At 59.1% G+C, this 139,231-nt stretch overlaps 1 protein-coding gene across 2 annotated transcripts; it reads left to right on the top strand.

Moving 5' to 3' along the window:
- The first annotated feature begins 34,197 nt into the window (after nucleotides 1–34,197).
- On the top strand, nucleotides 34,198–135,628 carry CLMN (calmin). Of its 2 annotated transcripts, none has more exons than XM_062181097.1 (13): nucleotides 34,198–34,338; nucleotides 95,144–95,205; nucleotides 99,445–99,540; nucleotides 101,632–101,715; nucleotides 106,241–106,333; nucleotides 108,272–108,462; nucleotides 109,841–110,034; nucleotides 110,801–110,883; nucleotides 115,199–116,800; nucleotides 120,051–120,247; nucleotides 124,303–124,363; nucleotides 125,008–125,078; nucleotides 127,353–135,628. In XM_062181097.1, exons 1-13 carry the CDS (start codon nucleotides 34,257–34,259, stop codon nucleotides 127,519–127,521), a joined length of 2,985 nt encoding a protein of 994 aa, XP_062037081.1. In that variant the 5' UTR covers nucleotides 34,198–34,256; the 3' UTR covers nucleotides 127,522–135,628. The 2 variants fall into 2 exon arrangements, with proteins under 2 accessions (XP_062037081.1, XP_062037082.1); XM_062181098.1 differs by having other exon boundaries at nucleotides 124,303–124,371; nucleotides 127,353–127,440.
- Nucleotides 135,629–139,231: the final 3,603 nt, after the last annotated feature.

Below are 139,231 nucleotides of genomic sequence, written 5' to 3'. Positions count from 1 at the left end.
TCGTGTGAGACTTACTTAGGTTCAAAAAGTAATCATTTGCTTACCCGAATTCAAATGAAATTCAAATGTGAGTGACCTGTATTTTGCCTGACAACCCTACATGGGCATTAGTGTCTGTGTTGAGTAGCACACAACATTTAAAATCCAGAGGGAGTCTGAAAAGGAGCCAAAGAACCCACCCCACCTCTCTCTCTCTCCCTCTCTCTCTCTCTCTCTCTCACACACACACACACACACAATGCTGCATGACAGTTTTCACTCCTAACAGGTGACCCGTCACTCTCACATGGGTGCAGGGGCCCAGGCCCTTGGGTCATCCTCTGCTGCTTTCCCAGGTGCATTAGCAGGGAGCTGGATGGGACACAGAGCAGCCGGGACTCGAACTGGTGCCCATATGGGATGACGGTGTCACTGGCCTTTACCCACTATGCCACAGTGCAAGCCCTGGCTCTTTTTTTCAATATAGTGATGTCATGAGAGCTCACTGTTAAATTTTCAGGATTTTGAGATTGTTAAACACAATAAATATTGAAGTGATGGGCTTCTAAGTACATAAACTATATCAAGAATGTGGTGACAATCACAACTCATGACTTCCTAGTTATTTCACTACATTTTACTGTTATCCGTGCTGTCGAGGTCACGTGTGTGTGTTGCATCTGTGTGGTGGGGCTGCATCCACGGGTGTGCTACTGTACCTCCCCTGCCAATGCCACACTCAGTGACGTCCCCCACCCGTATGGTGAAAGGGAAGGATTAACACTGCAGGAACTGGCAGGTGCTACCCGGGAGAGCTCGACTTCTCACTCTGCTAATTGTCTCGCCTTCAGAAAGGGGCTGAGAAAACAGCAATCATGCAGATTGTTCAAGGGGACAAAACCACGATTCCTACGCAGACAGAAAGCGAATACAGGCGAATGTTTTCCCTAACCCATCAATTAATGAGGCGCCAGGAAGAAGTCACCAGTGGGTGGAATGAAGCCTTGCCCAGAGCGCCCTCCATCTTCTCCCTGACACAGCTCATTTGCACGGCCATGGACATGAAGGGTTTTCTGTAAGGTCCGGTCTCTGCAGAGCAGGAAAATACAAAGACAAGCCAGGGTACACGCTTACGGGGTAGACCCTGGGGAGCCAGAATTCTATGAAAAGAATACCCAAGGATCTTGTCCATTTCAAAGTTTTCTACTGTTTTTCCTAAAAGGATCAAATTTTAAGATGTGCTCCATCCATAGCCACTGTGAATAGCACAAACTGAGAGAACTTTTTCCTAGAATTTAAAAACTATTTTTTCTACTCCTGGCCTCACTGGTGAGCGGGTAAATGCTCACTCATCACACATCTTCCTTGATGTACTTTGCCTTCCTCGTTAAGGTAATGGACAAATCAGCTGGGCCTGTGCTGTGGCACAGTGTGGTAAGCTGCAGCCTGTAGCACCAGCATCCCACACGGGCGCCACTTACAGTCCCGGCTGCTCCACTTCCAATCCAGCTTCCTGCTGATGCACCTGGGAAAGCAGCAGAGGACGGCCATGTCCTTGGGTCCCTGCACCCACATGGGAGACCCAGAAAAAGCTCCTGGCTCCTGGCTTCAGCCTGGTCCAGCCCCAGCCATTGCAGCTATTTAGGGAGTGAACCAGAAGATGGAAAATCTCTCTCTCTCTCTCTCTCTCTCTCTCTCTCTGTAACTCTGCATTTCAAATAAAATAAATAAATCTCAAAAGGAAATACCAACAGACAAACCTGTTGGAGCTCACTCATCAACAGCAGTAGCCACCTGTGTGCTGCACCGGATGGCCACCATTTCTTTGTCATCTGATTTTGCCAAGCTGCAGCTGAAATGTGACCAGAGAGTAGCTGGAGCTACAAGAAGGCAGCAAAGAAATCAACAACGGCTTCCTAGGAGAATCAGTTGACCATGTGGAATCTGTACTAAGGAATACTGTAAGTTTTCTTATTTGTTTCTAAAGATTGATTTATTTATTTGAAAGACAGAGTTACAGAGAGACGGAGAGAGAGAGAGAGAGAGACAGACAGACAGACAGAGAGAGGTCTTCCACCCACTGGTTCACTCCCCAGATGGCTGAAATGGCTGGAGCTGCGCCAACCAAAGCCAGGAGCCAGGAGCTTCCTCTGGGCATCCCACACTGGTGCAGGGGCCCAAGGACTTAGGCTGTCCTCCACTGCTTTCCTAGCCAATAGCAAAGAGCTGAATTGGAAATGGAGCAGCCAGGTCTCGAACTGGTGCCCATATGGGATGCCAGCACTGCAGTTGGCAGCCTTACCCACTATGCCACAGTGCTGGCCCCTGTTTTCTTATTTTTAAATCGTGTGCTACACATCCCCCCAGCAGTAAAATGTATACTCAGCTGGGTACAAGGAGCGTGCAAGCATTTGTTTCCTAGACAGCCAACTGTTAACCATTCACCAGCACAGCACGGAGGGACGTGCTCCAGACTCATTGGACTGCGAGGTTTCCTTTTTAAAAAGGCACTTTGTATCCACCTGCTGTCTGGGGGCCTAGCAGCCACCGCCCGCTTTGCTGCAGACAGGCGGATGTCTCGAGGGTCAGCCCCTGGCATGAGCAGATCATAGATTGCGTGCAGGTCACCCCTCGGGTCAGAGACGCCCCTCCACGCACCGTCAGCCACACTTGCGTGACCACGTGCTGCTCCCAGAGCAAGGCCACAGCTGCTTGCTTCGGGAAACCGTGCAGGAAGATCCAGCCGGTTAGGTGCACGGGACAGCAGGTGGACCAGGAGAGCCTGGGCCGCCCTCGCCTGCTGAAGCGAGGGGGCTGGCAGGGTCCTTCCGTCCCCATGGAGTGTTACCTGAGTGACTCCACCGCCTCCCCCTGGTGCCTCAGTATGCCAAGTGCCAGGCTCATGCCAGCTCCACGGCAAACCCGTGAAATCCTGCCCGAAAGGAAGGTGCTGGCGACTTAGAGCAAGATGACCCCCACTTCCGGGGATGGAAGGACCTCTCAGCTGAGACCCACAGTCCCCTCCCCAGGTACTCCAGCAACCCAGGAGTGCAGGCTACAGTCAAGGCCAAGGCTCTGCCTCCACAAAGAGCCACCTTCCTCTCTCCCAGAAAGTCTGAAAGCAGGTGTCAGCTCCCCTGTGTGCAGGTCACCTATGCTGAGGTCACCTGTGCTGAGGTCACCTGTGAGGAGCTCACCTGTGTGCAGGTCACCTGTGTGGCGCTCACCTGTGCGCAGTCACCTGTGTGCAGATCACCTGTGTGGCGCTCACCTGTGCTGAGCTCACCTGTGTGGAGCTCACCCTCCATCAGTCACCAGAGGAGAGATGCTCAACTTGGAGACACTGAGTGACGGCAGTTCTTGGCAGGATGTGGGCAGGAGGGTGGCTCCCGCAGCCGACACAAAACGGTCCCCTCTGCACAGGGCCAGCGGCTCGGGGACCAGAAGCATCTGTCAAAGCAGCAGGCCCAGGCAGCTCGGGTGCTGCAGGCTTCCAGTAGGGGGCACTGTCGCCCTCCCAGGCTGGCTCCACCTAACACCTGCTACTCTTGGAGGAGGCCGACCTGAAGCCCTGCGGCAGGCTCAGGGCGCACAGGGGCAGAGCCTGAAGTCAGCATTACAGCCGCTCCTGACTGGGCACTACTCTGTGCCAGGTGCTTTAAACTGTGTGCCCTCCCCCGATTGCCCAGGAACCTCTGAGTGAGGCATGATTATCCTCTGAGTGAGGCATGATTATCCTCTGAGTGAGGTCTAATTACCCCCACTCCACAGATAGGAAAGACAAGGCTCACAGATGATAAGAATCAGAGTCGGGGTTCTGTATCTCCCACATCCTTCCCGTTCTGGAGTGCGGGCGCCATGCGTGATGCACACGGCCTCAGATCCTGGGATCCAGCCCCCTGGGCTCCCTCGTGCCACTAACACCCAGGAGTGGCACCCCGCGGTGGCCCAGGTTGGAAGCGCTCTGGTACTGGGTTGCTAAGTCATTCACCAGCTCGCCTCTGGCTGAGCCTCAGCATCCTCAAGTGTCAGTCATCTCCAAGGGCACCGGGAGGCCAGGCCCAGAGGACGGCCCTGGTCCCAGCCTGGGGCAGCCTGGAGGGCTTCCTGGAGGGGCTCACGCTCAGACCCACTGAGGTCTGGCCTGGGAAAGGTGCCTGGTGAACACATGCAGAACTGGATGGGTTCTGGGCGGATGCCCCCAGGACGTTTCCAGTGTGAAGACAACCTGCTGATGGGCAGGGACCTGCTGCCCCCCGTCACAGGGCAGACCACAGATGCTGCTTCCTCTTCACGGTCTCCGGACACAAGCTCAAGGGCACCTGCTGCTGGCATCTAGGGGCAGAGGCCAGGGAGGCATCGCAACAGCCTCCAGCCTCCAGGATGAAGGATTCCCTGGCCCCAGTGTCCCCGATGCCAGAGGGAGCAGCCCAGCCCTGGCTCTGTCCAAGCCCACAGCCCCCCAGGCTCCTACTCCAGTCCCCACGTGACCTGGGCCACAGCAACTACAAAACCGGAGCTGTGCCTGCCCGTGGGCCTGGCTCCAGCCTTCTGGGCTCTGGTGTGACGCTACGTGTCCACAAGTTAGGAACCACGGCACAGAGTGGGCCATCAGCCCATCCAAGGTCACCCCACCATAGCAGCCATGGCTGCAGGCCCAGCTCCTGGAGTGGAGGGAGACCCCACAGGGGCTCACACATGCGTGCGCAAACGCAGCCCCTGGCCTGGCAGGGTCGGGGCCAGTGCAGGTCCTTGGGCTCTCTCCGCCCCTCTGAGCCTTGCAGCCACTGACTGTCTCTGGTTGGGGGTGGTCGGGCAGGTTTTTTTATTTTTTCCAAGGCCAGGGTCAGGGCTTGCGTACTTGTGTGGGAGGCTAAGCGACTGCCCCACGTGAGCCGCCGGAACAAAGGGACATCAGAGCGCCTCCGCTCGCGGACCCGCCCCCGGCGCCTTCGCTGCGGGCTCAAAGGAGCAGTTGTGGCCGCGCGAGCTGCCGTGGCCGCGGGCTCCGTGCATTGTGCATTGTCCGGGGCCGGCGCCATGCCGCCGAGGGTCCTGCGGTCAAGGCCGCTCCTGGGGCTCCGGGTGCGCGCAGGCCAGGCGGCGGGCTGCCCCGGCCGCAGCCCCGGCGACACCAGGCGCTTGTCCCAGTGCCTACGGAGACTGGAGGTTGGTGGGAGGGGGGCTCCTGGCGCCCGTCTGGCCCTGGTGAAGGCACGGAGTCTGCTCTGGGACCTCTGAGGGTGCCGCAGCCTGGCTCAGGCAAACCCACATTCCTCAAAGAACCTTGGACCGAAATGACCTGGGAGCCTGGCCGAATGCCCCCACCCCACCCGGCTGCAACCAAACGCTGGCCTGGAGCCACAGCGCGGCCTCCTGTGTGTGTTTTTCACCTCCTGAGCCTTGCTGGCTGCTGCCCCAAGGCCAGGCCCCTTTAAGGCACTGGGCACACTGGGAAGTAAGACCCCAGCTCTAGACAGGCAAAACCACGTGTACCATGTACGAGATGGCCGCGTGCCAGCGCCTGGCCGTGGAGAGGAGGAAATCTCCTAGAAGGCAGGAGGTGCCTTGTGATGCCCGTTCCAGTCCTGGCTGCTCCGCTTCCCATCCAGCTGCATGCTGGTGTGTCTGGGAGAGCAGCGGAGGATGGTCCAAGTGCCTGGGCCCCTGCCAGCCACGTGGGAGACCTGGATGGAGATCCTGGCTCCTGGCTTTGACCTTGCCCAACCCTGGCTGTTGCAGCCATTTGGGGAGTGAGCCAGCACATGAAAGACTTTCTGCAAAGAGGAGGCAGGAAGGTGGAGGGAGGCAGACGGCGAGGCTGCAAGGAGGTGCCCTTACAGAAGTGGGGACAGGCCCTGTAGGAGCAGAGGGGACGAGGCCTCTCCTGGCAATCCGAATCTGAACTAAACCCAAACCCCACCTCCCTGAACGGCCGTTAATTAATACAAGGCTAATGAGAAGCCAGCTGAGTTTTCCAAAGCCGGGCTGGCAGGTGTGCTCAGTAGAGCCCCGGGTTGTTCATTAACTCGCCATCCACCCACTCGGCATTCCTTCATGTCATTCAGCCCACGGTGATGGAGCCAGGATCGGTCCAGCCTGACTCACCCTCCCGCCCTTCCGGTTTCCATAGCAACCAGAAGCCCAGGCAGGCTCTGGGGCCCCTGGACCTGGGTTCAGATCTTACGCAAGCGGCTTGAGTATGCAATGTGATTTATTTGCGCCTTCCTTCCTTGCGATCCTGTTGCAGCGGCCGCGCTGGGAGCGTAGTGCGGGGGGCGGTGGGGGGCGCACCTGGCATGTTGGGCCTTCGCACAGGGGGCTGCTGTTGCCAGGATCTGCTCCAGGTGCCCGGGGCTTTGCAGTCGACAGAGCTCCTTCACTTGCGGTGATTCACTTGATTTTCACAAGAACCCCCGGAGCTCCGCAAGGCAGGTGTATCCAGCGGTCACTTCACACGCAAGGAAACCGGGGCTCAGAGGGCTCACGGAGCAGACCAGGGCCAGACTGCAGCTCGGGCTTAGCACGGAGACGCGGAGTCAGAGCTGAGAAGGAGAGCATTGTGTCTGGAGCCGACCCGGCGGAGAGAGCTGCGTGCTGGAGACTCGAGCACTGGCGTTTTCTGAACACTCAGCCTGACACCTGGGGAAGCCGCAGATCAACCGCCAAGCTTCCGCCCCTGTTCGGAGCATGCTAGTGGCCCGAGGAATGCCTGCTGAGAAAGATGGCATTTTTTCCAGGGCTGGCATGGCAGCGCCTCCGGGCACACAGGCTGTCTGGGGCGTGACTGTCCTGGGATTCGGTGTCTGATTCCCCGGAAGCCGGGCTGCCCTCAGACTTGCCCAAGCAGCAGGATGCGGCACTATGGATGTCCTGGGGCCTCCGGAGTGAGGTCCAAGGAGGCCTTGCAGGGTCCATGAGGGTCTCTTGGGTTGAGCTTGGAGCTCTCCGTCTTGGAGCCCAGCCAAATCACAGAACCATATAGAACCTAGTGCACTGTGTTTTAAACCACAAAGCCAGGAGGCAGCACGCACCTGGGCAGCTTCCAGGGATCTTGGATTCGAGAAAACTGAAGGGGGGGCGGGGTGCTGTGATACTGTAGGTTAATCCTCTGCCTGCAGCGCCGGCATCCCATATGGGCACCAGTTCTAGTCCCAGCTGCACCTCTTCCAATCCAGCTCTCTGCTTATGGCCTGGCTCCTGGCTTCCGATCGGCGCGGCTCTGGCTGTGACGGCCATTTGGGGAGTGAACCAACGGATGGAAGACCTTTCTCTGCCTCTCCCTCTCACTGTCTGTAGCTCTGCCTCTCAAATAAATAAATAAAATCTTGAGAGAGAGAGAGAGAGAGAACGGGAAGGAAGCATTTGGTGCCGTGGTTAAGGTGCTGCTTGGGGGGGGGGGTCCGCATCCATTTCAGAGGGCTTGGGTCTCGTCTCAGCTGCTCCGCTCTGGTTCCAGCTTCCTGCTAGTGTGCACCCCGGGAAGCAGCGCATGGCTCAAGCACTTGGGTCCCTACCACGTATGTGGCACAGTAGGAGTGAATTCCAGGCTGCTGACATTGGCCTGGCCCAGCCTCGGCTGTTGCAGGCATTTAGAGAGCGAACCAACAGATGGAAGAGCTCTCTCTCTCTCCCTCATCTCTCTCTCTCTCTCCTCTCTCTCTCGATGCGTTCCTTGTGGGGGGAGCTGTCACATCAGTAAAATCAGGGTACCGAGGCCAGGGGAATGGGGAGTGGCATTGCAGGGGCAAAGCTGGCCCACCTCGTTGCCTTAGCAACCCAGTTCCTGGTGCCACATCGGGCACACAGTAGGCGCTCCAGAAAGAGTCATTTGAGAAATGAGGACGCAGTGAGTAAATGCGCGTGGCCGAATGGATGAACACAGACCCAGCGTGGGCGGAGGTCCAGCCCGTGTAGACACCTGCCTGCCCTCTGGGTCTCAACTCCCCTCCACGCAGCCAGGCAGTTTTCTTCGCCAGAGGGAAACCTGGATTCTAGAATGCCTAGAATCTTAATCCCTTAATCCTGTGAGTTTCAGGACATTTCCCCCTTTGAACAGCGTCTGTGATAATTCCTGAAAACACCCAGGAGCAGATCCTGGCCCTGCTTGGTTTTCAGTGTCCAGGGAGGGGCCAAGAAGGAGACAGATGTGAGGAAGGGTCTCGGGGGCCAGCGCGGGGGCTGCTGCTCCCTCTGCCGGGCTCGCCAGCTGTTCCGCAGAAGGCGGCTGGACGGGGTTGCGGCGGTGAGTCGCCCACAAAAGGCTCCAAGGCTGCACAGACGGCAGACCCCGTGGTCTCACCCCTCACGCGGTCTTGCTCAGAGCAATGGTGGGGCCTCACTGGCCCCTCACCAGAGAGCCCACCGCTTCTGGCTTTGGTGCCCTCTTCTCGACCGGGGTGGGAGGTGCAATACAAGGAACTGGATTCGTATTCGCGAGATGAATGGAATCCTTGCTGCTTTCCGGTTTGTTAGCAAACACCAATGAAGGAGCACTTGGAAGGCAAACGGGCTCCTGTGTGTGGTCATACCTCGGGACAGCCCAGTTATCGGGAGGTAGCTTATCCGTCGACAGCTGCTGTCTGGAACGGGAGGGGAGAGTGAGGGCGGGCGGGCGTGTGGGCGGAGCTCCTCTGTGTGCCCAGGGCTGGGCTGGGCAGGGCACTTCAGTGTATCAGGTCCTTGGTGCCTGTGGCAGTCTGGAGATTCAGACCAGCGCCACTTCACAGGTGGCGTGCACGGACCAAGGTCACGACACGCCAACATGGAAGAGCCAGGATTTGAGCCTTTGCTTACATCACAATGCCTCCCCTCCATCCCATCCCCTCCCAAGGAGTGAACGAAGCAGGGTTTGTGTGGAAACTCCCAAGCCTTGTTCACTGCAGCTGCCGGACGTGGTTCTTGCTGGTGTGGTCACCTGATGTCCTGGTTCACAGACGGGCGGCAGAGAGCACGCAGTAGGAAGTGCAGATAGCTAGAGAGGACCGGCAGGGTCCCAGTGCCGGGCAGTGCTGGGAAGCCTGAATGAGACCGGCCCTCTGAATTATAGTAACTACAAACTCTGGACAGCGTGGTTTTAAAGATTTATTTATTTAAAAGTCAGAGACAGAGAGATATTCCACCCACCGGTTCACTCCTCAGAGGACTGCAACAGCCAGGGCTGATCCAAAGTCAGGAGCCAGGAGCTTCTTCCAGGTCTCCCACGTGGGTGCAGGGGCCCCAGCACTCGGACCATCTTCTGTTGCCTTCCCAGGCCATTAAAAGGGAGCTGGAGTATAAGTGGAGCAGCCGGGACTCACACTGGAGCCCGTATGGGATGCCGGGGTCAGGGGTGGCAGCTTAACCTGCTACGCCCAGCGCCAGCCCCTGGACAGGGTATTTTTCAAAAACTTGTTAAAGGCCCAGAAAAACAACTTGAAGTTGGTGGGGACACCAGACTTGAAAAGAGGAAAAAAAAAAAACCAACATTTCATTGATCTTTTCAAATAAACTTTGATCTCTCTCCTCTCTCTTTCCCTCCCTATGTTTGCTCTTCGATTGTTTTTCATTTGGGGCTTAAGTTGCTTTCCCCTTTTGGTCTCTTAAGGTGACAGCCTGGGTCATTGCTTCGACATCTTACCTCTATTTTTAATGGCAGTTGGTGCTACCAATGTTCCTCTGAGTACTGCTTTAGCTGCATCTTAGAAATGTTTAAAGGCCATATTTTTACATTTTCATTCATTTCAGATTTGTTTTGCTTTCTCCTCCAGCCCATGGCTTACTTAGGAGTGTGTTATTTTGTTCCAAGTTGTATTAGTCAGCTCTTTGTTACATTAACTAAGATACCTGTGAGAGCAGCATGTTGGGAAGTGGAAGGCTAATTCTGGCCCCCAGTTTGCAGGTTCACAGCTCTGTGGGTGGGAGCCCCATTAGTCTGGCATCTGACACAGACCGGCCAGGGCAGAGTGGGTGGGAGGGATGATCACAGGGTGAGACAGGAAGTAGGGACGCGAGGCCACAGGTCACATAAATAGCCACCCTTCTCATGAGAACTACCTTCTGGGGCTAGTCCCCCAACGACCTCAAAGTTTCCCAGCAGGCCTGCCTCTCAGAGCCCACAATTAGGTCGACTCCCCACCCTCAACCCATCAGCTGTTAACAGGCTTCCGAGCTTAAACTTGAGTCTGGGGAGCCAAGTCCATGACACTAACAGTGTTGGGTTTTACAGATATCTCCTGAGTATTGATTGCTGATTGAATGCCATTGTGAGCGCACCACAGACCTTGCGTAACTGGAATCCTTTTACACGTGGTCTATCCTGGAACGTGTTGCACGTGCATTGGTGAGGGGCATGAATTTTGCCGTCTGCGGGTGGAGGGTTCTACCTTTGTCAACCAAGTCAGTCATTCTGGTCACTTCCATTTGTTCCCCTTTCTTTTATTTCCTTTCTTTTTTAAAATGTTTATTTATTTGAGAGGCAGAGTTACAGAGAGGCAATGGCGGGGAGGGGTGGGCAGAGGGAGAAGGAGAGGGAGAGAGAGAGGCAGAGAGAGAGAGAGAGGTCTTCCATCCGCTGGTTCACTCCCCAGATGGCCGCAACGGCCAGAGCTGCACTGATCTGAAGCCAGGAGGAAGGAGCCAGACCTCCAGGTCTCCCATGTGGGTGCAGGGGTCCAAGGACTTGGGTCAGTTTCTACTGCCCTCCCAGGCCATAGCAGAGAGCTGGATCAGAAGTGGAACAGCCAGGACTCGAACTGGCGCCCAGATGGGATGCCGGCGCTTCAGGCCAGGACGTTAGCCCACTGCGCCACAGAGCCAGCCCCATCCCCTCCCTTCTTTTCATGAAGTGCTGTCCTCTAGACTATCCCCCACTCAGGCTTACACTGACCCCGGGGGTCAAGCAGCTGCCTCCACAGGACCCCTGGCCCCGAGGGACCCCAAAATACCGCCTTGCACAACTTTGGTTCTACAGGAACCCATAGCACACACTGCACTCCCATTGGCCCGGAAGCACCACACACTCTGAGGAGCTCCCTGGAGGCTGCAGGGGTGCGGAGTGTCCTGCCTGCTGGCTGTACCAGGCCCTCGGTGTATATCGGACCCGGCCGTACCAGGCCCTCGGTCTGTATCAGACCCGGCCGTACCAGGCCCTCAGTCTGTATCGGACCCGCTGTACCAGGCCCTCGGTCTGTATCAGACCCGGTTGTACCAGGCCCTCGGTCTGGCCCTGCCAAGGCGACTGCAGGCAGAACCGGAAGCTCAGTCTAGAGCAGGCTACTGTTTAACTTGGTGATCCTGTCTGGCCTGCGAATGAAGTTTCGGTACCCAAATGGCCCCTGGCAGGAAACGCTTCCCCACCCCCGATGCCCACCCTTTCTCCTGCCCACCCTAAATGCCAGGACAGCTCCAGCTCTTGTCTTCCTTGGTGCGCACCTTCTGAGAGCCCGGGGTGAGGTCCACGCTCCCATTTCACAGAAGGGAAAACTGTCCATCAGAGGGAAGCGGTGAGTTGCCCAGGGCCCGCAGTAATGGACGCAGCCAGGACTCCAATCCCGCCCAGATCTTTGTCCTGAGCTCTGCTGGGCGGCACAGGATGGGCTGTGCCCCCTCGAGCCTGGGAGACTGATGTGCCAATTTGTTGTAGATGCTGAAGGCTCTTCTGGGAGTTTGTAACCATAGGATGGACAACTAGAAATACTCGTATTCCTGGAGCTGGCAGAGGCCAGTAAAATGTTGGACAGATGCCCACGAGAGAGATCTCTTAGAATTTGTAGGTCATTTCCTGGAGTGGAGGCCAAGTGGGTATGGAGATGTGGGGGAGGGGCCCTTTCTGCCGCAGAGAGGCCCGAAGCAGCCCTCAGGTGGTGACCTTTCTGGGACGGGCCTTTGGTTTCCTTTGCAAACCTGTGTGCCCACACCTAAGGATGGCCTAAGGCCAGCTGATGTCACTGGGCAAAGGAGCTGGAAGGCAACTTGTACGGTGATGGCCCAGCCCCCAGCTGCAGTGCCAGGGAGCTGTTCACGGCCACAGTTTTCCCGCAGCTGTGCTGTCTGTCTTAGCACCTGCCTCCTGCCTCCCCCCTCCCCCTTCCCTGGACTGTGCACCTGACAAGGTACTGGTCTCAGCTGCCCAGGGCCGCTGTGTCTGGAGGCTACCCGGTCTGTGGCTATTTGGCAGTTTGTCCACACCTGCCTGAAGCCTGCCTTTCGGAAGCAGAAGTGTGGGTGTCTCCCCATGAGCTCGCTTCCCCTGCACCCCACCCAGGGAGCGTTTCTGGCCTTTTCCATCTGCTGAATCCCCCTGAGCAGCCCCGATGTCCCCTGATGTCCCGGGACCACCCTCGCCGGCTGCAGTCACTTCTTCAGGGGTCCCTCTGCCTTCGGTCGCACCTAGCAGGACCCCCAAAAGCAGCTTAGGAGGGCTTCCCCATCCCCCCGGCCTCCTCCCTCCCAAGCCATTCCTCACGACAGCCAGGTTGTTCCGGGCACAGCCACAGTAGAAGTCTCTCTGCCACTTGCAGGGGAGCCATCGCCCTGTGCGGTGTGGAAATTCTGGGAGCTCCACAGGACCTCTTAATGCCTTGTGCCTCAGTTTCCCCACCTGTAACAGCAGGGCTCGTGAGGTGCAACCACCAAACACTCCCTTCCCCGACACACGCACATCTTCACTGCTGTTTGCTCAAACCCGCTCCAGGCGATGGCTCCTGCCCTGGAGGGAGGCTTGGCCATGGCCCTGGCTCACTGCTCCCTCTTACACAGCACTGCTACCGTAATGACCTCGGGGCCACAGTGGTCTCCGTATCACGTTTTAGTAACCATACGCTCACCTGACGAAATAGTCAAAACTTCATTCAGAGGGGCCGGCGCTGTGGCGTAGCAGATAAAGCCTCCGCCTGTAGCACAGGCATCCCATATAGGCACTGGTTCAAGACCCGGCTGCTCCATTTCTGCTCCAGCTCTCTGCTATGGCCTGGGAAAGCAGTGGAAGACGGCCCAAGTTCTTGGGCCCCTGTACCCATGTTGGAGACCCAGAAGAAGCTCCTGGCTCCTGGCTTCAGATCAGCGCAGTTCAGCTGTTGTGTCCATTTGGGGAATGAACCATCGGATGGAAGATCTCTCTCTCTATCTCTCTCTCTCTCTCTCTCTGCCTCTCTGTAACTTTGCCTTTCAAATAAATAAGACAAATCCTTAAAAATAAATAAATAACGCTTCATTCAGAGCTAAGGTTTCTTCCCTCCGTTGGCTGGGGCCTGACACAGGGAGCCAACCAGGCAGCTCCCGGTCCCCAGTCTGCCTGCTGTCAACAGGAGACGGTACTGCCCCCTTCCCTGGAGCCAGAGCCACCCCAGGCAGTGTCTCAGAGCCCTGAGACTTCCGAAGGGTGAGTCCAGCCAGCCACTGCATCCCACAGAGAAAACACAGCTCACGCATGCTGGGGTCTCCTCAAAGCCCCTCCCTCCAGCCCTGCATGGGAGACGGGTGCTGCCCTTGTCTCCTGAGTAGGGGTGGGGCGGCAGGTACACCCTGGCCGCTTCGCCCCGGAGCCCTGCAGTCTCCTGGGCTGTCCTTCCTGGAGCACAGGGGCCGAGCACACAGAGGTCGTGAGTCACTTCCAGCTGTCGCCTTTGCAGGCTGCACCCACGGTGTCTGAAATCCCGAACGTGGGCCTTGACTCTCATGGCCCAAGGTCTCAGGGCCTTGATAAAAATGAAGAACGAAATAGTTCCACCTACACTCCCAGGGAGAATGTTCTTCCCATTTTAGGGCCTGGCACAGAGTGAGGCCCCAATAAATGTTTACTATCCAACCAAGTATGTAAACGCTAGTGCGGCTCCTCTGGCTATTAACCGCTCTCATTAGCCGTGCCTGGGGAGGCGTGGCCCCTCCTTACTGAATCTGGCCCAGCACCACCACGCCCCCCACCCCCCCACTGAGCTTGTGTCAGGGCCTGGGGGGCCACAGTGGCCCTGGGGGGTTTTCCCACTGCATTCCTGATGCCGAGTCCACAGGAGTGTGGTTCTGGCGTTTCGTCTGCACAGCAAGGCAGCCCGGTGCCTTTGCTCGAGCCAAGGCCGAGGTGCTGAGCCGCGGTGCAGGTGTCTCGAGGGGCGATGGCTGCTCCTCCGCTCTTCCCTGGGGTCACCGTTCCTGTGATTCCGGAGGATCCAGGGGTCCGTTCCCCGCAGGATAGTAACCGTGACTCTGAGCCCCATGGGGACCCTGTGCGGGCCGCACCTGGCAGTCTAGGAAGGAAGTTGTTTGTGCCCATGTGGGGAGTGAGCCAGCTCTCTGCCGCTGCCCCTCTCCCTGTAACTCTGCCTTTCAAATAAATAAACACATCTTTAAGGGAAAAAAACCCTGCCCCAGCCCCGGCCTTTTCCGTCTCTGCAGATGACAGCTCTGTTTTTCCAAAGGTTCAAGGCTGCAACCTCACACGGCCAGAGTCGTCTCCTCTTTCTCCCTCTCATACCAACCAGTTCTGTTGGCAATGCTCCGTAACGCCTCTGGACTGTGCACTCACTCAGCCTTCCGCGAGCTGCTGCAGGCACCGTCAGAGCAGGGGCTTCCTCGTGACCGTCGCTTCCTCCGCACCACACACAGTGGCTGCTGCTCACCAGCAGGTGTCACAGTCCGTGTTCCGTCGCTACAACAAAATACCCGAGGGCCAGCGGGGCACCGGGGGCTACGCTGCTGCCCGCGGCACCAGCATCCCATGTTGGAGCACTGGCTTGACGCCCAGCTGTTTTGCTTCCAACCCAGCTCCCTGCTAATGTGCCTGGGAAAGCAGCAAATGTTGGCCCAAGTGCTTAGGCCCCTGCGCCCACGTGGGAGACTCAGATGGAGTTCCTGGCTCCTGGCTTCCACGTGGCCTGGACCTGGCTGGTGCTGGCATTTGAGGAGTGAACCGGCTGATGGGAGATCTCTCTTTCTGTCTCTCCCTCTCTGGCTCTCTGCCTTTCAAATAAATACATACATCTTTAAAAAACTGATACCAGGTAATTTGTAAAGAACAGAAGTTTATTGGCTCACGGGTCAGGAGGCAGGGAAGCCCAGGGGCAGGTGGTGGGCGAGGGCCTTGCTGCGCCGTCACACGTGGGAGGGCACCCCCGGGGCAGTCAGCGCAGCGCCTGCAGCTCGGGTCACCTCCTTCTCATGAAGTCACTGATGCTCTTACTTGCGAAGGTCTCACCTCCAAATATACTGGGAGAGGAACTTGGGGATCACGATCCCAACACAGGAACTTTTGGGGGCCGCATTCAAACCCCAGCTTCTGCTCACTCAGGCTCTCCATCATCTCCCCCATCCCCGCCCGCACGTTTGCAGCACAAGGAGAGAGCGACTCCTTTTCCCCAGCTTACCAAGGCGGGGCCGGCAGAGAAACACAGAGAGAGCAGCCGTTCAGCTGTGGAAAGAAAAAAAAAGCAGAAAGGAACGTGCGGAGTCCACGGCCGCCCCGCCGGCCCCTGGGAAGACAGCGCCATCCTGGTGACAACTGTGAGCTCTGGGCACCTCCAGGAAGGCTTCTGTTCTCGTGTCCCTCCTGGTCCCCTCTCCAGGGCTCCCACAAGGGCAAATGCCCCAGTGCTGCTGCTGCTGCTGCCATCTCCCTTCTTGAGCGGCTCTGTCACACTGTCCATGACACCAGGCTTGGCACCTGCAGGGGACCCCTGAGCAGTGTGAAGGGGTAGGCACGGGCTGGCTGCCCCCAGGCGAGGGTGTAAGGGCCAAGTTGGGCAGCACAGGCTGAGCAGTCCTAGCACCACCCACGTGTCCCACAGAGGGGCAGAGGGACAAGCGTGTGTGTCCCTGTCTGTGTTAAGTGAGCCCTTTGTGGGTCTTATGGCACCAGTCCGCCCGAGACCTTACCTGGTAGACACCATCGTCACCAGCGCTTTACCGAGGACGACGGGTAAGGAGCTTGTGCCAGGAAACTGGCAGAGCCGTGACCTGTACCCTGTCCCTCCCATGCCAACACCAGTCCCCGTGCACCCAGGGCTGGGGGCAGCTCCTGGAGACGGGGGGAGCCACAGGGCCAGCACACTGGTTCTCCTGTGCGTTTCTGGGTCTGGACGTCGGGTCTGCGGAAGCTTCACCTTGAACCTGACCTGCCGCCTGCGAAGTTTTCTAGGTCCCTGGTGGGTGGGTAGACAGCCCTGGCCTTGTGGCTTCACATCCCAGCCTCCTCTTGGAATGCTTAAAGGAAGGAGGAAGAGAAACCCCTATAAAAGCAGGTGTCGCCATGGCTATAAAGGTACACAGTTGTTAAAAAGGTAGGCAGAAATGACCGCAGGGGCGCTGGTAGGGAGCTGACATAGACGGAAGAGAGTGGGGAGAATTCCCCTCGGCCCCCACGAGGAAGCTGCCCAGCCGTTGGCACGGTTAGGCGCAAGCAGCCTCTGGCAAGAGGACAAGAGACTTGCAGAAAGTTTCGTTTCTTGTCGGGTAACTTTCCAGGCGGCAGGACAAAGGTCTCTGTGGGCGTGTGCCCAGAGCTACCCAGCCAGGAGCGCGGTGGGGGAGGGGCAGGTCCCCAGCCGGGGGCGCGAGGGGCTCAGGTGAGCGCTGACGGACAGGTGCCTGGCAGCTCAGCGCAGAAACGCCCTGGGCTCTGCTCCTCTCCCAGCCTGGGCCCTGGGGGAGGGGCTGCCAGCAGCACTAGGGCCCTGTCCCTAGCTGGCTGCGGCTCCCGCTCCGCTCCAAGTGGGGAAAGCCGGGATGACAGAGCCCGCTCGGCAGTGCTGTGTGAGGGAGAAATGAGGTCACTGCGCCTGGCGCGTGGGCCCGGGGCCCGGGAAGTGGGGACAGGGCGGACTTGAACTCCACTGGCCTGGGTGTTGGGTGGCCAGACGGGGCCCGCCCTTAGTTCAGACCAATACCAGACGCGCTGCACCTTTGGCTCCTGGGCTGGCGCAGGAGGAAGAAGAGGGTGCGGGGCTCGTGGTTCTGCACCAGTAACTGCTCCTGTGCTGCTGCCCCTTGCCTCCCCGTCTGCACAGCTGCTCCGGGACCTCTGGGACAGAAGCGTCACCGCGTTGGGCAACCAGGGGCCGAGTTCTAGGCTGTGTCCTGTTGACAGTGCAACATGCTGTGTGTGCGAGTGTGGACATGCTTCACCCCTGGCCTGGGGTCTCTGGTGGGACCAGCCCCCATGATCACCCTACCAGCGACACCCCTGCCAGCACGCGGGGACACGGGCACTGCTCCGGCACGACTCGAGACGCCGCAACAGACCCAGGCGCCAAAGCTTAGCGTCAGTGACGCCTCCTCCTGGCAGCCTTCCTCACCCCCTAATTCGACGAATTCCCCTGCCCAGTGCCAGCATGGCCGTGCTGGGGGCCTGTATCATCCCACTGACCACAGCAGTCCCCTTCACAGAGGACAGACGCCATGTCCTTGACCTCAGGGACTCTCCCCGTGGAAAGACGGTGGAGGAGCCAATGGAGGATGGAGCAGAAAAGCCGCAGCACCGCATTGTTAGCAGGGCCCGCTGGCTGCTCGGCCGGGCCTCCGTGTAGCAGGGGAGCCGGGCAGATGGGGGAGGCTGACACCATCACCCCCACGACACAGGTGCTGGGGGCAGGGGGGAGAAAGCCTGGGGCTATGGGCTAACAGGATGCCCCAGTGGATTGAAGGTGGAACATCAGAGAAAGAGAGACCAGCATGACCCCAAGGTTTGGGGCCGGAGTAACCTCGAGGGCAGAGAACCCAAACACGGAGACAGGCGGACGAGGTGCACGGCGGAGGAGTGGGGGAGCTGGGTTGGAGGGCCAGGGACGTGTTGAGGCTGAGACTCCTGTGAGACGCCCAGGAGACTGTGTGTAGGTAACGGGTGACCACATCGCCCGGGAGGGTCACAGAAAAAGAGGAGGACCAAGAGCTGACCCCTGGAACTCGACAATGGGAGGCGGAGTCTGACCCGGTACCCAGCTCTGCACTCACAGGGACTTGGGAGCAGTCCAGTTCTGTCCACAAGGAGCCTGCAGGGAAGGGTGGGGCTCGCACCTGGCCTGCAGAGCCAGGGCAATGGGCAGTGCGGAGAGACTCTGAGTGTGAGTCAGGCAAGCCTGGGTCCCGCCTCTCCCCGCTGTCCACCGGCCGGGGCTTTCTCCTGAGCCTCGGTTTCCTGCTCCATAAAATGGACACAATCCATCCTGCAGAGGAGTTGCTGGACGGGCTGGAGAAGAGATGTGCTGAGCACAGGGGCCTGGCAACCTGTGGGCGTTAGCATCTGCCCGCGCGTGCGTGCTTTCCCTAGCCCTCGGCTCTGAGGCATCGGAAGTCCCAGCCCCCGGGAAGGAGCCCGGGGCCTCCCCTTGCCCGTGGCCCAGCTGTGCTCCGTGGCTGTTGCTGCCTCTTGTGGGCTGGGGACGTCTAGTGGTAGGGTCAAGGCCACTGTGTCCCTTGGTGTAATTGAAGATGACAACAGTATTTTGTGCCTCCTGGAGACTGGTAGAGATCAAAGGCAGCACCGAGGAGCGGCTGCGACAGGCAGGAATGCCCTGGCAAATGCCACCAATTATGGAAAATTGGCTGCAGTTATGGCTATTACCATGGGGGGCTGCCCAGCGTCCCCCACCGCTGCGAGGTGCGTCGCTGACAGAGGGTGGGAGAGCCGGCCAGGCAGGGCTGGTGCAGGCCCAGAATTCCGAGGGGCCGCACCTCCCCAACTCGGACTCCGGTGCAGAGACAAGCAGAGGGCATGCTGGGAACGTTCTTGGAGAACACAGGAAGTGGGGGCTCAGAACAATGTTCGGGGAGGGAGAGTGAGCCCGGCGCAGGCTCGGTCTCTCACCGGCAGTGGCGTGCTGGAGAGGCGGGCACAGAATGCCACCCTCCTAGGGCACAGGTGTGAACAGTGTCCCCCAGGAGGATTCATTTGGGCCTGAGGGCGACGGCGGGGGACAGAAGCAGGAAGTGGCACCCGGGCCAAGCTCCAGGGCTCTGCTGCAGGCCTCTGAAGCCTGCTCCCTGCTTTATCCCCACGGTGCCTGGAGGCAGAGGGTTGGAGGCAGGAGGCAGATGTGCAGCGAGCCCCAGGACAGCACAGGGGGCGGACGAGAGTCTCAGCCGACGCCAGGGACACAGGAAGGAGTGTGTGGGGGGAGTAATCCCTCCAAGAACTCCAATAGCGTCGTGGCTCTAACCCTGGCTCTGACACCTAGGAGCTTGGTGGCCCGAGCCTCACATCCTACGTGCGGAAGGTGAAGAAAATGGGGCTGACATCAGAACCGTACGACACGGCATGGGACATGAGCCTGGCAATTATGGCTGCTGCCTGTGAGAGGCCCACTACTGCCCGTGGCTCAGCACCACCGGAGACAGGCCCTCCCTGAGAGGCCCCCTCCCGCTGCTGGCACGGGGGTGCACCCAGTGAGCAAGACACGGTGTGGCTTTGTGCTGGGAGGCCTTGGGCTGCAAGGAATTTGTGTCCAGTTGACAGTGGCTTCAACCGTGGCCATCACAACGACCTTGGCCAACAGCGGAGGCCTCATGCAGGGTTGGTTTAACCGCTCTGCAGACCCAGGACACCATCTCCTTCTGTCCCCTGGAAGACAAAGTTCCTTGCTGCCATTCTCCCTTGTCTGTGGGCCCCGGGCCTGGCAAACACACAGCTCCAGGTTTAGAAAGCAGACGAAAGGACACGAGAGATCTCTCTCCTCCGATCCACAGTCTCTGCCTTGACCTGCTGTGTGATTTGCAAGTTTGTGCCATTGCTTCGGCAGGAGAGCACACAGGGGCCCGGGCGCCCACCCTGTGACGGGGCGTGCTGGCTGCCAGCCCCCTGCCACCTCCTGCCGGGCCCTGGGCTGACCCGCTGTGCCTGGGTCAGGATGGAAAGTCCTCTTCCTCTCCCCACAGACCAGAAACTCTGTCCCAACCTGCACTCGGGCCCAGCAGGTATTGGGGCTTCTCTCCCCCCAGTCACCCGCTGAATGGGCCACAGAGCCCGCAGCTCCGGGTGGGCTGCTTGCCCCATGCCCCACCCTCATTAGCCCAGGTCCCAGCCAGGCTGGAGGCTGACAGTGCTCAGGGGGCAGAGGCAGGGAGGGGCAGGGGGAGATGGGGAGGCCCTGGAGGGCTAGGAGGTGGGGAGCAGGCAGCCTAGACTGCTCCAGGCAAGTGGCCGACTTCACTGCAAGACACAAATTCAGAGAGAAACTTACTGAGAACTCAAGACACAGAGTGCGGAGCATGGACCCTGCGGAGGGCAGGGCGCCGTGGACGGCCCTCCCCGGCCCTGGCTCTGCACGTGGTGTTTTCACACGACAACATCCACAGGCAGGAAGAAGGGGCTTCACTCCCAGCCCACAGCCTTTCCACGGAGACAAGTATTTCCCAGAAGCCTCCAGGAGCCGCGTTTCTCTCCTCTCATTGGTCAGAACTGGGTCATGTGGCTGCCGATGGCTGCAGAGGATCTGAGAAGGTGAGCTATGCACAATCTTTTTTTAAAGATTTTATTTATTTATTTATTTATTTGAGAGGCAGAGTTACAGACAGTGAGAGGGAGAGACAGAGAGAGAGGCCTTCCATCCCTGGTTCACTCTCCAAATGGTTGCAACGGCTGGAGCTGCGCCAATCCAAAGCCAGGAGCCAGGAGCTTCTTCCGGGTCTCCCACGCAGGTGCAGGGGCCCAAGGACTTGGGCCATCTTGTACTGCTTTCCCAGTCCACAGCAGAGAGCTGGATCGGAAGTGGAGCAGCTGGGACTTGAAGTGGCGTCCATGTGGGATGGCAGGACTGCAGGTGAGGCTCAGCACATTACTAGAATTTTTAAGATTCCCCAGGAGGACATGGACAAGGGAAAGGAGCTGCTCTCCCGTCGGCAGGTGCACCCAGAGCTGCTGGCTCACGGCCTGTTCACGGACTTGCCAGGGAGGGGTGGCCAGGAAACCAATTCTTGGACACAATGTGTTTCATTACCAGCCTGATCCATGGGATGTGTTGAACCCATTCTGTGGATTAACAAAGTGAGACACATTCTAATTGCCCCTGGTCACAAAGTAAGTGAATTAAGCACAAAGGGTAAGAACATGAACCTGAACTTGGCAAGCTGGCAGCCTGCTCTTTTACCACAACCCCCATCTAGTCCACTACAGCCCAAGGACAAGGTCACTCCCCTGGCTAGGGCGGAGGCAGGGGTCCAGGCCGGGACCCTTGAGAGGCGAGGGAGAGTCGGCCCCTCACAGAACGTCATGGCTCTGTGTGGCACCTTTGTCGGGGGCTGGGATGGACCGTGGCTGGGAGAGACTCGGGTTATAGATGGCGAGGGGCCCGTCAAGGGCTGAGATGGACCATGCCGGAAGAGACTCAGTTATAGACAGTGCGAGGGGCCCAGAGACGAAGCGCCGCTCTGCCTGGCCAGGGCCCCACCTTGCTTTTGCCCTTGACCCACGCGTGGCAAGGGAGGTGTGCAGCATCTGGTTTTGAGCTCCTCAATGTGTGAAGTCTAGGAAAACCCACACTGCTACCTTTCTGTCCCAGACACATTTTTCCAATACCATGAAATGTGCATTTCAACTTCGTGTATTTCTTTTATTTCATGTCCTACAGCTCTGACTTACTCGGCTTTCCACCCTGCGTACTTAAAGCCACGGCTTCCACAAAGGTGCCTGGCACGCTGCAAGTTACTGCCCCAGTTCTGTTTTCCTTAAAATACACCCCAGCGGGCACAAAATCCGGGGTGTGTGCGTGCTTGGCCAGTTATGTACACGGACTCTTTTTTCTTTTTAAATTTATTTGAAAAGCAGAATTACAGAGAGAGAGAGAGAGAGAGAGAGAGAGAGAGAGAGAGGTCTTTTATCCACTGGTTCACTCCCCAAATGGCCACAACAGCTGGAGATGGGCCAGTCTGAAGCCAGGAGCCAGGAGCTTCCTCTGGGTCTCCCATGTGGGTGCAGGAGCCCAAGGACTTGGATCATCATATGCTGCTTTCCCAGGTTAGCAGGGAGCTGGACTCGAACCGGTGCCTACTGGGATGCTCCCGCTACACCCAGTGCCGCCCTCACATACACACACTGTTGTAAACTACTGGGCTAGCTCGGTGTCCGAGGTGACGTGGACAGATTTCCATACGAAGTCAGATGTCAAGTGGGGTTCGTGGTGCCCACAGGTCAGTTTTCCTAGCCAGGCCTGGGGGCTTGTTGACGTGGGAGCACCTGCCATGCACCTGTTACCTCTTCACATGGATGTAACGTGTGACCTGTAATGTTGATTTTACATCCTGTGTCATATGAACGGCACATAATGATTGCAATCATTAAAGCTGTATGCTTTACTTGCAAAAATGTAAACACAGTTTTTCACGTTGAAAAATAAAAGAGGGTGCAAGGCCACACAGGGCCTCTGGCGCCTGCCCCATCGGCGCCCCCAGAGCTCTGCTCCTGTACGTCGGCCTCCATGCTGGCTCCACCACAGCTGGGCCCTTGCTGATGCTGCCCCACCCCCCAGAGGGCTCTCCCCAGGACAGAGCCGGCCCAAGGCCAGCCCCGTGGCATGGTGGGAAGAGCACTGGCCTGGGAGCCTGGTGTGGTGGGACCCTCTGCTACTGCCCCCGGGGTGACCCTGGGGGAGTCAGAGTTTTGGGGGTCACAAGCGACAGCAATTGGCTCACTTGTGCGGGGGGCGGGTAGCAGGCCCCAGGGACCTCAGGACTGAGAAGAATGTGAAGGGCCAGACTCCGAAGGCTGCCTGGGTTGGGGGTGCGGCAGGGGACGAATCCGGCAGCAGGAACGCACCAGAGGGTCTCTCCCCTCCCCAGACCTCGCCGCCCTCCTCCCGGGGGCCATTTCCAGCCTTTTTATTTACAGGCAGAGTTAGACAGTGAGAGAGACAGAGAGACAGAGAGAAAGGCCTTCCTTCCATTGGTTCACTCCCCTAATGGCCGCTACGGCCGGCGCACCACGCTGATCTGAAGCCAGGAGCCAGGTGCTTCTCCTGGTCTCCCATGGGGTGCAGGGCCCAAGCACTTGGGCCATCCTCCACTGCACTCCCAGGCCACAGCAGAGAGCTGGCCTGGAAGAGGGGCAACCGGGACAGAATCCAGCACCCCAACCGGGACTAGAACCCGGGGTGCTGGTGCCTCAGGCGGAGGATTAGCCAAGTGAGCCATGGCGCCGGCCCCAGCCATTTTGAGTGCCTTCACCTCCAAACTTCAGACAGAAAAGTCCAAGGATTGTGACGGGATATTTGACGAGCTGAGCTGGACCCTAAACTCAGCCCTTGGCTAGCAGAGGTGGACCCCAGCTGGTCCGTCCGAGGGCAGAGGAGGCAGCTGCCCCGAAAGAAATCAGGAGGAGCAGGGATCGATGTTGGGCAGGATAAATCAACACCTGCCTTCTGCAGGCTCAGTTTTCTCATCTGAGAAATGGGGACAGTGATGTCCATCTGATAGGAACCTGGTACAGATCGGGAGCGAATGCTAGGGCCTGGCCCAGGGCATGGTATTACGCCGGTACAGGGCCGTGCAGGTGGAACAGGCCAAGGCCTGGATGTTTTGTGAGGCATGGGGTGGGCACAGAAACCTTTGTTCTGTGGTCACCACTCTGCCCCTTGAGACCTGGGCCTTAGCAAAGCCAAGCTGTGCCACAGTAGCAGGCGCCACAGGCCCCAGCTCGGCTCTGGATGGCAGCCACGGTTCCGGGGCCGTGCGTGGGGGGCCTCATGTGGCACCCTTCCTTGCACTCCGTGGCCCTGCCCTGTTCCTCTGAGAGCCTGCTCCCTGGCTTCTCTCGGGTCCTCTGGGGGCCAGCAAGGCAGCAGATGCTGGAATGTGGCCTCCCCCTCGCTCTCGGGACAGGTATGAGAATTTAACTTTTACTTTTCTTATACGATAATGGTCCTGGGGGCTGGCGGCCGTGCAATATCAAAGGGAAATTGCAGGCACGGTGCAGGAATTCTTGGTTTCCAGATGCTTGTCAGGCAACCTGAGGTCGAGGCTGCCAGGAACCCTCTTCAGCTGTGCCGGGGAATTAGCAGGGGCCCTGCCTCCTCACCTGGGACCCGGCCCTGCGGTTAGCAGCATTTACCAGACAATCCGCCAATCGCTGCTGATTAGAGGGAACATCAATTTCGGCGGAGAGCTGTCACCGAGTTTGGCCACAGGGCAGGGCCGGGAAAGGCCCCCTTTCTCAGCCTGTCTGCGTCCCTGTCTCCCCAGATCATGCTGAGGGCGGGGGGAGAGGGGAGCCAGACTTTGCTACCCAGTGGCTGACTGCCGCCGCTGCCCGGGGCCTGGGTCCTCCTGTCACAGACATCCCAGGGGTTGTAGGCGGCTGTGGGTCAGGAGAGGGGCGGCAGATTTTCCTGGAACTGGGGCCCACCTAAAAAGTCTGGGAAATATAATAATCCTCCCTGCCCCCTCCCCAAACTCCCTTCTTGTGTTATTCAGGATTTTAAACATTTTCAGCAACCAGGCAGACTTGCATTGCAAATAGCAAAGCGCATGCAAATTGCAAGTTGCAAAAGCAAACAGGAGTTGGACAGGCAAATGGAGGCCCAGTCCTCCTGCTGGACGGGCAGGGTTCCCGCCAATCCCCCTTGCCGGCTGATGCTGCCAGGAAGCAGGCCGTGGCTGGTGCCCCTGCACCTGCTGGGCTGGGGAGCGCGTGCGGCGTCACATGGGCAGCCAGCGCGCTGTTGCTAGGGCACCTCAGTTCTGCTCCACGTGGCCTCCCTGCAGGCCAGCTGAGGCTCTTCACAGCGTGGTCCCAGAATTCCACATGCCGCAGAAGGGGACAAGCCTCTACAGGCACAGGTGCCTCTGAAGCTTCGGCTTACGCCGCATTTGCAACCGCCCGTGGCCCAAGCCAGTCCATGGCCAAGCTCAGACTTGGGAGGTGAAGAAACAAATTCTCCCTGCGGCCGGAAGTAGTTTTATGGTCACGCCTTGTAAACCATCCACCGGGCCTGCCCTGCCCCCACCCAGAAGTCTCGGCGTTTACCCCATTGTTATCGCCCACTGGCTCCTGTGTCACCACGCAGGCAGGGATGGGGCTGTCCACACTGCCCAGGGCATTGGCTGCCACTACCCATCACTAAGGGACATCAGTGAAGGAGGCCTGAAGGCAGGGGAGAGAGAGAAAGAGAGAGAGAGAGAGAGAGAGAAGAGGGAGGGGGCAGAAGCCCTGCACAGAGGGGGGGAATTCTTTGGCAGGGGCTGCCTCTCCCCCAAGCCCTCTCCTCTCACTGCTGCCTCCACCTCTGCAGCTCGGCCCCTGCCCACGGTTTCCTCTGCCTGCCCTGGGTCCCTTCCAGCGCAGCTCAAGGCTCCCTCCCCCTGCAGATGACCCCACCCCGGGTCTCTGTGTGGCCAGGCAGTCACCTGGCGTCTGCTGCCCACCTTGTCCTGTGCAGGTACAGCCCGGGAGAAGTCGAGAACAAGGATCTCCACAAGCAACAGAGGCACGCTCCCTGCCAGGAAGGGGCGGGGCTGGGATGCAGCACTGACTGCTGGGATTCGGCAGTCGCCAGGTGCAGTGCCTCCAGGGAGGAAGGGACACCAGCCTCCCTCTTGTGGAGGGGGTGGGGTCTTGGGGGTGGAAGAGAGTTGGGGCATGAGCAGTCCTCACTGGAGCTGGGGGACCCGGGTTCTGACCTCTGGCATAGCAGCTGGAAGGCTGCTGCCGAGGGGCCCCCTGGGAGGCTGCGGCTTCTCAGCCGGTGCCCCATGGGCAGGGGTGCCATGTCTCCCACAGGCTGCCTTGCTTATGGGAGAGGTGAGCCCCCTCCTCAGGAAGGGACGGGCTTCCAGGTCACAGCCAGCGAGGGAGAGGACCCAGGGACCCTGGATCGGAGCCAGTGTCCCTGCCGTCATATCCTGCCCTTCTTGCCCTCCCAGCCCTATCTCCGTGCCCACTTCCAACAGCCCAGGGGAATACGATTAGGGAGTGCAAGTCAGGTCACATGGAAGGAGTGGGCACGTACGGCATGCGGCCCAGCCCACGGTAAGGCTTTGCCCCGTGTCCGTGACCGTCGTGTAATCTGCTTCCCTTAGACGGGGCTGCAGCTCACGTTCACCTGCGGCCTAAGGACTGATGCTTGCCGTGACCTCAGCAGGAGCCGCACTGCACAGAAGAGCAGGCTCAGGGCCTGTGTTGTGGCTCAGGGAGTTAAGCCGCTGGCTGTGTCGCCGGCATCTCAGATCAAAGCGCCAAGCCGAGTCCCAGCTGCTCTGATTCCCATCCAGCTCGCTGCTAGTGCACTTGGCAGAGCAGTGGAAGATGGCCCAGTGCTGGACCCTGGCCACCCACGTGGGAGACCCTGATGGAGTTCCAGGCTTTGGCCTGGCCGTTCTGGCCCACTGGAGAGTGAACCAGCAGATGGAAGACTCGGCCAGAGGCAGCCAAGCCACAGAGGCCACAGAGCATCACAGTAGCCACATTCCCGTCCTCAAGCCAGGCACGAAGAGCAGCCTGGACTCCAGGGAAGGGACACCGATGCCGCCCCTTCCAGGGATGAGCTCGGCACCAGTGCGGGGAGGAAGGGTTGACAGACGCCATCTTTGTACCCCAGCTGGCAAGGATGCACTTGGGAGAGCTTGATTGGACAACACAGACGACAGGAGCTGCTGCTGGCTGGGGGGGCCGGGGGAGGGGGGAGAGAGAGAGAGAGAGAGAGAGAGAGAGAGAGAGAGAGAGAGAGAGGTTGCTGCCCTGGATAAAGGCTTTCCCATTTCCCCTGTGGGACTCACACGCTAACACTCATCTGAACACACACGACACACAGCCAGCTGACGTGTGATGTCAAGTTGGTCAACGAGAGACGTGCACAACCGTGGCTGGCGCTGATCCCCTTGCGACCCCGTGGCTGGCCTTGACTGTGTAAGGGCAGCCTGTGATGTTTGCACAGGGATGACCTCACCTAAGGGCACGTTTCTCCGGACACGGCAGGGCGGAAGCATGACTGTGCGTTTGCAGCACGCCCACGCTCGAGCTGCGTGGCTGCTGGGAGCCCAGGGCCCAGACGGGGACACGCCCCCGGCACCAGGCTCCCTAAGGAACTGCGGGGGACCAGGGACAGCCTTTCTGCCCCCCACCTTGTAGGGCCAACAGGCCCCGCCCCCAGTGGTCTTGTTTTCTGAGGCCAGGCTGCGCTGAGCCCATCGCTCCTCCGTGAATCTTTAACTCGACTGCTCCGCTCAGTACCCTGGACTGGTTCAGAAAGGTCAAAGCTGCCGAGGAGGGGCAGAAAGACCCGTCGGGGGCAGGCTGCCTCAGTGGGGCTGGAGCTCCTCTTGCCTGGCCTCTGGCTCAGGGGACCTGGGGACACGACTGCACCTTCCTGTCTTGAGTTTCCTCATTCATAGCGTGGGGGCGATGACGCTGCCTCCTTTGAAGCGCTGTTGGACTCCCGTGAGAGGACACGGGACGCCAGACGCAACCCCTGGGGAGCAGGAGTCCTTGGCAGATGTCAGTGGTGCCGTCAGACACATGCACAGTAAACCTGCAGACACCAGGTGCTGGTGCTGTGGCGCGGAGGATTGAGCCAATGCCTGTGGCGCCAGCATCCCATGTGGGTGTTGGTTCGAGTCCCGGCTGCTCCGCTTCTGATCCAGCTCCCTGCTAATGCACTTGGGAGAGAAGTGGAAGATGTTCCAAGTGCGTGGGCCCCTGCACCTGTGAGGGAGCCCCAGATAAAGCTCCTGACTTTGGCTCAAGGCCCTCGCCTGGGGATTTCTTTGCGCCATGCTTTGGCCCTTCCTGGGGGCATCCACATTGCAAACACCGCTGTATGCTTTGCAAACACCTCCTGGGGGGTTTTCCTTGCCTCCCCCCCACCCCCATCCTTAGAGGGCTGACATCCCACCAGGGAAAGCTTATCAGTTTATTTGTTGGGAAGGTACACTGTTTAACCCGTGCTCTAAAGTCTGCAAAGAAAAAATTAGCAGAGCTGTCTCCAGGGAAGCGGCCTTTGACTACCCAGACCTGGGAGAAACGAAGTTTTATTTGTGGAAATTGGGGCATCCGGTGCTGTCTACCTAGGGAAGCAGTATTTTTTTAACCACCTACCAACACCTCCACACACACACAAAAATTAATCAAACCTCAAGAATGCATTAATTTTGTGGATTCTGGGTAAGCTCCCGAGTTCAGGGGCAGTTTTGCTCGAATTGGTTCACTCTGTAGCATGGAAATGCTGTGACTCTCACCGGATCTCCCTCTCCCTGGAGCACCTCTCCCCTGAATGCCTATCTTTGACCTCAACACCCCCGCCAGACAGGGACGTGGCTTCCATTTTGCCAGTGAGAGCACAGAGGCCCAGAGGAGTTAAGAGCTCGCTTGAGGGCACACAGCTGGTGAGAAGCCAAAGCAGGGTCAGGACCTCCACATACATCCGGGCACCGCACATCCTCTCTTCTTTGGCTTGAGCCTGGATTCTAACTCTCAGGACCCCTCTCTACCCTCCCTACCCCCGGCCCGGCATTCTTCACGTCCCATCCCCCGGTGTTCCTATAGGAAGGGGACGATGGGTAGGGAGCGCTCAGCAGGAGAAACCCAGCAGAGAGGCCGTTCTGTGGCAGGAGAGGACCCCGGCTTCCTCGAGAAGCCTGGGTGGGGTTCAGGGAGCTCTCAGATTAGCAGCTGGTGCTTGGCGAAGTTTGGGTATAAACTGTCTATTCCACACGGCCAGCATTGTGGCATAGCAGGTAAAGGTACCGCCTGCGACCCCAGCACCCGATGTGGGCATTGGTTTGAGTCCCGGCTGCTCCACTTCTGATCCAGCTCCCTGCTGATGGCCTGGGAAAGAGCAGCAGCAGATGGCCCAACTGTCTTGAGCCCCTGCCACCCATGTGGGACATCCAGAGGAGGCTCCTGGCTCCTGGCTTTGGATTGGACCAGCCTGGCCACTGAGGCCATCCGGGGAGTGAACCAATGAATGAAGTACTCTCTCTCTCTGTGTGTGTGTGTGTGTAACTCTGCCTTTCAAATGAATACATGCATCTCAAAAATAAAACCACACACACAGCTGGAGAATCCACCTCCAGGGCGGCTGCTGCTGCCACCAGCTCTCACCTGCATCCCCAAGCACAGCAAGGCTGCCTGACATCCTGAATCACACTCCGATCCCTTTTTCGTGTGAAAACTAAACAGGGATAACCTGAGCCCTGAGTGCCCCAGGTCTCCTTGCTGTACTCAGGACAAGATCCAAACTCCAAACTCCAAATTCTACATCCCAGGGAGCCGGGTCCTACCTAGTGCAGCATGAGGCCAGGGGCGGGCATTCAATAAGTGTTTGTTGAGTGACTAAGTGAGGTCAGGGTCTTTATGCTACAGTGCAGCCTGGTGACATCATAATGCAGAGCCTCTGCCCGGGAGACTCTGGCTCTATTCGAAGGATAATCCTTTGTGAATTTGTTCTTTTTTTTTTTTTTTTTACAGGTAGAGTTATAGACAGTGAGAGAGAGAGACAGAGAGAAAGGTCTTCCTTTTTGTCGTTGGTTCACCCTCCAATGGCCGCTGCGGCTGGCGCATCGCGCTGATCCGAAGCCAGGAGCCAGGTGCTTCTCCTGATCTCCCATGCGGGTGCAGGGCCCAAGCACTTGGGCCATCCTCCACTACACTCCCTGGCCACAGCAGAGAGCTGGCCTGGAAGAGGGGCAACCGGGACAGAATCCGGCGCCCCGACCGGGACTAGAACCCGGTGTGCCGGCGCCGCAAGGCGGAGGATTAGCCTGTTGAGCCACGGCACCGGGTTTAACTGGAGATTTTTATGTACTAGTGAATGCTATGGTTTAATGGAGCTGAGACCTTTAAAAACATGTATATTTATTTTCATTTTACTTGAAAGGCAGAGAGACACAGAAAGACAGAGACAGATACTCCGGCCTACTGGTTCCCTCTCCACATTCCTGCAAATAACCGGAGCTGGGCCAGGCCGAAGCCGGGAGCCCAGCACTCAACCTGGGCAGCAGGGACCCAAACACCTGAGCCTGCCCTGTTGCCTCCTGGAGGGCGTATTAGTGGGAAGCTGGAGGCAGAAGTGGGAGCAGGATTCGAACCCAGGCACTCCAACACAGGTGGCAGGTGTCCCGCGCAGCGTCTTCATCGCTACACCGAGTACCTCCTCCTGGAGCTCTGACCTTGGAAAACATTCTGTGGACAAGACTGACACCGCATCGCCAAGTGTCAGACAGAGGCCGTCTCCATGGCCCATGCCCTTGTCGGGTCATGTCGGAGACAGGCGTGTCTGCTCTGTGACCTTGAGCTCTGTGACCCCCAGCCTGAAGCCCCACCCATAAAGGATCCTGGCCTCTTGGCCTCAGGGAGTCGCTGAAGACTGGGCAGCAGCCACGGCCTCGCGACCACGGAGGTCAACATCCTCTGGCCAAACCCCCGCCACACGCGACTCCTGGCAGCGTCTGGGAGGGTGCACTGGGGTTCTCTTTGCGTTCCTCATCTTGAGACGCAAAGCCCTGCCTGGGTTTCCTGCCTGGACCCGCCCACGCCCCGAAGCAGGGCAGGGAGACAGTGGGGCCAGGGGTGTTGGAGGGAGGGACCTCGCAGTTCCGGCCGGGCTTCTCTGCAGCTCTGTGCTCAGCAGGACTCAGTTTCCAACAAAGACAAGGCTTCGAGCAGCACTGTGCAACTTCTAGAAAATTATTTTCTGGAAACTCCCGGGAAGCCAAGCCTTCAGCCAGAGTGCATCTCCTTCCCCAAAACCGTGAAGAAAAAAAATCGCTGTTCATTCACGCAGGAGGACAGATGCCCGTGGAAGCCACACACACCTCTCTCTCTCTCAGCCAGAATTCCAAATTCCAGAACTCTCTCCAGCAGAATTCCAAGGCAGTACGTGCCCGGGGACTGGCAGAGTCCCTCTTGGTATTTGGTTCATGCCCAACGTGCATTTTTAAATCTCCTCCCTACATGTGTATTTGGGCCCAGGACACGGGGGTCAGCTGCTTGTCTTCTTGGTCCCCTTTGCTTTTGAGTTCCAGACTCAGTGAGAGTCGTGTTGTTCGTCTGTTCGCTCCGTACTGAGCACTCTCTGTGCCAGGCACTGTGCTAAGTGCCCAGGCATGAGACACAGGCTTGGGGACCGGTGCTGTGGCATAATAGGTTGGGCACCTGCCTGTGGCACTGGCATCCCAAATGGGCGCTGGTTCAAGTCCCGGCTGCTCCACTTCCAATCCAGCTCTCTGCTGTGGCCTGGGAAGGCAGTAAAAGATGGCCCAAGTGCTTGGGCCCCTGCACCTGCGTGGGAGACCCAGAAGAAGTTCCTGGCTCCTGGCTTCAGCCTGGCCCAGCTCTGACCATTGCGGCCATCTGGGGAGTGAACCAGCAGATGGAAGACCTCTCTCTGTCTCTCCCTATCTGTTGCTCTACCTCTCAAGTAACTAAATAAATCTTAAAAAAAAAAAAAAAAAAAAAGACACAGGCCTGTTCTCAAGTGCCCCACAGCTCTTCAGAGAAAGGCATCTGCAGATATAGGTGGGAGGGGAGGTGGGTCCAGTCAGCAGTGGGGAGGGGCAGCGTGCGATTGTAGTGAGGCCCATGGGAGTCGCACGGCAGGCGCTCGGCTGGGCCCCAGTGCTCCAGGAGAAGGGGACGAAGCCCTGTGGAGATGGTGATGGTGGGAGCAGGTGTTTCGGGGGAACACAGAGCAAAGGCCTGGAGTTCAGCGTGTGGCACTCCCATTTCTGCTACTGTAACAAAATGCCTGAGTTTGGGCAACCAGGAAGAAGAAGTTTATTTAGCTCACAGTTCAGGGGGCTGCATCTCACATCTCGGGGGCGCTGTGCAGCAAAGGGGCGCTCACACGGTGACACTGGGGCCCAGAGAGTGGGGAGGGACCGATTCTGCTCTCTGTATAGCAGCTCACTCGGACAAGCACAACCAGAGCCCCAAGACAGCACCAGCTCCCAGTGCTCCAGTGAGACCTCATGGCCGAGGCCCTGCCGGGCACCTCGCCTCCGAGACAGGCATGTCTGGGGGACAAACGCATCCAAGCCGCAGCACCAGGGGTGGCCAGGGCCTGCAGCAGCCCAGCACTGTGGGTCAAACTAAGCACAGGACTGGCAGGAAAGGACATGGCTTAGGACCAACCACAGATGTCCCCGTGTCCACGGAGGAGCCCAAGGAAGCAAAGGGGGTGGGGCAGACGTTGACACATTTGTCCGATGACTATTCAGATACCTTTATTCGGGTCTGAAAACCACTGAAAATTCCGTCCACCTTGATGCAAACTTCTTCGGGCCAAGGGTCCAACGTCTGGTCCACAGCCGGTGCTCAAACAATGGTGGACTCAGCCCCTTGCTGCCAGGGCGCTGTTACTACCTGGGCAGTGTCCCCCAAATGGCGGGGAGCCATCTTGGTATCCTGACAACTGCCTATCCCGGTGGTGAACACCCACACCACACCCAGCCCAAAGCCAGGTGTCCCAGCGCCTGCCTCCACACAGGGGCAGCTGCTTCTCCTGGAAGTTTCTGTTTAAAGGTTGACTTATTTATTTGAAAGTCAGAGTTAACAGATAGATGGAGAGAGACAGAGAGACAGAGAGAGATTGAGAGATCTTCCATCCTGTGGTTCACTCCCCAGATGCCACAAAGGCTGAGACTGGGCAGGGCTGAAGCCAGGAGCTTTATCCGGGTCTCCCACATGGGCGCAGGGGCCCAAGCACTTGGGCTGTATTCAGCTGCTTTCCCAGGCCATTGGCAGGAAGCAGGACCAGAAGTGAAGCAGGTGCGACAGGAACCGGCGCCCATTCGGGATGCCAGTGTTGCAGGTGGCAGCTTTACCGGCTCCGCCACCGTGCCCGCCCCTCTCTTGGCTCTTTGTAAAGAAAATGATTTCAGCCCAACTTTGCCCCACAGCAACTACAGAAAATAAACAAAGTGTAAAAGTCAGGCGATGGCCAGCAGATGGGGCAGCGGGAGGTGGGGCCTGGCTGCTACCACCCCCGCTCCCCGGGGGGGGGGGGTGGTGGTGGTGAAATGACCACATGATCAGGAATCAAAGCCAGGCGGCTCCCTCCTCTGCCCCTGGGGGCTCTGGCTCAGGCACCCAGGAGCCCTTGGGGGGCTGCCACCCCTGTCTGCAGGGACCCCAGCCCAAGCTTTGGTCCCGGTCCGGGCTCCTCTCCCATTTCAGGCTCCACTCCAAGACCAGCCCCTGGAGAGCTGGGCTGTGCCCCCTCCCCCAGGCCCTCACCCTGAGCGGACTTTCCCCTCTCCGGAGCTCCCTTTGGTCTGCAATTCTCCTGCCTGGTTTATTGGTGGGAGGCAGATGACCCGAGCGTGGGGTTGCTCTCCTGGGGGCCCTGCGCCCAAGGCCAGGGTCTGTGCCTCCTGTCTGGTACTGAGGCCTCAGTGTGTGAAAGGTCAGCAAGCCCCGCCCCCTCTTTTTTTTTTTTTTTTTTCCTTTCGGAATGCTTCATCTTTAAAGGTAGCTTTAGGTATCCTGGAGAGGACAACTGAACCGGGACAAAAGTCCTTCCTAAGCTTTGGACACATCTGACGACTGCTGTGTAAAACCAAGAGTACATGCCAGGCCCCAAACTGATAAGATCCAGGAATTCTGGAAAGCGAAAGAAATGGGGAGGGGAGGAGGCCTGTCCTAGGAGACTCAGGGGCCCCGGACCCCACCAGCGCCGCAGGTCCTGGGGACAGGGCTGCTCCTCCCTCCTCCCCCAAAGCGGGGGTCACATCACTGGACAGACCCCAATAACCAGACCCCGGCAGGAGGGCCTTCTCCCCACCGCTCTACTCTGGGACGCCCAATTCCACACTAGTCACTCTCTCCCCCTCCTTCCCAAGCGGCCCCTGGGGGTCAAAGGTGGGCTGGGCTCGGAGGCAGGGGATGGGGGTGGGGGGCAGGACAGGTCGTGCCTGGGACCGGAGGGAGGTCGGAGGGAGGCGCCCAGGCGCCGAGGGGAGGGACCGGGACCCGCAGTCCCCCCCGGCCCTGGCTGCGTCACGGGACCCGCCGCCCTGAGACATCACAATCTAGGGGGGCCCGGACCCCGCGCCTCATCACCGTCCCTTGGCGACCCAACAATCCCACCCCCCGCAACACCCCGGAAAAAAAAAAAAAAGAGAAAGCGGCCCGCGCCCAGCCTCCCGCCCCGCCCCGCCCCTCGCCCCGGGGCCCCCGCCCCCGGCTGGGGGAGTGCGCGCGAGCCGGGCGCCCCGCACCCGCCGCCCCGCGCCCGCCCGCTGTCCGCCCGCGGCGGGGGCGGCCCCGACCGCGCCACCGCCCCGCCTCCGCGGCCCCGGCTCCGCGGCGCCCTCGCCGGTGCGCGCCGCCCGCCGCCCGTAGCCCGCCGGCCGCCCGCGCCCGCCGGCGCTCCGGCCTCGCGCGCTCCATGGCGGCGCAGGAATGGGACTGGTTCCAGCGCGAGGAGCTCATCGGGCACATCAGCGACATCCGAGTCCAGAACCTGCAAGGTAGGGCGGCCGGGCCCGCCGGGGAAGGGACGCCCGGCCGCGGGCGCGGGACCTGGCCGCCCCCACGGCGGGCTGCGGACGGCGCCGGGGGCCGGGGGCGGCCGGCAGGGCCACAGCCGCCGCGTGCCGACGGCCCCCTGCGCGCCGGCAGCCCCCCGTGGCGACTTGGGAGAAGTTTGTTCTCGGGCGCCCGGGGGCGGTAGCCCGGGTCAGCGAGGGCGGAGAGCGCGCGGCTCCCCGTGTGCGCGCCCGAGTTTGTGCTCGTGTGTCTGCGAGTTTGTGAGCGCGTGTGTGAGTCTGCGCACTGCCTGAGCCCCTTCCAGGGGAGGGGGCATTGCCTGGGGGCGGCGCCTGGGCCGGGGCGGGGGGCGAGCGGGGGACGCCAGGGGCGCGGATGGGCGGGAGCTGCCCCTGGCCTGTGAGCGCGCGACTCCCACGTGGGGAGAGGGGCAGGGAGGACCCCCGTCCTGCCCGGGCGCGGGACAGCGGGGCGGGAGCGGCTGCCGAGGGGTGGCCGTCTCGGAGACGGAGTGTGCCAGCCCCAGGAGTTCGCTCAGTGTGGAAACCGAGAAGACACGGAGTTCCCCGCAGGAGAGCAATCCCGCGTATTGGCCCCCAGCCCCAGCCCCCGAGGGCCAGCTGCTCTTCGCGGCAGTGTCTGCCCACTGCCCTTTCACGCGTGGGCTTCGTAGAAAAGTGGACCCATTTCCACTTCCGGCCTCTCCCCGCCCACGCCTCCCTGTGCAGGTGAAGTTCCTTTAGCTGCTTCCCTGCGGGCGTGGGTTTCTAGAGACTGCACCGTCCGTGGGGCGTGGCTGGGTGGGCGGTGTCAGCCCCGGGCCCCGCCCCCAGCAGGTGCAGAGACTGGGAGCCCCCGTGTCGGGGTGCCGGCTGGGGAGTGGCGGAGCAGTCAGATTTAAACCTTAGGATAGAGTGTTTCCTGGGAGCCCACGTGGACCTGCTCCGCCCCTAGGTTGGGCAAGGGCAGCGCAGGCAGAGGTGACCCGAGAAGGAGGGGGGCCCAGGGGGTGGGTCCTGGCAACAGCTTGCTCTGGGCTCCTCCCAGCTCTCCTATGTGATTGGTGATTGGTGTCCAAGGTGGAGATGGAGCTGGGATGCTGCCAAGGAGCCCTTTTGATGCTAAGCCAAATGCCCCGGGTCCTGTTGTCCAAGAAGAGCTGGCGTCCTCTTTGGGGGTGGACGGTAGTCTTGCCGAGAAGGCACCGGTTTGGGCTGTCAGGGCGTGTGCCTGTGTGTGCCCTGGGCAGTCACCGGGTGGTTAATATGTTAGCACATCCGAAGCAATGCCGGGTGCCCCAAGTTCCTCCCGCATTCCTCGGGGTCAGCTCCAAGGGCACAGAGGGCCTCTGGTGGAGCAGACTCAGCAGGTGGGCGTTTTAGTTACACCCAGATCAGTGGGGGAGGGTGGCACAGAATGGGGACACTTTGGGTAGGCGCTCACTAGGTGGGCTTTTTCCCCTCACTCCAGGGAACCGTCCTCACCTTTAGGCATAGGTAGGCTTTGTCATTAAAACAGGCACTTTTAAATTTGTTCGTGTGTGTGTGTGCACACACACATGTGTGATGTATATTAATCTTACATATAGGCTTAACGCATTTTTACATATGGGTACACCCGTGGAACCAGCACCAGATGAAAATACAGAGAAATTTAGGACCCTATGAGGTTGCCTCACTTTCCTTCTCCGTCAATGACGTCTGCCCGCCCCCCCCCCACCATCACCAAGGTAACTATTGTCAGCTTGGTTTACCAGGACTGGGTTTGCCGCTAGGACTTGGTGTTAAATGGAATCGCACTCTTGGAGCCGGGCCTCCTTGGTCAGCCCCTGCTCGTGCCTGTGTCGGGAGCTCCGTGCTGCTGAGTGTGACTCCTGCGTGTGGCCACTGGGCCATCTGTCCCTCCAGGCTGGGGCCCTTGGGTTGTCGGCAGGTGGGGGCTTCCGTGAGTGGACAGAGCTGTTCTTGTCCCCAGGGGATGTTAGCTCTGTGGAGCTGCCGAGCTGGGCCTTAGCTCAGCATTGTTGGGAGAGGCTGGGAGTGGACTTGGGGCCAGGAATCCGTTTTCTCTTGGTTTTTCCCTTGCTTTCCCTGCTTAACAGACACTTTTGCTCCTTGCTTCCGTGCTACTCAGGAAGTTCCGACCCAAGAGTCAAGTCCAGGAGGCACCCCACGCTGGGCTCAGGGCATCTGCCGGAACCAGCTGGTAGATGTCAGCCAGCCGGACGTGCCTGGCCACCAGCAGGGACCCAGTTCCTGTGAACCCAGTGTGGGTGGCAGGCAGGGAGACAGGAGGAGTCCAGGCCGGGCGCTGTGCTGGGAGCCTTGGGCTTGCTGCCAGCAGGTCTTGGTGATGCGAGCCCGGGTACAGTGGGATTTCAGCAGTCTAATCGTTGCGATCCGGGAGGATGCTGGCTCCGTGTGCGGGCCTGGGGTGAGGTCTGTTGGGAGGGGCAACCTGAGGTTAAGTCCTCCGGGTGTTGGGCCTCGGGGAAGGATGGGGCAGCCATAGTCTTTCTGTAGATCTGCATGTTTGGGTTGATGTCGCCTCTGCCCAGTTGTACTTCCGAGACTTCGCCTGTCGCCCTGGACCGTGGGATTCTGGAATCCACACAGCTGTGATGTGATGCGATGGTCTCCCGGGGGACGCTGGGGTGGGGATGCCCTGACCTGTCTTTGGAGGCCTTGGAGGTCAGTAGGCTAGCTGGGCAGGAGGCTCGCCTCTCCCAGGAGGCCTGCCACTCCATTTCTGGGGTCAGACCCCTGGCAGGTGTGCGCACACACGTGGGTCATGAAGATGTATGTGAACCAGGGGCTCCCTGGGTAGACCCTCTGGGCAGGGACCATGTGTGTCCCCTCCTGGGGTCCCTTGCAAGGGAACAGGGTTGACCTTTTTGGAGAAGAGAAAATGGAACAAGATGGAGACCACTGCAGCGTGGTATCCCCTCTCCTTTGGAGCCGTGTGGAGCGGAAGTGAGGCCAGAGGTGGCTGGTTAACATGGCCGTGCCTTCCTTCTCCGTGGACTGTGGGCGGTGAGGGCCCCAGTGTGCTAATGACAAGGCTACTCTGAACACGCCCCTCCCTCTTGGCCTCAGGGTGCGGCTGAGTTTTCCACCAGCACCGGGGTCACTTAGTGTTGGGTGCAAGGGCTGTGGGGCCAGCATGCAGGAGGCGGATGCTCCCGTTCACGTCGGAAGCCCCCACCGCCCCCGGGCCCTGCAGCTCCTCTCTGGTCAGTTGCGCAAGCGTGTCTGGCAGGGCTGGCTCTGGCTTCTGCCCTAGGGAGCGTGAGCCTGTCGCAGGCAGCTCAGGAGCCGCAGGTCGGGCTCGGGTTTTCTGATCTTGGTGGTGCAGAGGGGTGTCCCCTTTCGGGCTGACTCCTGTCATCCTGGTGCTTTGGGGGCTCGATGCTGTCATTCCTCACCCCGTTGCTCCAGCGTGGCTCAGCGTGGATGTGGCACCAGGTTCAAAGTGAAGCCAGCAAGGGAGCATCAGGCTGTTCCTGATACTGGGGCAGGGGCAAAGGCAGGGGCTGGTCCTTCACTGCCCCAGGGCCCTAGGTGGCTTTCTCAACCTCAGTCGCGATTTGCCCAAGGTCACGTGACCCATCAGTGGCTCTGGGATGGGAACCCAGGTGAGAGCAGCCCAGGTCCTGTCGCACCTGCTCAGTCGCATGCCCTGGCTTCTAAGCTGGGAGTGCCCATGGCCTCTCAGAGGAGGGGCCTTGCACCTGCACCTTGAAGGCTGGACAGACACTCAGCCGTGTCGCTTCTCCCCTGTGCTGTGTGGCGCGGCCTGGAGTCACAGGGCGGCCTGAGATGGGCTCCTGTTCCTGTCAACCCTTGGCCCCCTGGTCCCCATTGCCCTGTCTCGTCCCACGGGCTCAGACCCATCCCCAGGCCCTGCCCTGCTTGCTCGGACTCTGCAGTGGCTTCTTCCCAACTCTGGCGCTTGCTGCACTCCCGTAGTCCAGCCGGCCACCCACATGCACCCCTGTGGCCGGCAGCACAGTGTCCACGCCTGGGCACTGGGGAGGGCAGGATTGGCCACCTGGGCAGCCTCATCTGTCCTAGGACTCACAGTGTTATGGCCCCACAGGTGCACGGCGAGAAACAGGTCGGTGGCCCTGGGTGAAGCTGAGGCCGCTGGGTCTGGCTTGGGGTGCCACGCTGGCCTTCCCTCCCACACCTCCCAGCTGGCTGGGGCCTCCGATCCCTCCCGGCTCCTTATCTCCCCAGCTCTCTTCCTTATCTTCCTCTGTCTCCATGCAGAGTGCTGGGATGGGCGTGCCCCTGTGGCCACTGTCATGGGGGCAGGACAGGTGAGACAGGATATGGCAGGGCCCCACATGAGGCTCCTTGCCCTCCAGGACTGACTGCCAGCCAGGCACGGCTGTGGGCCTGGGGCTGAGCTGTGGGTCCTCGTGGGTGAATCCTTACGCGGATTGGGTTTTTCTGGCTCTGGCTGGGGTCCGGCTTTGCGTTAACTCTGGATTGCAGGCCAGAGAGTCCCGGTGCCCGCACCCTCCCTAGCTGCAGAGGTTACCATGCGGGGCCTTGTGCTCATGGTTAAGCCCAGGAGGCCAAGGCCTGAGCCCGGATCCGGGGGTCGGTGCCGACTGGCTGTGGGGTCTGGCGGAATCCCTCTCCCTGGCTGTCTCTCAGTTTCCCCTCTTGCGTAGTGAGAGGGTTGGATTATCCACAGCTCAGATCCAGCCCCTGGGAAGGTGGTATAAGAGGTGGTGGGCCTGGCCCGGCTTCATGCTGCCTGCACCATGTGGCTGGGTGGCCAGTGTGGGGCTGTCGCTGGCCACTTTCCTGCATTCTGTCCACTGTCAAGCGTGGGGAAAGCCTGCAGTTCTCAGCTTTGCCATCAGAGCCCACATTCTGGCTTCGCCCTTGGTTGTCGAGCGAGGTGGGACAGACAGTGCCCAGGGCGGTTTAGTGGCCAGCACCAGTGTCTGGGCACATGGGGGTTCCCGATCCCTCCCAGGCTCGGGAGTGCCCAGGGGCCGGTCAGATGGAAACCATCTTGGAGCCAGAAGCCCTCCACCCAGCCGTGCGGCAGCCGTGGTAGGAGGTCTCACACACCCCCCACCCCCCCAAACCCCCCCGCTGCCTGCTGGCCATGGAGTCTGCTGGGGGCGTGGAGCACCCACGGCCAGGAGCCCAGATTCCCTGAGCGGCCCTGGCCCGTGGGGCACACTGGTGTTTAATTTTTGACTGGAACGGCTGAGCCTCTGGGCAAAGTCCTCCTGCCCAACCAGCAGCCTGCTCTGCATCTGAGCAGAAGAGAGAAAAATAAAGTAATTGTCTTTTTAGTGGCTGAACCATTTAAAGTGAACTCCCTGTTCCCATAGAAACCTTTTTTCTGTGCCTCTCTCTCCTTTTTTTTTTTAACAGTGGTAGATTGTGTCAGTCACAGAAGGAATCAGAGGCAGCATCAGAAATCCCAAGTGTGCCCATGACGATCGACACGTTTTCCTCCTTGCTGCCATGTCTTCTTTTCTTGTGTCCTTTTTTTTTTTTCTGTCAGAGTGGAGATTCACAAACCATGGTGCACGGGCCAGATCCGGCCCCCTGCTTATGTTTGCAAATAAAGTTTTATTGGAACACAGCTGCACCTGTTGGTTCTGCATGTGGCACCCTGGACGACTTCCTGGAGGAGGACAGGGTTTGTAAACTTAGGGCTCGTAACCTGTAGCGGATGCTCATGGCGACACAGCAGTAGGGAATCCCTGTTGTGTGTGTGACCAAGGGCCGACAGCGTGCCTGGGCACCTTGTGTGTCTGCATTGGCAGTGGGCCCGCTCACGGGAAGCTGGTCAAGTAACAGGCTCTCTGTTCAGGTCCCCCTGAAATGCTGGGAGCTGGGGATGAGGGGTGAAAAGGACACCCCAGGAGGTTGCACTACAACAGAGGATGCTGAAGGGGGTAGAGCAGGAGTCCGGGGGTGAGGGGGGAAGGGGTGAGAGCACCAGAGTGGCCCAGGATAAATCTGTAATCAGACAGGGAGAGGCGGGCACTTAGTACAGTGGTCAGCATGCTGCTCAGGACGCCCGCCTCCTACAGCAGTGCCCGAGGCGCAGTCCTGGCTCGCACACCCTGGGAGGCAGCAGGTGATGGCTCAAGGTGAGAGTAAGGTCCCTACCCGACACGTGGGAGATCCAGACTGAGTGCTGGGCTCCTGGCTTCAGCCTGGCCCAGCCTCGGCCGTTGCAAACATTTGGGAAGTGAACCGGCGGCTGGAAGGTTTCTCTGTGTGTGTCTCCATTTCTCCACATTTCAAATAAAATGAAAATAAGGCAAAATTAGAAGAGAAAGGCGGGATATGTGAGCTGTGGGGTCAGGGAGCAGGCGATGGCAGGTGGGTGTGTCCCTGGGAGACCCAGGGAGCTCCCGGGAGGATGAAGCCAGGGTTGGGGGTGCGTGAGGGGGCCCCAGGGAGCACATGCAGCCGACCCTCCCTGCTTGTTTTTTCTTGCTTGGGCACTGAAATCGGCCACTTGGAAATCATAGTCCGGGACCCCCTGGGTGAGGAAACCCACCCCAGGAAAACGTGGGGAGTTAGCAGGACCCCTGGAGTCCTCTGGGGTCGACCAGCAGGACCGTCAGCTCCCGCAGAGCCGGGGTCAAATGGAAGGTCCCTTAGGGCTTCGATGACGGATGATGTCACCCCGCTCCTGCTCCCCTCTCCCAGGGCGTCCTCTGAGCAGCGGGAGCCTTTGTATTTATATCCAGCTCCTCTTTTAAACTATTTAAATCCTCTAGCATGGTCATGGCTTGTACTTCAGAGCTGAGAACTGGGGCTCGGAGCTGACCTGCCCATTTGGTGGCAAAGGAACTTGAACCCCTAGGTGGCCCCTCCTGTCCTGGCCCTGTGTCCATCAGCCCTGGCCCTGACGTAGCTCAACTCGGCCTTTCCACGCTCACCTGCTGTGGCGTGTTCCTTCGTTCTTGCCCTGCCTCCAGCGCTTCCCCGGCAGCCCCACGTCCGTCTCCCTGTCTCTGGAAGAAGCCCCCTGCCCCACCTTGCTGCCCTTCCTGGAACAGCTGGGCCCCAGGGGCACCCCCGCAGGCCACATCCTTTCTCATCCCTGCACCTGTGCCTACGTGGTCCCTCCCGCAGAGCCCCTTCCTGGGTGGAATTCACAGTGTCTGCCCTTGGACACCCTGGGGCTTCGCTGCTGCTCTCCAGCACACCTGGGGGTGCACCTGAGCCAGGTGTGTGCGTCTTTGCCCTGCCCATCCCTGACAAGGGGGGGGAGACAGCAGGCTGCATAATCTCCTCTCCCCCCGCCCCACCCCCGGCAAGGATGTCCACACCCCAATCCCCAAAACCTTGGTCAGGAGGGGCGGGGCCGACGCGGCTGCGTCACCCACGTGTGCCCAGGTGCTCAGGAGCTCCCTTGTGGAAGGGAAGCAGGTGGGCCACAGCGAGAAGGCGCGGGTGGCAGAGGCAGAGGGCAGAGGGATGCCGTAGCGCGAGGGGCCACGGTCCCAGCCAGGGGTGCCAGCAGCCTTTGGGAGCTGCAAAAGGGAGGCCGTGGATTCTCCCGCGGGACTCCAGAAGGAACGCAGCCCTTCCCATAACCCTGATTTTAGCCCGTGAGATCCACTGGAGACCTCTGACCGCAGATCTGTGAGATAGTACACACGTGTGGGGCTGAGCCCGCCACGGCGGCAGGAGGAGCCCCACGCAGGCGTGACCAACAATGGCTGCCCCAGAAGAGACACAGCACGGAGATGTTTGCATCCTGACGTTTTGTTTGTTTGTTTTGCTTTGTTTTTATTTATTTGAGAGGTAGAGCTATAGATAGAGAGGGAGAGGTTTTCTACCTGCTGGTTCACTCCCCAAATGGCCACAACGGCCGGAGCCAGACCCATCTGAGGCCAGGAGCCAGGAGCTTCCTCTGGGTCTCTCAGGCAGCTGCAGGGGTCCAAGCACCTGGGCCATCTTCCAGTGCTTTCCCAGGCCACAGCAGAGAGCTGGATAGGAAGAGGAGCCGGAACACGAACTGGCGCCCGTATGGGATGTGGTGCTGCAGGCGGAGGCTTCCCCTACCACGCCACAGTGCTGGCTTCCCAGTCCGTGAGTTTGGCGGAGGCCTGGGGTGGTGACAGGACCTGAGCTGAGTGTGGGGCAGGGTTCTGGTCACAAGGGGCAGACGATGGGCAGCAGAGACTGCCGGCAGTCCAGAGGCCACGCGCCCAGTCAGCGTGCGGTGGCCCGGGCACAGAGAAGGTGATGTCATGGCATCCTCCAGGTTCGTACCTGGCTCTGGCCACAGTGACGTCTCTGCTCCACCCCTCGGCGTGCCCTTGTTTCTTTTTAAATTTTTTTAAAAATTGTATTTATTTGAGAGGCAGAGAGAGAGAGAGAGAGAGAGAGAGAGAGAAAGAGATGCACGGTCCCATTCGCTGGTTCTGCTCCCCAAATGCCCGTAACAGTCATGGCTGGGCCAGGGCTGCAGCTGGGAGCTGGGAGCCCAATCCGGGTCTCCTACATGGGTGGTAAGGACCCAGCTACTTGGGCCATCACCACTGGTTCCCAGAGTTTGCATTTGCAGGAGGCTGGAGTCAGGAGCTGGAGCTGGGGAAGGGGACCCAGGTGTTCCAAGTGGGAGTGTCTAACCACTAGGCTAAACACCCACCCCGTCCTGTTCTCTTGGAGCTGAGACGGGTGAAGTGAGGACGTGCTGCTAGCCCGGCCCCAGCCCCCACTGGCTTGGTGGGCGGTCTTGTACTCGATGTGGAATATCGAAGTCTGCTTAGGGAACGAGAGAACATCCTGGCGCCAGCGGCCATGCACGCTTGCCGACTCGGCTTGCATTCCATCAGATGCTGGAAGCCCACAGCGAGCAGACAAGCGCCGGTCCCCAGAGGGCGTGTGCGGTGTGAGTGACGTCACGGCGCAGTCCTGGCCTCGCGTCCCCCTGCTCCTGACCTTCTGCCGTCTTAGTGGAGCACACGGTCAGCTCTGGGTCTGTCGTCGCCAGTAGCCCGGGTTCCCAGTGACTGCTGGTCCCCGGCCTTGTGCTGGCCTCTCTGTCCTTTACCCCAAGGCCTGAGGGAGGCCGTCCATCTCTGGGCACCCGTCAGCCCTGGGGACTTCTGGATTATCCCATGATGATTTCTGCCTTTGGATTTCTCTGACCTTGTAGAGCTGCTCGATCGCGTGTTCGTCGTCCTGGCCTAATCCTCCAATTTCCTTATCTCTTCTAGCTTCTGTCCCTTTTGGGTTCGGCTCTGCTGTCTGGGAGATGTCATTGATTTTCTATTCCGTGTTTCAATGTATTGCATTTTTAATTTGCAAGTCCTCTTTCGTCCTCCCTGGCGAAGCCCACTCTTGTTCGCGACTGCGCAGGGCCAGCGGCGGTGGGCGGCGAGGGCTGGGCTGGGGTCTGCAGAGGCGGCTTGGGAGTGGAGCCGCATCTCCGGGTTGGAATCCCTGCTCTGCCACTCACTCGTGTGCTGGCTTGGAGCGCACTGCTCACCCTCTCCGCTCTTCAGACGCCTTCCTGGTAGAAGGGGAAGAAGAAGGCGGTATCGGCCAGGACCGCGTGAGCGGCTGGAGGGAGAGGACCTGGCGCCGTGGCCGGTGCGCTCGGCATGGTGGGGGCCTTCTCCCCACTCCGCAGAGCTGCGGCCCTGCCTGGGAGCTTTGTGATGGAGACTTCTTTCCTTGGCTAGATCAAGTCCTCGCGTGTCTTCTCACATCTAAGTGTGTGCTAGCTCTGAGCACGGGTGGCGGGGCTGCCTGACCCTAGAGCTTCTCCCGCAGGTGCCCTGCTGGCTGCTCCCTCGGGAACCCCTATGCCAGTACCCGGAGGTCTTTCCTCCATGGCAGAGTCTAAACAGTGCCCATTGGAGGCTCGAGAGCAGGCGGCTGGAGTCCATGCCATGGCACAGCGGGTTCAGCTGCCACTTGCGACGCCATCATGGTGTATCAGAGCACTGTGCACCCGGGAAGGCAGCAGAAGATGGCCCTCTTGCTCGAGCCCCTGCCATCCACACAGGGGGCCAGGACGGAGTTCCCGGCTCCTGCCTTCTACCTGGCCCAGACCCGGCTGTCGTGGATGGAGGACCAGCTTCCTCTTTCTCTGTCACGCTGCTTTTCAGATAAGTGAGTCTTAGAGAGAGGCCAGGCTGCGGGGGGTGGAGAGTGGGGGCCTGGGAGCTGCGAGAAGGAAGAGAGCTTGGGGTGTGTTTGGGGGGGTCCTCTGTATCCAGCACACAGAAACCCACTTAGTCTTCACGGCAGTGGGCGCCTGCTGTTTTGCCCTCTTTAGAGAACAGACCCTGACTCTAGATGTACAATGTAATACTTTATCCCTTTTAGTATTTGTTGTTGTTGTTGTTGTTCTAGTACTAGTGGTTGAACTCTGTAATTAACACACAATTATTCTTAAGTGTTTAAATTTTAACTGAAAAGTGATCCCTGTTAAATTTAAGAGTGGAAAAAGAGAGGGAGGAGATGTACAATTTGGGACATGCACAATCAGACTTGCCCCAAATGATGGAGTTAGAAATGTGCCAGGGGATTCCAATACAATCCCATCAAGGTGGCATGTACAAATGCCATCTAAATAGTCCAAGTGATCAATTTCAGTTCACGTTCGATGGCTCTGATAGGTCTAAGAATCAAAGGGATCACACAAACAAGACAAGTGTCTGCTAATACTAACTGATAGAATCAAAAAGGGAGAGAAAGATCCAACATGGGAAGCGGGATACACAGCAGACTCATAGAATGGCAGATGTCCTAAACAACACTCTGGCCTCAGAATCAGCCCTTAAGGCATTCGGATCTGGCTGAAGAGCCCATGAGAGTATTGTAGGCATGGAAAGCCAAGATACCATGGAAAAGAAAAAAAAAGAAGACCTAAATGAAAGATCTCTGTGAGTGAGATCCCAGTGGAAAGAACGGGGCCATCAAAGAAGGAGGTACCTTTCTCTGAAGGGAGGAGAGAACTTCCACTTTGACTATGACCCTATCGGAATAAGATCAAAGTCAGTGAACTCTAAAAGCTTCCATAGCCCTGGCAACTCATGACTAGAGCCTAGGGAGATTACTGACGCCATGAACAGGAGTGTCAAATTGTTAAGTCAGCAACAGAAGTCACTGTGTACTTACATCCCATGTGGGATCTGTCCTTAATGTGTTGTCTAATGTGCAGTGATGCTATAACTAGTACTGAAACAGTATTTTTACACTTTGTGTTTCTGCATGGGTACAAACCGATGAGATCTTTACTAATTATATACTGAACCGATCTTCTGTATATAAAGATAATTGGAAATGAAAAAAAAAAAAACCTGGTGTTAAATTGGAAATGGCATAGAAAATTAATTAATTTTTAAAAAAAATCATGTAGGATCTCTGTCTTTAATGTGCTGTACACTCTTATTTAATGCTATAACTAGTACTCCAACAGTATTTTTTTTCACTTTGTGTTGCTATATGAGGGCAAACTGTTGAAATCGTTACCTAATATATACTAAACTGATCTTCTGTATATAAAGAGAATTGAAAATGAATCATGATGTGATTGGAAGGGGAGAGGGAGCGGGAAAGGGGAGGGTTGTGGGTGGGAGGGAAGTTTTGGGAGGGGGAAGCCATTGTAACCCATAAGCTATACTTTGGAAATTTATATTCATTAAATAAAAGTTTAATTAAAAAAAAAAAAAAGAGAACAGACCCTTGGCGGGGGGCCTGCTGGTGGTGGGGAGGGGGGAGGCACTGGGCGGGGTGAGGGTCCTTCTGCATCCCTGCCCAGCGCCGTCTGAGACACCTGTCCCCTCTCATCCCAGACCCCGGCGCTGCTGGGCTCCAAGCTGGCCCGGCGTCCGTCTGTCCTCTCTGCCTCTCCGGGCGCAGGGTTCTCGAGTTTGTTAAGGAAACGGCAGTTTCCCCTGCTGTGCCCTTTCCACCCTCCCTCTCTCCAGAATGTTCTCGCCATCACCGCTGGTTTTCTAAATGCCCGAGTCTCCTTCCTCTGGGGTTCAGTGGGGCTGGCAGGGGGTGGCAGTGGGGAGCCCATGCTGCGGGTCTCTCCCTCCTTTTCCCTGCTTCTGGGCGCAGCCAGGTAGGAAGCCAGCCCGCAGGCGCCCCCGTCACCTGACTTTGGAGATGTAGCGATGGCTGGGTGGGCAGGCGTGTGGCTCCCACCCGATGCCCATTTTCCCAGCCACATGATTTGTTTCACCTGCAGCTGGACCCCTGGTCCTGGGGTGAGGGGCCTGGGCAGGGTGCAGCTGCAGGGGCCGAGGGACTTCCTCCTGTGAGCTCTCCTCTGAGGTGCTCCCTGGGGCTCTGGCCTCTCACCCCTGGGCTGAGCGCCTCTGAGCGTGGCAGGGGGTTCGTGTGCCGCCCGGCGCTGACCATCGCGCACTGCTGCTGCTGTAGCCGTGGCCTCTGCTCGCCTGGGTGGGTCAGCACCGGGGGGAGGGGTGGCTCTGTCCTACCCCGTCTGCTCTGGGAGTCCTGCCGGCTGTGAGGAAACCTTTCCCTAGCCCGAAGCCATAGGCCGATGGCGGGAGCCTCAGCTGGTGCCTGGCTTTTTAAAAAGTTACGCTGTTCTTCCCTGGAGATGAATGGCTCTCCCTGCTGCCCGCGTCTGGATCTCCTGGGGTTGGAGAGCTCGGCCAATGCAGAGAGAGGGGCACTGCAGAGACCTCTGGGTAAAGGACAGATCATGGCCCGTGCCCACAGCGCCTCCGAACCTGTGCCTTTGAATTCCGCAGCCCTTGGGCTGAACGTGGTTGGTCAGAATGGACAGCTGCCTCGGGTAGGGTGGGGGAGGGGGCGTCTGAAGCCAGGCCTGGACCTGGATTTTGGCTGCAGGACTTGAGCCAGATGATGCGTCCTTCCTGGTGCCGGTCGCAGCCGCCTGGAGCGAGGTCCAGGTAGCTGCGATGGCTTCCTAGGGCCGTTGGGAGGGCTCTGTGAGGCTGTGAGCACTGACCAGGGCTCTGTGAGGTTGCCGGCGTTTCTCTCCTCACTGTGGAGTCAAAGAGGAGCTTTCTGGTACCGTGGTCGGGGCGGGGGCAGCTGAAGCGGGCAATGCATCGGCGGCATGGTCAGCATTGGGGCGGGGCCGCGTCCCAACAGACCTGGAGTCTGTAGCGGGCATCGGGCCGTGCTGCCCACGTGGCAGCAGCTGACGCTCAGGGAGGGAGCTCTCTGGCCTGAGGTGGGAGGGGTGCTCGGGGCTGAGGACCCAGGAAGGTGTATGTGTCAGGAGGCGGGACTCAGGGAGATGGAGATTGGCAGGTGGGCGGGGCAAGAAGAATCTGGAATGTTAGGAAGGGGGCTGGGGAAGGGGGTTGGAGGTCTTCTTTAATAATGATGTCACCTTTGTCCTGTCACCACCCCCCGGGGACACGGCCTCAGCAGGGTGTTCGGTGCTTGAGTGTTGGCCTTGGCACTGGTTCCTGCAGCGGGAGGTCTTATGTGAATGGGATGTCCCATGTGTGGCAGGAGGTTTAACAGCCTCTGTTGAGTCCACGGCATGCCAATCATGTGTCAATCTAAACATGCCCCTTTCTACCAGGGGCCGGTCCAGCCCATTTGAGAGCTGGTGGGTGGTACACACCCAGATGAAAGGGGAGGAGCTGACTCCACTCCAGTCCACGGCAACAGTTGTACAACTGCGTGTGCCCCTCACTCAAAAGAGTCTTTGACACGGAGCCCCGGCCTGGAGGCTCATGGACAATCTTGGTTGATGTAATAGCTGTTCTGTGAATTGTGGCCATTGTAACCGTGGGTGCTCCAGTTGTGGGAGGAGGCCAACCGTGACGCAAGAACGCGTGACCCTGGGGGACGGCTCCGTGGAAAATGACCTCATGTGTCCAGGTGCAGGCGCCACAGTCCTCCTGCTTCCAAGTCCCGCCAAGCCCAGCTCCTCTGGCGCTGGAGCGCTCTGCAGCCCCAACTTCCTGCACACACCTGTTGCGTGCTTGGTCCTGGCCCCGGCATGGAGATGGGAGGGAAGCAGACCGTGTGTCCGCGCCACGGCGGGGAGTCAGGGGCCCCGTCCCTGGAGACTGTGCAGGCAGACTACTGTGGGGTGTCTGACCAGGCCATGGGAGGTGGGGCAGAGAAGTGGGCGTGGTCAGCTGCAGGGAGAGGAAGGAAGGGGCTGGCTGGACGGCGGAGGCAGGGGAGTTTTCTCTGCAGAGTGAGGCCGAGGGGGGCTGGGGCCAGGCCCTGGACCCGTGTCCGTGGACTTGAGCTGTCGGAGCTCGCGGTAGTGGTTGGGTCATCTCCGGAGCACGGATCCGCAGCGCCCTGAGCCCGGCCCGGCTTCAGAGCTGCAGGCAGAGGGGCTGGGCTTCCCCCTCTCAGAGAAGCCAGAGACAAGGGCTCCTGCCCGCGTTCAGAGGGACCCAGAGGCCTGCGGTTCGCACTCTGGAGACGGCTCCCAGCCATGCTGCTCTGGGCTGGCTCTGAGGCCGGCCCGTGCAGTGGGGCTCTCCTGTGCTTTACTCCTCTGCGTGTTCTGGGGTGCAGCGGGGCGTCGTGGTTCTGCTGCCTGGCGGTTGTGTCCTCTCCCGCCCCCCTGCTCCTCTCTCCTGTGTCCTTGTCCCATCCCGGTCCAGGCAGGTCGGCCCCCGATGGGAGGGCTGCTCCTTCAAGCATCATTTTTCTGGGTTGGGGCTGAATACAACGAGGTTGAACGCGGTGAGGACGCTGGCGCCTGTGGCCATGCATTTACCTCCTGCCACCATCGCTTATCCAGCACCTGCCGCGTGCCGAGATCCCTGCGGAGTGTTTTCTCTTGAATCCTCACGACTGTGCGAGTGGGGGAACTGCTTGCATTTCTCAGATGGAGAATTGAGGCTCAGAGAGGTTAAGTGCAAGGTGCACAGTCACACAGCTCGTTAGGGACAGGCTCAGGTTGCCCGCGATCGCTGTCACTCAGAAGCCTGGGCTCTTTGCACGAACACATGCTGGTCTTTCCACTGGCACTGAGTGTGTGTGACGGGCACGTGGCCCTGGCCCTCTGCGGTCACCCCTGCTGACCCCAGTTTTTTCGGTGTGGACCCAGGGGATGGATGGATCTCTCTCTCTCTCTCTCTCTCTCTCTCTCTCTAATAAAGTCTATTTATTTGAAAGACAGAGTTACAGAGAGAGAGGGACACACACACACACACACACAAAGCGAGCTCCTGTCTTCTGGTCCAGTCCCCAGATGGCCACAGTGGCTGGGTCCGGGCCAGGCTGAAGCCAGGGCCCTGGAACTCCATCCGGGTCTCCCACGTGGGTGTCAGGGGCCTGCTGCCTCACTGTGCTTGCTGGGGGCCACAGCCAGCCTCATTAACAGCGTGTGGGCAGTGGTCTAACCCACGTGGACTTCCCCACGGGGTTAATCCATGAAAGTTATGTTTCTGTCTTCCTATGGTTCTAAAAGTCGCGTGAGTGCATTGTGGGGTCAGCACCCTTACTTTGGGGTTGTCCCCGCTGGTCTCTTTTCTCAGAGCACCTGCTTTGCACACTTGGGTTCCCACTGGCCGGAGTCCTTGCTGGCCGTGGCCTGTCCTGTGCCTTCCACTGTGGGCTGGCCCTTCTCGCGCCCTGTGCCCTTAGCTCTGGCTCAGCGCGTGTCACTTTTTCACACGGCTGTGGCCTGTCCACCTCCGTCACCAGGGGTGAGCCCTTTGCTGGCAGGGTCTGGTCTTAGCCGGCTCTGTGTGCCTGCCTGGCCCTGCGCTGCTCCAGCCTCCAGGCCCAGGTTTGGTTAACCCTCTGCCTGGTGGGAGGTGAGCGGCCACTTCCCCACTTCTGTATAGTGCGACTGTATCGAGATCTCGCTGCAGATCCACCTCTGTGGGTACCTCTCCAACACCTTCCTGGAGAGGGCCCTGGAAGCAGGCCAAACGATTTCTAGCTCCTGGTCCACCTTGGCGGTGAATTGCAACTTCAGCTGCCATTCCTCTCCTTTTGGGGGTGGTGCCTGGGTTCCCTAAACCCCTTTCCTTTGATGCTTGTGTGGAAAATCCCGAGCCGTGGGCCAGTGCTAGCAGGGGTCGGGTGGGCAGCCCGGACGCAGAAGAAGAGCAGCAGTGACTTTGGCACCGCCCCCTCCCCCCCCATGGGCAGGTGACATCGTGGCTGCCTGAGCTTCAGGTGTGCCCAGGGTGGCAAATCAACAGTCCTGGCTTGGCCTCCTGCTGCCCGGGGGCCTTTGTGTGCACCTCGGGAAGCCGGTGCTGCGGTGGGGAGTATGGGGTCCCCCTCTCCCTGTTCCCCAGTGAGCCTGGTGTCCCCCACGGCTCATGATGGTCCCTGCGAGCCCAGGCCAGGGCTTCTGCCTGCTGCTTGGACCTCAGTGGCTCTCAGACTTGGGGCCAATGGCTGTCCGCTCAGAGCAGTTGGCTCCCGGGGATGTTTGGCAAAGACTGGGGACAAGTTGTGGCCGCCGCGACTGCAGGGTTGTGGGCAGAGGCCAGGGAGGCTGCTCAGTGCCGGCCTGTACAGGATGGCCCCCGCCTGAGGGTAACCCAGCCCGCGTGCCTGCGGTGTGGAGGGCGAGAAGCCAGTGTTGGGTGCTAGGGAGTCACCTGGTGGACGAGCGAGCCCCCCATTCCCCCCCGGTTCTGACTCCGCAGGCTCTGTGGGTCCTGCCCCCCAGCGTCCCCAGAGTGACCACACACAGAGGCTGCGCAGTGAGCCTCACCCGGCCCCTGGCTGCTGCTCCTCCCAGTGCTTTCAGGGCCGTCCTGGGAGACAGCTGCGTTGTAACACCCCCATTTGCCAGATGGAGAAACTGAGGCTCGGAGAACACGGCTCCCATTAAGTTCCTGGAGCCTCTTGTCCACACAGGGGCCTGAGGTCTCCTCTGGGGCCCTGCCCTTGGCCCAGCTGCAGCCTCCTGCTCCAGCAGCTGCCGGGAGATGACCTCAGCGTGTGCGTCTGCTTCGCCTCCCCTTTGTCCAGTTCCGCTGATCCAGTGTATGCAGAGGGAGGAGGGGGCGCGCCCCCGGGCTCCGGCCCCAGGCCTGGGGATGGATGAGGCACTGGGCCCGGAGGGTGTGGGAGGAGGCTGCCGGGCCTTCCGCCAGTCCGGACCGCTCGTCTCCTTTGCGGAAGTGTCTGGACAGGCCCTGGGGTCTTGGGGGCGGGGGCTGGGGTCCCTGTGTCCCCGTGGGCTGTGCTGGGGGCTGAGGCCTGCTGAGCCCACAGAGGGCAGAGGAGATGCGGGTGCGTGGGGCGGCCCAGCCCGGTGTTGGGGAGCAGCAGTCCCACAGCTGGGCCTTGAACCTGGGATCTTCCTAGGACTCTGTCACTTGGGAAGAGGGCTGGGGGCGGGGATGGTCTTACCCCCCGGGAATTGGGGAGGTCTCAGCCAGTGCTCGCGACAACTCCCGCAGCTGGGACTGTGCGCAGCGGGGGGGACTGTGCCTTGCAGCTCCCTGCGGGCTTGCCAGTCTGCCCCCACCCCCCCACCGTGGACAGGGCTCTGACAGAGCAGCCCCAAGGGAGGGACGCTGTTGCAGGCCCTGCCTCGTCCAGCGAGGGGAGCAGCGGTTCCGGGAGGGGGGAGCTTCCGGTGCGCAGTGTCAGAGACCGGGCACAGAGCAGGGCCCTGACCCCGCGGCCGTCCCAGCCACAGCGAGTGGGCGTGCCGTGTGCCACGTGATGTGTGACGGATGAGGCGGGCTGCCCTAACCCTGTGGCCGTCCCAGCCACAGCGCAGTGGCCACGTGACACGTGACGTATGACGTATGACATGTGACAGACGGACAAGGCGGGCTAGCTCTGGGCACCTGGAAGGAGGCGGGAGCCCCTGCTGGGTACGGAAGGGGAGGGGTGGTGAGTGCGAGCGCTGTCCGGAGGCCACGTCGCCTGCCCGCGCGGATGCGTTTCCCAGTGCGGTTCCTGTCCTGGTGCCTTGTTGACAGCAGCTGAAAACCGGACACCGCTCCGCTGCCCTCAGCTGGTGGACGTGGTAGCGGCGATGGGTGGGTGGGGTCTTGTCTTCGCGCAACAGAGAATGGCGTGAGACAGAGAGCAGTGGTCAGCGAGGTGGCGAGGTTTAATGGGGTCGGGCATCCGTCGGAACGATGGGACAGAATGCGAGAGAGCGCGAGCTCCCGGTCACTGAGTGGGGACAGCAAGGTTCCGTGGCTGAACGCAGGGCATGCACCTGGCAGCGGGCGGGCGGCTCGGCAGTCTGCACTCAGACGGGGCTTGTGAGGGGAAGGGGCCCGGTTCCTCCCACGGTTTCCCCTCCTCCTCCTCCTGCTCCAGGACAAAGGGTTGCTGCGTGTGAGTCAGGGTCTCTACTCCGTGCTGTCGGCCTGGGGCGGAGGGTCCCCCCGGCGCCTGCCGTGGAGGAAGGGAGCCGCTGCCCAGTGCTGTCAGGTGCTGAGCAGAGAGGATTCTCCTGGGGGCTTGCCCTGGGGGAGGGCTGAGGCCCCTGGAAAGTTACCAGGGTGAAGTTATTGGGGGCCTTGTAGTGTAAAATCCTAGGTGCGCTTCGGCAGATGCTGTGATCCGGAGCTCCTCCCCCATAGGCTGATGTCTAACTTCCTACCTGACAGACAGACAGACAGACAGATCTGGTGTGCACCTGCTGTGGGATGCTGCCCAGCAAGGGGCCGCGGGTACCCACGGTGCAGGTGCAACTCAAGGACTTCACAAGAAACTCTGTGGACTGCGGAGTCACAGAGGGGTGGGGGAGAGAGAGAGAGAAAGAGAGGGAAAGAGGGAGGAGAGAGGAGGGAGAGAGAGGGAGAGGGAGAGAGAGAGAGGGAGAGAGGTAGAGAGAGGGAGAGAGGGAAAGAGAGAGGGAGAGAGAGAGGGAGAGAGAGAGGGAGAGAGGGAGAGAGAAAGGGAGAGAGAGGGAGAGAGAGGGAGAGAGAGAGAGAGGGAGAGAGATGGAGAGAGAGGGAGAGAGATGGAGAGACTGAGAGGGGGAGAGAGAGAGAGAGGAAGAGAGAGGGAGAGGGAGAGAGAGGGAGAGGGAGGGAGAGAGGGAGAGAGAGAGGGAGAGAGAGAGGGAGAGGGAGGGAGAGAGAGCGCGCTGGTTCACTCCCTGAATGGTCACAACAGCTGGCGCTGGACCAGGCCCAAGCCAGGAGCCTGGAACTGCGTCTGGACCTCCCACGGGGGTGCAGGGCCCCCGGGCTCGTCTTCTGCTGCCTTCCCAGGTGTGTTAGCAGGGAGCTGGGTGGCAGCAGAGCCGGGACTGGAACCAGTGCTCACCTGAGAGGCCGGTGTGGCCGGTGGTGGCGTAACTGGTGAGGCCGCGTCTCCAGCCCCGGAAGTCTGACTTTACGGAGCAGGGACTCTTATCCCAGTCCCAGCGGAACCACCGTGCGCGAGGCGGCCTTTGTGGTCTGTGCCCCACGATGGAGTGGCCGCAAGCGAGCGCTTTCTGAGCTGAGCTTTGAGACCCCTTCCCCGTAAAACCCGGAGCCCACTGAGCCGGGCATAGATCGGCCTGTAAACCAGCCTTTATAGATTCTTCCAGGCCTGGTAAGGTGAGGCCTGCGGGGAGAGCCGGGGAGGCCGAGGCCCCACCCCTGCCCCCAGCCTCCGGGCGCACCCCTGCTGCTCTGCCTTTGCTTTCTCTGCCTCTGGGGTCACTGGAGAAGAGGGGGCCCTGGAGTCACTCAGACCTGGGCCAGACGCTGCTCCTCCTTAGGATTGGCTGTGAGAGAAAACCCAAGATAACAGCTGTAGACAGAGGGGCTTCCAAGGCTGGCTTGGCAGCTGGCACTGGTAAAACCTGCCAGGACCCAGGCTCCGTCCAGCTGCTCACACTGCCCTCCCCTGGACTCACTCTTGACCTCATGGTCCTAAAGGACTGCCAGAGCTCCAGCCATTATCACAGTGTTCAGACAGCAGCAAGATGAGGGAAGAAGGGTCCCAGGATGGACGCCAGTTCTGTTAGAAGTTGCAAGGGACTGCCCCATGGCATTTCAGCTTACATCTCATTGGCCGGAGTTAGTCACATGGTTTCAGTTAACTCCAAGGAAGGTAGGGAACTGCGAATACAGCTTTATCTTGATGGGCGGAGGAAGCGCTGACAGTCTGCACTGTCCTGTTTCCCGTGTCTTCACGGCAGGGCCTTGACCGGCCTCTAACTCCTTCTGGGTCTCGGTTTTCCCGTCTGTGAGATGAGCTCAGTCCCTTGTTCCTCTCGGGCCTGCTGTGACGCGACAGGGTGTGTGCCCAGCCGCAGCGGCACCCACTTGCGTCCCTTAAGCCGTGTTTTCAGTCATGGTTCCTCGTGTCCTGGGTGAGCGGGCACCACGGAGGACACCGTGACGAGAGGACACGCCCTGGAGGGCCCCGCGACCCAGGCCTGCCGCACGGTTAACCCTGGGAGGGGTTCGTGCCACGGAGCAGCCAGGGTCCAGGCAGGGCGGGGCCGGGCCTGTGCACACGAGGGCAGGGCAGTGGGAAGGGGCGCACCCACTGGACACGGCCTGGCTGAGCTGACCGGGGCGGACTGTCCCGTTTCCCACGGGCTCTGGGGCCCTCGTCAGCACAGCCACGTCCCCGGGGAGCGTCCTGGGCCGGGCGTGGCAGGGGCTCCTCCACTTGCCGGCTGGGTGCGTCTCCGTGTTCCGTTTTGTTTTTCCCCTGTGTTGAAAACACTGGACAGACTTCAGGCACGATGGGCCTGGAACCCACGGGCAGCGGCCGCCTCTGCACACAGCCTGGGCGTGTGCCTGGCCGAGGAGCCCCTGGGAACGTGACGGCCCGCGGCGCCCTCCGCCTGGGGCCTGGAGCAGGCTCCCCACCCTGCAGCTGAGCGGGCGACCACGCCAGGCGGTCAGCAATGAGCGTGGCGGGGTGGCCGGCACGCTGGCCTCTCCCCTCTGGGTCCCCGCTCCTCTGCCAGCCCCGGGAGGGGCAGGAGCACCTTGCTGCGTGGACAGCCCCCGTGGCCCCGGCTCACGCCGCCTGGTGGACTGCTGCGTGTCTGTGTTTTTCCTCTGTGCCGTGTGTACTCCCGACTTCGTCCACAAACAAGACGTCGGGTTTTTACCGATAGGAGAAATGGCCGAAGTTGTGGTTCCCAAAATGAGCCCCCGGCACTCTGCCTGGTGCGTGCATGGGATTCAGACGGTCTGCCGCATGCCGCCCCCGTCCTGCCGTCCCCACGCGCGTCCACCCCACTCGAGTCTGGGGTCTCCCTTGTGACCTGGAAGAAGCAGATGGAATCGGTTGAGACCCGTGAGCAGCTCGCATCGCACAGGAGCCGGCCTCTCCACACTCAGCGCGGCCTGGGTTTTCCCGATGTAGTATCCGTGGTCCGTGGCCGCTGGACTTGGACGCCTCTTCCCCTGCTGTGCCCTGGGCCCGGTGGCCTGGTGGGTCAGGTGCATGGTGTGCGTTTTCCACTTGCAGTGAGCTTGTTGGGAGCCACCCATCGCAAGCCGGGGCTCACCTGTGTCAGCTTTAGTTACCTGCTTTCGGGGCTCAGTGTTTGACGGAAGGCTGCCGGGCCTCCCCTCCCCTCCCCTCTCCCCTCTCTCCCCTCTCCCCTCCCTTCCCTCCCCTCCCCTCCCCTGGGCCTCTTTCCTCACCTGTAGGATCTCCTTTGCTGTGTATTCTAATCAATTGCTAGCGTTGGATCTGATCAGCTCCATGTGGAGGTTGGGTTTGCCCGTGACCTGCCTGCGTGGGGGCTGGGCAAGCACCCTGGCTCGCTCCCAGGGCTGCAGGCCTGTAGGCCTGCCCGCCACGTGGGCCTCCCTGTCTCTCGGCACGTCTGTGTTGAGCACCTGCTGTGCGCCAGACACGGCTGCAGGTGTTGGGAACACGGTGGCGGGAGGACAGCCCGAGCCTGGCTCGCTCGGACCTTCAGGTCCTAGTGGGGTGGGCGTCACGAACAGGTGCACAGCCCCTCAACAGCTGGAAGCTGGAAGAGTGTGGAGGGAAGCAGAGACAGGGAAGGGGTCAGAGCGTGCGGGGCGAGGGGCCCGGGTGTGTGGGACTCGGCCGCTGCTCCTCACACGTGTGCGTGTCCCAACCTTGGGACTCGTGGCAGTGGCCCCTGCCTGTCAGAGGGGACCCTGCAGGTTGATTAAGGGCCCGGGGAGGGGCAGGTGGTCCCAGCCCACCCAGGCAGTCACACATTGCTTAGAAAGTCTCAGCTGGCCGTGGCTGGCTTCGAAGCTGGAGGGAAGCCAAGGATTGTGGGTGCCTTCTAGAAGCTTCAGGAGGAAGACGATGTCCCCCCCCTTGGAATGGAGGGAGCCTTGCTGTTGGCCCCGGGAGACCTCTGCCGACCATAAGATAATCGTGCTGTGACACTGTTCGTGGTTGTTGTAGCGACAAGTGGACATGCGTGGAGGACGTGGAGGACGCTGTTTGTGGCCAGGGAGCCTCTCCGAGGAGGAGGAGCAAAGCAGAGGGGCTGCCGCGGTGGAGGGGCCCAGCCGGGCCGCGGCCCTGAGCGGCCGTGGCACTCACTCGGGGTGCGTCACTCATGGGGCCGCACGAGGACCCTGACCCTGGTCCCGGTGCGCCTCTCCTGGGTGATTTTTTTTTCAGGCCAGAAAACTCCTATGCATCTGACGAGGCCCAGTCCAAGGTCAATTCCGATTTCCCGGCAGTGCTTGGCGCGTAGTAGGTGCTTAGCAAATGCTTGATGACTGTAGCTCCTCCCCAGCCGCGTTTTGTTCCTTGGCGGGTTGACGGCACCTCCGGGCTGTCTGGGGCAGGGGACGCCCTGGGGTTGGGGGCCGCCTCAGCCAGACCCCTCCCTCACCCCTTCTTTGCTGCACCTCCACAGCCAGGGGGTGCGGCTGGCCCCCGGGATGCTGAGGGAGAGCCAGGAGGGAGTGGGCGAGACGGCTTCCTCCTTCCGTGCCGGGCAGACCCCGGCCTGGTCTCTGCAGCCCAGACCCCGTTCTCAGCCTTGCTGGGCAGCTCAGCCAGGGCGTCTGTGGTCGCCATGGCTTTATTTTCTCATTTCCCAAAGCAGAGTGGGCTGTGGGCGGGGCAGTGCACCTGCTGCGCTTCCCAGGTAGCCCCGGGGCCCTGCTGCCTCCTCCCACCTGCTGGCCTTGGAGACAGAACCTGAGGACCAGAGCAGGCGACTGCCTGGGTGAGGGCTCAGAGGGACACGGAGAAGTCAGGAGGAAGATGGGAGGGGAGGGGCGGGACTGTGGGGTGTTTGTGAGTTCCTGTTTCTCCCGGCTGTGTGGGCTTCGTTCTGTGGCCGGGAAGGGCTGGGTGCGGGCTTGAGGCTCCGCTGCCTCCGGTGCCTCTTTTCCCTGCTACTCGGCAGCAGGTTCACGGTGCTTGGCTGTCCTGGGATTGAATTAGCCTTGCCCTGGAGGGGCAGCCCAGGGCTCCTGCCGGACGCCACGCCGGAGTCCTGTGCGCTCCCAGCCTGCCCTCCCGAGCGCTGTCCCACCAGCCCCAAGCTGGTCTCTGATAATCCCGCCTGGTTTCTCTCCAGCTCCCAGCAAGTCCTGGCTCCCTGGGGAGCTGATGTTTTCACCAGGGTTGAAGCACCCGGCCCCGCCTCCTCTGCACCTGCCACAGGGTGGTGAAGGCAACCGAGAGTGCTCGGGGGAGGAGCTGTGCTCAGGTCTTGGACTGAAGCTGCTTAGAGTCAAGGGCATGGTCTACAGGAGCGAAAAATCAATGTGGCACAGAGCAAGGCTTTAACTGCCACCTCCTGGGGGCCCAGGAGCTGGGAGCCGGGGTGCAGGGGGCAGGTGTGGGGGTCCCGGGAGGTGGAGCTGCCCTCGTGGCTGGTGTGTGTTTATGTTGTCGCTATTTTAAACCGTTCTAGAGGAGGTTATGAAATCTCAGGAGACTTTCAAAAATAGTGTAGTTTCTGGTTTTAAAAGTAGAACACGTCCACTGTCTAAAATAGAGAAAATACCCATCGTAGGAAGGAGAAAATAAAGTCATTCCAAACGGCACCGCCCAGAAATGATGGGCATTAGTGTTTTCACATTTTTTTTTAAAGATTTATTTATTTTACTTGGAAGTCAGAGTTACGCAGAGAGAGAAAGAGAGAGAGAGAGAGAGGTCTTCCATCTGCTGGTTCACCCCCAGATGGCTGCATCGGCCAGAGCTGCGCCCATCTAAAACCAGACGCCAGGAGCTTCCGTGTCTCCTACAATGTTCACGCATTTTCTTTTCAGGCTTTTTCCCTTGAAAAAGAGTTTTGGCGAGAGTTGTAACATAAATGGTGTGGTGTGTGAAAGACAGAAATTTACAGGGAACCGACCACCCCGGTGAACTTGAGCCACCTACTGAGTTCTGTCCGTGCCTCAGTGCCCGCATCTGTGAAATGGGTATAAAGCTACAAGCTTGCAAGAAGGCTAAACGGGTCATGGGAATCCACGCGGAGCCCTCACCTGACGCTCAGCACACAGTGGTCGCGCCGTGGGCTGTGTCAGCCGATCACATACAGAAGCGGAGCCTGCTTTTGCTTTCGCCCGTGTTTCAAGCGTGTAAACACCACTCCCACGGCCACGCATTCTCCTTCTGAGCCATCACCCAGGTCTGCCCGGCTCCCCGCCCTGTTCCCTCCCAGCCTCCTTGCAGGCGTGCCCTTGTCCCCGTTTTGGGAGCTCTTTGAGGACACGTCTCTAGGCCGAGCGATACTGGGTCGCAGGCCATGGGAGCTCCTCCTGGGGGCTCCGGCTCACGTGGGTCCAGGTTGATTTCTGGAGTCGGGCGCTGCGCTTTGCTTTCCCCAGCGAGGTCTGCACGGCCCTGCACCGCCCTGCACCGCCCTGCACCCGGCTGCTGTTTATCTGTAGCAGTGATCAGCTGGGGCCACGCCTGCCACCAGGAGCCCCAGGGAGGGGAGAGGAGAGGGGCGAGCTCTGGCCAGTGCCGGCCCCAGGAGGATGCGGGCGTCTGGGCTGTGGGTTATTTATTTATTTTCCGGCACAGGCGGCACGAAGTCCCAGCTGTTAGTCAGCTCTGGGAAGGGCGGGCGCTGTGGGCAGGCAGATCCGCGGGGGCGGAGGCATCTGTTTCCAGGGCCGCCGCCTGGCTGCGTGGCTCCCGTGGAACAGGTGGTTTCCTGGATGGGGGGGAGGGGCACCCAGCCCCAGACAGACAGGAAGCCCTGCGCCTGGGCTCGGCTTGGGAGGCAAATGTCCCTGGCAACCAGGGACGCTGTCGCGGCTACACCTGTTCCCAAGGTGGTTTCTTTTTTCATTGTTCTGGTTCTCTGGGGGAGGCACACTTGGACAGGGGAGTTTGGTCAGGACAGGGTGGAGCCTGGGAGGGGCTTAAGGAAGTCGTAGGTTCTGTGTGACCTGAGGACCACGTGCGTGTCCTGTCCTGAGTGTCCCTACTCCCCTGCTCGCTCGCCCTGTGCTGCTGTCCTTCATGAAGCCAGTGTGGGCGCAGCACCTGCTGCGTGCCGGGGACCAGGGTAGGGATGGCAGGTGCACAGAAGAGCAGGCTGTTGGCGTCAGTGGCTCACAGCACCATAAGGAGCTGTGTGAGTTTCTTGTGGCTGCCGGAGCGAATTGTCGCCGAGTGAGCATGGAGACGCACAGGTGGGGGCGGGCGTTTGGCGACGCGGTTAAGACCCCTCCTGAGATGCCCGAGTGCCACGTCGGAGGGCCTGGATTGGAGTCCCTACTTCCAGCGTCCCGCCGAGGCTCACCAGGGCTCCTGCGATGTGCACATGAGACCTGGGTGGAGTTTCTAGCTCTTGGCTATGGCTTGGCTTGGGGCTGGCCTGGCCCAGCCACGGTGGCCACTTGGGGTGAGACGTGTTTCTCTGACTTCCAAATAAATAAGTACTTTTTAAAAATACAAAACGTGTGCATGCGCGCGCTCTCACACACACACACACACACACTCTTAGAATTTGGTGGATCTGGAATCGGATGCAGTCCCCTCCCCTCCCCCCCCCGCCCCCGGCCTAAAACCCAGGTGGCAGCCCAGCTGCTCCTCTCTGGAAGCCTCTGGAGGACTCAGTCTGCCTCCTCACCTCGAGCCGCCTGCATTCCTTGGCTGGCGGCCCCTCCCTCCCTCCCTCCCTCCTTCCCCAGAGCCAGTGGGCGTCTCATCTGTCTCCCCCGCCAGCGCCCCTAGCATTGCCTTTCTGGCCGCCCAGACGACCCAGGGTTGACTTCAGCTCCTTTGCAAAGTCGCTTCTGCCGCATGAAAGTGGCCTCCGCAGGTGCTGGGGACTAGGATCGGCTGTCTTTGGGGCAGCTGCACAGGGTGACAGGGTGACAGGTGCAGTCAGCAGGGACGGAGCACACGGGGCCACCCCGGGCCGTCACCGCGAGGGCTGAGCGCTCTGATCCGTTTTACCGGGGGAGCTTTGCAAACTGCAGAGGGTGGGAGAGACAGCCTCGGCTCGGGGGGCCTCTCGTCTGTGACGCGAGGGCTGAGGAGTCTTTGTCGTGAGGGTCGCGTTGTGAAGACGGCATCCCCGAAAGACATCCCCCAAAGGAGGGGAACTTCGCTCTGGATTTCCGGAGGTGTCTGTGGCTGGGTTTCCCCCCTGCAGGGGCTGGGTGCTGTGCCTCGTGTGAGGGCGGAGCAGCTGGCTGCCTCGTGCACTGTGACAAGGGAGCCGTGGAGGACGGGGCCTGTGGCAGCCACCTGGGCTTTTGGCTTGACGGGGTCTTTCCAAAAAAGATTGATTGATTTCATTGGCAAGGCAGAGAGATAGGGGTGGGGTGGGGAGATCTTCCATCTGCTGGTTCCCTCCTCAAATGCCTGCAGCACTGGACCACGACGAAACTGGGAGCCTGGTGCGCTGGCTGGGTCTCCATAGCAGGAGCTCAAAGGCTTGGGCCATCTTCCGCCGCCTTTCCAGGAGCTTGGGCAGGAAGCTGGATTGGAAACTGAGCAGCTGGGATGCAAACCGGTGCTCCGGTCCTGGATGCTGGCATCAGCAGTGACTTGACACCACGCACTCCAACGCCGGCCCCCTGGTGGGCTTAACGGGTTTGGCCTCTCAGAAGATAGGGATTGGGCACGAAAGAGACGATGCGCCTCAGTCTCGCTCTGAGGTGTCCAGGGTCCGCCTGTGTTGTAGAGCTTGTCGGTGCTTTGTTGCTGTTTCTGGCTGAATAATATCCCATCGCGTGGCCGTGCCTTCTTCCCGCATCCCTGCATAGGACTTAGGATTTGGCAGTCAATTCCAGACACTGATGCATTTCAGCCACGTGTTTTAGTATGTTTCCGTGAACGATAAAGGCGTTCATGAACGTGACCGCAGGGGTGAGGGGGCGGGGCGGCAGGTGCTGTGGTGCTGTGGGCTGAGCCGCTTGGCTCGCCAGCCTCCCATACGGAAATGCTGGTTCGAGCCCCTCACGCTTCCAATCCAGCTTCCTGCTAACACACTGTAGGTTCCAGCCCCCCGTGAGGGGAGACTGATGGAGATCTGGGCTTCTGCCAGGCCTCGCTGCCTGTTGCATTTGGGGAGTGCACCACTAGATGGAAAATCTCTCTCCTGACCGCCATCGCTCTGCCTTTCAAATAATTCTTTTTTAAAAAATAAGCATGATCACACCTAAAACAAAAGTAATTCCTTGGGGCCGGCACTGTGGCATAGTGAGTAGAGCCGCCGCCTGCAGTGCCGGTATCCCATATGGGAGCTGGTTCGAGTCCCAGCTGCTCCACTTCCAATCCAGCTCTGTGCTGTGGCCTGGGAAAGCAGTGGAAGATGGCCCAAGTGCTCAGAACCCTGCACCTGCATGGGAGACCAAGAGGAGGCTCCTGGCTCCTGGCTTCGGATTGGCCCAGCTCTGGCTGTTGTGGCCAACTAGGGAACGAACCAGCGGGTGAAAGACCTCTCTCTCTCTCTCTCCCACCCTGTCTGTAACTGTGTCTTTCAAATAAATAAGTAAATCTTAAAAAAAAAAAAAAAAAGTAATTCCTTAACGTCGTCACAATAGCTGGAGGAGGAAGTCTCTCAGCCTGACGTTGGATGCCCACGCTTGCTTCGTCTGCACACTCCCCACCCACCCCCCCCACCCCCCCCACCCCCCAGGTCAGAGAGCGCCACAGGCTGTCAGTGGCCTGCATGGATCCATTGTCAGGGGCTGCCTGGAGTGCTCAGGGCAGAAGGATCTTGGGGTCCTGTCCAGGGTGGGTGGGGGAGTACTGTGGTTGATTAGTGATGCCTGCCGCAGGTTGCATGTTGCCATGGGCTGCTCCTGTCTCCCAAGTCTCTTGATGAAAGATGCCGTAAGGGAAGGGTTGGGGATTCTTTCTTTCTTTCTTTCTTTTTTTTTTTTTTTTTGACAGGCAGAGTTAGACAGTGAGAGAGAGAGAGAGACAGAGAGAAAGGTCTTCCTTTTCCGTTGGTTCACTCCCCAAATGGCCGCTACAGCCAGCGCTGCACCAATCTGAAGCCAGGAGCCAGGTGCTTCCTCTTGGTCTTCCATGCGGGTGCAGGGCCCAAGCACTTGGGCCATCCTCCACTGCACTCCCGGGCCACAGCAGAGAGCTGGCCTGGAAGAGGAGCAACCGGGACAGAATCCTGCGCTCCGACCGGGACTAGAACCTGGGGTGCCGGCGCCGCAGGTGGAGGATTGGGTTGGGGATTCTTGAAGCGTTTGGAAGGATTGGGTGCTGACCTCACCCAGCCGGCTCATGGACCTCTGCTCTGGCACTGAATGTCGCCTCTGTCCCGCCAGCTCCCCTGACAGGCCCCCTCTAATTACTGCGTGGACTCACTGAACACTGCAGGCATCTGTGGGGCAGAGCTGGACACAGGGACACGGAAGGGCCCCCCGAGACGATGTGCCCTTTATTGACAGCGGGGTAGTGTCCGCTGCACCTGTTGAAACGAGAATAGCGGAAGTCAATGCCTGCGCTGCTGAGCACCCGAGCTCGGTGACACCCTCCTCACCGTGGGGTCACCGGACCACACTGTGCCCATCTAGGGAGGGGTCCAGATCAGGAATTTAAGTTCTGGTTTCCACCGAGTGCGCCAAGTAGAGAAATTGTAGGTCGTAAGTGGGGGACTGTCTGTGGGTGATGCGTTCCACACGGCTCGGCGTGTGCCATCTCTGTGTGATCACCCAGGTCTGCCGCCTGTGTTCCGCCAGGGCCTGACACAGATGTGTCCCTGACCGCTCTGTTGGAATCACCCCCACCCCGTGCGTATTTGGGATGGGATAGTCCTCTGTCGCGGGGCTGTGGTTGGCGTTGGCGGAGGGGAGCCCAGCCGGGAGTTCCACTCAGCACATGTCAGTGGCGTCGCACCCCCTGCTCCAACGGGGGCAGCCAGAAGTGTCTCCAGGAGCTGCCAGTTGTCCTTGGGGGTCTCATCATCCAGGTTGACAGCCATGGATTTCGAATGTTGAAGTCACGCGTGACCACGTTAGGATAGCCACGAGAGACATACTCTGGAGCCTGTCAGGGAGTCGCGCAGGGTTGAGGGTGGCATTGTCCTGGGTGTGACCGCAGAGGCCTCCCTCCCATCCCTTGGCCAGGGCCGGGTGCCCAGGAGCTTGAAGGGAGGTGACGCAGGGCAGCTGTGGCTGGGCCGAGGCGGGCGGCTCCCCGAGGGCTGTGTTTGCTACTTGGCCACAAGATTACACGATGGCGGCTAATCACGGGCCTGAGCCTGGGATCGTGGGCTGGGCAGCAGTGAAAACACTGGCTGACTCCACGGCGCTGGGTGCCACGTCGTCTGAAAGGTGTGGTCCCGCACTGCAGGGCGGGACAGGAACCAGAGCCAGCAGGCATCTCCCAGCAGAGCGCAGGAGGGGGAGGGCAGGTGTGCAGAGCCGGGTCAGAGTGGGCGGGTCCGGGGGGCTGGACCGTGGATGCGGGTGAGGAAGGTTCTAGCAGAGGGAAATATTACAAGGCAGTAGAGGGAGGCAGGCTGGTGAGCCAGAGCCCGAGTTATGGCACAGAGGCGATGAAAACCTGACTCTGCTTGTGAGTGTTGTAAGTGCAGTGGAGGTCGGCGCTCGGCGTGCCCACATCCCGTGTGGGAGTGCCCGCATCCCGTGTGGGAGTGCCCAGGCTCCATCCTGGCTCCGCTGCTCCCGATGCCAGTTTTCTGCTCGTGTGCATGTGGAGAGGCAGCAGGTGTTGGCCCAAGGACTTGGGTCCCTGCCAGCCACGTAAGGGACCCACATGGAGTCCCAGGCTCTTTGCGTTGGCCTGGCCCAACCCTGGCTGACGAGGGCGTTTGGGGAGTGAACCAGCAGATAGAATTCTCTTTCTGTGCCTCTGCCTTTGAAATAAAATGAAAATAAACAAGGTTTTTTTTTTTTTTTTTAAATAAGAAGAACCCGCCCAGAAAATAGACGTAAAATATCTCACAAGCCTCGTGCACGAAGGATCTGGCCTGTGTTCAGCTGTGACGAGGTGAGGGGGTCACACTCAGACATCTGCACTGCGTGGCCCAGGCCTGGGACGGGGTCTTTGTGAGGTTCACGGGGGTCCTGGGCCACGGTTTCCATAAGGACCGGCTCCGGCACACAGTAAGGGTCTAAGACATTGCGACGGCTGCTGCTGTTACGGACTCAAGGTGTGTGGTCTGAGTGGAGGCCGTGGCGAGGGGAGAGGGCAGGTTCGTGGAAGCCTGGATCAGACCCCCACTCACATTATCCACAACGGCCAGTTAAGACGCTCAGGCGGCCGGAGCCCCTGGACGCAGCCTTGTGCTGTGCGGCTGCAGGCTGGGTGTGTGATCGCCTTGGATCCCTCACAAGCGTCGCTGGGCCTTTCTTTCCAGACCTTGCGCTGGGGGCATCGTTTATCCAGGGATGAGCTGGCCGCAGATTGGGGTGCCAGGCCCTGTCTGGTGACAGAGCTGGCATGTGTGGCTCCCAGTTACAGCCTGATCAGTGCCTCCCTCCTGGTCCCGGACAAGGCCAGGGCCTGGCCCCTAAGGCAGAGTGCTGCAGGGCAGGGGTGAGACCCACCGAGCTCTCCCGGATGTATGCTTGAGGCACGGCGGGAGGGGGTGCCCGTCCACTGACCGACCCCAGGACTGGCCTCTGGGGGACAGGGCCTCCCCTGGCTCTCCTCCCTGCCTCCTCAGAGCCTTCTGACCGTCCTCTGGAGCTTTTCACCTGCTGGTGCCTCTCTCTGGAATGTTCTCTCCCCCCGCCCCCCAGTCCTACAGGCTGATGTGTGCATGCAGTGTGTGCCTTTGACTGGAGAAGTCAGAACACTTCTGCGAGGTCTCGCACAAACCACTGCCAGCCGCCGGTGGCTTGGGGAGAGGGAGACGGGCTGTCTGGAGAGAAGGGGGGCGGGGCGGGGGGCACCTGTCTTTGTTTTGCTTGTTGCATGCAGAAGCGTGCGAGTGTTTGCCTGTCCAAAGTCAGCATGAACACGAGGGGGCCCAGGAGGCTTCGTGCCTCGCCCCGGCGTTTTCGGTCGGGAGCTCCGTGAACAGCCTGCACATACCGCTCATTGATCAGTTTGGGTTTGGTCTCCCTTCTCTCCCACGAGACTGTGAGCTCCCCGCGGGCAGGGCCCGGGCCTCCCTGGTTCTTCAGTGTCTAGCGCTAGAACCCGGTTGTTTGGTGAACTCAGAGCAAATGGCGGTAGGTGCTGTGCAGCCGTGGGTTAAGTCCCCGTTTGGGACGCCTGCATCCCACAGCGCAGTGATGGGTTCGGGTCCCAGCTACTCTGCGTCTGATCCAGCTTCCTGCTAACGTGTCTCTGGGAGGCGGTGGATGATGGCTCAAGCACTTGGGGCTCCCTGCTAACCCAGTTGGGAGACCAGGATGCTGTTCCTGGCTTCAGCCTGGCTCAGCACTGGCTGTTATGGGCATTTGGGGAGTGAACCAGGAGATGGAGGAGTTCTCTCTCTCTCTCATTCTCTTTCTCTCTGTGTCATTCTGCCTTTCAAATAATTAAATTTTAAAACGTCCTAAGTTTTTTTTTTTTTTACAGATTTGTTTATTTATTTGAAAAGAGAGTGACAGATCCCGTCCCCCCACCCCCCACTGTCATTCTGTTGGCTGGAACCCCGTCTCCTGCCCCTGCCTTGGCTTGTGGCTGGCAGGTGCGGTGGCCTCCCTGGAGCGTCTTCACCCATGCAGGGCAACTGTGAACCTTGTGGACCCTTGAGGGAGCCAGGTGGGCTCCTGGGCGTTCAGGTTGCCACAGCTTGTGGGCCATGTTCAAGGGTGTCACATCTTGGCTGGCACCGTGGCTCAACAGGCTAATCCTCCGCCTTGCGGCGCCGGCACACTGGGTTCTAGTCCTGGTTGGGGCGCCAGATTCTATCCCGGTTGCCCCTCTTCCAGGCCAGCTCTTTGCTGTGGCCAGGGAGTGCAGTGGAGGATGGCCCAAGTGCTTGGGCCCTGCACCCGCATGGGAGACCAGGGGAAGCACCTGGCTCCTGGCTTCGGATCAGTGCAGTGCGCTGGCCGCAGCGCGCCAGCCGTGGCGGCCATTGGAGGGTGAACCAACGGCAAAGGAAGACCTTTCTCTCTGTCTCTCTCTCTCACTGTCCACTCTGCCTGTCAAAAAAGAAAAAAGGGTGTCGTATCTCCTTCCTTGTCACCAGAGACAAGCCTTTGAAGACTTGAAAGTCAGGGTAGGAGCACAGAGCACCGGACCTTCATCACAGGTCTCCGGCTGGGTCTGGGCCTCTCCGTCTGCCTGGGGTCATGCCATCTGGCCCCGTTAGAGTAGGCCCACCCATCTAAGGGGAGGTGCGCTTTTACCCAAGCAGCTCAAACCCCAGGCCGCCGCTCTACCTGCTACTCCCACTTGGCTCTGGGCGACAGCTGGGGACCCGGTGTGACTGCCCTGGGCCAGGCTGTGGGGTCTCCTGGGTGGCTGGTGGCTTCTCCAGGGCCCTGCGTGTGAAATGTCCAGTTTCACCAGGAGACATCGCTTGCAGCAGCCGGAGGGGTTGTGTCGTGGAGCTGTTGCCATAGAGAAAATCTGATTGCATTCAAACTCAGGCTCATTAAATCAGCATTTTTGCTGCTCAGGGTTGGAGAAGGTCACGGGGAGGCCCTTCCTCCTTCTGCGGCCTGCACCAGGGCTCTGTCCGAGTACGAAAAGAATGCACCGTTCCTCTGATCCCAGCCAGCTCGGAATGCCACTCACCCGGAAGCAAAAAGGAGCCGGCTGGGGCTGTGGCAGGCGACTGATCGGGGGTGGAAGGTCTGCGTCACAGGTGCAGCCTCTCTCCTCCCCTGCGCGCTGCCCGCACGTGCCACGGCCACACCTGTACGGATGAGTCAGCCTCCTCTGTGTGTGTGTGTGTATGTGTATGTGTGCGCATGCGTGGTGGTGGGGACTTGCAGGCCGGGCAGCCGGCGGAAGATGCAGGAAGAGTCCATTCTGCCACTGGCAGGATTCCTGCTTGCCCGCAGGAGGACGGGGACCGGCTTTGTTCTGTTAAGGCCTTAACTGATGGGCTGGGCAGCCCGCGTCCAGGGGGGCGGCCTGCTTCACTCAAAGACAGCCGATGGCAGTGTTAACTGTCTGAAAAATGGGCTCAACCTCCAGGTGCTGGTCGCCCTACAAGTTGATGCATGGTGTTAGCCGTCACGCTACGTTTGTCCCAAGCACATGGGCTCACGGAGCTGGCTGCCATCCTGTGACGTTCATGGACACGGGGAAGCCTGGATATGAGCCTTGGATCCTGCATTTTCCAGGGACAGACAGAGAGAATCTTCCATCTGCTGGCTCACTCCCCAAATGGCTGCAATGGCTGGGGGCTGGGTTGATCTGAAGCCAGAAGCCAGGAGCCAGGAGCTTCTGCTGGGTCTCCCATGTGGGTGTCAGGGACCCAAGCACGTGGGCCATCTTCTACTGCTTTCCCAGGCCACAGCAGGGAGCTGGATTGGAAGTGAAGCAGCCAGGATTCGAACAGCACCCATATGGGATGCTGGTGCTGCAGGTGGCGGCTTTACTGGCTATGCCACAGCACCGGCCCCGAGACCAGATATTCAAAGAGCGCCTTCCCCTGCCAAGCATGGCGGGTTTGCGATTGTCCCCAGGGTAAAGACGGGGCTTTTTGTAGGACTGGGCCAGGGTTGTACAGCTGTGGAGTGAACAAAGAGGGCTGGAATCCAGACCTGGCCCTGAAATGACCAGGCTGGGTGCAGGGCGGGCTTACTAAAATAAGGCTCAGGTGTGTTGGAGATCGGGCAGGGATGGCGGCATTTGCTCTGGACTTGGGGTCTAGGGTCTGGTGTGGGGGTGACGGTGATGATGTTGATGGCACTGCCTGCTTCTTGCCGGCACTAACTCACGCCACGTTCACCACGACCCCACGAGGCGGACACCACAGCTCTCCCTTTTCCACTGGGAGTGGAAGCCCGGGGTATAGGAGGCATCCACTGGGTCCCCCTTCTTCTCCCCAGCACCCCACTCCTCTGCAGCTGCTCTGGGCTCCCAAAGCCTGTCTCTCTCCACCCCACCCCCACCCTGCCCCGGGCATGTACCCATTCACTGTGCGTTCACATCCAAGTGCATCTTGGGGCTTAGCCCCAGGAATTCTGGGGGCAGTGAAGGGGGCAGGGGCTTCCAGTCCCCATGGCTGCCCCCACTCTCACTTCAGCGTCCGGATCACGCAGGCTGACTGCGCTCCCGGCCCCTGGCAGCCATGTCCCCTGGGCCATTGGCGTGGGCACTGCAGGCTGAGGCCAGGAATAGCTCGTGCTGTGTGTGGTTCTGAGCCGGCCTCTGCGGCCCAGCCCTGCTCTCACTCTGCCTCCCAGAAGGACAAGCGCTGTGACCTTGGGCGTGGCCCCTACCCCTCCCTAAGTTCCCCAGCAGGGGTAAGACACTGTCTCTGAGGCCCTGGGCCCCAGCCTGCCGGGGTGGGCTTCTCCAAAGCTCTGGAGAAGTGGCGCCCCCTTTGCTGGGGTCTCCTGGCCAGTGCCTGACCTGGGTGGGTTTTCAGGCCGTGGCCGGCTGAGCTGCCTTCTTCACGTTGGAAGCGTGTTTATTTTGCTTGCCTTCCGTGGCGGGAGGCTGCTCTCGTGCTGAGCCCAACGTTCAGGAGAAAGTTGAGTTTTCATAGCCAGGACAAAAATTGGGTTCACCACGGGTGGGGCCCAGGGCTTTGGGAAACCTCAGCTTGGGCCGAGCCCCCCGGAGCCCAGCTCTGAGGCCGCTTTTGCATATCTGTGCAGGTGGTGGCTTGTGCTGGCTGCTGACCCCCCGTGCGCGCAGTGTGGGGAGACGCGTGCCAAGCGGAGTCTCCACTTCGGGGAGGTCTGGGAGCACCGGCGGGGACCCTGGCCCGGCCCCAGAGCCTGCCATCAGGCGTTTGGTGCCAGCTCTCCTGAGCCCAGAGCCAAGTGGCGGCTCGGAGCGGAGATTCCCAGAGAAGGCATCCGGGAGAGGGGGCTGCGTGCAGGCTGTCTGGATCCGTTCCTTCTTGGGGTCCACTTGGGATCTTGGGGCAGCCAGGGCAGCGAGAAGCCAGGGATGACTTCCAGGTGACGGGGGCCTCTGGGTTGTCTGGGGAGGGCTGACCGAGGGGTCCAGCATTCCTGCAGCTTAAGATGGGCTAGGACTTGGAGGAGCCATCCCACCCTGACACAAGCCCAGGTCCCCCAAGACGTCAGACTTCGAGCGCCAGGCGGCACCTGCCATGAGCTGCCGTCCGCCCTCCTCACTCCCGGGTTCCTCGTGGCCCAGCCTGCCACTCCCTGCACCGTGTGTGACTCCGGCACCAATCTGCAGGGCACCTGCATGGTCCCTTGTGGACGCGCACAGAGCAGCAAGGAAACCGAGTCCCCTGGCGTGCGCGAGGTCAGACAGGACGCTGCTTCCGCCTCCCTCTCAGCTCTCCCAGGACAGGCTCGGAGTCTCAGCGGTGCTCCGGTTTTTTGAATCTTTGTGTGTTTGTTCTTAGTGGTTTTGCTGTTTAAAATCTCCTGCTGAAGTGAAAAAGGGCTGTGATGTAACTCAGAGAGAAAATGTGTGTCAGGTGAGCTGTGCTCAGGGACCACTCACAGTGTGGTCAGCAGTGGGGTCAGAGTTCATGGGTCAAGTACGTATTTCCAGCAAGGGGAGTGCAAACAGACACACAGAAAACAAGGCGCGGAGCAGCCACTTAGAGAAACATGGTGACGGGTGGGTGGGCGGGCACTTGGCGCAGGGTCTAAGAAGCTGCTCAGGATCCTGCCTACCATGGTGGAGTGCCTGGCTTAGTGCCGGCTCTGCCTCCACTTCCAGCTCCCTGCCAGCGCACACCCTGGGAGGCAACAGGCAACCAGTACCTGGGGCTGTGCCACGCACACGGGAGACCCGGAGTGAGACCAGGCTCCTGCTTTTGGTCTGGCCCAGCCCTAGATATTGCACTGGAGAGTGAACTAGCAAATAGGAGATTTCTTTCTGTCTGCCTCAAAAGAAAGTGGAATGAAAGTTTTTACACACACACACACGCACACGCACCGCACACACGCCCCAGAGGTTAGCGGGAACCTAAGCCTGAGTTTCCTCTGGGATCAGTGGCTCCATAATACCTCATTCTGCATTCATGATGACTTTATACGGCGTAACTACTGCGAATAGTGAGAGTCCACTGGATTACGTCTGGACGATGGGCTTGTAGTCACTCATCATCTGACTCAAAGCCACCTCTCCCAGGAAGCCTCCCATGGTCACACCAGCCCCCAAGGGTTTCCCCCCACCCTGTCTTGCTGCACAATGTGATAGTGCTTAGCGCTGACCTGACCCATGACACGGACTGCAAGGTACAACTGTGGTCACCCTGCCCACGCCTCTCTTCTTGAGTGACCGAACGCGAGCTGCTTGGGGCCTGGCAGTGTGCACACATCGGGCGGTGTGATGCCGCATGTGAATCCCTAGCCTGATTTGCGTGTGGCCTCCCTTCTTTCAGTGAGCAGATAAATGCAGAGCGGAATGAATGAGTGGCACGCCAGGCTCACTGAGCACCTGCTGTGTGCTGGACGCCCACGGGCGGGCAGCAGGCATGAGGAGGAAGCCGGCATGGCGCAGGGCTCCGGCTGCTGCCATAGTGGGGAGCAGAGAGGAGGAGCCCCTCCCTGTCCCCTGCAGAGCCGGGCAGGCGTCCAGGGAATTTAGATGGAGGTGGAGGCGGAAGCGCCAGGCAGCACGGACAGCTTGTGCGGGAGGAGCTGGGAGTGCGCAGCAGCCGAGGGGGCCGTGCCGGGATCGGGTGGGGAGGGGAAGGCAGGTGCAGCTGGACGGGCTGGCGGGCCCGGGCTGAGGGCTCGGTGTCTGAGGGGTGCCGGGAGGGGCTCCCAGTGTGGACGGCACGGACTTTAGTCCTTAATGGACTCCCCAGCAGCTGCTCCTGGCTGGGAACAGGTATCCGCCCTGCGCTGGCCAGCAGGAGTCCCCCGGGAGCACCCAGCCCCGCCAGGGCGCCTGTGCGCAGGCTCCTTTCCCACCCCTCCCCCACCGCCAGCCTGGAGCAGGCAGAGCAGGCGTCCTGGCGGCCGGGCCCCCAGCAGCTCTGTGGGAATGCAGCTCCCCCACTTCCTCCCTGGCCTTTCTGGAAGTCCCAGGAGGGGCCGGGGCAGAGCTGGGTGGGGCGTCCGCCCTGTCCTTGGAAGTACATGTGCCGTACCCGTGAGCTCTGTCCCCACATGTCCTCCTCTGTGTCCCCTGAGGTCATGCCCTGTGTGCGAGCAGAGCTCCACAGCTCGGCTCTGTGAGCTCATCTGGCGCTGCACTGTCCCCGGGGCAAAAGGGGGCCACCTCTGTGCTGCTGCTGGGCCGGGTTCTCCTCTCCCCCACTGCTGGCCCCGCTTAGCACTGACCCTAGGCCCTGCCCGCATGACCCACATAGGCCATACACCACACACACACACACACACTCACATATATGCCACATGCACAGCACACATACCATACACCACACACACGTGTGTACCCCGCCTGGGCCATACACCACACACACACACATGCACCCCAATATGCCATACACCACACACACGTGTACCCTGCATATACCATATACCACACACATACACATGCACCCCAATATGTCATACACCACACACACGTGTACCCTACAAACATCATATACCACACGTACATACACATGCACCTTCTATACCTGCATACCACACACACATGCATTCCACATACACCTTACACCACACACACCCACATGCATCCTGCGTACCACACATACACACATGTACCCACATATGCCCTACATCCACACACATGCACCCCACGTATACCATACACCATGCACACACCCACATGCACCCTTCATACCTACACACCGCACCACCACATGCACTCCATATACCTGCACAACACATGCACACCCACCCACACGCACCCCACATACCTGCATACCACACACATGTACAACACATACACCACATAGCACAGACATACCCCCTACGTATACCTCCCTCACAGATACCACCCACACAACCCCCACGTGCACAACACACCACACATACCTTACATAGAGTCTACACACTACACAGCACACACCCATCTTACAGGTGCTGCATACTTCCCACCATATACACCTTTCATACATACCACACATATCACATGTGTGTGTACATGACACATCCATGTCTATACACCTCTACACGTTTTGTGTACATGTGCATGTGTACACACATACTACATAGCACATGTACACAGCACGACACATGACTGTACACACAGCTCCACCCATTACATGGACATCTGCATACGTCTGCACCACATACATAATGCCATACACACCGCATGTGTGTGTACCCTACCCGTACATGTATGTACACCTCGGCACATTACATGTACATTTGCGTGTGTACACAGCACACACTGCTTACCACATGTACACAGTACTGCGCGTGCATGTGACACACGCCCGGGTGTGCCGTGCTGCCCGCACACCCTGTTTGCTCAGAGGCGTTTCCCACCGCGCTCTCGCCCTCCTGTGAGGACTGGGGGCACCCCCGTGCTTGAGGCCGCCCCTCCCCTGGGCACTGGCTCCTTGAGGGGCTCTTGGGGAACCAGACGCACTTCCTCTCCCTCCCCTGCCAAGGAACCTGGGCTTGGTGGGTCTCAGAATACATGGTCCTAGCTGGTTTTGTGTTGCTATGTCGAGATACCCGAGAGTGGGCCCTTTATGGAGGAAGTGGGTTTGTGCCCAGTTCTGGAGGCTCAGCAGCTCGGTGCTGGCATCAGTGTTGGTGGAGGGCCTCTTGGTGGTGGCATCACACAGCCGGAGCCCATGAGAGAGACTGCGGAGTGGCCGGGCCCACTCCAGAGCGAACTAACGCAGTCCCGTGAGAACTATGTTAATCCCTTCCAAAGGTCCGACCCAACCCTTCAAGTTCCTCCACGTTGCTGCGGCGACACCGGGCACCCAGCTTCCAGCCCGTGCTATGAGCCTTCGGGAGACACACTCACCGCACGTCTAACTGTGGCACAAACCTTCCATCATTGGCCTCCCAGCCTTCGCTCGCACTCTCTTCTACGGAGAACGGCCTCTCTCCCCTACCTGCTAACGTCCCACTGGGCCTTCACGCTCCTGCTGCGACTCCTCTCCCCACCCAGGAAGGTCTTGGGCTCCTGCATGGCCCCTCCCACGGAGAGCCCTCTCCTGCCACCCCGGTCTTCCCATGTGTGTCCCAGGATGTGGACCAGGCCTCTGTGTATGGTGGTTTCTCTCCCACGCCAAGCACAGACACACAGTATGTGTCCTGTGCACTGTTCAGGCTTTTTTTTTTTGACAGGCAGAGTGGACAGGGAGAGAGAGAGAGACAGAGAGAAAGGTCTTCCTTTGCCGTTGGTTCACCCTCTAGTGGCCGCCGCGGCCGGCATGCTGATCCAGAGCCAGGTGCTTCTCCTGGTCTCCCATGGGGTGCAGGGCCCAAGCACTTGGGCCATCCTCCACTGCACTCCCGGGCCATAGCAGAGAGCTGGCCTGTAAGAGGGGCAACCGGGATAGAATCCGGCGCCCCGACCAGGACTAGAACCCGGTGTGCCGGCGCCACAAGGTGGAGGATTAGCCTATTGAGCCGGCTTTTTTTTTTTTTAAGATTATTTATTTATTTATTTATTTGAAAGTTGGAGTTACACAGAGAGAGAGGTAGAGCCAGAGAGAGAGGTCTTCCATCCGCTGGTTCACTCCCCAACTGGCTGCAATGGCTAGAGCTGAGCTGATCCGGAGCCAGGAGCCAGGAGCTTCCTCTGGGTCTCTCATGTGGGCACCGGGACCCAAGGACTTGGGCCATCTTCTACTGCTTTCCCAGGCCACAGCAGAGAGCTAGACCGGAAGTGGAGCAGCCAAGACTCGAACCAGCGCCCACATGGGATGCTGCCACTGCAGGCGGCGGCTTCACCTGCTACGCCACAGCGCCGGCCCCGGACTTATTTTTAAATGAGTGAACTAAGGGGCTTCTAGCCGGGAGCCGCCCAGTCCTCTCTCTGATGATCTAAGAGCCTTGCCTGATTGCACCCTGAGTGCGTGTTGGAAAGAGGACCAGACCGAACGCTCGGCCAGCACGTGGCCGACGCTGTGTCGTGGGCCCGCGGCAGGTGGGGTGTGCCCTAGGGGGCCTGCGCCACACAGGTGGCAGCAGGGCGTGTCAGGACGTGTTCACAGCGAGGCGTTCGCGTGGATCCAGGTGTTAAGCCCTGACTCAGCCATGACGTCCTCAGCCAAGATCCGCCGTTGGGACAGCTCCACCCCACGCAACGTCTGCGGAGCCCAGCAGCTCCTGCTCTTCAGGGAATGGAATCGGTTTTGGCCAGTGCCACGGCTCACTAGGCTAATTCTCTGCCTGCGGCGCCAGCACCCCAGGGTCTAGTCCCGGTCGGGGTGCCGGATTCTGTCCCGGTTGCCCCTCTTCCAGGCCAGCTCTCTGCTGTGGCCCGGGAGTGCAGTGGAGGATGGCCCAAGTCCTTGGGCCCTGCACCCCATGGGAGACCAGGAGAAGCACTGGCTCCTGGCTTCGGATTGGCGCAGCTCACCAGTCGTAGCGGCCATTTGGGGGTGAACCAGTGGAAGGAAGACCTTTCTCTCTGTCTCTCTCTCTCTCTCACTAACTCTGTAAAAAAAAAAAAAAAAAAAAAAAAAAAAGAGAGAGAGAGAGAGAAATCGTTCTTACACGCTGCCAGGGGCACCGGGAAGCCCTCCTGGACTGGGCGCCCAGAATTGAGTGGGGGGGCCTCACTTGCAGGGTGCCACAGGGAGGAGAGTGGGGGCCGTTGCTTCCTGTGCCCCCACCCGCACAGCCTCCCCATGTGCCAGCAGTGGAGCCCCAGGCTTGCCTTGCGGTTCTGCCTGCCTGCAGCTGCGTGGCTGTAGGTGAGCCTCCTCCTCTCTGCCCCGCTGTCCTCATTTGTGAAGCGGAGGTCAGAATCCCATCTGCCTCTTAGGGCTGGAAGGCTGGGCATTAAAGGAATGGGTGCACGTGAAGTGCTCTCAATAGGACTGTCTTTTTTTTTTTTTTTTATAGGCAGAGTTAGAGAGAGAGAGACAGAGAGAAAGGTCTTCCTTCCACTGGTTCACCCCCCAAATGGCCGCTACGGCCGGAACTACGCCGATCCTAAGCCAGGAGCCAGGTGCTTCTCCTGGTCTCCCATGGGGTGCAGGGCCCAAGCACTTGGGCCATCCTCCATTGCCTTCCCGGGCCATAGCAGAGAGCTGGCCTGGAAGAGGAGCAACCGGGACAGAATCCGGCGCCCCGACCGGGACTAGAACCCGGTGTGCCAGCACTGCAAGGCGGAGGATTAGCCTGTTAAGCCACGGCGCCGGCGGCTGCATTTCTAACAGGCGCTGCAGGTTGCAGCAGAGTGGCTGCACCCAGTGTGTCCTCAGTAGCATTGGTCGTCGGGGCTGGCGGGGGCCCCGGGTCGTGGTGCTAGGCCCGTCATCCTCCCGTACCCCGATGGGAGCGGGCAGCTGTGGCCACCCCTGCGTCGTGCACTTAGGGATGGGGGCCCTTAGCTGAGCTGGGCCCGCCCGGGCCCCTCCCATCTCCCATCTTGACAGCAGGGCTGAGGCAGCCACACTGCGATTGGAGCCTGGGTCCTGTCGGGCAGGCCCGGGACTGGAAGTGGCGTTGTGAGCACCCAGGCCATTCTTAGGACGGCCCAGGCAGCGCTGGGTGACATTGTCCCACACCTCCCTGTGTGCTGGTGAGACTCGATCCACTTTTATTATTGAGATGATTAAGATGTTTAAAATGGCGTTTTCCGTTGAATGAGACCTTCTGGGCTGAGTTCTGTCTCACCCCCAAGCTGACGTCAGCCCCCGGGAGGTGGGGTGGACTGTGTGCAAATCCCGTGCTCTTGCACCCCGGCTGCAAGACCTAAGGCAGGTCACAGCCTGGAGAGGCTAGCGCTTTGGGTCCCATTTTACAGATCTGTAAACAGAGGTACCCAGGAGCTCTTGTCTGAAGAGCACTCTACTTACTGCAGGCGTAGGCCGCCTCCCTCCGTCTGCTTTTGCTTCCCAGCTTGGGTCACTGGGTTCACCGTGGGCGTGCAGCCAGGACAGCCCAGGGAGAGGACCAGCAGCGAGTTCAGGGGGCCCCGTGAGTGCCCCCTGTAGGTCGTTCTGTGAGAACCACCCACAAGGATGTGGTTCACAGTTAGGCTTTATTACAGGGAGGGACTGCAGACTGCAGGCGGCCACAGCCGGAGATGTGCAGGGCAGAGGCGGGAGGGTTCCACCGGGAAGCCCCCACCCCCACCCCACCCTGGAGCGTCATGGACGTGTGAGTTTCCTTGGGGCGCTGCCTGCTAGCGAAGCTCACGCAGGATTTTGTTGGGACTTCATCACAGGCAGGCTCGCGTGATGGACTGACTGTTGAGTGTGCGACGCGCCCGGCCCCGTGCTATCATCTGTCCCCTGGGAAGCCACCACGAACAGAACTCCTATCAGATACGGCCTGGACACCCTCCCAGAAACCAACAGGGACGGCACCGGCCAGTGTCCTTGCGGTGGCCCAGGGCCCCAGCGGCCATCCCGTCCCCACTCGCTGCCATACACGGGTCAGGTTCCGAGTGCTCAGCCAGCAGCACGCTGAACACACCCAGAGATGCTGTGGACGCCTACTCCCCAGTGCGCAGGCGCGGCCACCGAGGGGCCGAGGCACGCCCACCCTCCCGGAGCCCGCCTGGGGTCTTGGCTCCCGAGCCTCGAGCCTCGCACTTGGCTGCTTGGGTCTTTAAACTTTCTGAAAACATTAATTAGTTGCCGTCCATCAGGGGGCCTGCTCAGCACCCCCGGTGTTCCTTTGGTAATTTCCGGTCTCCGGGAGGAGGAAGGACCACCCCGAGGGCGCCGATCCTGGGGCCAGACTCCGGCAGAGCTGGAAGGAAGAGGCTCGGAGCCAGAAAGCAGCCTGGCGGGAAGTTATTTTCCAATCAAGTGAGGCTTTGCCTGGCTAATCCCAGTCCTCTGCGGGAAGACCCCAGGCCTGGGTGCAGCCCCTGGCTCCGGGCACGGAGACTAAGCACAAGTGAAGGAATGTGTCTCGGAGCAGCCCTGGGCCCCCGAGCTCCAGCTGCTGCTTAGGAGAGACGTGTGTGAGCTGGGTAGGCGGGGTGGTCACCCCCAGAGCCCCCGGTGTGGTCAGAGCCGGTCCGGCCACAGCGCTGCCCTCTCTCATTTCTCCCTGGCGTGAGCCTGTCCACCGATCCCCTTCCCTCTCATGGCCTTGGTTTCCCCATCTGTGAAGCAGACACTAGCACCCATGTCACAGGTGCCTTGTGCACTGCACAGAACCTAGTACACACGAGGAGACTTCCAAAAGCTAGTGGAAAAAATAGAATTACAGCTAAGAATTTACTCTCACGCAGAGATTTGAGTCCTGTATGTTTCTTTTCGTATAGTGTATTTTCCACGTAGTATGAGGAAGATCGCACAGAAATGGCCTCCTTGCTTTCACTCCGATTTTCCGCAGACGTGAAGTCCTCTCGTGGAGGTTCCGGGGCTCAGATGAGCTCTGTGGACTGGCGCCAGCTCCTCTCCGCCTTCTGTGACACACGAGCGCGTGTAAAATCGAAGGCATTCGGGGTCGGACGCGTTGGGGACACGTGTGCTGTAGAGAAGTGCAAGGGCCCCTTGGCTAGGAGGCCAGTGCCTTTTGTGGCATCGCAGGTTTACAGGGCTGGCCAGTGAGCGCACGGGCTTCACGGCCCCCACGGGAGACTGGACTCCGTCCACAGCCTGAATGTCAAGTGCGGGGGCCGAGGCCTTTTCAGAATGCAGGCTGGTGGGAGGCAGTGTTCCCATTGGCAGCTGAGAACTGAGAAGATGGGCGTTGTCTTTGGCCCTTCACCACCTACCCCCAACACACACACGCACAGACACATGCGCGTGCACACACATGCTCACACACGGACACACATATGCTCACACGCACAGACACATGAGCGTGCACACATGTGCACACACAGACACACACATGCTCTCACAGAGACATACATATGCTTACACATGCGCACACACATGCACAGACACATGAGCGTGCACACACATGCTAACACAGAGACACACACATGCTCACACACACAGAGCCACTGAGTGCAGACGCCAAATGCATATGCCATACCGCATGGGAAATAAAAAGTGCACTCCGGAAATCTGGAGGTTCCAGGAGGCGCTGGCCCGGCCCCGCGGTCCCTGGAGCAGATTTCCTGTGCTGTCGTTAAGGACCAGCCGTCTCCTAATGCCTTTTCAAGATCTCCTGCTCCCTGCCACCTTTCCTTTGCCTGTCCTGCACCGCCTCGCTCCCCCAGACAAGCACCTGACCCACTGTCCGTGTCCGGAGGCTTCTGTCCGTGTCCGGAGGCTTCTGTCCACCCCCCCACCCCGCTTCTGCGAGCCCCAAGCAGGTGCAGTATGTCCGAGCCCTTGCTTGTGCCTCGTCTCCTGCAGTCTCCTGTGTCCGTTCGTTCTGTGCGCCCTGAGATTGTAGACGGCCTCCCTGGCTTAACAGGGTGACCTCCCATAGACCTGATCTACGGGGTTTTGGCTGCTGGATGACAGACCTGTCGCTCTCCAGGATGTGCTGTTATTGCCTGCTTTGGGCCCAGCAGCCAGTAGTTGCTGAAGTTGCCTGGGTTTTTGAGCAGAAATGAGACGGGGAAGCATGGAAGAAGGTGGAGACCCCTGCCCGGAGAGCCTGCTGCCTGGAGCTTGGCCACTGGGCCATCCTGGCTTCCTGAGAGAGCGGAGGTGGGTTTTGCAGATTGCAAAGTGCTTTAGAGATGCAAGGGTCCCCAGGCGTTTATGCATAAAAACGCCTACGCGCGAAGAGTCCGTAGCAGCAAGGAGAAGGCAGGCCGAACAAGTGCAGATACACGGCAGTAGGGATGTGGTTGGAGGCTGTTTGTTGTGCCAGGGCTGTGTTCAGCTGCGAGTGACAAAAACCCAGCTTCCCGGGGCTTCTTCCCAGAGGACTTACCCGTTGCGTGCGATGGAAAGCTGACAGGGCGCGCTCCTGGAGGGGCGGCCTCCTCTCTGCGGCGGCCAGCCCTGGCTGCTGCATCGTCCGGCCTCACAGCTGCTTCTCAGGAAGGCAGGGGCCACAGAGGGGCAGGAGCGGGAGCGGCACAGGCTGGGGTTCTCGCGGCCCCAAAGAGCCCTCTCCCCGACATCACTTCTACTTCGTGGCCAAACGTGGTCAAGTAGCTGCGGCCAGCTGCAAGGCATGCTGGGACATGCATTTAGACCAGGAAAGTTGCCGACTCCAGATGGATTCCGTTAGGCAGGGGGAGGGGAAGTGGATGTTGGGGAGGCGCCTAGCAGTGTCCAGGGGCAGGAAAGACCAGGCCGGTTCCCCCTCTGGGTTTGAGTGTGTGCTTCCTGTGCTCCCTTTTTTTCTTAAACAAAAAGATTTATTTACTTATTTGAAAGACAGAGATACACACACACACACAGAGAGAGAGAGAGAGAGAGAGAGAGAGAGAGAGAGAGAGATCTTCCACTCACTAGTTCACTCCTCAAGTGGCTGCAATGGCCAGGATTGGGCCAGGGTTGGGCAGGAGCCAGGAGTTTTTCCAGGTCTCCCACATAGGTGCAGGGGCCCAAGCACTCGGGCCGTCTTCTGCTGCTTTCCCAGGTGCATTAGCAGGGAGCTGGATGGGAAGTGGAGCAGCTGGGATCCACACAGGCATCCGTATGGAATGCTGGCACTGCAGAAGGTGGCTTAACCTGCTGTGCCACAGCGCTGGCCCCTCCTGTGCTTCTGAACTCAAAGACAGGTTCTCTGCCCCCTTAGCAGGGCTACTGTGCAATGATTAAGAAGGAGCCAGGGGGTCGGCACTGTGGCACAGCAGGTAAAGCTGCCGCCTGCAGTGCCGGCATCCCATGTGGGCGCCGGTTCAAGTCCCAGCTGCTCCACTTCCAATCCAGCTCTCTGCTATGGCCTAGGAAGGCAATAGAGGATGGCCCAAGTCCTTGGGCCCCTGCACCCTCATGGGAGACCCGGAGGAAGCTCCTGACTCCTAGCTTCAAATCAGCCCAGCCCTGTTATGGCTGTTTGGGGAGTGAACCAGGGGATGGAAGACTCTCTCTCTCTCTCTCTCTCTCTCTCTCTCTCTCTCTCTACCTCTGCCTGTCTGTAACTCTCCCTTTCTAATAAATAAACTAGAAGAACGAGCCAGAGGGCCAGCACTGTGGCTCAGTGGCTTAGGCCGCCACCTGTAACACCAGCATCCCGTTTGAGTCCTGGCTGCTGCACCTCCGATCCAGCTCCTTGCTAATGCGCCTGGGAAGGCGGTGGAGGATGGCCAAGTACTTGGGCCCTGCACCCACGGGGGAGACCCGGAGAAGCTCCTGGCTTTGGTCTGGCCCAGCCCTGGCTGCTGTGAAGACCTCTCTCTGTGCCTCTGCCTTTCAAATAAATAAATGAATCTTAGAAAACAAACAAAAGGATCCAGGCTGTAACAACCGGCATTCGGGAAAGGCGAGAGAAGACCTGGGTGGCAATGAGCAAGGCCCAGCAGACAACACTGCGTGGGAGTGCAGTGGAGGATGGCCCAGGTCCTTGGGCCCTGCACCCGCATGGGAGACCAGGAGAAGCACCTGGCTCCTGGCTTCGGATCAGCGCGGTGCGCCGGCTGCAGTGGCCATTTCGGGGGTGAACCAACGGCAAAAAGGAAGACCTTTCTCTCTGTCTCTCTCTCTCACTGTCTACTCTGCCTGTCAAAAAAATAATAATAATAAAAATAAAAAAGAAATTGATACGTGAAGGGAAGGGAAGATGTCCCTTGGTGAGATCCAGCCTCTGTCACCTTGTACCTCTCTGTCGCACTTTCCGCCATTTCCTGGAGCGAAGAGCTATTATCCATCGGTTTTGTCAGCAGGAAATCTTTTTCAGGTATGACACATGTAACCGTTCCCGCTGTGGGACAGAGGACAAAGAATCGCAACCCTGGCAGAGGGTGGAGTACACAGTAATTATCTTTTTCAATGCAACTTAAAATTTCTATCAAATATATGCATGTGGTTGAAAAATAAAATCCACAGGCAAGCTGATAATAAAAAAGCAAGATGTCCGCTCCCCTGGTCCTACCCCTCCAGGCCCGCTTGCCCCGGGAAGCCCTTTTGCAGCTCATAGACTGCGGGGGCAGGACTCTTCCCCTGCAGAAGTCTGGGCTGGGGCGGGGGGGGGGGGAGCTGATACGGATGCCTGAGGGCCGGTAACGCACTGTGCTGCGTCCTGGCGCAGGGGGCGGGCGGCCTGCAGGGGCGGAGGCCTCACTCTGCTACGGACTTCTGGGCCTGGGCTCCTGGGGGTCTGTGCCATGGGTGATGTCAGCAGCAAGGTCAGCGGGCGGTGTGAGCTGGCGGGGGCCGGGGGCTCTGTGGCCAGGCCTGGAAGACCTGGCTCTGTGGCTTGCCCGGGGGCGACTGCACCTGGCCCTGCCTCAGCTGGGCGGTAAGGAGCAGAAGACACTTGGGGCTGCTTTGAACGCTCACTGATTTAGTTAAATTCCTCAGTTCTTCTTGCTCTCCTGTTGGCATTTTTATGTTTCAAGCATTTCGTTTGGTTATGCGGTCAGACTCTCAGAGGACTTGCAGGGTTTTATAACAGCTCTTTGGGGTCAAGGGCAGTGCATTGGCCAGGGATGATGTGCCTCTTTTTCTTTTTTTTTTTTTAAGATTTATTTGAAAAGTAGAGTTAGAGAGAGAGAGAGAGAGAGAGAGAGAGAGGTCTTCCATCCACTGGTTCACTCCCCAGATGGCCACAATTGCTGGAGCTGCACCAATCCGAAGCCAGGAGCCAGGAGTGTCTTCCAGGTCTCCCACGTGGGTGCAGGGGCCCAAGGACTTGGACCATCTTCTACTGCTTTCCCAGGCCATAGCAGAGAGTTGGATCAGGAGAGGAGCAGCTGGGACTAGAACCGGTGCCCATATGTAATGCCTGCGCCTCAGGCCAGGGCTTTAACCCCTTACGTCACAGCGCCATCCCCTTGATGCGCCTCTTAATCCCCCGTGAGTCTCCCTTCCTCTCTTTCCTGCTTTTTCACTTGAAGTTTGCTTGTACTCGTAACCAATGGAAACCCACGAGAGCGCGGTTGCACGGAAATGTTGAATTTACTTTTAAGAGTGCGGGGGAGGGTGTGGCCTGGGCTCAGGCACAGGCCAGAGCAGGGTCGCGTCTGCCCACCCGCTCCTTCTGCCCCTCCGTGTGGCTCATCTCCGCATCTCTCTTACTCCCTCATCGCTCTCTTGGTGCTCCAACCCACCCGTCCTCTATCCAAGGGACCACCCAGATGGAAGCTGGAAAGGGTCCCACCTGAATTCCCAAGGAGGGGACTGGGGCCCAGCCTCTATCCCAACCACATCCTGGGCCCCCGGGATCCAATGCCTTTACCGTGTGGACCAGTGGCAAGTCGGGGAGGGGGAGCAACCATAGAGGTGGTGCCTGCAGAGCGCCGACAGGGTGCACGCCGCGTCGGGAGCACCTGTCCCCCAGGGTGGCCACCTCGGAGGAAAGAGAGAGAGCTATGCACCATGCGGGGCACTGCGGGAGCCCGAAATGCACACATCTTCACAGGAGAAGGCAGCCAGCCAAGAACTCTGGAGTCACGGATTGCGTCGCGCTCGGCGCCGCCACGTGGCACGACGCCTCCTTTCTCCCCAAAACTTACTTGGCCGTTCACTGAAGCGAGTGCCAAGATGCTGGAGCCTGGGCCAGGCGTGGCCTTGGCTGCTGTGGGCGGGGCTGCTCGTTACGCAGTCAGGCTTGTCCATGCAGTACCTGAACCCGGGCACAGAAAATGCTGGTCTGGGAGAAGTGCCCCCACAGTGGCTCAGGGCCCTGACCAGTACCATGCGGGGCCTTTGGTCACACTTGTAGGGCCGTAGTGAGCTTTCTGGCCAGGGACGAGTGTTCAAAAGTGGCTCGGCCACTGTGCTGGGACTCCTAGGCGCCTTTCTCCAGGCTGTCTCGGTTCAGGCCTGAGACATCCATTCATCTGTCCATCAGAATGCTACGTCAGGTCTTGCCGGTCGGAAAACCTGCTCGCCCGGCGCTCTGATGAGCAGACTAACTCTGAGTCCCTTGGCAGAGGTGGTGGCTGTCGCGCTCAATACCTGACCCACGGAGAGGTGTCGCCTACTTCCACGTAAACCTCCCGGAAGATGGGGTCGGCAGGTGTGATTTTCCTGCAGGCTTTGATGGTGAGAGGAGAAGATCCGAGCGGGTTTCTGTGATGCGCAGGCGTGGAGCTCCCATGATTCTCTGCTGCTTTCCTTCCCCACACACCTGCTGCCCCCCCATCCCCCATGCTCTGATTTTCTCACAGCAGAGACAGAATGCAAACACACGCGTCCTCCCCACGCCTGAAACTGAATTTCCTAAGTTGAGGTGGGAGCAGTACGGTCCCTGGGAGGATCTAGAATGCTGTTTAAGTCAGACCAGAGCTCAGACTCAGAGAGACGATAGCCCCACTGCTTGATCCGATAAATAACGTCTTATTTATTTGAAAGGTAGAGAGGGAGGGAGGGAGGGAGGGAGAGAGATCTTCCATCTGCTGGTTCACTCCCCAGGGGCAGCAATGGCCAGGACTGGGCCAGGCTGAAGCCAGGAGCTTCCTCCAGGTCTCTTACGTGGGTGCAGGGCCCCAAGGACTCGGGCCATCCTCTGCTGCTTTCCCAGGCGCATTCACAGGGAGCTGAATTGGAAGTGGAGCAGTCGAGATTTGTACCTGCGCCCACATGGGATGCTGGCATTGCAGGTGGAGGCTTAACCCATTACCCCGCAATGCCAGCCCCATCAATACAATTCTGTTAGAGCATGGCCCTGCCCATGTTGGCTTGGCTTTTGCACTGGAAGGGCAGAGTTGACCAGTCACGATGGAGACCGGTGGTCTGAGAAATCTGAAGACATCTACCGTGTGGCCCCTGCCAGAGAGAAATTGGCAGCCCTTGGCCTTAAGCAGTGGTTCCCGGCCCGGGGTCACTAACGGAGCCACCTGGGAGCTTTTAAAACGCAGGCGCCTGGCCCTGCACCCACCCCTGTGCTCAGACTCCATTAGGCTGGAGTGGAGCCCAGGCTCCTCTCGTGTTTAAGGTCTCCCCAGGTGACTGTCACGTGAAGCCGGGGTTGAGAGTCACAGGTCTCGTCCAAATGGGTTTTTAAGATTACCAAACTAGAAGGTGCGATTCTGCAGGGTTTTTCTACCCGTGACAGAAGTCTAACCTTGACCTCAGAGCACATTCCTCAAGTCCAGACTACTGTGGTTATGGCGTAAGGCGGACTCTGTAATGATACCCCGCCTCCCCCAGTAACCCTGGTGACTAAATCTCCCCCAAGAGATTGTGGCGAGGCGTGCAGGTGCACGTGTGTGCCCGAGTGTGTCTGTGGGCATGCGTGGGCTCACGCGAGTGTGTGTGTTTGGGTGGTTTGTGTGTGCAGGCACGTGCCTGCTTGCAAATGAGTGCGTCTCACAAGGAACCATGGTGTGGGAAGCATCAGTGGTTGTCACATTGGCACAGCTCTGTCCCCTGGCGCGAGCTTCTTGTGCTAATTGACATGAAATGTTGGAGGAGAATTTGACACCTGTCGCCTTTCCCCATCACAGTTTCCAGTCCTTCCCTCCGCCGCCCCGGGGAGGGGATTTAAATTCACGCAGGTGTCACTTTTGCTGGTGGCTCGAAGTTGTACATGGGGATTTGCTTTTATTCACAGTAAATATTAACCCCTTGCCTTTCTCCATCCTTGTCTCCCTTGTGGATTTGTTCTGCTGCCCCCCAGGGCCTGCTCTCCTGATACAGTCCCTGCTACCAGCGAGGGTGACCAGCTCATCCCGATTTGCCTAGGACTTTGCATCCTGTGCACCCAAAATGCATGCAGCCCTGGGCAGACTGGGCCAGCTGGTCACCCCAGTTCTGGAGGCTCCTGCTGCCGATTGGTCTTTGCGGGTAGGTCTTTGCGTGTACGCAAAAACACTGGTGTTTGAAGGGTGAGTGTCACGTTTTATTAAAGACAGATGTGCTTAAAAATGCAAGTCTAGGTCATTTATGGGGGGTTGTGTGTTTTTAATCTCCTTTTTAAAAATAGCTGAGCGTGGGAGGTCGAGCTAAGCTCTGTTCATAGAGGCCAGCCCAGCAGGTCAGCCTTGCTTCTGCCATGGTGCTAACCTGAATGTAAAGCAAGTTTTCATAAAGGGCCTTCGCCAAGACATTTGCTTTGAAGGCATCAGCCGGCGCGCCGAGGTGCCGGGCGAGGCTGGGTGAACGCCGCGCTCAGCTGTGCTGCCAGCAGCCGGGCCAGCCACTTCCCCCACCCAGCAAAGGCCACCCCTGGCCACGTCTAGGAGATGTCCCGGCTCGGCTCCTTGTCATCTTCCTCCTGGCTCCCCACAGACTGGGACGTCCTTCTCACGGTGACAGGTGTCAGCCAGCGTGGCCAGTGGTGGAACAGCCGCCCAGAGTGACCGTGGCTGGGCCCGTGGAATCCGCCACTCAGCAGCCCACCCGTGGCCCTCCTGCTGGAGGCTCAGGACCCTTGGCGGGTGGTGTGGGGGCCACTGGGGGGCTGTTCCAGAAGTGGCATTCCTCAAGCCAGGACCTAGTCATGTGACCCCACCCACCTGTGTGGGAGGCTGGGAAATGAAGTTGGGCCGGTGTGCCCAAGGCGGGGAGGAAACCGGGTTTGCCAAACGCCTGGTAGTCTTCACTGGCCCTGAGGACCCAGCACAGACCCTGCCCTGCGTTCACGAACATCCCAGTGTCCCCAAGGCAGGGTTTTTTTTTTTTTGTTTTTTTTTTTGGTTTTTTTGACAGGCAGAGTGGACAGTGAGAGAGAGACAGAGAGAACGGTCTTCCTTTTGCCGTTGGTTCACCCTCCAATGGCCGGCGCACCGCGCTGATCCGAAGCCAGGAGCCAGGTACTTATCCTGGTCTCCCATGGGGTGCAGGGCCCAAGCACTTGGGCCATCCTCCACAGCACTCCCTGGCCACAGCAGAGAGCTGGCCTGGAAGAGGGGCAACCGGGACAGGATCGGTGCCCCGACCGGGACTGGAACCCGGGGTGCCGGCACCGCAAGGCGGAGGATTAGCCTAGTGAGCCGTGGCGCCGGCCCCCAAGGCAGGGTTCTGGGAACAAGCCTGGCATGTTTCACGCGGAGGGGGCTGGGCTTAGGTTAAAGGAAGCTGAACCAGTCTCTAGACTGCAAGTTAGAGAGCAGGAGCCAGAATACATTTGCAAAAACCTCTCTGAGTAGAGCTTAGAGTTTAGTGTCAGGGCCCGGCAGGTGAGTCCTCGTGCAATGGGCAGGGGAAGAAGTTTCCACCTCCCCTTCCTTTCTCTTCCCTCCCTCCCTCCCTCCGCACTTTCTTTTCAAACCTGGCACAGGGGCCCCGTGAGGACAAGGTCCGTGTCTTTTTATTTATGGTGGGTGCAGCGGCCGATGCCTGCTAATGAGACGAGTGTGTGAGCCATGCGTGCAGCGCCCTGTGGCGCCCCGGCCCCCTTGGCCCTGTCACCCTGGCCTGCCCATCTGGGCGCGTGTTCAGATCCCTTTTCCTAAGCTCGGGCTTTTATGGCTGGCTGGCGTCACCTGCCGTAAATCACCGTGGGCTGAGGTTTAGCACTGAGGTTAGACAGAATCACTCTCAGGAAAAGCCGGAGCGGGTTTGTTTTTCTTGTTTTAGTCGCAGGCACCAGCTCTCTGTACGTGCGCACACCCATACACGTAGGCAGCTTAAAACTTAATTTGGTGAGTAATTGGGACTAGCTCTTTGGAGCCCTGGGTTATGGTTCTGGAGCCAACGAGAAGCAGGGCTGGGGTGAGGCGGGACGTGGTATGTTAATTGGCGGCCTCTGGCACCTGTGAGAGAATTGGATTTAAGTCCCCAGTTAGAGGGAGCTTGGCAGTTTTATTTGAGTCTCCGTGGGCGCGTATTTTGGGAGACCACCGGTTTGCTCCGGTTCCAGCAGGTTCCCCGCCCCACCCCTTGATGCCCGCGGGCATGTCACGGCCTGCACGTGGGCAGGGTGGGCAGTGGAGAGGCCCTGGAGAGGGTGCGAGGCCTCCGCTTCCCTACACGCTCCTGCTCCGTGGGCCCAAGTCCCACAGAGGGTTTTGCGTTTTATTACCAAAGGCTCGATAAAAGGGACCGGGGCAGAGCAAACATCGGGGAGGAAAAACAAAGGAAATGAAACGCAGAAGCACCGCTGGCGAGAGCCACGCCGAGGCCGGGACTTTAATTCCGCCAAAGCCGCTGGGGGAAGTGGCCCCCGGGAGGCGGAACCCAGGGACGCTGGCCTGGTATTCCTGAGGCCGGCCCCTCTCCTGTTTAAAACGAAATTGCCGTTTAATTTGTTTCTGAGTTTTATTTCTCAAGTGAGCCAGCATGGGGCCGTGTAATGAGGTTGTGTTTCTGGGAGGTGTTGAAAGATGGGGGGGAGTAGGACGTGGAGTGGGGGTGCTCCCTGGGAGCCGGCAGCACGGGGATGGGGCTGGGGAGGGGGTTGGGGTGGCAGCCGGGGACAGGCTCCGGTGCCGCCCATGGGGCAGGGGGTGCCATGGTGTGGCCTGGGGGCCGCCGGGCAGGCCACCTCGCTGTGCCCGTGTGTTTACTGCAGCTCCAGGGACCCGCCTGGGCCGCTGGGGGAGGCCGCATGGCTGTCAGGAGCCTGGGGAACCTTCCAACGAGAGGGGCTCGGAGCCATAGAGACCCCCCCCCCCAGGGGGGAGGGCAAGTTCTCCAGGTGTACGGGGTCAGCTCAGCAGGACAGGGAAGTGTATGTGGGCCTCTCAGGTGGCCACTTGGAGAGAAGGTGAGGCCAGAGAGCTGAGGGCCAGGGAGCATCAGAGGAAACGCAGGGACTGTCACCGTCACCGTCACCGTCACTGGTCTGTGGTCGTCGCCTGGTGCAGAGATGGCTGTGTGCAGAGAGGAGCTGGGCCTGGGGCCTGGGGGCCTCGCTGCGGGAGGAACGGTTGACAAGGGCGCCCCCTACTGACCGTGCCCTTCTGGACAGTGAGGGGAGGGGACACACACACTCTGGACAGTGAGGGGAGGGGACACACACACACACTCTGGACAGTGAGGGGAGGGGACACACACACACACTCTGGACAGTGAGGGGAAGGGACACACACACACACTGGACAGTGAGGGGAGGGGACACACACACACACACACTCTGGACAGTGAGGGGAGGGGACACACACACACACACTGGACAGTGAGGGGAGGGGACACACACACACACACTCTGGACAGTGAGGGGAGGGGACACACACACACACACACTCTGGACAGTGAGGGGAGGGGACACACACACACACACTCTGGACAGTGAGGGGAGGGGACACACAGACACACACTCTGGACAGTGAGGGGAGGGGACACACACACACACACTGGACAGTGAGGGGAGGGGACACACACACTCTGGACAGTGAGGGGAGGGGACACACACACACACACTCTGGACAGTGAGGGGAGGGGACACACACACACACACTCTGGACAGTGAGGGGAGGGGACACACACACTCTGGACAGTGAGGGGAGGGAACACACACACACTCTGGACAGTGAGGGGAGGGGACACACACACACACACACACTGGACAGTGAGGGGAGGGGACACACACACTCTGGACAGTGAGGGGAGGGGACACACAGACACACACTCTGGACAGTGAGGGGAGGGGACACACACACACACACTCTGGACAGTGAGGGGAGGGGACACACACACACACTCTGGACAGTGAGGGGAGGGGACACACACACACACACACTCTGGACAGTGAGGGGAGGGGACACACACACACACTCTGGACAGTGAGGGGAGGGGACACACACACACACACAGATGACCAGGAGAGCCCACCAGCCACAGCTGCCCATGTCCTGGTGCTGGTGCACGAACCAGGAGGAAGCAGGCTGCCCTGAGCCCTGACCCAGGTCCCCTGCCGCAGGTGCACATGTGGAGGTGGGCTGTGTGCAGGGGTCCCGAAGACTCGGAACCCAGGAGTCCACTTCCTGGGCGGCTTTTATGCCCCAGCGTCCGTGCACAGACCTGGTCTCTTTCCTAGCCCCGGGCGAAGCATGACCACAGAGAAGTCCGTGCCTTGTCCGCTGGGTGGACAAGAGCAGCAACAGCTGTGGGTGTCTCGGGGTGCTTTACCCTTGTCCTGACGGCCCTTCCCCCTCCCACTTTGTCACCCCTGTCCGCAGCCCCCAGCCGGGTGTGCCGAGGGCAGGCCCCTCCCCCTCCCACTTTGTCACCCCTGTCTGCAGCCTCCAGCCGGGTGTGCCGAGGGCAGGGCTATCAGTGCATCCTGTGACCCTCATTGTAGAGGTGGGGAAACCGAGGCCCAGGAAGCAGAACTGGCCTTCTCCAGGGTCCCTCGGAGTGGGGTGCTGGCCCAGGCATCTCGTTTGCTGAAACTCTTGTCTGTGGTGTCGGGGGGGTGCTGAGTGGGGCCACAGGGGAGGGGGTATGTGCTCCAGATCGCCAGGCTGATGGCCTGGTGTGCCCATTAGCAGTCTCTGCTCTGCCCTAAGAAGCCCAAGAGATGCTGCTAACTGCACCCTCCCCCCCACTGTGGCAGTCCCATCATCCACCACGGAGCTGCTGGCATGCAGATTCCCGGGCCCCGGCCTCTCGGAGTAGGGGGTGGTCGGCCTCGGCTGGAGTCCAGGACGGGGCCTGCTGACGTCAGCATCGATGTCAGGGAACTGTGGGCCCCACTTTGAGAAGACGAGGTGCTTACCAACGACACTGAAATTGTGGGTGCTGGGAGGGGTTTTCTCTCTGGAAGTCATAAAATTTCCCAAGATTTCAGATATTTTCCCCTATGCTTTTCTGTAATGTTTTCACTTTTTTTTTATTGCGAGCATATACTTTGTATAAGTGGATGAAGCCATGAAGCTCCTGGTTGAACAAGAGGCGGAACGTGGCAGAGGAAATCAAATGTAGGAGGTAGTTTTGGGGGAGTTGTGGGGACAGGGACAAAAGGCCCCAAGTACCGCCTGGTCTGTTTTCCGTTCCGGAGCCAGCATCCCTCTGTCCGTGGCTCCCGGGCCCCGGGCTGGCCGCCGACGGCTGGAGAAGGGAGGAGCGGTCCGGCTCCCATTTCCAAATGATCTGTTCTTGGCAAAGCCAGGGCTGGAGCTACACATGGGAATTGGGGCTGGTGGCTGGAGCCAAGAGGCTGCGCCTCCTCTCCCCTCTGCCTGGGTCCCTGGAGTCTGGCCCCACGATCTCCTCCTCTGCCTCCCGCCCGGCCCTCGGGCCCCCTGGCCAGCCAGGCGGAGCGGGGGGACGGCGATTTTACGGCGCAGTTATTGCTCTATTGTCCGGTAACCCACACTGGGCCCCACAAACACTCCACAAGAAGGCCAGACCCTTCCCGAGAAATGGTTTCCTACACCTTTACAACGTGATAGGAAAAAAGGGGCCGTTGGATTTATGGAAACTATATAAAGTTTATGGAGTCTTGGCAGGCCCGAGGAGCCGGGGTCTGCAGGCTGGGGGTGGGTGATTTGAAATGGAGACGGCCATGAGAGAGCGGCAGACCTCCGTGTCCAGACACCAGACGGAATCCCCAAGTCCAGGCGAAATGGGCCTGGAGGGAGCAGCTTTGGAGGTGCCTTTTGGGGTGACCTCATTTAGTCTCTGCAGCATTCCCGTGGGAGAGGCATGGCCGGCCTCGCTCCCCGCAGGGAAGACTGAGCCACGGCTATTTTGAAAGTTGTGAGCTCGCCCCAGATCCTGGGGCTGGTGGGGCGGGCCCTGGAGTGGGTGTTCTGGGGCGGCCTCGAGTTCTTGCTCGCTCGCTCTCGCTCTCTCTCTTGCTGCATCCTGTGTGTTGAGTGATGTGTCCCCATTGCCGGTCCAGGACCGATGGTCTCCTGACCCCGCCTCACTTTGGGACTGGTCTGCTATTTGTTATTAGTCTCACGGGCTCCTGGCACCTCGTGCCTCTCATGTATCCACTCCACTGTCACAGTTGGTTTGTGCTCAGGTACACCCACTGTGACCTTGGCTGGATGGATGCGAAGCTGCCCAGAGGTTGGCTCTGAACCTGGGCAGGTGAGAGTCCTTGTGGGGCCTCTCCGTGTCCACCGCCACCATGCAGTCCTCTTGGGGCCCTGCGGGAGAGCCCCGTCTGCTCCCATCTCTGGCAGCCCCAGCATCTCCCCTCGCACGTGTGCCTTCTGACGTCTGGATCTCTCTCTCCTACTTGGCTGTGAATTCCTGGAGTGCAGATTCTGTGAATGCTTAATTCTACGTTGCTGATTTTGCCCACAGAGCCTGGCGTCATTCCCAGCTTATAGTAATAGCTGCCTAAGCATCAACGGGGAAGGTGGTTGGTGGATGGCAAAATGGGTCAAGGCACAGGTGGGTGGGAACATGGGTGGATGGAAGGGTGGGTGGGAGGGTGGGTGGTGGATGGGTGGATGGGAAAATGGGTGGTTGGATGGGGTAGGTGGGAGGGTAGGTGGTGGATGAGAGGTTAGGTGGGTGGTGGATGGATGGGTGGGTAGTGGATGGGTGGATGCATGGGTGGGTGGGTAGTTGGGTGGGTGGATGCATGGGTGGGTGGGTAGTTGGGTGGGTGGGTAGTTGGGTGGTATGATGGGTGGTTAGGGGGGGTAGATGATTGGGTGGGAGGATAGATGGGTGAGTCCATAGTTAGATGGGTAGGAGAATGGATGGAAGGGAGGGAGGGAGGGAGGGAGGGAGGGAGGTTGGAGGGTTCATTTGCAGCCCCCCAGCCAGCCACCTCTTTTATGCCCTCAAGTGCAGTTAAACCAGCAGGCTGACCCAGGTTCCTGCAGACTTGTGCTAAATGCACTTCTGCTGCAGAGGGTTTGCTGTGCACTTCCTGAAGCCATCTGGAGGAACCAGCCTGCGTGTAGGACTGTGTGTGTAAATACTTTACAGTCCCCATAAACTTGTTTAAAGACAGGTGGGGTGAAAGTATAAGCTGGGGCAGCCTTTGGGGAGGGCAGTTTGGAAGTAGCTATTAAACTTTTAAATGTGCCTACCACTAAGACCCGGCAGTTCCTCTCCGAGTCGCTGCACTTGGTGGGGGCTGTATCCGTTCGTCGTCGTGCAGGGTTGGGGACCAGGGTGTTTCCCAGCGGTGCTCCTGGCTGCACGGCTGGTAACGGGGAAAACCTAGAAGCTGCCGTTGTGGCTGTCAGCAGGGGCGTGGTCACTAACCTGGGGGACCCCCCAGACGACGGGAGCTGCCTGGGCAGAAGTGGGCCTGGGCAGTGGCCGTGCAGCCCTCGGGGAGACTGTGCGTCATGCGGCTCAGCCTCGCTCCCACCTCATTTGTATCCAAGCCTTTTCCTGGCTCTCTCCCTCCCCTGCCATGAAGCCCTTTCCTGGAATTAGGTCTTTCATCCTCACACCTACCTGTCGGAGGAGGAGGAGGAGAGAAACGCGGGTGTATGCATAATTACTGTCTGCTAGCTCTTCAATTAAAAAGATTGAAAGGCACAATATTAAAATTTGATTTACAGGCGCCACTATCTGCCTAATAACCAGGCTGGGGGGTGGGGGGGAGACAAAAGCCCACAGTCGGGACAGAAAAGCATCGCCCGCCCTCTCCCCCAGGAGATAAATTGGCTGTCATGTTCTTATTGCTAAAGAAATGTGAAATGTTTTGAGACACATGTGTTGTGTTCTTCCAAGATGCTGAAATCCAGGCTTCGTAATGTAGGAGTGGTCTGGCTCAGACACTTCAGGAGGCTTCCAGCTCGGAGCCCGGGAGGCCGCTGCCGCCGCCCGTGCACTGTGCACCCAGCCCCGACACTGGGTCCCCGAGGGCCGCAAGACAGCCAAGGCCCCGGAGCTGAGGAGAGGGTGGGAAAAGTCAGAGCCCAGACTCCCTGCTCGGCGGCTTAAGAACTGTTTGCCCCTCAGTTTCTTCCTCTGTAAGTCGGAAATGACAGCCTTCCTAACCAGGGCACCGCAGGCAAACGTGGCCTCTGCCTGCTGCACATCAGTGACCGTGGTGTTGGGCGGCCCAGCCCCGGCGTCCGGGGAGTGAAGCCGTGGGCAGGGAGATCCTCTCTCTCGCTCTCCCTCTCCCTGCCTCCCTCTCTCCCTCTCTCCCTCTCTCCCTCTCCATCCCTCCCTCCCTCCCTCTCCCTCCCCCTCTCCCTCCCTCCCTCTCCCTCCTTCCCTCTCCTCTCCCTCCCTCCCTCCCTCCCTCTCCCTCTCTCCTTCCCTCTCCCTCTCTCCCTCTCCCTCCCTTTCTCTCTCTCTCCTCCTCTCCCCCTCTCCCTCTCCCTCTCTCCCTCTCCCTCTCTCCCTCTCTCCCTCTCCCTCTCCCTCCTTCCCTCCCTCCTTCCTCCTCCTCTTCCTCCTCTTCCTTCTTTTTTTTTTCTCTCTCTCCCTCTCCCCCCCTCTCAAACTCAATCTCAATCATCTTAATCTCAAATGGTTTTTGTTCAGTACAGATTAAATGAGCTATTGCACCTGTGAAGTGCCTAGCTCCGTGCCTGCCACACAGATAGCGCTCAGTAGACTGTTTAAAAAAAAAAAAAATCACTGTTACTACAATTGCAGGCACCTTTGCTGTAACCAGAACAGCTGGGATTCAAACCCAGAACTTCCAGGGCTGGCACTGTGGCACAGAGGGTTAAGCCACTCTCTACAGTGCCAACATCCCATATAGGTGCTGGTTCGAGTCCCGGTTGCTCTGCTTCCACTCCAGCTCCCTGGTAATGTGCCTCAGAAGGCAGCAGAGGACGGTCCAGGTGCTTGGGCCCCTGCACCCATGTGGGAGACCTGGAGGAAGCTCCTAGCTCCTGGTTTTGGCCTGGCCCAACCCTGGCCATTGGGGCCATTTGGGGAGTTAACCAGCGGATGGAAGATATTTCTCTCTCTCTCTCTCTGTAATTCTGCCTTTAAAATAAAATAAAACTCTGAAAATCATAGCCAGAAAGAACCACACTGGCAGCCGCTGTGCCAGGACGGTGTTGAGCCTGGATCTTGGGCTTCTAATGCAGCCTGGAGTGTGGGCACCTGTTCCCCCTGGTATGGGTCACACCCAGGGGCCGGCGACTGGCCCAGCCCACAGAGCTGGGAGGTGTCAGGGATGTCAGATTCCTTCCCCCAACACAATCCAAGTCACTGCCCCCCCCACTCCGCCCTGGTGCCCCGGCCCCCTGCTGGCCCTCTCACTATGGTGGCCGGCTCTGCAGTGCTGCTGCCTTATGGGGTTTGTTTCTGTTCTTGTTGGGTATGTGCGCGCCCTGACCTGGGGAGCCCGATGGCCAGATGCGAGGCCATGTGGGGCGTGTGCGTGGTGTGCGTGGTGCCCAGGATGCGAGGCCGTGTGGGAGGTGTGCGTGGCGCCCACGAGCCCTCGCTGAGCCCCGTGCCGTCCACCCTTGCAAGGGAGGTGAGGCCGCGCGTTTGTCCCCCCCGCTAACGGCGCTGCTTCGATTTCAGTGGAGAGGGAGAATGTGCAGAAGAGGACTTTCACGCGGTGGATGAACCTGCACCTGGAGAAGGTGAGTGGGCCCGGGCCTGGGGTCCAGCGCGCGCAGTGGGCCGCGGTGGCACCGTGCTGTCCTCGCTACCGCTCCCCGCCAGGAGCCACTGTGCGTGTTGGTGGATTCAGGGGAGCCCTCGGGACATCTTTGAGTCAGCCCTGTGGCTGTTGGTGTGTTGGGGTCTCCTAGGTCCGTGTGTCCATTCATCTTCGCTGGTGACCCCACTCCTGCCCGAGGGCTGGAACAGGGGCCTGAGACCTCGCGTGGCTTCCCTGCGCTTCTCCTGTGCGGTCAGCCTGCCGCCCCGTCCTTCCTCCCTCCCACCCTCCTCCTCCTCCCTCCTCCCTCCCTCCCTCCCACCCTCCTCCCTTCCTCCCTCCTCCCTTCCTCTCTCCTCTTCCTCCCTCCTCCCTCCCTCCCTCCCACCCTCCTCCCTTCCTCCCTCCTCCCTTCCTCTCTCCTCTTCCTCCCTCCTCCCTCCCTCCCTCCCACCCTCCTCCCTTCCTCCCTCCTCCCTTCCTCTCTCCTCTTCCTCCCTCCTCCCTCCTCCCTCCTCTCTCCTCCTTCCTCCTTCCTCTCTCCCTCCCTCCTCCCTCCTTTCTTCCTCCTTCCTCCCTCCCTTCCTCCCTCCTCCATCCCCCTTCCTTTCTCCTCCTTCCCTCCCTCCTTCCTCCTCCCTCCCTTCTTCCTCCCTCCTCCTTCCTCCCTCTTCCTTCCTCCCTCCTCTCTCCTCCCTCCTCCCTTCCTCTCTTCCTCCCTCCTCCCTCCTCTCTCCTCCCTCCTCCCTTCCTCTCTTCCTCCCTCCTCCCTCCTCTCTCTCCCTCCCCTTCCTCCCTCCTCCCTCCCTTTTTCCTCCCTTCCTCCCTCCTCCCTTCTTCTCTCCTTCCTCTCTTCCTCCTTCTTCCCTCCCTCCCTCCTCCCTCCCTCCTCCGTCCTCTCTCCTCCCTCCCTCCTCCCATCCTTAAGTCCCTTGGCCCAGCTCTGTGGGGCTGCATTTGGGCTGCAAGCTGCTCACGTAGACTCCAGAACCTGGAAGCAGCTGGACAGGGACCCGAAAGGGACGGAGCAGGGGCTGCAGACGAGGGGCGGGCCTGTGAGGACGATGGCTCTGGGGTGGCCAGGGGGTGGCAGAGCCCCGCGTGGCCCGGGCTGGGGGACCGGAGGTGGCTTGGCTCTTTTTAAGAAAGCTGACTCATCGGGATCCGTTTCTCCACTTGGCCTCTTCCTGGTGCACCGCTGGTCTCCAGCTGTCCGTGGCCGGTCGTCGGAGTTCTTTTGGAAGCTGGGAGTGCCTCACGTCCTGGCTTTGACTTGCGGTGGTTGTGTGGTTTTTGTTTTTGAGACAGAGCGCCTCGGCTGCTGGTTCACTCCCCAGATGCCGTCCGGGGCCAGCGCGGGGCTGATCTGCAGCCGGCGCCCCTCCATGGCAGGGACCTGATTGCTTAAGTACGTGAGCATCACTGCTGCCTCCCGGCGCCTGCACTAGCACGAAACTGGAGTCTGAAGCTGCAGGCGGGACTCGAACCCAGGACGCTGATGGAGGGCACGGCGTCTTTACTGCTAAGCCAGGCTGCCGTCCCGCTGCCGTGGGTTTTGCTGTGTCTGTCTGCGTTCCCCTCTCCTCTCGGAGAGACCACAGGAGCCATCGTCTTTTAGAAGCAATCATTGCAGGATCGCAAAGCAGAGAAAATAAAGGCGGCTGTTAGGGAGGGGGCTCTTGGCCCAAAGGTGATTGACGCCGTTCCCCTGTGGGCCTGGAGTGCTTCCAAGCAGGCAGCCTCGCCCCAGTGCCCTGGAGTAGAATGGCCCAGATGGCCACCGCCTGCCCACGCCCGTCCTGACTGCCGTCTGCCGTGCCCAGGCTGCCGTAAATCGCCGGGCCGTCGTTTTGACTATCGGTGCGTTTTCAGCAATGCTTATAAAGTGAAGTGTTGTTTTTGGACCAAAAAAAAAAAAAAGAAGAAGGCAAGCCAGTCCCCAAACCTGGGTTCCCTGAGCTCCTAAATCAACGCCTGATGTGTGCCGAGGTAGCTGGAACTTCCTGCCGGGGAGCAGACGGCGGCCGGGACGCCGTCTTTCGTTTTTCAATTAAGAAAACCAAAGCAGAGCAGTGGAGGGTCACTGGCAGATGCTCCTGCACCTGCCGGCCGCCCCGGACGATCGGAGCACGGCCTTTCTCCTGGGCCATGTGCGGGCCTGCTTTTCGGGGGGCAGGCAGGTAGCGCCCCGCCTCGGCAGCTAAATCACACGGCAGCTGGCACCCAGGCTCACCAGCCAGAGCAGAATTAACAGCCGTGTCTCCAACCTTGAGGCTCTCAAGAACAACCTTTCATGTCCAGGGAAGCCAGGAACTCCTCGGTGAACGGGCTTAGCTGCAATTTGAAGGCTGTCAGAAATATTTACGGAGTCTCTGGCTCCTGGAAAAAGTCCTCCATTTACCCAAGGAGTTAGATCACGAGGCAGGCCCTGGGGGTGCCGTGTGCTTGGCCTGGCCGGTGTCGTGAGGCCCGCAGAGCGGCTGCATGTTTGCACTGGAGCCCGTTCAACATCTCCCCGGCCGGCTGGGCTGGCAGCGTGGCCTCCGGCCAAGCCCGCCCTGTTTGATGCTGTGCGGCGGCTCTTACAGGAACTGTCAGTGGAAATTATTCTTCGGCTTTAGCTCACACGTCAGGCCCGGCCACGGTCAGGGCTGCTAAGTGGGAAGTTTGTTAGTCCATTTATCAGGGGGTGTTTTGTTGGGGCCCCGCGGTAACCCGATGCTGCTGTGCTCAGCCAGGAAGGGACTCCAGGCAGTTGGCGAGGAAAATGAGTCACCTTTGGGTTCGAAGTCGCCGTGGCCGGCTCGAAGCCCCGAGGGCTCGCCCTGTGCTTGCACTCGCTTGTGCATAAGGAAATGCCACCTTCCTTAACAACAAAATAGCACGCACAACCTCTGAGGCTGCCCAGGAAGTGGGCTTTTTCTGGGGAAAAGGCGGCTGGCCACAGTCCCCTTGCTTGCAAGGTGTCCTTGGCCCTTGGGCCTCTGGCTGGTTACAGCTACCATGGGCGCAGTGGCCCCCGGGCACCTGTAGCCTGAGCATTCCTCCTGGGTCACCCCAGGTAGCAGAGAGCACCCACCCAAACTAAGAGCGTCAGTCTTGCCACAGCCGCGACACCGACAGGTAGACGAGAACGTGACCCTGGGATGGACTTAAGGAGAATGTAGGTTCTAGGGGTGGGCGTTTGGGAGGCCAGTTAGGATGTAGCCTGGAATGCCCCAGCCCACGTCCCAGTGTCTGTGTCCGAGGCCCTACTGCTCGGCTTCCAGTCCAGCTTCCTGCCAAGGCACACCCTGCACGGTAACATGTGATGGCTTTGTTTGTTAGGTCCCTGCCACCCATGTGGGAGACCTGGTCCGAGTTCCAGGCTCCTGGCTTTGGCCCGCCCTGGCTGTTGTAGCCATTTGGGGAGTGAACCAGAGGATAGAAGATCTCTCTTCCCTCTCTCTCCTCCCTTTCTGCCTCTCTCTCTCTTTCTCTCTTGCTTTCAAGTAAATAAAATACATAAAATTTTTTTAGAAGAGTGCAGGTTGCTGGACCCTGCGTCTGGACCCCAGGTTCCTGTCCGAGGTTCTGTGACCACAGTGCTGCATCAGGGGAGTTAGCACCAAGCTTGTTGAGCCCAGCAGGCCCTCGGGAGGGCAGGCGCCCGTGCAGGGACTGAAGCAGTGCTGGGAGAACCCTGCCGACATCCAGAGCAAGGGCCAGGGGGAAAGAGCCACGGCCACGCCGCCATGCCGTGGGTCTGCGTGTGACCCGCTGCGGGAACAGGACAGAACCAAGGAGCCGCGTGGCCCAGCAGTGGGACTGTCCCTCCGCCTCTTTGAGCCCCATGGTCCCCGGATCTGAAGTGAAGGCCTTGCCCTCGGTAATTCTGTATAAGCCCTGGTAGGATTGTTTTGTTCCACGGCCAAGCCGTTTCTTTCTGCTCGTAAGCATGAATGCAGGCCTCCACCGTGTTGGGGCCTGGGATTTCAGGTCAGAGAGGCCTCCTGAGCTCACTTATCACTCAGCCCCCACGGCTGAATCCCCTCCACGGTTCACCTGCTGGGGGGCGTGCACCTGCTGCCCAGGTAGCCGCTCCCGAGCACAGGTGTCTACCCGCCTTGGATGGGCTTCGCTGCCTCCAGGTGGATCTGGATGTGTGGAAGTCCTGACACGGCGTCTCCGGTCATGAATTGCACCGGGCACTAATCTGCTGTTCTCTCCTCCCGCACAGTGTGACCCGCCTCTAGAAGTTAAAGATCTGTTCCTGGATATACAAGATGGCAAAATCCTCATGGCTTTGCTGGAGGTCCTGTCTGGGCGAAGTCTGGTAGGTATCACCCAGAGGGGCCAGGAAGCAGTACGAGGCCAGGGACGACACCGCCGGAGGTTTCAGTGCAGGTGCACGGGGGTGCACACGCCTGGATGGACCCAATGCTACACCGAGAAACTTTAGAGGGCAACTGTCCTTTGCCAGTGACTAAGAGTGATGTCATCACATGTGGCCAAGCTGTATCTTTTTTAAAAAAAGCAAATGTATGCTGGTAAGCAAAGAAATACATGCCCAGTGTTTTCTGTGAGCCTATAAATGCTAAAAAGTAGAACTAGAAGAATAGAGCTTAGCTAGCCAGCCATCACGGTGACTGGACTCAGAGCTGAGAATCAGAGACATCAAAGAAAAATCTCTTAACCAAATTATGTTATCCTAGGACTAAAACTAGAGCTGCTGGCTTCCAGGATGTTCTTCCCGGTGTGACCGCCGGTGAACCGAGCCAGCTGATGTGGACGTCTGTGCCCCAGTGGCCGTCAGCCAGCCCTCCCCACGTTGCACATGTCTGCTCCATGCGGATGGGTGCTTTTCCTCCTCTCCACATGGAGCAGAGTTCGCTGGCCTTGGCCCTGTTGGCATTGGGGGTGGGACAGTTCTTGGCTGAGGGGCACTGCCCTGTGCATTGCAGGGATGTTTGGCATCCAACCATGAAATACAGGTACGCAGCCCCTGGTGTGGTAACCAAAAATCTCCCCAACATTGCCAGATGCTCTCCAAGGGAGCAGAGCGGTCCAGCCCAAAGCACCAGTGATGCTGAGCTGAGAAAGCTGCTCCAGAGTCCAGTGTTTAATGTAGCCTTGGTGACCCATTGTGTCCATATGCAGCGATGGGAACGAGGCCACACTCGGCCAACCACAGCTCAGCCAGCAAGGACCGTCCCAGCCCTGTTTCTCACCGTTTAAAGCCCCGAGCCCCTGCTGGTCGTCTCCGGTGTCATGTGGCCGGGGTCCTGTCACACCCCTTAGCCTCTGCCAGCTTTGCTTTCCCCATAGCAAAATAGGAGCTGCCATCGGCCGCATTGGGGGCTGGCTGTGCAGGGTCACGCGAGAACTCCTCCTGCAGGGCCTACTCGTCGCTGCAAAGATTGCACTTGGTTTCCTAGCAGGCCTTGTGCTGAGCCAGCAGCGTGGTCGGTCCCCAGAGGGGAGCCTGGAAAAGTGTGTTCTGGCGCCATGCACCCAGTCACCCGGGGCCCCACCTTGTGGCCAGGGCACCGGGCCTCAGTGAGCTCGTCCTCGGTGGCCTGACAGCCCCTTCCCTGCCGCACGGACACCCACACCTCCACCCTCTCGGGACATCACTGAGTTCCCAGTCAGGATAGAGGAGCTCCAAGTCTCCCGGCATAGGAGGGGGTTCAGAAAGTTTGTGGGAAATGTGTATTGTGGGAGAAGCCATGCATAGATTTCAAGATTTTTCCATCAAAATAAGTGTACCTGTCCATTCCATTGTTCCATGAAATTTGGTGGTGTTCTTGTGCAGAACGGCCATTGTCAGGAGTTTGGCTTCTGCAGGCAGGCACCTCTCTCTCTCTCTGCAGGCAGGCCTCCCTCTCTCTCTCTCTCTCTCTGCTTCTCTCTCCCCCTCCCCCTCCCTCCCTTTCTCTCTACCTCTCCCCCTACTCCTCCCTCTCCCCCCACCCCCCCTTCCTCTCCACCTGGACCCGAGATAACTGTCCACACAGCTCCTGGCCAGAGAGTAGAAACATCTACCGCCACCAGGGAGGGCGGTGTTGCAGACGGCTCGTGCTCCGCTCCCGGTAGCGGTTCAGTGAGAACAACGTTACCGAGGGTTCTGGAGCAGAGAGGAGCCCAACAAGCTGCAGGCAGGGCCAGCGAGAGAAACTGGACCGATCTGTCCCTCGTTGCCCCCGCAGCGTGCCCCCTGCAGGAACTCAGGTGCTGTCAGCACGGCGGACTCACTCTGCTGCCACAGGGGTGTGCCCTGAGCCACACCTGCACTGCATGCAGTCCAGGGGGGCTTCAGCCACGAGCCTGGGTCTTGCTCTTGAGATTCACGCGAGAAAGGTGCAGAGAGCGCCAAGCAGGGCCTGGCTGTGCTGACTGGCTCGTCCCGTTCTGCTTTGCTCCACAGCTGCACGAGTACAAATCCTCATCGCATCGTATTTTTCGGTTGAACAACATCGCAAAAGCACTGACGTTTTTGGAAGATAGCAATGTAAGTCCTCGTCCCCGCGCTTGCCTGCCACGTGGAGGGCAGGATTTGATGTTGGGTGCTGGTCTGGGGAGAAGCAGGGGAGGGGGCGTCGGCTGGGATGGAACGGGCATCTCAGGGCATCAGGGACCTTGGTGTCTGCCCAGCCCACTCCTCACGTCCGTCAGGGCGGCAGTCCCGTAGCCCGTCCTGGTTCTCAGCTCTGTAGAACTGAAGTGGGATGTTCACTCTTCGTCCTGTAAGCAAGTCTGCAATACACCTGTCAGAGTGGACCACGTTCTCGTGGAGCTTAGAACACGGGAGAGCTCACTGGGGGTTAAGAGAGCCAGGAGGAAAATGATGGGGTCCTCCCTCCTCCCTCTGTGCTGTGACTCGCTACACTGAAGCGAGCCTTCCCTGCGTGTGGAACTCTGCGGGGAGGCCCACGAGGGCTGCATTTCGGGGCTCCCCTTGCACTGGCTTTCAGCCGTCAGTCTGGGTGACCAGCGCCAGCTCGCCTGGCACTTGCCCAGCACCGGCTTGTACAGTTAAGCATCATGCAGGGTGATCTGTGTGGGGCTGTTTGTGGCCAGCACAGAGCTGGCCTTGGCTCATCGAAACAGGGCAGCTGCTGGAAAGATACTGAGCGCATGTGATGACTTGAAAGATTGGAGACTCAGGCACAGACGGAACCCAGGGGTGCCAGGCGCCAGGACTACCGCAGGTGGCCTCCGGGCGGCCACTCCCCTCGCCCCGCCTCCGGGTAGCCCTCCCCTCGCCCCTCTGCCACCATTGCGTGTTCAGATTCCCCAGTCGTGGATGGGATGGTGGAGCCGGAAGCCTTTGGGGGACACAGGGGGCTCTGCCTCCCCAGCCACACAGCACATCACAGTTCAGAGCAGCACTGTCTGTCATGGCGGAAAGGTGGAAACAGCCCAAATGTCCATCATGAACGAATGCGTCCCCTGTGCTGGTCTCCATACTGCATTCTGGTTTTGGTGGTAAAACAACGAAGGGGCTGGCTTTGTGACGTAACAGGTAAAGCCAGCGGTTCCAGTCCTGGCTGCTTCACTTCTGATCCGGCTCCCTGCAGATGCACCTGGGGAGAGCAGTGGAAGTGCTTGGGCCCCTGCCACCCACGAGGGAGACCTGGAAGGAGCTCCTGGCTCCTGGTGTTGGCCTGGCCCAGCCTCAGCCATTGCAGCCATCTAGGGAGTGAACCAGCAGGTGAAAGATCTCTGTCCCTCTCTCTCTATAACTCTGACTTTCAAATAAATAAGTAAACCTTTAAAAGCAACAAAAGCATGAAGCCGATGCCGGCCACACTGTGATGAGCCATGGGAACCTCATGCGAAGGGAAAGGAGGCGCAGAGGAGCCCTGGCTGGCTGAGTCCACGCGGGGGAGGTGTCCCGGATGGGACCGTCTGGAAAGACAGCCAGGAGGTGTGGCGCTGGCTGGGCGCTGGGGAGACGGGGGATTAGGCTCTGGAGCCGGGGGAGATGTCGCAAAGGCGGCTGTGCTGGGGCGCGGCTGTGTGAATGCGCTCACTCCGTGGCCTTGTGTACGTGACTCCGTGGCCTTGTGTACGTGACTCCGTGGCCTTGTGTACGTGAGACGGCGGATTGGCTGCAGCGTCCGTTCCGTCTCAGTAAAGCTGCCTGTGAAGGAAGCACGTCGCGTCGCACGGTCATCGACGTTTGCGGTCCTGGCCTCCCCGCTCGCTTCCAGGAGCTGTGGCAAAACAGCCTGGCCTCTCTGAGCCTCGCTTCCCGCATCTGTAAAACAGAAGTGATGCGAACAAGCCCGGGCTGCTCTGGGGGCCGGGAGTCACGGAGGAGTGAACGTGTCGCCACGTGGGCTCTGCGGGGCTCCCTTAGCTCCAGCTCCCCTGCGGCAGCCACACGCTGGGCGGTGCTCACGCCCACTCCTCCAGGACTGGGCGTTCCCTGTGGCTCTCAGCAGCATGGGAGGGACCCTTGACCCAGGATACCGGTTCCTCTTGCCGCCACCTCGTTCCCCAGAGGCCTCTCCTGCTCCACTGGCTGCCCGCAGCCATGAGTCCGACATGGAGGAAGAGGTCTCCCCCGTGTTGGTCTACAGTGTTGCCCAGGTTGGTCATGGGTTTGCTCCTAGGAGTCCCTTGGATCACGTTTACTGAGTGTCTTCCATGGCCCTGGAGCTGTGCTCAGAGCTGGGGACAAACAGCTGCATCAGAAACACTTCCGTGCTTTGAGATGCCCAGGGTCGGGGGGTGGGGAGAGACGCCCCCGCCCCCGCCATGGTCAGTGTGCTGCAGGCCACAGCAGGTGCATGGGGAGGAGCCGTGATCCTGCAGGTGAAAGCACACAGCGAGCCCAGCGCAGCCGGGTGGACCAGCCTGTGCCCGGGTGTGGCTCCCGGGAAGCGTGTGGCCGTGGCTCGGAGGGCCTGGCATTCTGCAACCCGTTCCCAGTATTTCCCACACTTCCCGCACAAGCCATCTCATCGTACGGTACCACATGAAGGGCTCCTGCTCCGTTTATCTTCCCTTAACCATCAGGAGGCGTCCCGAAGGCGGCGTGTAGTGTCAGCATTACACCCGTGCGGCTCCATTTACCAGGCTGTAGGACAGGTGACAGGCAGAGAGGGCAGGGGAGTGCAGGTAGGGAGACGGGTGAAGGCTGGCATTGCAGATGCCGGCTGTGTCTCGCTCCCAGAACACAGAGGGCCTTGTGGGTGCCTTCCTGAGCCTGCGGGCCCAGCTCCTGGGAGGACAGGCCGGTTCTGCTGAGCTAAGCCGTGCTGGAACGGATGGGCAGCCTGGTCCTGTCTGCCACAGCCAACCTGAGACCTCTCTGTCACACACCACCCCCAGCACGAAGCATAGCATTGGCTCTTGGGTCAGAGACGGGCTGCCCCACGCGCAGGGACCTCCAGAAGTCATTCCAGCTCTCCGAGCCTCAGCTTCCTCATCTATGCAATGGGTGTGTTGTGCGCGTCACAGGAGCTGGCCTGTGAGGAACATGGGGTCAGTAGAAGCCAGGAGCATCACGGTCATTGTCGCTCACCAGGCCTTGACTTGCTGCCCTCGGTGTACCAGCCCAAAGCGGGCGCAGGGGCGGGCGCTGTCCCTGAAGCCTGGCTGGGGAGCTGTGAGTGCCCCAGGGGGAGAGCGCGGCTGGCGGCCTGGGACCACGCGCAGTCAGCTCCTTTCCTGGGCCGGGTTCTCCCACCTCCTGGCAGGAGACCGCTTCAGTCCCCAGGGGCCCGGTGTTCCCGGCTCAGCCCACGCGCCCTGTGCAGCGCCGCAGGGTAACCCTGCGAGACAGCCCTCCACGCTCTCGCTGCAGAACTTCCGAGGGCCACACCTGTCGCTCGCCGCCTGGCCTCCCTGGACCCTGTCACCAGGTTGACTGCTTTGATGGCCACAGACCAGGATGTGTGCTGCAAACCACGAGACAGAGGAGGGAGCTGTCGGTCCGGGGGTGCGGGAGACAGTGGGCCGGGTCCCGCACGTGACTGGTCACGTAGGACGCGTGCTCATGACGAATGAGGACAGGGTGTCGGGCCTGAATGTGAGCACTGCCAGCATCCTGCCTGGCCGCCAAGCCGCCCGTCACGGGCCTGTGCTGTCTGAATTAGAGTCTTGGCATCCGCCGGCGAAACAGACCTCGCCTAGATGTCTGCTCTGAGGAGCGGGCTGCGTGGAGTGGTGGTGTCGCCAGCCCTGCCGGAGAGGTCAGACCCCCCTCCAGGAGCCACGAGGGGGAGGAGAGAGGAGAGGCAGGGGAGGGAGGGAGGAGAGTTTTGGGGGCAGGCACCCTCTTGGTTTTCTCTCTCCCGAGTCTCCGGGGAAGAATTTTGCCGTGTGGACGTGGAAACCTACCCTGGCTCACCCTGCTTCTCCTGTCTCCCCTGAAGGTCGGCTCTCACCTCCGTCGAGGGCCGATCGGAAGCCGCTGTGGCTGCCATGTTTGCTGCCCGGCCCTTTCTGGTCTCTGCTCCTGGGTTTCCTTGGCAGAGCCAGAGCCTGGCCAAGGGCTGTGCTGCCCCTACCCGATGGCTGGGCCCCGCCCCAGAGTCTGATTCGTTAGTGTGGGGGATCATTTGCATGCACTGGGGCCATCCATCAGTGGGATCCACTTGTCCTAGCACACTTTCTGCAGCCGTGCAGGTACCATCCACAGCCCCTGCTTGTCCCAGGGATGTATGAAATCTGGGGGTCCGTGGTGTTACTGTCGCCGCCATACAGCCTCCCTGGACATGCACAAACTCCTTAGAAAGGAGGCTGACACTTTGTAGCTGTGTGGCTCTCCTGTGTGACATTACCCTCTCTGGTCCACCCAGCCCGTAGGGGTAGTTAGGATCCTTGTGAGGATACACGGCCTGCCTGTGGGAAGTGCATTCTTGCTGGCGGGGGGGGGGGGGGGGGGGTCCCTGGGAAGTGGCCTTGTGCGGTGCCGGATGGCACAGGATGAGCCCGAGGACCAGGCTGGTGAGGGCGCGGGGCAGAACCGTGTGCCAGTCCCTGGAAGCCGCTCTTTAAGCACATGTCTTGCCTCTGTCCAGGTCAAACTGGTTAGCATCGACGCAGCAGAAATAGCGGACGGCAACCCCTCTCTGGTTCTCGGGCTGATATGGAACATCATCCTCTTCTTCCAGGTAAAATCGTCTGCTCCGTGCGTGCATGGGCAGGAGGCAGAGCCTGCGTGTCGCACACAGAGCGCAGGGTTCCGGGTGCAGGGCCACAGTGACGCTCGGTTCCCAGCACTCTGGATCTGTTCTGTTCTGGGAAAAAGAATCGTGGGAATTTGGCTGCCAAACCGTTTGAGTCCCTGGGGCTTTCCAAGCAGAGGGAGCTGTGTTCTCTAGAAGGGAAGATCCTCCCCCTAAGACTTGAGGAGTTAAATAGGATTTTGTTCTCAACTGGGGCGATATTTCCGGCCAGAACTTGAACTTGGTAGAGTTCCCCTCCTGACAGCAGTGCAGGGAGCGGATTCAAGCGTTCGCCTGAAGATGCCCCTGGAGGAGGAAGGTGCGCTGGGCGTGGCAGCCTCAGCCGGACTTGGAAACGCGGGTTCGGCGGACGAGGGGCCGCACCGTGGCCGGGGTGTGACTTGGAGCCCACGCCCCAGTCCGTGTCCCCGACCAGGAGGGACGAGCCGACATCGTCCTCTGAAACCCACCCTCTTGTGAGGTAGAAAGTTGTGGTTCCTTCTTGAATTGTCTTCCTGAGAGCAAAAATTCAGGTCCACACAGGGCTGGTTGCCGGGGCTCTGGGCTCCACACTAGCATGCAAGGGGCACTAGCCCAGAGATCTGAGACCGCGGATCCCATAGTGGCTGAGCCGTGAACTCAGAGGGGTGCTCGCTGAGCCTCAGCTTGCACATCTATGAAAGGGACAGCTAATGCGGGGTGAGCTCCAGGAGAAGCGAGGAACGCGAGCCCTCTGTCCCCTGCACGGGGTTCTGTGTGCACTTCAGGTTCTGCTGCCTGTTAACAAACAGGCCTTTGCCGTAGTCTGCTAGTTGCTATAGCAGAATGCCCGAGATCTGGGAAGAACAGGGCCTCGTGGTCCGGAGGCCTGAGCACGGTGCTGGTATCCAGTGAGGGCCCTGCGCTGCGTCCCAGCTCGGCAGAGGGCATCACGTGGCCAGAGCAGGTGCACCAGCTCGTGTCGCTCTCCGCTTCTGACGGAGCCGCCACTGCCGTCACACGGGCCCCACCCCCCTGGCCGCATCCGACTCTCTCCACCAAAGCCCCCCCCCATGCCAAACACAGATGGATTTGCTGATGATGTTTCCGGCACGTGACCTGGGGACACGTCCAGACCCTGCCACCTTAAATCCACAGTAGATTTGCATTCATTTTCCACCCAGATTCTTTGCCGTGCCACAGGCCCCACCCTGGTGACCCTCTGGGATCTCTGGCGAGTCAGTCCCATGTTGAAGCACTCTGGGGTGCAGGCCACGGTCAGGGTGTGAGCTCCCAGCAGACAGTAGCCTTAGGTGGGGCAGGGGAGTGGGGAAGGGCTCCTGGGGGAAGTGGTCCCACAGCTGGGTGTTGAGGGATGAGTAGGAGTGTGCCACCACCAGTGCCGCTCAAACTTCCTGCACGGAAGTCGCCCGGAGGGGTGCTGAAATGCAGGCTCCAGTCCCGTAGGCAGGCCCTGGGCTTCTGCGCTTCTCACAAGCGCCCCTCTGGTAGGGGTTCAAGGGTAGAGGCAGGCGGCGGCGGGACTGGGATGAGCAGAGGCAGTGGGGTTTGAAGGAATGTGATGCATTCTAGAACCATCACTGCACGGAGGGAAGGGGGCAGGAGGAGGGGCCAGGAAGTCACGGGAGCCGCCGCCGCTGGCCGGAGCTGGGGCTACTCCGGGAGGAGGCGGTCTGTGCCGTAGCTGGGCACCACAGGCGGCACCAGGCGCTCAGGCCAGCCCCAGGCCAGCCCTGTCCCTGACGCTGCCATCAGCAAGGCTTCTCCCTGTGGGGAGGACTTCTGGTCCCTCCGGCCGGGGTGCACGCGGCCCCGGGCAGACCTGGGGCTGCCTGCGGGGAGGACCAGAGCGGCCCGGGCTCTGAGACCTGGCTTTCCTTGCAGATCAAGGAGCTCACGGGCAACCTCAGCAGGAACTCCGCGTCCTCCAGCCTGTCGCCCGGCTCCGGGAGCACGGATTCCGACTCCTCCTTCCCCCCCACACCCACCACGGAGAGGAGCGTGGCGACGTCCGTGAAAGACCAGAGGAAAGCCATCAAGACCCTGCTGGCCTGGGTGCAGAGGAAGACCCGGAAGTGAGCGGCAGCCCCCCAGCCCCCAGCCTGTGTTCCCTGCTGTCTCAGGCCCGGGGGTGGGGGTGAGGGTGGGGTGGGGGTGCTCACCAGCCTGCGGGTGGTGGAGAAAAGGGAGCGGACGTTGTTGAAGGCACCCAGCACGCATGGGTCTGCGTTTTCATGCAGGCTCTTGGAGCTGGGCACACTGCAGTCGCCATTGTCACACACACACATATACACACGCGCACACTCACACCCACGTGCACGCACACACGCATACACACGTGCACACACACGCACGCGCACGCGTCTGCAGAAAGCTGTAGAGAGCATTTGAATACAGAGCAGAGGGCCTTTCGTGGTGGTCATCCATCGTCGACATGGCCGTGCTGCTTGGGCACGAATACCGTACACTGTTTGTCAGTTAGCTTCAGGGTGTGTGGCAGTGTCTGCCCTCACTCAAAGCGCAGTCATCCTGGGACCTGCTGGAGGTTCGTCTTCCCAGCACGAGACAGCAAAACTGGAGCTGAGTTCCAGCCCTCTGTTGGGCCCTGTGCCTGCAGGAGTGCTTTTGTTTTGTAAGATGTACTTATTTATTTATTTGAGAGAGGGGGGGGGGGAGGGAGGGAGGGAGGAGGAGAGAGAGGAGGGAGAGAGGGAGAGAGGAAAGAGAGGGAGGGAGAGAGGGAGGGATAGGGAGGGGGAAGGGGAGAGAGAGGGAGAGGGAGGGGGAGAGGGAGAGATCTACCATCCTCTGGTTCACCTGTTAGCTCCAGTTTGAGTCCCGGCTACTCCACTTCTGATCCAGCTCCCTGCTAATGCTCCTGGGAACACAACAGAAGATGACCCAAGTACTGGGGCCCCTGGGGCCCGCGTAGGAGACCTGGATGGAGTTTCAGGTTCCTGGCTTCGGCCTGGCTGGATCCTGGCTGTTGTGGCCATTTGGGAGGTGAACCAATGGATGGAAGACTTCTGTCTATTTCTGTAGCTCTGCCTTTCAAATAAGCAGATCTTTAAGAAAAAAATAGTGTGAATAATTGCCCCTTTATACAATGGAACTTCAAAAGGTCATGGAAAATGGAATGGAAAAGTGTATTTTGGTGTAAAAATGTTGAAATCTGGGAAGTTTTTTCATAGTGCACATTTTCTGTGTAACTTTTGAGGACCCCTCGTGTCTGGAAACACAGGTCTGATTTGCTGCATGCGTGGTGCCCTCCCTTCCCGCTGTCGGGAAGTGGGACTGGGAAGGCTCAGGGGCCGGGGCATCTGTGCTTGGCCAGGTCAGCGGCGCCCAGCCCTGTGTGGAGGCCGGCGAGGCGGCTGCACGTGGACCTCGTGGTTCTAACACGTGCCGTGAACCCGGTTCTAACGCGCACCGTGTGCCTCTGCTGCCCCTCAGGTATGGCGTGGCGGTGCAGGACTTCGCGGGCAGCTGGAGGAGCGGCATGGCTTTCCTGGCCATCATCAAGGCCATCGACCCCAGCCTGGTGGACATGAAGCAGGCGCTGGAGGACTCCGCCCGGGCAAACCTGGAGAAGGCCTTCAGCATCGCACACGAGGCCCTGCGCATCCCCAGGCTCCTGGATCCCGAAGGTAGCGGCCCTGCTCACTCAGTCTTTGAGAGAAGTTCTACCGCAAGCGTGCACCTGCTGTTCCAGACAGGGAACTGGGGGCACACAGGGGACTCTAATGCAGGGGTTTTTCTCTCTGATTCCTGTCCTCAGATCATGTGTGCTTCCCATGTTTTCTGTACAGCTAACTATATCCTTACATCATTGGTTTTCTTCAACGTCTATCTAATGGTCTCTTACTGTGGTTACTTCACATTATGATACAGCATAGGAATTTTACCTGTTGCTATAATGGCTCAGGCAGATGTCTACATGGGCTGCTCCACCTAGCATTTACTAGAGTTTACTCGGTAGTCACTGGGTGGCCTGGAAGAGTCCCTTTTATACGTGACACTGTGGCAAAGAGAGCTCAGCACACATCTCAGGCTGCTCCCTTCGCGAGCAGAATGATGGCGTGGGTGCTCGGCTCTCTGTCCAGCTGCTTTCCACGTGGGTTGGGCTCACGTGGGACTCCCTGCGCAGGGTGTGGGGCTCCTGGTTCACAGTACTCGCCGGTGGGCCCAGCCAGGGGCTGGCTCTTCCCAGTGGAAGGGACTGAACCAGCCAGGAAGGAGGGACAGAGGGTGGGGAGCGAGGAGCCGTGGGAACAGCTCCTCCATCCCACGTGCCCGGTCCTCTCTCCGCCGTGGGTTCCTCCCTCGGTGGTCTGTGGGCTCTGTCCGCGCGAAGCCCCCGCTGCCGTGGAAGCTCGCCCCGGGTGCCCCTAACGCCTGTGCCTCTCTTCACAGACATCATGGTCGACTCGCCGGATGAGCAGTCCATCGTGACTTACGTGGCCCAGTTTCTGGAACGTTTCCCGGAGCTGGAAGTCGTATGTTTGTTTTCTTTACCTTTCATTCAGAGATGTGCGTTTCCTCCGCTGGCTGTGGGAGGAAGCGGGGCCCCTGGCTGTGTGGCGCGACAGCCGTGAGGGTCAAATGGAGCTCCGGTCCCCGAACGTTGTCTTGCCACGTCTTCACGTCGGCGTTCTACGTAGCGTATGAACTCAAAGCGAGGTGGGGGTGAGGGCAGAAACGTAGACAGTCCCGCCTCTCACGGGCTCTTTTGTACCAGACTCTGCCATGGTCGGAACAGGTGCGCGCTGCCCCTGTGTGTCTGCTATTTGTTCCTTAGGTGCTGGTGGGTGGGACGCCGTAGCAGGCTCCCAGGTTTTAGCAGAGTGTTTAAAATGATCCAAGAGAGCGAGTGTTCGTGGGCAAGTCTTCCTGTCTCCAGCATCTCAGACTGTGTTTGGCGACAGACATTGTTGGAGCCGCATCAGACCTTGGAGAGGTTGTCGCGGTGCCACTGCATCTCCCGCCCTGCCTGGGCGCAGCCTGGAGCTGACGCTATGGCAGCAGCGACGCAAACAATGCCCTCATTTACTGCTTGTATCTGTGATGCGCGCACACCTGGTGCTGGCTCGGGGATGTGGGTTCTTGACCTTGGACGCCTTGCTGTAATGGGGAGAGCGGTCAGGGGTCAGCAGATGCGTGATCATTTCAGGTGTTCTAAGTGTGCGCTCATCAGAGCAGCTGTTTTAGCTGGCGGTTGCTCAGGTTGTCCCCAAGCAGTGCGGGGTGGCTCAGAGTCATGGGCCTCCTGTTACCCATGAGGCTTTGCCAGCTCAGAGAGGCTTAGAAACCTCCCCAGGGTCACACAGATGCCAAGTGCAGAGCCAGGGTTGGCCCCTGTGTCTGTGATGCCGAAGTTCAAGCTTTTAGGCCCCCTACAATGGACAGCGGGGATCTGGGATCCACTTTGTACAGAAGATCCAGGCAGGGTTTTGGTGCTTGGCGTTCCCGCTGGTACCGATCTGTGTGTTTCCTGTCTGTCTGTACATCACCTGACGCTGCCCCAGGGCATTGGGAGCAGGAATGCCTTTCGGGTTCTGCTGTGTGAGCTCAGGCTGGTTTCTTGCCCTCTCTGATGCCTGGTACAGCTGTGCACATACATTTCCTGTTTTGGGGCCGTGTGAAGGGTAAGTGCCTACATGAAGTCCCCAGGGCTGTGTGGGGCACAAGAGTTGACGTGGTGCTGGTTGGCAACTCCTCTGCAGTTCAGTTGCCCTGGCCCCTTGCTGAATTCCGAAACATGGGGCACTGGGGCTTTCAGTTACTCTGTAGGCGGGGTTTGAGATCCACTCGAACCTTACGGTATTTGAGGAGAGCCAAGGCCACGGCCAGGATTCAGCACATCTGATACTTGGAAGTCTCCGGTGCTGGGGTCAGAGACTGAACGTGGAGAAAGAGAGGCCGGCCAAGAAACAGTGCCTGCCGAAAGGCAGCCTGGTTGTCCGAGCACGGTCGTCCGTGCAGCGGGAGCCACTCACGTCCCTAAGGGAATGCAGACCAGCGCTCCCCACGTGCGGGACGCCCAGGGAGCTGGCCCTGCGCAGGTCCGCCGAAGGAGCGCCTGTGAGCCTGGAGAGGCCTGGCCACGGGCACACGTCTGCCTCGCTGTGCGGTCCCGCCTACAGGTTCTCTGGTAAACGTGTCACATGCCCTTGACAGGGGTGTGTCTTGTGCTGCCAGCCTGTCACTGGGATCCTAATGGCCTATAGACTGATTGATAGGTGATTGATAGGTAATTGTTCTGCTCTTTCTATCAATCGGCATAGGAGAGAAATATTCTTAAAGATCCAACTGTGATTTGGATCTGTGGATGTATCGCTCCTCTTAGTTCTGGTTTTGCTTTGCACGTGCTGAGCTGGGCTGTTAAGTGCATGGGTGTTTAGGGTTGTATTTTCCTGATGACTGGATCTTTTCGTTTTAATGAAGTTTGTCATGTATTTTAATCCCCTCAACTTTATTATTTTTGCTTTAGACAGAAGACTCTTTTTAAAAAAAGCTTTGAAATGGTCTTTTCTGGTAACTGTATATTTACCATGTGGACACTTGATCCAGGCTTCTCTAGTGATCACCTCTCCTTCAGCCGGAAGCATTGCCCGTGTCTCCTTAGGGGTTGGCTAATGCTTGTTCTAGAACCTTTGCAGATTCCAGCCCTGGGGCGGCTTGTACCGACTGCTTCTGCTCTTGATTTGGGGTTTCGTTCCCCTGATGCTTCACGTTTGAATTCACTCTGTGCCAGGCCTGGCGTGCAGAATAACAGTAGAGATTGAGCTCAGTGAGTTGTTTGTGCCTTAGAAAATGTGGTCCCTCCTCAAACAAGCACCGAGGAGGGGGAGCTGCTCATTGTGGTCGCTTCGGGAGTTGACAGGAGCTGTGCTGTGGTCTTACAGAGTCTTGGCTCTCAGGTTTCTGCTGTTTGGAGCAAGGGGGTCAGTCTTGCATCCAAAGGTAGGTACGCACGCGGTACCACCAAGGTCCTTCCCAGTGCATCCGAAGGCAGGCACCCACGCGGTACCACCAAGGTCCTTCCCAATGTATCCGAAGGCAGGCACCCACGCCACACCACCAAGGTCCTTCCCAATGTATCCGAAGGTGAGCACCCACGCGGTACCACCAAGGTCCTTCCCAGTGCATCCGAAGGCAGGCACCTACGCGGTACCACCAAGGTCCTTCTCTGCTTTTCAGCCCTGCCCTCAGTGAGCCCTGCACAGCTGTGGGGACTGTGTGGGAGAAGGAGCATGGGGGATGGGTGTGGATTAGGAGCGCTTTCAGCTTCAGGCTCTCACGCAGCCCACGAAAGCGGGAAAGCTGTGGCTGGTCTCACTTTATACACAGTGACGGCTGTCCGCCCGGCCCGGCCTGGCCATGGCCCGCAGGCACGGATCAGCTGAGTCTCTGATCATAGAAAGGCTCCTCCTGCCTGGAGCCAGCTTCTTTGTAGCTGTGGTTTTTAAAGCCTCCATGGAGGCCAGTGTTGTGGTGCAGCAGTAAGGACAACGCCGGCAGTGCTGGCGTCCCTATGGGCAAGGGTTTGTGTCCCAGCTGCGCCACTTCCAGTCCAGCTCCCTGCTAATGGAGCAGAGGGTGACCCAAAAGTCTGGGCCCCTGCTACCCACGCGGGAGGCCCAGATGAATCTCCTGGCTCAGCCCTGGCCGTTGTGGCCGTCTGAGGAGTGAACCAGCAGATGGGAGATCTCTCCGTGTCTCTCCCTCTCTCTCTGAAACTGACTTGCAAATAAACAAATCTTTTTTAAAAATGGTATGAAGGTAATTCCAAAAGCTCTTAAGAATTGGAACTGAACGTTTATTTTGGTGCAAAAAAATATGGAAGTCCATGTGTACAAGGAGTCTTCACACAGTTCACAAGGGGTGGTGTTGCGAGGCAGCCAGTTAAGCTCCTGCCGCCCACAACACCAGCCTCCCGTATTGGAGTGCGGCTCGAGTCCTGAGAGCTTGCATTTGAGGAGCTCCCGTCTGGTGTGCCTGGAAAGGCCTTTGATGGAGGCCCCAGTGCCCATGTGGGAGATCAGTGGAGCTCTGGGCTCCTGGCTTTGGCCTGACCCAGCCCTGGCTGATGCAGCCATCTGGGGAGTGAACCTGCTCGCTTTCTCTCCTCTGTCCCTCTGCCTTTTGGATAAATAAATCTTTAAAAATAAAACCCAAATGTTCATGAAAAGTGTATATGTCCTGGAAGATACTACCATGGAGCTCAACATCTTTTGCGTCAGAATAAATGTATCTTTTTTTTAAAAAGATTTATTTATTTATTTGAAAGTCGGAGTTACACAGAGTGAGGAGAGGCAGAGGGAGAGGGGGAGAGAGAGAGGTCTTCCATCAGATGGTTCACTCCCCAGATGGCTGTAATGGCCAGAGCTGCGCTGATCCGAAGCCAGGAGCCAGGAGGTTCTTCTGGGTCTCCCAAGTAGGTGCAGGGGCTCAAGGACTTGGGCCATCTTCCACTGCTTTCCCAGGCCATAGCAGAGAGCTGGATAGGAAGTGGAGCAGCGGGGTCTCGAGCCAGAGCCCATAGGGGATGTCGGCACTGTAGGCCAGGATGTTAACCCACTGCGCTACAGCGCCGGCCCCAGAATGAATGTCTTTTAACTTGATTTTTCCACAACCGTGTTGACGGACCCTCGTGTTTCGTGTTTCCATTTCGCCAATGCCTCCCCACGTCTGCAGAGTCCTCTGCCCCCGTGTCCGTCCCGTGTGCCTTTCTCCGCCTCGCGTGTGTTCTGAGGCACAGGCTGCACTGGACGCTCTGCTGAAGTCACGTTGTCCCGTGCTTCTCTGCAGGAGGACTTCATGGAATCAGATAAAGAGATCCCCATCGAATCCACCTTTGTCCGCATCAAAGAAACCCCTTCGGAACAGGAGAGCAAAATCCTGCTGGTGACGGAAAACGGGGAGTGCGCCTACACCGTGAGCCACGACACCAGCCACCCGCCACCCCCCAAGGTCTTCGTCTGCGACTCGCCCGAGAGCGTGAAGGGCACGTGCCTGAGCAGCAGCCGCGCCCTGTCCGACAGCTCCTCCGACTTCATGCACCAGATCATCGACCAGGTCCTCCAGGGCAGCCCGGGGAAGACGGGCAGCACCGGCGAGCCGCCCCTGGAGTCTTCCATCTTAGCCACCAGGAAGGACGGCCGCAGGTCCAACTCACTGCCCATCAAGAAAACCGTCCACTTCGAGGCCGACGTGTGCAAGGACGCCTCCTGCAGCAAGGACCCCTTCTACACGCAAGACCTGCGCTTCGAAGGGAGCCCGCAAGTGGCGCAGGATGGACAGGGGCCGGCAGCTGACGCCGCAGAGAACCAGGGGCTGCAGCACGAAGTCGCCAAGACCCCAGAGGCAGCCCCCAAAGGGGTCCCTGGGGGTGTCCCTGCGGCTGCCGGGCCCCTCGGCAGCTCCCAGCCTCCCTCTCCCTGCAATGGCGCCGAGGAGAGCCCAGCAAGTCGTAGAGAAGAAAGTCACCCTCCTCCACCCCCCACAGAAGACACCCTGATGGCCAGCTCCTTGGAGGTCAAGGTGAAGCTGCTGACCGTGGAGGCTATGGACAAAGACGAGTGTTTCGACAGCATACCATTAAAAGCCTCGAAGTTTAGCAACGACCTGGTAGATTTTGCTTCCACCAGCCGAGCTGTCGGCGAGGTCCCTTCCCCTCGTGAGAAGACACCTGCTGAGGACGAGGGCTTTGAGGATCAGGATGAAAACGTAGGTAAAAGCAGCGCCAAGTCCGCCCACAAAAGGCAGGAGTCCTCGGAATGCCAGGTGGAGTCCAGCGAACATGAACTTCCCAGCGATGCTGGACCGGAAGAGACAGCAGAGAGAAAGCCAGAGGTGTACGAAAAGGCCAAGAGGAAATCCACCTGCCGCCGTCGCCGCAGCCGTGGGGAGGGGGAGGAGGAGGAAGGCGAAGGCCTGCAGGGGCCTGGCGGGGAGCTTCCTTCCAACCCCACCAGCAGCAGCGTCAGCCTGGAGAGGCTCGGGAGTCCCGGCAAAGACGGCGTGGACTTCACACCCTCGCCACCGCTGTCCAAGGTCTCGGTGATCCCGCACGACCTCTTCTACTACCCGCACTACGAGGTGCCCCTGGCTGCGGTGCTGGAGGCGTACGCCGAGGGCACCGAGGACTTGAAGATGGAGGAGATGGATCTGGGCGAGCAGGAGGGGGGCTGTTTGCACGACCTGCACCCCAGGGAGGAGGCCGACGCCTCCTGGAGCAGCTACAGCTTCTCGGGGCCAGGCGAGGGCCTCCCGGGGGCCAGCGACCTGGGGCCGGATCCCAACAAGGGTGCCACGGGTGCCACCCCGGCTTCAGATCCTGCCCCTCCAGACCCCCACGAGGACCACCAGCCGAGGCAGACCGAAGAGAGTGACCCTGTGGAGAGCCAGCAGGTACTGGTGGGAGGTTGGGGGACCAGGGCTGTTTGTGCTTCTCCCCCAGGAGCATGGGGGTGGCCGCTTCGCTCACAGGCACCCCAGGGTGCAGGACTCAGGAGGCGTCCACTGGAGCCTCGTCCAGGGCAGGCTCAGCAGCATCCTGAAACCTCGTGCCCTGGGCCCCTCCCTGGCCTCGCCCCTTCCTGCCCTGGTCACAGGGCTGCGTGAGGGCCAGGCAAGGTCGTGCGGAGGATCCAGCAGGGAAGGGGCATTGATCATTTTCAAAGCAGTTGCCGGGCCCGGGGGTCTGGCCTGGCAGGTAAGGCGCCGCTCCGAATGGCCACGGCCCACTCCGAAGTGCCTGAGGCCCAAGCCTGCCTCCAGCTTCCACCCCAGCGCCCTGCTGATACACACCCTGGGAGGCAGCACGTGATGGCTCATGGAGCCAGGTCCCACGTGGGACCTGCCACCCACCTGGGAGCCTTGGAGCGAGTTCCCCGCTCAGAGCGTCAGCCTAGACCAGCTTGGCTATCGTGGGCATCTGGGAGCAGAATAGTAAACATTCTTTCTCTCCCTTCCTCTCTCTCATTAAAAAGCCAAAAAAATTAGTAATCATGGCTAACATCTAGTGCAAATTTGGTGAGCTGACAGCTCCCCCACTCCCACCCCCATCTCCTGCGGCACCCTGGGAAAGATACAGGAGGCCCCACGTTAGGCTCCAGTCTTGATTTTTTTAAGGCCTTTTGCCTGTTGGCCACTGATCCTCGGCCCCTGATGTAAGAGGACGCTCACTCTGAGCCTGGGCAGTGGCCACACGCTTGTCTGTCTGCTCCTTTCACCGTGCCCAGCTCCAGGAGTGAGAAGAGAGCAGGTGCAAGGGGCCCAGGGCTGCTGCCACCAGGGAGGGGGGGAGGGAAAGAGAGGTGAGGAAAAGTGGGCCTTCCTGCCCATGCCTGGTTACCCAGCTCTCCCACTGCAGCACCTGGAATCCAGGGGGTAGATCCCAAACCACACGGGCTGTGCACCTGCTGGGCACAGCTCTGGTCAGAACCTGGGCGTGGCCCCTTGGGTGACTCACCTGCTCACCCAGTCCAGCCCACAGAGAGATGGATGCTCCCCAGACACAGGCCCCATCCGACCACTGCCCTTCTCCAGGCGGCAGGTAGAGTCTGATTCCTAAGCATGATCTAGATTCTTCTTCTCTCCGACCTGGCTGCCCACCCCTCTGTGTCCTCTCTCCAAGCCCCCTCCTCCCTGGCTCCCAGAAACCCCACACTCTTCCTGTGCCTCCAGGTTAAACTGGCCTGGTCCTGCCACCTGGAATGCCCTTCCCCACCCTTTACTTGGGAATCTGTTCTTCACTCTGCAGAGCCCAAAGCAAAGACACCTCCTCCCGGGAGCCTTCCCAGTTCTTCCCAGGCGGAACTGCTGCTCCCTCACCTATAGCCAATCATATTTTTGACAGGTGAACCCTCAAGTGCTTTTGTTTTTCACTCCCAGGGGAGAGAGTGTCATTGTGATTTTGGACCCTAGAGCTCAGCACAGGGCCTGCCACTGCAGGGCTGAGAGGCGTGTTGTAGGCTGGTTTGAGGGTGCAAGGTAAGTGGAGCCCAGAGGTACAGGCACAGCTCTGGCTGTAGCAGTGGAGGGCCAAGGTCACGGGGGGCTCGCAGGTTCATGGGAGGAAGGAGAAAGCCTCACACCCTGGGAGGGGCTGTAGGACACTCAGGATTAGCGTGGCTTTGTCCAGACCAGGGGAGGAGCTGCCCGGAGCAGAATTCTCAAGGTCGAGAGCACACCTGGCAGGAGCGGTGGCTGCAAGGGCAGGGCAGCTGCTGCCTGTTCTCTGTGTGGGACTGAGGGAGAGGAGGGCCAGGTGGCTCCGCCGGGGACCCCACCTGCCACCTTCCTTCCCCCACAGGAGGAACTGGTCCCTGCCCCCCACCCTACCCCACCCACAGGCTGCGTGCCGACTTCTCCCCTGCCTGCTGTTCTTCCTGGAGAGACCCTAAAAAGCCAGCAGGTTAGAGGCGTCCTTCCCTGAGATGAGCCTTTGCTGTCCTCACCTTGGGGTGCAGGACGGGGTCACAGTCTCTGGCTTATGGGCCAGAAACAGGAAAGAGAACAGAGCGCATGTAGGGAGGGATCCCGAGTCACACCCCTGCCTCTCTGGGTCCCTAACACGACTGATGGACGTGGCCATCATTCTTCCATGCCCTGTGTCCAGTAGTTGGCACAGGCGCTGGAGCACCTGCACACGGACAGGTGGCTCGAGGCAGGAGATGGTGAACGGAATCCACGTCTCTCTCCCTCATGGCCAGAGCTCCGGCAGACAGCCGTGTACCTCCATCACTGGGCCTCGTGTTCCCCAGCCAGATGGGAGGGAGAGCGTTGCGCCGGCACCACTTGGCCCTTGTCCACGGCCCCTGGTGCTCACCTGTGCAGCCAGGACCCCCCCTCCCCCCCACCAGCCTTGCACTTGGCTCCTGAGAGCAGGGGATGTCCAGGGGGAGACAGAAAGGGGCATTTCTCTGATTCTTGGCCCTCCTTTAAAAAAAGGAAAAATAGTTTCCCAGTTGGAGGGACTTGAAAACCGCAAGTATTTCTCATATTTTTTTTTTCCAGAAAGGTCTCCTCATTGCCCCTTTCAGAAGAGGTGACGCTAGCTTGATGATGGAGGAGGGGAGCAGGCTTGAGTTGCTGCCTGGGCTGTGATCTGCCTGTGCCTGGGCCGAACCAGCTTTCACTCTGACACCTGTTCTGCAGGTTCTTCCAGCCCCCCACTGGGAGTCCTGAGAGGCAGCTCTGGGTTCCCCAAAGGGCACTGCTGGTGGTTTCTCAGTACCTGGGGCAGGCAGCAAAGATTCTTCCCTACTAAGTAAAAGCTGGGGAGAGGGCGCCGTGACCTGCCTTGGCCAAGGCACAGTGACCGTGTCCTCCCACAAATCACCCTCGTCTGTGTGGTGCTCTCCAGACTGCACCCTGGAGGAAGTGGTCAGTAGTAAGTGTACCCATTTGATAGACAAAGAAACTGAGGCTCAAAGAGGTAGCACCAGTTGCCCAAGGTCACATAACTTGGAACCGGCTCGTCCTGATTCTAAAGCTCTCACAGTTTGTATTCCACCGTTTGAATTCTGCCCAGGGATCGGGAGCCAGGGGCAGGCTGACAGGATCCACAGGGCCCAGAATGGGCTGGGCTGGAGCTGAGGCCGTGTGGGCGTCTCCGTGGGAATACTGACTTGCCTTTGGCTGCTTTGTCTTGCAGTCCCAGGACCCCCCAGGCTTGGAACCTGTAGCAAACCCCTTAGAAGCAAAGGTAGTGGAAGAATCGATCAGCAGTAAAAAGAAGGAGAAACGGAAGCACGTGGACCACGTGGAAAGCTCATTGTTTGTAGCGGCTGGGGCTGTGCGATCCTCGGATGACCTGGAAGATGACCCCGGAGACCGCAGAGTCCCGTCCAGGTACGTGGCTTCTCGGTACCCTCTGTGGGGTCGGCTCTGATGGGGGCGGGGGCGCCACTGCCCTGGGTCCCACAGAAATCCTCATTGTCTGTGCCCAGCGGCCCCCCACCCCGCACCTGCTCACAGGAGTGAGCCGGGGAGGGCGTGAACTCCCCCGTCAGTGTGCACAGCTGCAGTCGGTACGTGGGCGGGGGCGCTGTCCGCCTGCCGCCCCCTGGCACACAGAGAACCGTCCGTGGGGTCTTCTCACCGACTTCCAGCTTGCGGCCCGAGGGGACCTTCATCCCCGCCGCGTGGAAGCTGGACGTGAACCTGAGTGTCCGGCTTCTCCCACGAGTTGGTCCCCAGGAAGGGAGGGAGGGAGGACGATGAGCTCTGGTGGTCCCGGGTCGCCAGCCCTCGCCATGTTCTGGTGCTTCATCCTCACTCTCTGATTCTTCATCTCGCCAGAGGGGTTGGGGCCACAGCACCGCCCCGCCCAGGGACTGGCAGAGTGGGGTCTGACCCCATAGTCCAGGCCCCTGGTGGCCTGCGTGGTGTGTGAAGGCCGGTAACTGGAGGGTGAGCCGTGGGGTGCCCAGACAGGGAGAGGCAGAGGAGGGCCCGCAGGGGCCCGGGTTTCCGTCTCTGCCCGCTTTGCTACCGCATCTGGGCTGTGGGGAGGCAGAGTCCGTGGTGAGGAAGGCTGCCGCCAGCTTCGCCCACGGCTGCCTGGGGCCGTATCCCTGCCCCTACACGTGACTGCTTGGCACACACGCGTGCAGCCAGGCCCGGGGACTTGGGAGAGAGTGTGGCGGCTCAAAGGACATTCAGGCAGGGTCTTTGCTCCAGGGAAGTAAGATGTCCCCATCTGTTCTGCAAGGACTGGGGGGCTGGAGAGAGCCTGGGGGCTTCACATTTAGGCCCCTGGGGGCAGGTGAAGAGAGGCCTCAGGTGGCCAGAGGCCTGAGCAGGCCTCTGAGCCGAGTGTCAAGAGGAACAAAAAACAAACAAACAAAAAAAAAAAAAAGAAAGAAAGAAAAGAAAATCAAAACAAAAACAAAAAAAGAAAGAAGAAAAAAACAAAACAAAAAAAGAGATAAGAGGGACTTGTGGAGGGGCAGAGTCTGCAGGTGGAAGAGACAAGAGCAGACCGCTGGGCCCACGGCTCCTCAGCAGGTGCTGGTAAAGGGGGGTGGGCAGCGAGGGGAGCCGGTGGGGTGAGGATGGGCAGACCAGTGTCCTGCAGGTGCCAGGGTCCCCGGCTGGAGCATCCCAAGTTGTGCACGTGTATTGAGATCTCAGCCTGGGTTCGTTTCAAAGCACCAGCTGGTGCTGGTGAAGACGAGACAAAAGGGAGAAGGCGAGGCCGGCGCCGCGGCTCACTAGGCTAATCCTCCGCCTTGCGGCGCCGACACACCGGGTTCTAGTCCCGGTCGGGGCACCGATCCTGTCCCGGTTGCCCCTCTTCCAGGCCAGCTCTCTGCTGTGGCCAGGGAGTGCAGTGGAGGATGGCCCAAGTGCTTGGGCCCTGCACCCCATGGGAGACCAGGATAAGTACCTGGCTCCTGCCATCGGATCAGCGCGGTGCGCCGGCCGCAGCACGCCAGCCGCGGCAGTCACTGGAGGGTGAACCAACGGCAAAAAGGAAGACCTTTCTCTCTGTCTCTCTCTCTCACTGTCCACTCTGCCTGTCAAAAAAAAAAAAAAAAAAAAAGGAGAAGGCGAAAGAGGCGGAAGCAGGAAAAGCCAAGCCCTTTGGTGTCCTTTGGTGTCCCTGGGAAGGGGCCCTGCAGATGGCTTCCTCGGAACTTTGCATCGGCCGGCAGCACTCACGTGCCCGCCACAGACACCGCGAATCTCTCCCGGAACCTCGTAGCCCAGGTGGAAGCCTAGCAGCACTGAGGCGTGCTCCTGAAGGGGAAAGAGCGAGCCCCGGAGCCACGCCCCTGCTCGCTCCCGTGTAGGGGTGCAGGCTGTGCAGCCCCCAGCCCCCAGGAGCAGAAAGGTCTCTGATTCCAGAGCGCTTCAGGTTTGGGAATATTTGCACAGACTGTACGTGGTGAACATCCCGGATCCAGGAATCCTAAATTCCCCAATCCTGTGTGGTCCCACACTTCCAGAGGGTCCGTGCTGGGAAGTTTCCAGTTTCCGAGCCCTTCGGACTTGGGGTGTGGGGATGAGGGATGCTCCGCCTGGCCCAGCAACCCCTTGGTACCCCAGAAAATGGCACTTCCCAGAGGTCAGCCCCTGGCCCACAGTGAGGACATGGGACCCCTCTTCCCAAGTGCAGGAGGTTTTGTTCTGGTCTGCCTCCATCTGGTCACTCCCCATGGCTTCCCGTTGGTCTAGGAGAGACACCTGCCACCCAGAGCCCACACGGTCTCCGTCTCTCAGCCTTGTCTTCATCCACCCTGGCACTGGGCCCCCGGTCCTCGGCTCAGTAACTGAAACGCCTCATCTCCCTCCTCTCCTCCCCAAGCTTCCCCTCGGTCTGAACGCTGTCCCCTGCCTGCTCCTGCCTCGTGTCCTCTCTGTCTTCTGGGGTTTCAGCTCCACTTCCACCTCTTCCAAGCAGCCTTCTTGGATTCTCCCAAGCTGTTTTGCATCCTGCTTTGTAGCTGCCTCCCTTGTACCTCACAGCGCTTGCTAAAGCTGTAGGCGCTCAGATCATTGGTGTTTGCTAGCTGTCTCCGCCCCCGCCCCGCCCCCACCCCCGCCCTGGATGGCAGGGGCTGTGTGTGCAGAGTTCACCAGCACAACACCTGCCTTGCAGTTGGCATTCAGGAAAGATTCCTTGGGTGAGTAAGGGAGCGAACGAGAGAAGCTCGGGCTTCCCCAGTCTGCTGTTGGGGCAGGAGACAGGTCCCCAGCCCCTGGCCTGCACACAGAGGCTCTTGATAGATTTGCTGAATGAGTTCCGGGTGCGAAGCCACACTGAGGGTTCTGTAAAACAAAGCCACCGGGAAGACGCATCCTCCCCTCCTGGTGAGGAGGCACTTGTGACACACCTGTGGGGACAGGTGTGCAGGTGCAGGTGGCTGACTTACTGCACTCCCCTGGCTCCCAGGCACCAGGCTCTCTTCCGTCTTCGCAGGTGCATTTGGCTTGTTTCTGGGCTGGAAAAGCAGCCAGGAAAAAGTAGCAGAGTTTTGGGAGCCAGGACCGGAGATCCCTAAGCCTAGCACAGCTCTTGGCACACAGAAGGTGCACAGTAACCGTTAGCTGGCCACGTGCCCATTGCGAGGGGAGAGCTGGGAGAGGGGTCAGCAGTGGGCAGGAACACCGGAGCTGTTGCTGGTGCATTCCCTGGGGGTAAACTCTTGGTCAGATGCCTTTTTCCTGGATCCCAGGACGCCCCAGTGTGGGCCTGCCGGGAGCAGACAGAAATGACTTCCCCGTGCCCCGTGCATTGGCGTCCAACACCTTGTTCTGCTGGGCAGCGAAAAGGGGCCTGCTGCTCTCCCCTCTCCGTCCCATCAGCTCTGTGAGCAGGAGGGGCGAGAATGGCGACCCATTTCACAGATGAGAAAAACCAATCAGAGATACAAGCACTTGGCTGGCATTGCCAGCAAGTCAGCCAGGAGCCTCCATCCTGGGCCAGCCAGCCCTGTCGGGGGACAGAGGCGTGATGCAGGCTGTGGTCAGCAAATGAGCTCGTGTGTGTGGAAGGCAGGCAGGCCACATCCAAGACTCACGAGCAGAGAGCAGGAGCCCTGGCAAGCGGCTCTGGTTCCGGGTCTCGGCCCAGGTCTGACTTTAACTTGTGGCGGCCCTCTCGCCAGTCCCAAGACCTCAGGGTGCTTGGAAGCGAGGGGCCTGCCCGCCCTACATCCTGTGGGTTCGAAGGATATGCAGCCTTCCTTCTGATTAAACTAACGTTGCTTTGCCTCGTGCGAGGGCCCGGTGTTCATCTCTAGGCCCCGTGCAGTAGGCGCACGGTGGCCCACAGGGGCCTGTGGCGGAACGCTCTCATTTTGGTCCCCACGTGGGGGTCTGGGGGTGGGGATTCTCCTGCACCTGAGCCCAAGGGACCCCCAGGTGGCACCGACTCAAATCCTGTGCTTGTTTTGCAGGACTAGCCACAGTGACTCCAGCATTTACCTGCGGCCACATACTAATAGGTCTTTGGAATCGGTTAGTATGTGAGTTTCTTCTCCCTGCCACCGCCCCTGCTAACCCGTTCCTCTCCGCCCTTCCTCCTCCCCAGCCCAGAGCTTGGAGGGTACTGACCTGTTCCAGCTATGCTTTTGGATAGAAGACAAACACATTGAACCTTGTCGTTAAGCACAGTCCAATCGGATGTCCAGTCTGGGCAATAAGGGATGTAAATAAAGTGATGATTTTAAAGCCCAAAGGCCTCTTTGTTATAAAAAAAAAAAAAATGCATCCAAGACACCACCGCTCCCCCACCCCACCCCCGGCCCAGCGCCCGCACACAGACCCAGGGAGATTCTGTTCACAGAGAGAGGCGCGACTTCAGCCCTGGGGTCGGCCCACTCCACGTACACAGGGGCTGAGTCCCTGGTGCAGCAGCGCCCGTCAGGCTGTAGGTGGTGGGAGGGGCGTCAGGAGAGGGCGGGGCGGCGGGGGAGGGTGGGGGTGGGGAGCTGCCCATTTAGATTTAGTGCTGTGATTTTGGACATAGACGTTTGCAGTATTGAGGGAAGCATGGCTTGCTCGGCTTTGTGTGTTTTAAAAAAAAATCATCTTATTTTGTGTTTCAGAGATTTCATCTTTACTAATTGGGTTGCGGGTTTTGTTTATAAATTTCACTGTAGGATCATTTTAGCTATGTTCACTCGAGGAACGCAGCTGATCCGGATGACAGGAGGCACCGAATACTAACCAGGTGGGTGGCGCTGCTCAATTCCGCAACCGGATTTCCTCGGGGGCGGCTGCTCCCCGCCTGTGCTTTGTGAATAATCTGGGCTCCTGCAAGAACTAGTAGCTGCTCCAGGGAGCACGAGGGTGAATTCAGTGAGCGTGGGAGGGCGAAGTGGATATTAATGGACAGTGATGGGCAGGCAAGGTTGGGGAAATGACTCAGCCTGGGGGGTTCAGGGTTAGGAGCCCACAGCCACATTTACATAGTGCAGCATCCTTTTCTTTTAGGTTTACTGATTTATGAGAGAGAGAGAGAGAGAGAGAGAGAGAGAGAGAGAGATCCTCTGTCTACTGGTTCACGCCCCAAATAGCTATAATGACCCGGGCTGGGCCAGTCTGAAACCAGGGTTCAGGAACTCCATCCTGGTCTCTCACCTGGGCAGGGGTATCCAAAGACCTGGGCCCTTACCCACGGCCTTCCCAGGAGCTGGCTGAGGGACCTGAACTGGCAGCATGACATGGGATGTTGGCGTCACAGGCGGCAGTTTAGTTCCCGCCCCACGGCCCCGGCCCCGCCCCGGCCCCGGCCCCAGCCAGACGTGCAGTGTCCCCACAGAGCTGGGAGAGGCGGGAGTGGGCTTGCTGAGGCCGTTCCCTGCTGTGCCCTGACCACCATGTTTATTCTGTCACCACTGCAGGTACAATACTGAGCGGCTCACTGAGCTGATTTTACAGTTTTATGGCATCAGAGCAGATCTGAAGAGGGAGTACAAGCATGCCAGAATGTCCATGAAAGTATTTCTTCCCGTCGGGCTCCTAGCAGCCCTCTCGAAGGCTCCTTGCAGTAGGGCTGCCCGTTAGAGCCCGGGGGACCCAGGGCGCGCGCCCGACCCGGCCACTCTGAGCGCGCCTCATCCCTGTTCCAGCCACGGCGTCACACGCGGCAGCCGTCTGGGTTTTGTTTTCCCGTGGATTCCAATGGGCCTGGGGAGGGACTTACATGACGGGCATCAGAACGCTGCGTCTGAGTAGTGCCCAGCCCCTGGCAGTGTGGTCCTCGGACCGCCAGCCTCCTCCCCACAGTCCGACAAAAAGAGGGGAGCTGACCCTCACTTCCCTGCCCCAAGATGGAAATGTACACGCTGGTTGGCAGCAAGGCCGCACGGGCTCGTGGGGAGGCTGCAGCTCTGGCTGTGTGGGCCGGGGCCGGGGGAGGTCAAGCCTGCAGGGTTGACAGGTGCAGGTGCGCTGGCCACGCTTTCAACACCAAGCATTTATTGCCTTGGGAATAAAAAATACACATCCTTTACACTTATTTACATTGACAATCTTTTTTAAAGATGTATTTTATTTCAAAGGCAGAATTACAGAGAGAGAGGGAGAGAGACAGAGAGAAATCTTCCATCCCAAATGGCCAAGCAGCCAGGGCTGGGCCAGACAGAAGCCAGGAGCTTGTTCCAGGTCTCCCACGTGGATGCAGGGGCCCAACGACGTGGGCCATCCTCCACCGCCTTCCCAGGCGCATTAGCAGGGAGCTGGATGGGAAATGGAGCAGCCGGGACTCCAGCCAGCCCGTATGGGATGCCGGCCCTATGTAGACAGTTTTAAGAAAGAGAAGGCAGCGCAGGGAGCCGGCCGTCGTCTGCCTGGGCAGCACTGAGTGTGCCGCTGGCTGTGAATGTTTGATCCCTGCCCCGCTTCTCGGGGTGGCTGGGGGGATGTGGTCCGCACTCCCCCTAATCCACATCACACACCGCTGAAGGACCCTCCGGGCAGCTCCGGGCCCCTGCCCCTTTCCTCTGTGGAAGTTTGGGTCTGCAGCTGCTGTCCACCTCTGAGCTGCCTGCAAAATTACAGAAGGAAGCTAAAGCTGACCAGGGGGAGTCTAGTTGTGACTGCAAAGATGACGAGCCAGAGCCTAGCTGGGTGGGGTAAGGGTGGGGCCTGCCTTGGTTCATTTGCCTGAGCCGGCTTTTTTGACAGCGTGTATCACTGGGGAGCCCTGTTCCTTCAGATGACTCCCAGGGTCCCCCGCGTCCACATGGTGCTGCACCCCGGCCCAGTGCCAGCTCTGTGGAGCCTCCACCCTTGAGTCTCGACTTGTCCATCTGCAGAATGGGGCTAATCGCCCCTCCTAGTGTTGTAGAGGTGAACGGAGTATGTGGGAGCTCCCAGGGCTTCCCGGGCAGCCAGCCCCCTGCCTGGGGCCACACGGCAGGTGGGGGACGGGTGGTGCTGGGTGGAGTCTGCCCTCCGGGGACCCGCTTGTAACTGCCATCCTCTGTGGTGTGTCCTGCAGGAAGGCCGACAACTCGGGCGAAGCCGCGGCGCCAGGGACGCACAGCCCGCACAGCGACTCCCTGACCCAGCTGGTGCAGCAGCCGGACCTAGTGTATTTCATCCTCTTCCTGTGGCTCCTGGTTTACTGCCTGCTGCTCTTCCCACAGCTGGATGTCAACAGACTCTGACGTGTGTCTGGATAATAAAGAGACAGGACCCTGAGCAGGGGAGGGGTCTTTTATATCTCGGGTTCTGGGCGGGGTCCTGCCTCCCGAGGAGGCTCAGGCCGCCTCCCCCTGTTGTTGCTTCGGGTTCCTGTTTCCTTGTCCTTTGGTGAGACCTGAGCATGCTTTTCTCCTGGACTGTGTGCCCAGAACTCAGGCGCAGCTTGGTCGGAGAGTAACCATCCTTACTTATATGGAGCCCAAACTCAGATGTTAGCTCATCGCAAATGCAGATTTTTAAGGAGCTCTTGGATGCGGGTCCCAGGCTGAGCCCCCGCTTGTGGGAGACCTGCTACCCCGTCCTCCAGGAGGGTGTGTGAGTGGAGCTGTGGGGCTCTGGCACCTGTTGCTACCTGGTGATCGCTGGACAAGCACGACCAGGGAATGGTGAAACCAGGGAAGCCAGAGAAGGTGGTGTTATAGCCACGGACCACTTCGCTCACCCTGGTTTCGGGGTGGTGGGGTGCACTTGGAATTCACGCTTGTGTTGTTTGGATTGGAAAGAGCGGGGATTTTAAAATCTTTTCCATCTAGGGGTCAGTCTAGACGTGGCATTGAAAGCAGAGCTCTGGTTGGGGTGGGCCCTGAGACACTCCCCACCCCCCCAGCCTCACTGACTGCTCCTGAGACTCCTGTCTCGTTCTCAGGGTCCCACAGGGAAGAACCTCCAGGAGGACTAGAGGGGGGCGGGGCTGATGTTGGACGCACAGGAGTCACTACCGCGTGCACCTGCCTCATGGCGTGGACATCCTTGGTGCTTGGTTGCCATGGGTTTCTCAAAGACGCCTTCTGGGAAGCACCGGGAGTGGGCAGGGCAGGTGGTCTGTGCAAGGAGGGAAGCCCGCTCCCCACTGACACCTTCCACGGCCCTGGGTTCCCTCTCCTCTTTTTCTTGCCAAAACCCAGGTCAGTGGAGACCATGTGCTGCTCCCTGCCCCCACCTCCCAGGAAGCACGTAGTAAGCCCCCCTGGTAAGATAGTGCACTGTTAGGAGAGGCCTCTGGGAGCAGCTTGTTTAATCTAGCCCAGGCGGCAGAGCAGGTTGGCCAACAACCCACAAGGGACAAACTTGAAGGAGCTCACCGGCTGGGGCTGCCACCTCTGATAGATAACTTCCACCCACGCACCAATATCTGAAACAAAGATAAAATGGCCGGATAAAAGTCCTCATTTAGCACATCCGAACATCGTAGGCCAGCTGTCAACCTTAGTTTTGCTCCTGCATTCTGCCCATGAAGAGGTAGTGTTCGCCTTCGACCTCAGCGCCTGTTCCCTCTGGAACAGCCCGGCCGGCCTTGTCACTGATGTTCTCACTCCAGGAATCGCAGGACCTCGCTTAAGCCAAGGAGCAGGTTTCAAGTCTGCAGAATCCCAGCAGGGAGGGCCCGTCTGCGTGGATGACAGCCCGATCTGGCCTCGCCACCAATCCTGAATGTGGTCCAGCCCTCGACTTGCCCTCGCCAAGAGAATGGCCGTCCCCTGGCCATGAGCTGTTGGGAGCTTGGAGTGAGTCCATCCCAGAGGCCAAGAACTCGGTGGAAAAAGAGCTAATTGATGAGCCCCTGGTGTGGGAGGCTGGGAGGTGCAGATGGTCACGAGTGCGTGTGTGATCCTTGCAAACCCTGGCACCGCTGGATCCCTGCTACGTTAGCTGTTTGATGAGCTGGGGAGGGGCTGACCCGAGAGTGAATCATCTCCTGTTACGTGTCCAGACCCCATTCAGAAAAATCTCCGTCGACAACTTGCAACATTGCAGAGAATGGCCGCTGGCGCCGTGCCTGGAAGTCCTTAGGTTCGGGCTGGCACTAAACTGATTTTTTTCTTGAAGGGCGGACATCTCATTTGAGTCTCTGCTGACTTGGATGAGGCTGGATGTGGGAGGCTAGGGGACAGGCCACCCCTCTGCAGGTGAGGCTTTTCTCTGGTTCCCTGGAGGTCACCACGTTTGACTCTTAGCTGTTTCTTTGCATTTTTACGTGATGTGCTCACCCTCTCCTGTTAAGCTGTGTGTAGAAACATCGGCTGACTTGCTGTCAACGGTCATGAGCCTTTAGCCTTGCCGGCACCCTGAGTGTGGCTGCGGCACGGTATCTAGATCTCCCTAGGGTGCGGTGTGGACGGCACTGCGGGTGTCTGAGGAGCGTGTGTGATGCCCCCGCCGTGACTTCTTAGTGGCCTGAGGAAGGGGAGTGCAGGATTGCAAGTTAAGTATTGCAAATGTTTGCAGCCTCAGTCTCGAAAGTCTAAAAGAGCCATCCTCGTGTGATTTCCTGTCTTCCTTGTGCCCTTACCCACGAGTGGCTGAGCATAGAGTTCTGAGTGGAAGATCACGCCCCGCCCCCACTGTCCTGGTCCCTGGGCCTTGGCAGGGGCTGGGCTGCCTCTCTCTCTCCCTGGAAACGCTCCTGGTCTCCTCCTTGGAGTTGCCTGCACTGCCTTGGTGCGGGTCCGGTGCTGCTGCGCCTGGTGCTGACGTCCCTGGCAGGTGTCTTACCTTCTCTCGTAGCTACGTTCTTTCTCTCTGAGCTACCTGCTGTTCCAGTGCGGAACCTCCTAAGCGGATCCTGTAATATTTGTATCTTTTCTGTTTCTCATCTCTTTATGGTCCTGGTCTGCTTTCCCTGAAGAATATCCCACTTTATCTTCCCTAGGAGGAATGTCGGGTTTGATTTTGGATGGTGAGACGTTGTGGTGGCTCCTTGTTTTGTTACCCAGTGGCCTGTGCAGTTCCCGTGTCTCTCTGTGGATGCTGATGCGTGTGTTTGGGGATGCACGGTGCTGCTCCCTGCTTCGCCTTTTTGTCTTAGAGTCCCCATTCTCTGGGTGGGCTCAATCTCATGTCCCAGGTTTTCCTGGGACATCTGTTCATGCCGTAGCACTGTTCCAGTTAAGAGCCAGGCAGCAAGAAGCCGAGTGGGCGCTCTGTGTGTCAGCTGTGGCTTTTCTCTAAGGCCAGCAGGTGGGCACCTGGACTCACTGCTCGGGAACCCTACTAGGTGTCAGTATTTGCAGGTTTTTCCTCTGGAACCCATTTTTTTTAGAGCTATTTCCACTGTTCTCCCACCTGGCAAAGAAGGACATACACAGGGCTGCAACAGCCATAGCGCACCCTTGGGAAATTTCAAAATTGGTATCCATGGGGCAGAAACCACCCAGAACACAGACTTGACCCGCAGAGACCACCTCTGCCCCCTCCTCCAGGCAGACGCCACAGGTTTGCTTCCTGCGCCTCCTGGATCTTCTGCCTCCCGTGACACTAGTCTGCAGCAGCCACGTGGCTTCTGGGGCTCTCTTTGCTACCCTCACTTCATTTAGGAAACGAGTTTGCCGACGAAGCAACGGTTTGGGTTCTCTGTTGCCTGGTACTTGGAACATGGCCGGCATTTCCTTCTGGAAGTTTGTGTCTTGCCCTCCTTGCGACTACAGGATTGTCATGGGCTTCCTGGTCATGGGAGAGGGGCTCCCCCAGGGCCTGGGACAAGAAGTACTGTGCCCAGGACGTGTGTGTTCAGCGTGGGGACCCTGCCCCCTGCAGTGCTTGCCTGCTACTTGGTGGCAGGGTCAGAAGCACTGGGCAGCCTGCACAGTGGATCTCTGTGAGTCACTGATGATCTGCGAGCCCTAGGGAGGGTGTGGGGGCCCCTGGCCTCTAAGGCATGAGAGGCGGGAGCTCAGAAAGGGGGAGTGACTCACGCTCTGCTGGCTGGAGGCCTCGGGTCAGCCATACTCATTCCCAAGTACATCTTCTCCAGTGTGACAGCCTTCGGCGGCGGCTGCTGACCTCTGCGTGCACCCTCCCTCCCCAGCTTGCCAAGGACCCAGAACACCCGGAGCTAATGGAGTGCGTGCCTCCCCACACGTCCGTGTCGGTTGTGGCTGCTTCTATCTGTCGGTCCTCTTTCTCTGTTTGTCCGGGAGGGCAGCTGCGCGTGAACTCTTCCACCCTTTTGCTTAAACCTCAGGAGAGGCTCCAGGAGCGGCAGTGGAGTTTGGAGGCGTGGCCTCTTTTTCCTTTGTGCCGGAGCCCCCTTCCTCAGGGACCCACTCTGAGCCCCTCACCTGTCTTCCTCGGGAGTCCCAGAAGTGGGCCGTGCCGGAGCTTCCGGCCACCATGGCTTCTCAGAGCCTCCCCAGAGACGCTCTTGCCAGGATGCCAGAGCCCAGGTGCGGTCCTCATTTGACACCACATCTAGGGGAGATGAACCGTCCCGGGCCTGCAGCGCCCCTGCATCATGAGTTGTTCTCCCGGCCCAGCCTGCTCTGACCTCCAGGTCCGGGACCTGGGTTGGGCGGTTGAAGCCAGGGGCCACCACGGGTTGCCCGTGACGTCTGTTGGTGCAGGAGGCGCCTCTCGTGGGCACCTCCTGAGGAGCAAGTCAGCAGTGCAGGCAGGTGAGCTCAGGGCGAGTAGTCGTGCAGGTGGCCCGAGGTGTGAGCCGACTCTCCCACTCCCCCCGTGTGTCTTCGCGCTCCCCCTGAGCACCCAGCTCTCCTCGTTCGGACCTTTAAGGGCCCCATGGTGGCCTTTGGGCCTTGCCATTACTGCATTGTTGTGTGCGGGACAGGGCCCGGGATGTGCCTGGTCGAGTGTGGGGTGCAGAACAGAGACCTGGACTTGGCAGGGGCCATCAGCCTCCCTGAGCTGAGTGTTCTGGACCTGCTGCCCTGTGGGCCGTGAGGATGCTTAGCTGTATTTGGCGTTTGTGCCGAGAGCCTGGAGAGAAACACAGCAGCGAGCAGTTGTCTCTAGCCAAGGTCGTGGCAGCAGCATGCCTAAAATACTCCCCACCCCGTGGGAAAAAAGACAACCAGTATTCTGTGCTGTTTGGCCAAGTTGTTTTTAAATAGCAACTCAGCAAGCCGTGGCCCTGAGACCCTGCTGACCCTTGGACGCCAAGTAGCTGCTGCCTGCGAGGGTTTCCTTAAATGAACCATTGCCTTGTTTTTGTTTTTTAAGCTCTCCGGGAGGCGTCCTGGGACTAGGAGAGAGGGCAGGTTGGGGGTCAGCCAGATCTAGTTTGGGATCCCTGCTCTGTCGCTGGATTTTGGGGTGGCGTTGGGCACGTTGGTGGCATCCCTCTGAGCTCCTATACAGGGGACACACTCAGCACACACCTGTTTAATGAACGGGGCCTTCCTTGCCAGCCTGTGGTGGGCTTGCAGGCTTCGTAGGAGCCCTCGCTCTCCACGCCCCTCCTCCCCGGGCGACGACCACCTCTCTTTTCCCAGCGTTCAGTTTATCATGGCTTCCCCAGTCCCGCACCTTCCTGCCGGCCGCCCTGTCTCAACTTCAAACACTTGCCTTTCGCCATAGGAGGTGTAAGCCCCGTACACTCATGTATACATTTGAACCTTCCCACGGTCATGGGAGGTGTTAACTTCAGGGAGGAAGCCAAAGCACAGGATGGGAAAGCAGCGAGGTTGTAGCTCGGAGCTGGCAAGTGGCAGAACCGGAAACGGAATGTGGAGACTGATTTTCAAACGTTGATTTTCACTCTCAGCTTCGTGCTCAGGAAAGAGTTGTGCCCTAGCGAAATGCCGGTTCTTGGAGACTTTGGCTCAGTTGGCAAGTTGTGGGCGGGAAGATAAGGTTTACTTCTCACCTCGCCGTCCCCTGCACCTGCTGGCGCCCAGCCCTATATCCTAGCTGCAGCAGGCTGCCCTTCGTACTCACATCAAAAGGATTAGGGAAGTCCCAGTTGTGTTTGAGCCAATGGATGCAACTATGCAACCAAAGTGACTGCTTCCAAAGAGCCCGGCCCAGCAAAATCGCAGCATCTAAAATGAAAGAGGGTTCTTCAGGGACTTCAGCCAGCTGCATCCTGCTCCCAGCTGTTCCTCTGGCCTCCTCCAACACTCACTTCTCAGCGTAGGAAATGTAGCAAAAAAGCAAAGTGGAGTATGCCTGGGCAGAGCGAGGTTGAATTGTGGGGGGGGAGGGGTGGGCATGGGGAGGAATTTGGAAAGCAGTTAAGTCACCACCCAGCGCCCTGCCTCCCACATCGTAGTGCCCGGGTTTGAGCCCCAGCGCTGCCTCCCATCCGGCTCCCTGTCGGTGTGCACCCTGGCAGGCTCAGTAGTCGAGGCCCTGCTACTCACATGGAGATCCAGATTGAGTTCCAGGCTCCTGGTTCCAGCCTGGCCCAGCCCTAGTTCCCTGGCTGTTACCGGTGTTTGGGAGCTGAACCAGCACATGACATTCTGTCTGCCCCACCCCCCTCTCTGCATTTGAAATAAATAAATAAATATTTAAAAATTTTTATGTATGCGAATGGAGACTGAATTGTATGGATGAAGTCATGCCTGGTTGGTCTTTGATATAGGGATCATTATTTTTCCTTTGTTTCAAGTTTAAAAATTGTGATTTTTGCATTAGTACCCAAAAAATAGAAAATTCACTGGATTTTTTTTAAAAACTGATTTTTTTTGGTATTTATTTGAAAGCTAGAATTACAGAGAGAGGGAGAGGCAGAGAGAGAGCTCGTCTGTCTGCTGGTTCACTCCCCAAATGGCCAGGGCCGGGCCAGACCAGGCCAAAGGCAAGACTCAGGAGCTTCATCTGCGTCTCCCATGTGGCCCGGGGGCCCAAGCACTTGGGCCATCTTCCGCTGCTTTTCCGGGTGCCTTAGCGGGAAGCTAGATTGGAAGTGGAGCAGCTGGGGCTTGAACTGGTACCCACCTGGGATGCCGGCATCACAGTCTGTGGCTTAACCTGCTGTGCCACCACACTGGCCCCTCTTGCAGTAGCCACCTCTTTGAGCCCCACTGGGTTCCAGAGGAGCATACTCTGTGCGAGCTCCTGCCAAGGAGCAGAGCACAGGGGGGAGTGGCCCAAAGGTCACGCAAGCGCTGAGACACTTGGCTGCGAGAGCTCTGGGAGTGCCTGTACTGTGGGGACCTGGGGATCAGGAACCCACATCTGAGCTCTGCTCACCTGTAGACAACGTTTAAAAAGACCTCTCTAGGTTTAACAATCCAAAGGGTAGCACGTTTATTTTTGTGTTTCCATGAGTGGCCTATTGCTTAAAATGAATGCACTTCTCTAAATAAGCGAGCTTTGCCTCTTTGCTTTTATGTGTGAGAAAGGTGCCTTTGGGAAAAGCTGGGAAAACTGGCCGTTCACGGTGTGGGATGCAAGTTGGAGTAGAACCTGGGGGATCTGCCTCTCGGGGCTCCAGGGTGGAGTTTGTCTCAAGTTAGCGTCTGAAATTGACTCAACTCCCAAGGAATTTCTTTTGGATTTGGAAGTTCAGCTGCAGGCGTACATAGCTGTGAACGGCTAGACTCTTCCCCGTCCATGAGTATGGGCTTGAACTACGCCATCAGCCAAGACTTCCACTTGGCGTCCCAGCTGTCCATGAGGCAGTAGCGTCAGCCGAGGCTGGCAAGTCTGTGGACAGTGCCCTGAAGGTGGGAGTGGCGCCTGCGGGGAGCTGTGCTGACGACGACACCTGCCCTTTGCTGTGGAGCGTGGACCGGATCAGGGAGCCTGCGTCACTCGCATCGGGCTGATACTGGCTGAAGACCGGCAGCAAGACAGGGAAATGGTTGTTCCCCGCTGTGTGCCATGGGGACGCGTTATGAAGCCTGGTCGTGAGTGTGTCAGAGCCATCGCGTTGCAGGGTAACCGATGTCGTCTTTGTGCTGGGCTCCCGGATACATGGAACAGATGTATTAATGTTACTGTGATGTCACGGCAGGGCTTAACTGTCAGACTTTTTACTGAGAGCTCCAAGAGAACTATTGAGGGGAAAAGTGAGATGTTATTTTGTAGTACAAGGATTATTTTGTCTGTTTATAGATGCTTAGGAACAACTTTGTAAAAAAAAAGGAGGGGGGGACTTTGTAAAAAATTATTGTATGAATGTATACTCTTATTTATTGATTATTGTAAATTAAGATATAAATGGCTATTTGCATAATTTATACTGGTGGGAAATTAGCTGGAGCATTTGTTATTTGACTGTTTTCTATTAAGGAATATTGGGTTTGGTGCTATGATGAATGATCTTGTAAAATTATACATCTTCTTCAGGAGATTTTTGAATATAAATTCCTTGAATTGACCATCTCACTGGTGACACTTCATTGGTGTCTGTGCTCTTGCTAACTAGCGATGGCCCAGCAGATACCCTGTGCCAAGGTCAAGGTGAATCCAGCTGTCCTTAGGTCTGCGGAGACTGTAGGGAAGGTGCCCTTGGCAGACTGTGCAGAGAGACTTCAAAAGGTGGTGGGAATGAAGTTAGAAGATAAGTCTATGGAGGTGCAAAATATTTTCAAATCAATGCATATGGCCGGCACCGCGGCTCACTAGGCTAATCCTCCGCCTGCGGCGCCGGCACACCAGGTTCTAGTCCCGGTTGGGGCGCCAGTTCTGTCCCAGTTGCTCCTCTTCCAGTCCAGCTCTCTGCTGTGGCCTGGGAGTGCAGTGGAGGATGGCCCAAGTGCTTGGGCCCTGCACCTGCATGGGAGACCAAGAGGAAGCACCTGGCTCCTGGCTTCGAATGGGTGCAACGCGCCGGCCATAGTGGCCATTTGTGGGGTGAACCGACGGAAGGAAGACCTTTCTCTCTGTCTCTCTCTCTCTCACTGTATAACTCTGCCTGTCCAACAACAAAAAAAAGAAAAGAAATCAATGCATAGTTTTTTTGAGGGTGTGTATTTTCCGTGAACTTTATGAAGACCCCCTTCCTGTTAACTTGGCCTTGAGCATTTGTGTGTGAAGCTCCAAGAAGGAGTCACAGTAGAACATCATGCCTCAGTTTCCATGAGGCATTGGCTCTGGGACCCCAAATCCGTGGTGCTCAAGTGCCTTGCACAAAATTGCATAGTATCAGGGCCAGCATTATGGTGCCGGCATCCCGTACTGGAGCACCAGTTCTAGTCCCAGCTGCTCTTCTGGTCCAGCTCCCTATGAATGCGCCTGGGAAAGTAGTGGAAGATGGCCCAAGTGCTTGGATCTCTACCACCCACATGGGAGACCCGGATGGAGTTCCTGGCTCCTGGCTTCAGCCTGGCCCAGCCCCATTGTTGCGGCCATTTGGGGAGTGAACCAGCAAATGGAAGATTTCTCTCTTTGTCACTCTGCCTTTCAAATTAAAAAAAAAAAAAGCTTTAAAAATAGCATAATATTTGCATAAAACCTACACACATCATCTGCACATTAGGGTCATGTCAGGTTTCTTATAATATCTAATACACGTAAGTACTACCTGTAGATAGTCACTATACTGTATTGTGTAGGGAATGACAACGAGGAAAAATGTCTATATGCTCAGCACAAGCCCATTTTCCCCCGAGGATTCTCAGTCCACGGTAGATTGAGTCGGCAGGTGCGGAGGCAGTGGCTACAGAGGGATGGTGGGGTCACAGTGGCAGCTTTAGGGCGCTGGTGTTCCACGGCCTGGGTGTGAATGTGGAGTCTGTCTCCTACTGGTTCTGTGATCGAAGTCCTGGAGGAGCCTGTGATCCCCAGAAAACAGCCTGATCCTGCACCATTTGGGGGCAGAGGGGGCACGACCCACGGGCTGCAGGGTGAGGGAAGGAGGGAGAGCAAGCAGCAGGTAGCGGGTGATGTTTACTGCACGGGTGCTAGGGCCCGGGCACTGTTCTGCTTGCTCAGAATACGGAAGTAAGCCCATCACAGAGTCCTTGTGCTTGCATTCTGGTGGGGGAGAGATGGGAGCCAGTAGAAGATGTAGTATCTCAGATAGAGACTAGAGTAGTGAGACAGTGGGGAGAGAAGGTCGGATTGGGGTTGGCTGGGAGGTGCCACGGTGCTAACAGAGGGGTCAGGAGAGGTCTCTCAGTGGGGGAGGTGGCCTTTGACTATAAAGACCAGGAAGAGCTGCAGGAATGAATCATCCATGTCCATGTCGGGAAAATTTTTCTTTCTTTTTTTTTTTTTTTCTTTTTTTTTTGACAGGCAGAGTGTACAGTGAGAAAGAGAGACAGAGAGAAAGGTCTTCCTTTGCCATTGGTTCACCCCCCAATGGCCGCCGCGGCCCGCGCGCTGCGGCAGGCACACCGCGCTGATCCGAAGCCAGGAGCCAGGTGCTTCTCCTGGTCTCCCATGTGGGTGCAGGGCCCAGTGACTTGGGCCATCCTCCACTGCACTCCGGGCCACAGCAGAGAGCTGGACTGGAAGAGAAGCGACCAGGACAGAATCCAGTGCCCCAACCAGGACTAGAACCTGGCGCCGCAGGTGGAGGATTAGCCTATTGAGCCAAGGCGCCGGCAGGAAAAATTTTCTAAGCAAAGGGAGCAGCAAGTGCAAAGGCCCTGAGTCAGGTTTGGTGAGAGCCAGCAAGGCAGGAGTGGACACAGAAGGGGCCGGTCAGGTAGGGCCTTGCAAGACATAGCGAGGACGGTGACCTTTACCCTGAGTGACCTGGGATCCACTAGTGGGAGGTGGGGTGTGGAGCATGTGTTGATGGACATTTTACCCAGTTAAGCCTGGCTGCCATGGTAAGACTAGGTGCTGGGGATGAGGGAAGAGCCCATGTCCACTGCGCAGGACAGAGCTGGCCACGGCGCAGGCCAGGATGGAAGAGCGGGAACCTGGATCCACCAGAAGTTTTCCAGCACACCTGTTTGCCTTCTGTGTGCCCACTGGGAGCCCCCAGGAGAATGTGACTTGGGGCGTGGACTCTGGCTGCCTGGATGGGGCTTGCAGACACCCCCAGGGAGCGTGGCCCCCAGGGTGCTGGTCTGAGGCCTCTGCACCAGGGCCTCCTCTGCCACCCTGACCCATGCGTGCTCAGGTCTTTAGGGGTTGGAGGCAAAGCCTCAGCTGTCCCAAGCCTGAATTCCCTTCCCTGTGACACGGAGGTCACAGTGAGAGCCCCACGTGGGATAGGCTGGAAGTCACGGCAGGCCCCATGTAATTTTGTCCTCCTCCTTGTCAATCAAAAGGCCCGTGCAGGGATGCACCTGCTTCATGCAGGACCTGGAGGGGGACTCCATGAAAGTACGAATGTTCAGCTCCACATGGAACCTGTGGAGGTGCCATATAATTCCCATGTGGCTCCACGCCTGGGGAGGCACTGCCCCTTACTTCATAAGAGAGGCTAACAGCTAGAAGGGGCCCCCGTACCCCCGCCCCGTCATGACTGGGAGGTGCCCTCTCCATCCCCCGGCCCCTCTTCCTTTCAGGCCAACTGGCCCACTCCTGAGGTCTCTCTGTATGGGGCCACCCACGCTCACGTGTGCGTGTGCTGTGTTCACTTTCTCGTCTTCTGAATCAATGTGATATCAGCCCGTGTCTTGGGCTGATGGGCGTGGCTTCCCTGCACACGTGTGAGCATTCAATCTGGAGGCGTAACAGCACATAGAAGAGCAGGACTGATTGAGAGCCAAGCAAGAAGTAAGCCAGGCTGTTCCGGGACAAAGTGCCCAGGCCCTGCTGCGCGCCGCTCACGGCCACTGCACCGGAGGTGAGCACTGGGAACAGGAAAGAGTTGATTTCAAAAAGCCTGAAGTCTTGGGGAAAGACCGATCTCTGGATCCAAAAATATGCTCTTTATGCCCAGCAAGTCAGCAAAAGGAGCTTTTTAAGGGAAGGAGGAGGAGCCGCAGGTGGAAAGAAGGATCAGAAGTCCAGCCCGTTGACAATCAAGCAGTTTTTCAGGCTTTGTTCTGGTGCTGCTGTGTCCCAGGAATCCAGGGCGTGTCT

The sequence above is a fragment of the Lepus europaeus genome, chromosome 22, assembly GCF_033115175.1.
Source record: "Lepus europaeus isolate LE1 chromosome 22, mLepTim1.pri, whole genome shotgun sequence".
Taxonomy (NCBI): domain Eukaryota; kingdom Metazoa; phylum Chordata; class Mammalia; order Lagomorpha; family Leporidae; genus Lepus; species Lepus europaeus.
This window is presented reverse-complemented; position numbering and strand designations above follow the sequence as displayed.

Bases quoted from the DNA above. Each gene is read 5' to 3' on its own strand.
- CLMN (XM_062181097.1), top strand. From the start codon at position 34,257: ATGGCGGCGCAGGAATGGGACTGGTTCCAGCGCGAGGAGCTCATCGGG. The intron at 95,206-99,444 runs GTGAGTGGGCCC...CCTCCCGCACAG, and splicing joins TGAACCTGCACCTGGAGAAG to TGTGACCCGCCTCTAGAAGT. The intron at 101,716-106,240 runs GTAAGTCCTCGT...GCCTCTGTCCAG, and splicing joins CGTTTTTGGAAGATAGCAAT to GTCAAACTGGTTAGCATCGA.